At 42.1% G+C, this 144,179-nt stretch overlaps 3 protein-coding genes across 6 annotated transcripts in view; 1 reads left to right on the top strand and 2 right to left on the bottom strand.

Annotated features, from left to right (window-relative positions):
• hivep3a (HIVEP zinc finger 3a) overlaps positions 1 to 47,220 on the bottom strand; it is a 58,880-nt gene extending 11,660 nt beyond the window's left edge. Inside the window, exons 1-4 of one of the 3 annotated variants that reach the window (XM_042012216.1) lie at positions 18,078 to 18,199; positions 15,081 to 15,156; positions 4,381 to 8,519; positions 3,968 to 4,128 (exon numbers count right to left, since the gene is read on the bottom strand). In XM_042012216.1, coding sequence (XP_041868150.1) covers positions 3,968 to 4,128; positions 4,381 to 8,145 — 3,926 coding nt within the window. In that variant the 5' untranslated portion in view covers positions 8,146 to 8,519; positions 15,081 to 15,156; positions 18,078 to 18,199. Of the gene's footprint in view, positions 1 to 3,967; positions 4,129 to 4,380; positions 8,520 to 15,080; positions 15,157 to 18,077; positions 18,200 to 47,184 lie in introns of those variants that run through there. The other 2 variants (XM_042012218.1, XM_042012215.1) reach the window with 2 other exon arrangements.
• Positions 47,221 to 52,161: 4,941 nt separating this feature from the next.
• serinc2 (serine incorporator 2) lies at positions 52,162 to 59,950 on the bottom strand. Its single transcript, XM_042012611.1, has 10 exons — positions 59,795 to 59,950; positions 57,861 to 58,022; positions 57,471 to 57,658; positions 57,263 to 57,342; positions 55,584 to 55,721; positions 54,736 to 54,905; positions 54,482 to 54,572; positions 54,239 to 54,398; positions 53,228 to 53,443; positions 52,162 to 53,153 (listed from the first exon to the last, which is right to left on the bottom strand). Exons 1-10 carry the CDS (start codon positions 59,831 to 59,833, stop codon positions 53,015 to 53,017), a joined length of 1,383 nt encoding a protein of 460 aa, XP_041868545.1. The 5' UTR covers positions 59,834 to 59,950; the 3' UTR covers positions 52,162 to 53,014.
• An 11,346-nt stretch (positions 59,951 to 71,296) lies between these two features.
• Positions 71,297 to 113,534, top strand: pkib (protein kinase (cAMP-dependent, catalytic) inhibitor beta). 2 transcript variants are annotated; one of them, XM_041966899.1, is made up of 4 exons: positions 71,485 to 71,543; positions 102,477 to 102,580; positions 110,266 to 110,417; positions 111,952 to 113,534. In XM_041966899.1, exons 2-4 carry the CDS (start codon positions 102,540 to 102,542, stop codon positions 112,032 to 112,034), a joined length of 276 nt encoding a protein of 91 aa, XP_041822833.1. In that variant the 5' UTR covers positions 71,485 to 71,543; positions 102,477 to 102,539; the 3' UTR covers positions 112,035 to 113,534. The 2 variants fall into 2 exon arrangements, with proteins under 2 accessions (XP_041822834.1, XP_041822833.1); XM_041966900.1 differs by lacking the exon at positions 102,477 to 102,580 and having other exon boundaries at positions 71,297 to 71,543.
• The last annotated feature ends 30,645 nt before the right edge of the window (positions 113,535 to 144,179 follow it).

Here is a 144,179-nt window from a genome sequence, read left to right as displayed (position 1 = left end):
TCGTCTTCATGCAGAAACATGGGGAGGTGTCAGGATCACTGGGATAAGAAATCTTTACGATTTTTTCCAAAACTGCAGTATTGCACAAATACACTAGATGGACGCTTAATTTGTCCAAAAACCCCTTGTCATGCTCATGGGATGTGTGTGGGTTATGGTCATGGGTATTATTATGTCTAGTTTCTGTTAAGATCTTGTTTTAAGATCATGGGGTTTATCATGCTTTTGTTTCAATCATGGCTTGAGGGTTCTTTTTCTGTTATGTCTAGTTGTGTTAGAATCTTGTGTTATGTTTACTTTCCTGTAAGGATTATAGTTTTTGTCATGTTTAGTCTATGTTTAAGTTATAGTTTAGGTTTCTGGTTCTTGTCATAGTTAATTATGTTAAGATCTTGCTTTATGGTCTAGGGTTTTGTTATTTTTAGTTATGTTAGGCTCTTGCTTTATGTCATGTTTAGTTTTTGTTATCATGTCACCTGTTTCTGTTGTATGTATTTATTCTCCATGGTTCTTGTCATTCCTTGTCAGGTCCTCTTGGTTTCAACATGGTTTCATCCTTCTTTCTCATGGTTTGTCAGAGTTTTTAATGGCTCACTTTCACAGTTTCTAATCTTGTTTTGAGTTTTGAATAAATCACTCATCATCTGCACCATTCTGCTGCCTGCAAGTGGGTCCGTACGCTTCCTCCCCTCGGAAACCACTACAGAAGGACCTGACCATACATGGATCCAGCAGACGGTATGCTAGCCTTGTTTGAGTACTTCAGCCGTGAGGCAGCTAAACGCCTCCAGACTGCGTGGACCCAGACCCGATGTTCCCTGGGCCTCTTCCAACGAAGTCCAGAAGGAGGAGGTCGTCCAGGTGCGGCGGCCTTCCCATGAGCATAACCTCGAGCGAACTGGTGGTAAGGATCCTTGGTTTGGACATGGAGCCAGAGCCCTGGCTCCGAGGGGGTCTCTGGTCGAGACACTCCTCACCCGCCTCTGGTCCCTGTCATAATGTGTATGTTGAGCACTCCAGAGAATCCGTCTGTGCAGCCTTCAGAAATCCAGTCTGCTCCGCCTCCTGAAATCTGGGCTGCGCGGCCGCTACTCCCAATTCTGTTGTCTGCTCGGCCCCCGGGCTGACCTCCGGAGTCAAGTCTGTTCGGCCACCAGGTCGACCTTTGGAGTCAAGTCTGTGATTTGATCGGCCACTGGGCCGATCTCCTGAGATAAGTTTGTGGCCGGCTTGATTGGTGCGAGCCTGAATGGTGCAGATGGTCGTCTGCCGGAGCTTAGCCTATTGTTTGCTCGGCCACCTGGCTGGCCTCCTGAATTTGGTTGTCAGGACTGTTTTTGTCTTGGTTCGGTCCCTCCTCAGGGCCCCCTCCACCCTGCTTGGCCCTGGACTTTGTTGTTGGGACTGTTTTTGGTTTGAGTTTTGAAAAAATCACTCATCATCTGCACCATTCTGCCTCCTGTCCTTAACTGCTAGTGAGTGGGTCCGTAGTCTTCCTTATTCCCAGAACCATTACACCCCTCCCTTTGTCCATTAGCCCTCCCTGTCCACAAATCAGCATTTTGTCCACTTTTGGCTGTCATTTTGTGTACAAACACATTAGGGAGTCCACTCTGGTGCAGCCTTGTAGTGCATCACTTGAATATCAATTGACCCAATTTTGGTGTCTCTAACCCATTCCTAGGGTGCGGCAGGCCCAAAAGGGGCAGGTGGCCAGGGTTATCTGTCAAATCGTAAGTCCTTTACATTGAAGCCTTTTTAACGCGTGACGTTTTTGGTGGCATTTTGCACACAAACACAATAGAGACACCATTCCAGTGCACCCTTATGGAGCATAAACTGAACAATTGACCTAATTTTGGCATTTCTAACCCATTTCTAGGGCACGTTAGGCCCAAAAAGGAGTGGTGACATAGGGTTATCTGTCCAATGGCAAGCCCTTCACATTGGCCACGTGTCTTTTTTGCTGGCATTTTGTGCACATAGATGTTTTTGAAACCAGCACAACTCAGCCTTGTTGGGCCCACAGCGTACAACAACAGACCCAATTTTGGGGTCTTTGGGCCCATTCTGGGGCTGCCCAGACCCCCAAAAGTGATACAACTGAAGTGAATGGGAAGTGGACAAAGTGTCCATTTGCCATTTACTCCTATATAAAACATTCTGGCCTCCCACGCAGCCCCCAGGTATCCTAGGGGCCCAAAATTTTGTGTGCATCCGTGCAGCGGCTTCCTCTCTAATCCCTAAACATTTTGGGGCCCACAAGACCCTAGAAATATTTTTTCACTTTTTATCCCCCCAAAAATTTAAGTGGTGCCAGACTTATGGACCTGGAGAGGGCTGTTTCAAATGTTTAGGCTTTTTTGGGCAAAGTTGTTTTACTGAATGATGAGGGCTTAATATATGCATCCCGGGGCCACCCTGGTTGCATCTGAGGTTCCCGCATGGGGCACGCGTGGGAGGCTGTTCAATTTGTATGTGTTTGGCAGCTAAGCCAGAGGAACGAGCTGAGAGTAGAAAAAGAGACATTCAGTCACATTTCTGTGACACAAAGGAAAGGTACCATTAAAAGCAATATACATACAGCATATACATATACATTAACTCAATGGCCACTTACCCTAGTGCAACCATTCAGCTGCTTGATAACACAAATATCTAACCAGCCAATCACATGGCAGCATGTAGTCACATAGACATGGTGAAGACGACTTGCTGAAGTTCAAACTGAGCATTAGAATGAGGAAGAAAGTGGATTTAAGAGACTTTGAATGTGGCATGATTGTTGGTTTGAGTATTTACTGGGATTTCACTCACAACCATCTCTAGGGTTTCCAGATTATGTTCTGAAGAGCAGCAGTTGTCTGGACCAGGAAGCAGCAGAAGACCACACTGGGTGCCTTCTGTCAGCTAATAACAAGAAACTGAGGCTACAATTCACACAGACTCACCAACACTGGGCAATAGAAGATGGAGAAACATTGCTGGTCTGATGAGTCTCCATTTCAGCTCCACATTCAGATGCTAGGCTCAGAATCTGCTGGAAACATCATGAAAACATGGATCCATCCATCTTCTTGGCCCACTTTGGGCCCCTTAGTGCCAACGTGGCCTGGTTTAACCACCACAGCCTACTAACCATGAATATTGTTGCTGACCATGTTCATCCCTTTATGACCACAGTGACATATTTTATACATATTCCAGCTACACAATGTTGTGATGCTCCTTGTAAATGGCAGGGATAGTTGGTGTATCAATGAATCAGTCCACAGACTGGACTGGAGATCCAACACAGATGCTGTGTACAAGAAGGGGATGAGCAGACTCTACTTTTTGAGACGGCTCAGATCCTTCAATGCCTGCAGAGACGTGCTGGAGATCTTTTACCAGCCTGTCATCTCCAGTGAGCTTTTCTTTGCTGCTGTGTGCTGGGAAAGCAGCATCGGAGCAGCAGCAGTGAGCAGAACTCACTCAGAAAGAAGGCTGGAACTGGTGGAGAACCCCGACCATCCACTCCACCACACACTGGTCAGACAGCGTGTGGTGGAGAAGAGCTGCTGAACAAACTGGTTTCCATCATGGAGAACCCTGGAGTAAAAAAAAACTTTTTACCTGCACCGTTTTGCTTCCTGCCTCAACTGCCTGCATTTGGGTCCTCACCTCCGCCGCACGTGATGCTTCTATATCCTATTATTCCTATCTATCTACATACCAGCCTATCTACCTACCTAACAACTGACTACCTACCTACCTACCTAATCCCTGCAGGAACAGGGGAAGCTTGTTATTTTCTGACTTTAGTTCTGCTGGTGCAGAAGTCCAGCCCTGCCCTTTCCAACATGGTGGATAGCAATTTTCACAGCATTCCACACTGTGGGGCAACCTTCCAGTGCTGGAAGCAATGAGCTTCATCACTATTAAACAAACATTCTAAGCTAGTTGGCTGTCCATTGGTCACACTTACCTTCTCTCAGGAGATTGTTTTTTTCTGGAGAAAGATCTAACTTCCTCCTGCTTCTTCTTTTCTTCCTTCTCCTGTATTGTGTCTGGCCCGTTGTCATCTGCAGGCAGCGGTCCTTTCCCCACCCCCTCCTGGTCTCTGCTGTAGGGCAGGCTGTTGTAGACCTAAGCTCGAAAGAGAGATGGGCAAATTCACCAACTCTGCTCCAGCATGCCCAGGGAGACAAAAATTGGGAATTCTCATTGAACATTGTTTCGTAGCATTTGTTAAAGCACACATTTGTTTCCGTCTGTGGGAAATCTGTTTACCAAGAGAGTCGGTTTTAAACCTATCCTGTTTCAGATTTCCAGACTTTCTCAGAAGCTCTTTTATGGTGCATATATATTAATAGCTAAGTGTAAGCAGTGTGTAATTACCTTGCTAGAGCAGGGTCTTTTGCTGTCCTCTTGCTCCACTGACTGGGTTGTCCTGACCGACATGGGGGATGTTGTGTAAATGGAGGGACTGAGCCTCTGCTTGCAGTGCAGCAGGGACAGCACCGTCTTGCTGGAGAGTCCAGGTGGGTTAGGATCGTAGCTGCTGGTCGACCATGATGAATACACTGAGGGCTTCTGTTCGTCCAGAGCAGAGGGATTTGGTTTAATGTAGTTTAAATAGCACCAGCTGTTACAGGTACTTGACAGCAGGCTGGGGAACGAGGTCTCAACGAGTGAGATGGGAGAACCAACCACTGGAAAACATGGCTGATTCTCCTGTTTAAGTGTGTCTACTGTTGATGTGTCAGGACATCCAGCTTCCTTCTCCTCCTCCTCTTCTTCTTTCACTCGTTTCTGCTGCTGCTGTGACTCAGGATGGAGCTCCATGCTGTTGGAAGGGGACAACATGCGCTTGTTGCCCCCTGAACCTGGAGATCTCAGGCCATCATCAAACCATGGTTGGAGATCTGGACTCATGTTCCTACGGTTTCTGTACTCAGCTGTTGACATGCCCATATTAGGTGAGACAGCATCTAGCGCCTCTTGGGGCCTTGGTGACGTGGACTGAGACAATGTGGTATATATGGCGCATGCTGGCGTGAGCGTATCTGTCTGGAGACGCACTGCTACTGTTGGAGATGTGAGGGGTGTAAGTATTTCCAAACTGGAAGTGATGTGAGGGACAGAGTGCTGGATGTGACCTTCTGTATAATTGTCACATCTTGAGGGAATCTCTAATTTTAGTCCTGTGGACATGGGGAGATAGTGGGCTCTGGCTGCCCCTGATGGTCCGTATGTAGGGTTGGGCTGTGGTGAGTGGATGTAAAGGGCCTCCTTTTTTACACCTATGGAAGGATCATGTGTAACTGCATCTATTAACTGGATATTTTGACTAAGCTTCCACTTAGAGAAATTGTCTTTGCATTGTGATCCTGCTGTATTAACCAAGAGTCTCCCAGCTGGTGAAGGGGATGAAGATGGGCTTGATTGAGAAGACCTGCAGGGGCTGACATGCTCAGGACTACGTCCCAGGGAACCACAGTGCTCCTCTTCCTCATCTCGATCTCTAATTGCTGCGTGTCTCATGAGAAGACATTTTCTTCTTTCCCTCCAGCCAACTGCAGAGCGCTCAGGGGACAAACAGCTGTAGTCAAATGATTTACTGCGGGTCTCAGCCATTAGGACACTTGGCTGTGAGTCATGGGGGGCTTGCTCAGATGCAGAGCGTCTCATCTCTCTGTGCTGGTGCTCCCCCGGCACTGTCAGCATGTGAGGAGCTCTCGATCGCCTCAGTGGTGTTGATGTAGCGACCTCCATGTCTGGTCTGTATGGTTCTTCGAAGGATGTGGAACGACTGGATGCATATGATGCACTACTATCCTGACTAGGGCTGTGGGGCAAAGATATAGACTCAAAACTGGATTCACCCGAAGACTGGGCAGTCTCGGCTAGACGCAAGCGCTTCTTCTTCGGTGGGAGTTTTTCAATCGGAAGCTGTGCCAGAGACTGACTTCTCTGTGGCCACTGAAATTCATCAAGTTTCTCTGAATTCTTTGTCGTGGAGGCTGGCTCTATGGAGGCTTCGGGGCTAATGCTGAAATCCTCTGTGACCAGTATTTCTGGAACCTTCACATTGTTTTGGCAAAGCAGTGTTCGCGCTGGAAGTTTTGACAACTGATGTTGGGGCTGTTTGTTAGACACCAGCTGATAGTTTTCATGAGGTGGAGAGCTCTTAGATGCCTCCCTGCTTTGATTCTCATGACATAAAGATTCTTGTTTTTCAAATGAACTAGTGTGTTGAATCACTGAGCAGGTTTGCAGCACAGGCCTTCTGGGACCCTCGTGAGCTACACTGTTTTCATCTTTACACTGTCCTGATGAAATGGCTGAGAAGGGTAATGAAGGGGAAGCTGGGTCATCAAACTCAAAGCTCTCTTCTTTCCTTCTTTTACGGATGGTTGAAGCTCCTGCTCTGACTGCATGGTTACTTAGCTGGGAGCACTCCATTTGACTAAGGACCACCTCATTTTGGGGAAGTGGTGCAAGGCACAGGCTTTGCTTGTGTTTTATATAATCTTCCCAATCCTTACATCCAATGCTGCAGGCCTCACACTCGTATGGCTGTGGTTGAGGTTTTGTAAGGTCAGTGCTCACACTGTCGGGGTAAAACGAGTGAGAAACCTCTTGCTCTTCTTTTGTAAGGTCTGCACCAAGTGGGATTTCTATCGCTGGCTGCCGTCTTAGTGTTCCGTAACGACGGGAAGTCTGCATTTCTGAAGGTTGTCGTTCATCAAAAGATTGACTAAGGCGGAATTTGCATAGACTGCCACCGGAGACATCGAATGAGCTCCCTGCAGACGGCAATGAGTGACTTCTCACCAGAGGCCCAGTTGAAATTTGGCCAACTGGTTGCTCCACATCAACAGGTGGATGGTGGAATTTTTCACACGGAACGCCCATGCTGATGGAGCCAGTGCTTTTGTAGCCCACATCTCCAGCTTTAGGACTATGGATAAGCACTTCTTTTGTGTTTGAACCCTTTTGAGATTCTGAGCTGTTTTTTCTGGAGAGCGAGAATCTCCTAGGTTTGACACTGTCAATCTTACTGGTGTCCACCACCGCCTCGTTGATGGTGATGAGTTTGGTGATATGGTCAATGACCTGTTTCTTGGGTACAGTGAAGGAGATATTTTTCTCCTCCTGACCAGAAGGATGCTGGTTATGATGACGAGACATCTTCTGTAGGTGTCCGAGACGTCCATATTTACCGAGGATGATCTCTGCGTAGCTTTTGGCACTTGTGTTCGGGGGACTGTCTTGTGACTGCTCTGTACTTTCAGAACGGGAAAAATAGCCTGATTCTGTACTACCTCGACTATCTAATATTAGAGACGAGGTCTTTTCATCAGACGAGTCTTGAGGAGCGTGCTTTCCTCTACTCAGACGCAGGGCCAGTCTCTTTTTCACTGCATAGGAGTCGCTGCTTCCTCCAGAGCAATCTTTGGCCCTGCCTGTTTCATGACTCTTCATTGAGGCTACACTGCTCTGTCTATCTGTAAGGGAGGAAGCTGATGACAGCTGTCTGGTTTCATCTTCTGACTCTGTTACTTGCTCCTCTAAAGATTTTGGCTCTCCAAGTGCCAATCCTGCCTTTACCCTGTGGGTATGGGACTTGCGGTGTTTGTATAGGTTACTCTTGGTCTTAAAAGAGAAGCCACATGGGGCACAGGGATAGGGTCTTTCACCTGTGTGGGACCGAATGTGTTTCTGTAGGACACTGGGCTTGGCACACGGTCGGCCACAGTAAGTGCAAACATATTTGCCTGGTCTCTGAGGCTTACGTTCGCGCTTTTGTTTGGGGTTATCCTCCTGGGCTTTGGGTTTAGCTTGGGTAAAGACATCGGTTGAGGATGGTTCTTTTGTTGCGGTTGCTTTTGTTGCTGCAGATGCCTCCTTTTTATGTTCCAGCACTGTTTCGGAGTCGATGCCCTGCCGCTGCTGCCTGAGACGTTTGCGCTCAGGGTTACATTTTCTGGGCTGTTTGGGCTGCAGTGGTGCATCATGAGGCTTTGGGGAGCTGGTTTGCTCCAGCTGATGGGGCTGGGAGGGAGATTTGGGGTTTAGGCCTCTCTGAAGAGACTCTGGTTGATGATGTTCTTGACCTCCGGACTGCTCCCCAGTTGTTAGGTTATGCAAGGCCTCCATAAAACAAAAAGACAGCCTCAGGTAGACACTTGGGTTGCGTCTGCCTGAACCAGGCTAGAGAATTAAAGGCGAATCATTAACTAGGTTTATGTGAGGGGTTATTTTAAACTGTCCGCCTTACTCGACTGGCAGGCTTCATAATGTTTTATCTTTTAGTTAGATTTTATTGCTTGATAACAGACTGACGCTGTCAAATACAGAAGAGTGGCTTCGAGGAATGGAGCTGTAATGAGTCGTGCTGTAGAGGAAGTCATTTGTGATGCTGACCTAAAGTATCCCATCATGAAGCACTCAGACAGTCCCGCTGCCAACCATACTGATGCTCAGCTGGCTCAGATCAGCGAGTGGTTCTTCAGACTTCTCATCATCCAGATCTGTGAAAGCAAACAGCTCATTAACAAGGATGCTGCATACAGCTCAACTCAGAGAAAAACATGACCCCTTGCTTGCCAAATACAGATATTTATGTTTCATCTGTTACATAATGACTCAGTGTGTCATAATGTTCATCTTTTACTTCCCCTAGCTGCTGTCTGCTATAAACTAGAATGGTTTAATTTTCTCTATAGAAATGGGAAGCAGTCATTAAAAGTGATGGCACATTTATATGCTAACAGTAGCTATTTCATACTTTAAAACCATAAGTGAAAACATTGTTCTGTCCATTCACATAAAAGGAAGTCAGACCTACAAGCTGCTTAGCAGAGAAATAAAAAAAAGACACACATGGAAGTTAATATAAGCTCCAATGAAGAGCTGCATAAATGAAAACTAACATGACTAACATTATTTTCTGCTCTAGTGCTCCTCATTCACACTGTCATAAAAATAACTTAAATTATTTGTTCTTCATAAAATTGCATCATTTGTTCATATGATGATGAATCCCACTGGTACCACATTCAGAGCTTAGGCATGTGAACCTGGCAGTGCATCACATGATCTAATTAATGCAGCATTTTCTACACTTCCTTCCAAATGAGAATCAGCATACAGAGTCCATGAGCACAGCTCTACCTGCCTATTATGTATACATTCAATCTGATGAACTGGGAGTTTAGGTACATTATAATGGACACACCAAATGTAGTGGCAGGATGGCTGTTGGCTACAAGTTCCTCAGTGGAGATACTGAAGAAAATTCCCAACGTTGTTTTGTGCCAGCACACTGAAACAGTAAACAAGGCTTCCCACGCACTGACCAGCTGGTTTCTACACCCACATTCTGGTAGAAGACGGCAAAGCTGCTGGATATGATCCAAAATGACTGAAAACAGGTTGATAACCATCTTTAGATTAATGTACAGGAGCTGTATACAAGTCAGTCTTGGTTCCTTCATAGCAAAACAAGCATTATATAACGCTGTAGATGCAGATATGTGCTGTTTATACAACAGGATTCAGTGGTAAATCTATCAGAACTGAAGAGACAGCTTTGAATGCAGGATCATTGATCATTCATGGGTGAAATTATTTTAATATCGAGCATGTGCAGAAATAGTCTGCCACTGGAACAATCCATCACACCTGACATCAACCCAACAAGGAGACAGATCCAGGTCTCACAGCACTTCTCTTTTGGGATGTTTAAAAGCTGTGTTTGAAAACACTTCTATGCCTAATAGCCACACTGACCCGTCATCAGCCACTCATCAAAACTTGCAAGTAGGCACTGTTGCTAACTCCTCAGTAAGAAAAGTAGCTATTGGCTGTCCTAAAAGTCACCAGAAGTCGCTATATGACGTCATAATAATAATAATTAGCCTGGTACATATAGCTGTAATGGAGGCTGCCGTGGATAGGGATGTCGTGGGAAAGGCAAAAATTGAAAAAAAGACAACCTAAAAATGTTTAGAACACCAAAAAATAATTAAATAAAATTAAAAGAAATTCTTTGGTTATATTTTTTTGTGTGTGTTTTAGTTTAATTTTTATTAAGTGTAGATTGTTTTTGAATTAGGAGTCTGCAACATGTCACAATACTTTTAACTTTTTAAATATTTTTGTTCACACTTTTCATTAATAAACATTACTGTCTGACAGTTGGCCAGCACGGGATCATCCAGCAGCAGCTTTACACGTTTTATTTTCAGCCTGGTGATGAAACAGATGTGATAATCTGAATACAGCTGGAAGCTGCTGCTGGTGATGATGATGATGATGCGTGTTGGGCAGTTGGAAACAACTTTATAGCAACACATTACCGCTGCTAAACAGTGTCTGAAGCTAACATCAGCTTGCGGGACTAAACTGCCCCCTAGTGGAGGAACTGACTTAACAGCCATGGCAACAAAAGATGCATGGAAGTATACAGGCATGTCAAACTGGTCCAGCAAAGGGCCGTGTGGCTGCAGGTTTTTGTTCCAGCCAGCCAAGAGCACACAGTTTGACCAATCAGCTGTCTGAAGACTGAGATCAGTTGATTGAATCAGTCAAATCTGGTGTGCTGCTGCTTGGTTGGAACAAAAACCTGCAGCCACACGGCCCTTTGCTGGACCAGTTTGACATATGTGAAGTATGAGAACGACTGCATATGATAACGTTTGAAATGGACGTTGCTATTTACGTATGTAAGGGAGAAGAAAAGGACCTTAAAGTGCTGTGCGTCTCTCCAGCTCTTCAAGGGGCCAAACTGTTCTTTAACAGTGCTGCAAACACCAACATGTCTCTGCACAATGACACATAAGTCCTGCAATCTATTTTATTTTTCATCATGTTTTTTTTATATGATCTCGCAGGCCAGATATCATTGGTGGCACGCCAGTTTTGGCCCATGGGCCGCTAGTTGCCAACCACTGGCGTAAAGGATGCAGAAGTTGGAGAGAAGCCTGGGTCTGTATACATACATAACGTAGAGCAATGGTTCCAAACCCTTCATACAAATACTAAAAGCCATGGACCCTCTGCAATACCCTGTGTTGAAACCATGCTGGTTTTATGCTTTAAAAGTGAGATTCTCACCATAAATAATGTATTCTGGCTGAGTCCTGTCCTTCCATGAAGGCATGTTTATTAATTAATTATTGTAGGAAAAATCAAGGTGACAGGATAGAGATGAAGTGGTCCACCACTGTAGCTCTACCAGCTCACTGACCTAACTAAACCCCAGGATTGGATGAAAAGTTGTAGCCTTATAAGTGACTTTAATTTTATTTAATTCACTTTGCTGACGAAGGATACATGTGCTAAAATATTGTATAATAAATTTTGATCTATTAACACTAGAAGTCCCAGGAATTTTGATATCTCCCTAAAGTCCCAGAGAAGGGTCGAAAGACCTTTAGTCCAAACTGACGACTCTGCTGGCAAAAATTAGCATCTCTTCATTTGTAAATGCAGCCATTACCTGAGGAATGCACCCATTGCATCCAGCCCCTCCTTGTTACCTTGAAACGTCTGGTAAATTCTGTGGCAGTGGGGGATGGTGGGCTGAGGGGGATAAATAGTAGCTAGCTTCACCTCCAACAAATAGAAGGAAGCAAAATGCAGAGGCGGCTTACAACTCAGCAGGCATTGGACCTGATCCTCAACGATACAAACCCTTGTGACTCAGATGGAGAAGAGATACAAATTCAGCTGGATTCGGACTCTGACTCTGAGCAGTCTTCAGGTAAGATTTGAAACTATTATTGAACTTTTTGGTATGACAAATTTCTTTCTTTCTGCTTTGTCCTGTACTGTGAGTTGCAACACTGGAATTTCTCCATTTTTGTACAAATAAAGGATTTTTTTAATCTTATTTCCAAAACATCCTATTTTCGTCCTCTGAAATTGTGAAATTGTTTACCTTGCAGATGATGAGACTGCTCCACTGCCAGAAAAGAGGGCTCGGTTGGGAAGTGAGAGGACAGAGATGGCTAAAGATGGCACAGTGTGGCATGAAGAACAGCTGGGGACATGTCTCAATTTCACCCCAATAGAACCATACGGCACAGATGGAGAGCCAACTGCTAAGGCCAGAAGAAGTATCCGGACTCGTCTTCAAAGCTTCTTCTGTTTTATAACACTTGAAATGCTTCGTAGCATTCAAGAATGGACCATTCAGCATGCACGGCAAAAGGAGCAGGCAGAATGGTTCATGAACCTCCCAGAACTAATGGCATTTATTGCAATTATTATCTTGCGGGGGGTGAAGAAAGTTCCATCACTACGTGACAATTGGTCAGCAGAGCTGGGAAACCCACGAATCATTGCTACTATGGCCCGAAACCGCTTCCAAAACATCATGCAACACCTACGCTTTGATAACATGTTCACACGCAGTGAGCGAGTGGAGACAAATAAGTTTGCTGCAATTTCTAATCTGTGGGAATCTTTTGTCAATAACTGCATCAGATCTTATAACCCTGGTCGACACATCACTATTGATGATCAGCTTTTCCCGACAAAGACTCGCTGCAGTTTTCTGCAGTACATTGCAACAAAACCGGACAAATTTGGCATAAAACCGGACAAATTTGGCATTAAGTTTTGGCTGGCTTGTGACTTGAAATCAAAGTACATTTGCAATATCCTGCCATATCTTGGCAAGGACCCCAGTCGTCCCAGTGGAGAGAGACTCTCTGAGAGTGTAGTGATGAGGCTGATGGAGCCGTTCATGGATAAGGGCAGAACTGTAACAACAGACAATTTTTTTACATCGCTGTCCCTTGCGCAACGACTGCTTAGCCGGAAAACCACCATCCTTGGCACAGTCAACAAGATTCGCCGGGAAATTCCTCAGTCAACTAGACAGAAGGACCACACTAAATTCACCACTCGAGTGTTTTCCACCACTGGTGCAACACTCACAGTATATGCGCCGAAACGGAAAAAGACTGTCTATCTTCTCAGCAGCATGCACAATGTGGTTGAGACTGAGAATACCACCAAAAGGAAGCCAAACACTGTCACACAATACAACACCACAAAGTGTGGTGTGGATGTGATGGACCAGATGGTGCGGGAGTACAGCGTGCGTGCAGGAACACGGAGATGGCCAGTCGCCGTGTTCTACAACATGATCGACATGGCGGCACTGAACGCTCATGTTCTTCATAAGGAATGCACCGGAGTGCAGGAGAGAAGAGTGGACTTCCTGGTTGAGCTCGCGAAAGAGTTGGCCAACTCTCATGTGAGTCAGAAGAAGGCACATAAGGAGCAACTGCTTCAGCAGCAACCTCCCACACCTAGCCCTGGGAAAAGGGCAAAATGTCAGGTCAACCATCGATGCAAGAACAATTGCGCAACTGTAAGATGTGTTGACTGCTACAAATACACATGTGGCAAATGCAGGATGGAGATACCATGGAAGTGCCAAGCATGTTTGGACTTAGCACAGACGGACTGCTGAAAGAGCAGAAAAGCCATTCACACAACGGCATGCCACTGTAGCCTTGTGTAAATATTTGTGAAATTGTTTCATTACTTGCATTATTTTAACTGTTTTGTTGTTTTTTTTATGACAAAAATAAAAAGCATTGGAAAAAATTCACAGTTGTTCTTTTATATCTTTGTCATGTTGACATTTATGCCCTCTTGACTTAGACACTAATGCTTCTGGACATTTTACTCACAGACCCTGCCTGTACCACCACAATCAAAAAATGTTCATTTTAAATATTCAAAATTGTTCATTGCTTGGGCTTTTTGGACATAAGGTACATGAACATTGGGTTAGAAAGTTTGAAAAATTGGTCAAAAATTCTGAAAAATTTGTATTTTTTCATTTGTATGAAAAGAGGAGAGCTGGACCTTTTAAAGTGATTTTTAAAAAAAATATGAATTCATCATTTTGTCATATCATTCTAAATTGTTTGCTTTTTTATTGAAGGCCCACAATGATTATCTTTTTTTTTTCTTCTAAAAGCACACAAATGTGTCGAGGAGGTATATATCATATATCATATCAAATATATTTTTAATTATTTGAAATATACTAGAATGCAGGAAAACCTTTCTGAATCTGTTTGAGGTCTACTCCAATCTCATACTCAGGGGACCAAGCAGTGTCTCAAGCCAAGCTTTGGGCAAAAGTTGACAGTCCGGTTTCAAGAGTCTACAGTGTCTCCCCTAAGTATGCGCCCTCCTGGGGTGTGCCAGTAATTGACTCGTCTACAAACAAAAGAAGCTGTTCGCAGCTTAAGACAGGATTTTAGCTAAAATCCTACTGGTCAATCGACCCATCTCTGGGTTGTAAAGGTAGAAAGGTCCATTGACCCCTCTCTGGGACTTCTAGTGTTAAATTTGGGATCCGTTTTAAAAAGTTGAGTTTTCAGGCTGCCAACACCCCAGTTTTGTCCAGATTATTAAAAAAAACAAAAAACAAACAAACAAAAAAAAAAACAAAGAAAAAAAAACTATAGGTCTGTGTTCACAAGGTCTATTTTTTTTTTTTTTTATCACAATGGCTCTAAATGGTCAAAGCTTCGTGGACCCACTTGGGGGTACCAGAGCCCAGGTTGGGAACTTCTGTAACCTCGTAGCACATACATATGCAGAAGGTGGATGAAGGACCTCGGTCAGCATTCATATCCGCCTTAGCCGGTAGCTTGACCCTAACTACTAGAAGCTAGTTATTTGCTACTAGCATAAACACTTCCAAATGTGACCTAATCCCAAACATGGTAGGTAATGTAATAATTTTACATTTTATTGTTTTTATATTTTACACTGTTTCATTTATGACTCAAGCAATCAGCCAGGAGGAGCAGAAATTACAGATTCATTTACCAACCACTTGTTTCATGTTACCGCACATTAGCATAAACATGATGATCTGTGTGGGTCAAATACTTCAGCTCTGCTGTTTATCTAGCCTGCTTTGATAAATCAACGTCTCTCTGAGGGTCCCAAGACTTCGCTATTTGGATGTACATTAAAAGCTGTTATTACTGTTTTGTGGTTCTAGATTGAACAGCAGCAAGACTCATTAACTTAAAATTTCTCTGGCTCACCTGAGGGCTGCCAGCTGCTTTCGGCATGGCTTTGCTGTTTTACAAAAGTGCTCTAGGTTTTCACCTCGTTGAGTTTCTGAAGTCAAAATAGGGATGACAACTAATTAACACAGATGAAGTTTAGACATCACTGTGACACTGAAGAGTCGGGATATATCTGTGGACTGTGTGAAGCTAAGATCAGCTAAACATATACGCACAACAATGTCTTTAACAATAATAATACATTCATTTATAGAGGGGTTTTCATTACATTCAAAGGCGCTTTACAGCAAGAATACAACAATATGAATGCAAAACATTTAAACAATTAGCAAAATCAAAACATTAAAACTGGGTTAAAAAGGATACATAAATCAACTGAAATGATTAAAATCATTAAAGGCAGCCATTGCAAGATGTGTTTTGGTCAGTTTTTAAACAATGTTAGGCCAGAGCATGCACAGATGTCTTTGGGGAGTGAGTTCCAGAGGGTAGGGGCAGCAACTGAGAAAGCTCGGTCCCCCAGGTTCTGTGCTTGGTCATGAAGGGAGTAGAAAGAAGGTGCCAGAAGAGCAGAGATCACAGGATGGTATATGGTGATGAAGGAGGTCAGCTAGATACTATCATACCATACTGTACCATACTGTCATACCATATTGTACCATACTGTCATACCATATTGTACCTAACTATCATAACATATTGTACCTTACCATACTATCATACCATACTGTACCATACTGTCATACTGTACTGTACCATACTGTCATACCATATTGTACCTAACTATCATAACATATTGTACCTTACCATACTATCATACCATACTGTACCATACTGCCATACTGTACTGTACCATATTGTCATACCATATTGTACGGTACCATACTCATACCATACTGTACCATAGTGTTCTGTACCATACTATCATACCATATTGTACGGTACCATACTCATACCATACTGTCATACTGTACTGTACCATACTATCATACCATACCGTACTATACTCATACCATACTGTACCATACTGTCATACTGTTCTGTACCATACTATCATACCATATTGTACCTTACCATCATAACATATTGTACCTTACCATACTCATACCATACTATCATACCATACCCTACCGTGCTATCATACTGTACTGTACCATACTGTCATACCATATTGTACCTTACTATCATAACACATTGTACCTTACCATACTATCATACCATACTGTACCATACTGTCATACCATATTGTACCTTACTATCATAACACATTGTACCTTACCATACTAACATACCATACTGTACCGTAAATACTATCATACCATACTGTACCTTACTATCATACCATATTGTACCGTACTATATTATTAGACTGTACAGTACCTTACTATCATACCATACTGTACCGTAAATACTATCATACCATACTGTATAGAATAGAATAGAATAGAATAGAATAGTTCAAATGTTCAAATGTGTGAACTGAACTTTCATGTTTTCATGTTCATGTCCATGTAGAAATTGAACTGTCCCAACACTGAGCTGCATTGTTTAACGCAGAACAACTTCGATTTCTAGAACAGCTAACATGTAGCTGCATCAGATCCTAGCGTCTGATCAGATTTCTATCAGAAGTTCCACATCTGACCGCCAGACATTTCTACCATCCAGAGCCACCTATCGTCCCAAGTGTTTATGGTTTGGTTGTGTTTATCCACAATGCTGTGTGCTGAACCCACAGTGCACTTTGTTTTGTAGTTCACTTCCTGTATTTGGTCCACTTAAAATGGATCAAGACCTGCGTTTGTAAGCCGACCGAGTCCACTTTTTTGATTCAAATCAGTCTGTTTGTGCATCACAATACCTCAAACAAAGCGACTTTCCCAGCAAACAGACGAGGATTTGAATAAAAATAGACTGGTGTGAATGCTTCCTTAGATGCCACACTACACGAGTTTGAATCACAGCTCCTATTTTTTTGTAATGATTTGCAAAAGGGGACATTAATGCAGGGACTTCTCACTTTCTTATGTTTGTCGAGAGGCTGCAGCTTAAAATCCGCAAGGAAAAACAAAAACATGAGAACAAATCTAAAATGTGAACAGAGAAAGACAACTGCATAAATGGCTTTTTAAAAATCTTGTCAATTTCCTCTCCTCACATTAATGGGCACCCAGCAGCAGTTCCTATGGTAACGGCCCTAAACCATGTGGTAGCAGATGGAAGGAGAGCTGGAGGGCTAAATTTATCTTCCAGCATCCTCACCGACAACAGAGAGCGAGGTAGGCGGAGGTGCCGTCCTCCAAAAGCTGCTGATTTTTAGAGAGAACGCATCTCCAAAAATAAATAAATAAATTACAATCAATAATTTAGGAGTCTTGAATGTGTATTAAAACTGAGAACTGGTACATTTAGCTATTTTTTCCTGATTTAAAAAGACAACCATAAATTGCTTTAAAAATTTGGTCCTATCTAAACTAAAAAAAATTATTTACTGGATGTGACTCCATTATCTTACCAACTCATCTGACCTGAGCAGCCCTGCAAATACAGTCGCGTGCTGCTGCGTTTCCACGGCGATGTCAGCTGTGCATTTACAACACTGTTAGAAAAGCACAGCTTCACCAGCAGCTGTCTAGAGACGCTTCATGCTCCCACAGGTCTACAGGAGGAGGCTGTAAGCTCAACACATGGAGCTCATTCACTCTCGCTCTAAGCCTTCATACATGCATCTTCCTTTTCCTCATTCACACACAGCATGCATCCTCCTCTTCCTCATTCAGACACAGACACACACTCCTGCTGCAGAAGATGTGTCGCGTGCACGTTTAGAAATCCAAATGTGCAAGCACAACAGTGTTTTTCCACTGCTCGCTGGCTCCCTCGTGCAGCAACAAAGACATGAATGAAGAAAACCCCGCCGTCTCTGCATCACGTCACACACTTCACACACCAAATCACTGCAGATCACAAAAGGACGTCAGTAGATTTTCTCGTTTTTTTTTTTTCCTTTACCTGGTTGCAGGTGGTGCGGTCCTCCGTTTGTGAATGACGGGAAGGAGAGGGAGAGACAGGAAAAGGATGAATGAGAGTGACGATGAGGAGAGGTAATCGAGTCTCTGCTCTACGTGCACTGCACTGACAAACAGGTAGTGGAGTATATGATGCGTATGAATGAGGAGGAGGCGACACGCTCTCCCTGTCCATCTCCACCTCCCCATCCACCTCTCAGTGTCTCTCTTTTGGGTCAAAGTAAAGCAGCAACTCCATATTTGGAAGTCGACGTAAGCTTGTGTTTCTTTTGGCAGCAGCGTCCGGCTGCACAGCTGGCAGAGCAGTGAGAGGTAGAGGAGGCAGGGTGAGGGTCCAGGTTGGAATTTGACTGGGACAGGAGGTGGAAGGGGGTTACTTCTTATTTTTAAAACACAGTTTTCCCATTGAGGTCTAATTTTCCACCACGCATGTAAAGATATAGCTGCTGCTTTCTCAGAAAGGGGGGAGGGGGTCATAGGGATCTGGCTGAAAGAGCAGCACTGGAACATGTCCACAGAGCAAATGGTGCAATGCAACTCTGACATCACTCTGATTTTATGCCATGTTTAACTGGTGACGCTTGTCAGCAGGCTGGACGTGTTGAGGGAATACCATCCAGGGGGTGAAAACAGGCGGTGAGAGACCCGCCTGGTCAGCCAAGGAAAAGGTATTTATGCTGCACCAGGACCATGGAGGTTAAATGAATTAGTGTGCTGTGAAGTGTGCAGATGAATGAAGTTAGCTCTGTTCTTAAGAAAGAAAAAAATGTAAATGTGTTGTTCAGATTCATTAAGCCATGGTCCTCTTTCACAAAAAGGTGTAATTTTTTTTTTTTTTTTTTTTACATTTGACAGAACGTAAACCACTGAAAGGGAAAAATAATGTAGATCATCAACTCTCGTTTAGGTTTACCTGCATCTTTCGGCAGCTTGACTAAATTATATTACAAGACCAACAATCTAACTCTAAATTTTCAGGAATCATACTTCTCTGCCTGCTTGGGAAAGTTTACTGCAGGGGTGTCGAAACCAGGCTTCCTAACCCTACTGATGGAAAGTCTGGCTCTTGGCCCCCAAATTTTTCTTCTTTTAGATTCGTGATCAAGCTTTAAACGCCTAATGTAAGATGTGCTAACAAGGAGTAAGAATGTCTCTGATCAGGACATAGAAGTGCTGATTATTAGTTGCTGCTTCTGAATGTGAAGGGCTGGTATAAAGTATAGGAGCTAGACCCACCACGTCAGACATCTCCATCCACTTCATCCATTGGCTCTGACCAGACAGGTCAGCATGTTTCACAGCTATGGCATCGCTTCTTCATCCCTTTGTTCTGGGTCACACATCCTTCCTCCACCTCCTCAGCCTCCTCCTTCGTTCAAACAATCATTCAGGCGGCATTTAGTCAACACATCTTGAGCATTTTACTGACACTTACTTATCATTTGCTACAGTAATAAGTAAGGCTGTCCAAAATAACTTCTTAGCGGTGGTAACTAATTTATGTAATTATGTTAAAATTTTTAACGCATGTGCAGCATCTGCCATTAATGACGGTGAGACATGGAGGTGTCTAGGGGCAATATGGAAAAAGGTGATCCGGCTGGCTTTATGCATGGATTTGAGGGTGTGAGAGATGAGGATGTTTTAACACTCACACGTTCATGGTGAGAGGGTTCATCACCTGCATTTTTTTTAATAGAAAACTTCTCACATAGTTTTACCCCAACGTAACGGTTCTGGTCGTCTCTGTGTCTGCCCAGCGCAGCCTCTTCCTCCCCTTCTCTCTGAGGCTATCGGTGATCAGCCGATCAGCTTTTCTCTCTTGTGTGTGTTTATGGTTCAGCTGATCAGGAGGAAAATAGTGGTTCATGGTTCACACCGTCACATATAAATCCAAAGTGTTGTTATTGTACATGTTTGCTAAAGCAGGTGCATCTATCAGCTGTAAAATCTACCAGCCATCAGACAGCTATGCACACATCTATGCAGATAGACCAGGTTCAGATATCTTGTGAGAGTGAAACAGCAAAAGGAAACAAGGAGACGTCTTCTCTAGATCATTGTTGCTGTGCAGATGTTGGAGACTCATGTCTGATCCTTCATAGCCTGAATGTGGTGACAGAAGTTATGACCAAGTTCTGAGATAAAACCAGACCAGGACCTTCTATGAGCTAAGTATAAAGTCATAAAGATGTTGCAGCTGTAATTGAATGCTTGCAAATAATTTCAGTCTGTGTTTGCAAATCAAGTTTGTCATCTTGCAAAATAAATCTGCCTGAAAAATCAAGTTTGCGAATGTGCAGAAAAGGATCTGCAGAATTTGTCCCTGTCTTTTTACGTCTGATTGGATGGTGACTAATCAAACTGTCCAATCAGAGAGCAGACAGCTTCCTGTCCTTCCACAGTGCTACAGGCTCTTAAAGGGACATTGTGTATGAATGATTTCCAACTAACATTTGAATCGTGTACGGCAGGAGTGTCCAGCTCCGGTCCTCAAGGGCCACAATCCTGCAGGTTTTCTATGTGTCCCTGCTCCAAAACCACCTGACTCAAATCAATGAGTCATTGTGCAAAGCTTAATAGGCTGCTGGATCTATTTAATTGGAGTCAGGTGTATTGAAACAGGAAACACTGAAAACCTGCAGGAAAGTGGCCTTTGAGGACCGACTTTGGACACCCCTGGTGTACGGCATTCTAACATACATCGCATTCTAGCATCTCACTTTCTCACATATTGCAACAACGGTAGCCCCCATGCGTCAAAAAACCTCCTGGTATTGCTTTACTTTTTCCTGGTATTAGTTTTCTCGATCTTAAATCTACTTTACTCATTCCTAGGATTACTTTATTTGTTCCTTTGACTACCAAAATGGCCCGATAGGACTCCTTCTTTAGCTTGACGGCATCCCTCACTGCTTGTGTCCAACAATGAGTTCGGGGATTACCGCCATGACAGGGACCGATGACCTTACGGCCACAGCTCCAGTTGGCTGCCTCAACAATAGAGGCACAGAATAGAGGCTCTGCCAGAGATGGAAGTTGACAGGGAACTCCGTCAGACATTCCCAGCAGACCCTCAAAACACATTTGGGTCTGCCAGGCCTGACAGGCATCCTCCCCCACCATCTGAGCCAAACCACCACCAGGTGGTGATCAGTTGATAGCTCTGCTCCTCTCTTCACCCGAGTGTCCAAGATATGTGGCCGCAAGTCCGATGATACAACTACAAAGTAGATCATCGAACAGCGGCCTAGAGTGTCCTGGTGCCAAGTGCGCATGCAGACACTCTTATGCCTGAACATGGTGTTCATTATGGACAATCCATGACAAGCACAGAAGTCCAATAACAAACACCACTCAGTTTCTGCAGAAGCACAAACAACAGTCAGGACTCGTACCCCTACCTGAAGGCGGAAGGAGGCTACCCTCTCGTCCACCGGGGTAAACCCCAACGTACAGATGCCAAGTTGGGAGGCAATGAGTATGCAAACACCTGCTCGGCGACTCTCACCAGGAACAACTCCAGAGTGGAAGAAGGTCCAGCCCCTCTTGAGGACAGTAGTTCCAGAGACCAAGCTGTGCATTGAGGTGAGTCCAAATATATCTAGCCGGAACCACTCAACCTCACGCACCAGTTCTGCTCAAGGCCCGCCAGAGAGGTGATGTTCTATGTCCCAAGAGCTAGCTTCTGCAGCCAAGGATCAGACCGCCAGGGTCAGCGCCTTCAGCCTCTGCCCAGCTCACACTGCACCCGACAGCTACGGCCTGCAGGTGGTGAGTCTACAGGAGGGGTGGTGACCCATGTCACCCTTTCAGGCTGAGCCTAACTGGGCTGCATGGGCAAAGGCCTGGCCACCAGGCGCTCACCTCCATACCTCACTCCCAGGCCTGTCTCCAGAAGGAGGCCTCAGTGAACCATGTCTGGGCAAAGGAAACCTGGATTAATTGATTTGACTCATCATAGGGTTCTGTTGAGCCGTGCATAGTCTGGTCTCTCCCCTAGAGACCCTACCAGGGGCCCCATGGCAACATAGCTCCTAGGACTGTCAGGACACGCAAACTACCCTACCACGGTAAGGTGGCGGCTCATGAGGAGATGATTCCTTTAATGCATTTTTTTTTCTAGTTCTAGTATTATTTGATGATGACATGAAGACCAGGGTTGGCTCCCAGATGTGGAGGTGTAAACAGTATGGACTTTTTCCACAGCTGACTGCTGTCGGTGCAGCTGGGGTTTATCTGACTGACCTCGTCACACAGTGAACATCATGCTACCAAACATTTCCACAACAGGGTTTTCTCTTTTTCTTGGAATGTAGGACGAGAGACATGATGGAAATAGATAAGCTTCCACAACACTTTTATTTCTTTTCCTCTCTCTCAACAGGGTGGATTCATTTTGTACCTCAAGCTAAACAATACATTAACATTTAGCTGTGGCTGCACAGTATAAATAATGGTCTACTTTTGAAGATGCAAAAGCTGTAGGTGTTTATGCTCGATTTCAGTTTCACCATTTTATTTGCAGAAGTCGACATAAAGACATAAAGTAAATTAATATTTAGGTTAATTGAGTATTACTAAATTGATTAATTGGATTTAAACTAAGTTATAAATGACAATTTAAAGAGTCTGTACTATTCATGGAAGTTATTTTGCTTATAATAATTAGTAGGATTTTATTATTTGAATTTCAAATATAGCCACAATTAGTTTATATGGCCAGCCTAATTGGCCATCCAGCTACAACTCAGTAAATCCTTTTATGTTCTTTTTCTGTTGTCATCAGCGAATCAGGAATACCGACAGAAACAACAGTAGAGACCACATCTTAACCAGCAGTTAGATTTTATCTAGTGCAACATCACGTGATAACACCATCTACAGTTGAACTATCATGTAAGATAACCAAAATGGCTACAACAATTAAGTTGACATCATTAGTAGCCGTGGAAATCACACCCAAAGAGGTTGGGATGAGAATCAGCACCTCCAAATCCGAGACCATGGTCCTCAACTGGAAAAGGGTGGACTGTTTTCTCCGGGTCGGGAATGACGTCCTGCCCTGAGTGGAGGAGTTCCAGTATGTATCTTGTTCAGGAGTGAGGGAAAGACGGAGCAGGAGATCGACAGGAAGATCATGCAGCATCTGCAGTTATCTCCCTGCATCAATCTGCCATGGCGAAGAAGAAGCTGAGCTGAAAGAATAAACTCTTGATTTACCAGTCAATCTACGTTCCTACCCTCACCTATGGTCACCAGCCGTGGGTAGTGACCGAAAGAACAAGATCATGAATACAAGCGGCTGAAATGAGTTTCTTCCTCAGGGTGTCTGAACTCTCCCTTAGAGATAGGGTGAGAAACTCAGTCATCCAGGAGGAGATCAGAGCCAACCCACTTCTTCTGCTTAGGCCACTGCCCCCACAACGCTGGCTGGATGGATGGCTGGATATCGCTTGATTTATATGCTACTGCAATATAGCCTATAGTCTATAAGCTAGACTTTCACATTGAGTGGTTTTTATAAAACCATCCTGGACATAGCTCCTCTAGCTTTCTACTGAAACAATTTCAAGCTAATAAAACTCCTTGAGAGAATTTAAGTCAATTATAAGCACTTTAGTGGGAAACTTCATACTTGGGTTTAAAAGGTGATGTCGGTTTGTTTTGTGCTACATGGGTTTGTTCTGGCTTTTTGGCCAGGTCATGCTTGGTGAAGAGATTTTAAATCTCCATGAGGCTAAATCTTCTTAAATGGTGAAATTAAATCAAATTCATGCACTATTTGTCCAAAACAAACATGTTGCGTCAAGAAAAAAAAAAAAAGTCACTAAGTTGGCCAGTCCAAGCTTCAACTAACGCATAATCTTTACTAGATTTATGGTCCATTTATCCTCCCTTTACATGTTCAAATGTCAAACACCACTGCCAAAATACTCCCGCGTCCTTTAACTGCCCATTGCTGTTCACCTGTACATCCACCAGAGGGCAGTGCAGAGTTCACTGCTGAGTTCCTACATCTGTTTCAGACAATAAACACGTTGATAATGAAAGAGTTTGTGATGTTCAGAGCAAAAAAAAAAAAAAAAAAAAAAAAGAAGTAGTAGACAGCAATGGTCTGAGAGGTGATTAAATACATCGCCACTTCTTTGTTCCTGTTGCTGGTTGCACATGATCTACACTACCTTTCAAAACTTTGGGGTCACTTGCCATTGGCTTCAATAGGGAAGTGACCCTAAACTTTTGAACGGTAGTGTATGTTGTGCTGGTCGGCCTTTATGCTGCTATATTTATTGATACATTCATTTTAGCCTCATAATCAGACAATCTGACGAGTTCCTACAGACTGGTTTATACTGGGATTAAAAGCTTCAGCTGCTACAGACCGGTTTATACAGGGATTAAAAGCTTCAACTTCTACAGAGTGGTTTATACTGGGATTAAAAGCTTAAACTTCTACAGACTAGTTTAGATAAATAAAAACCAGGTGGATCAAAAACAGGGAAAAAACAGTCTTGGTGTTAAACAGAAATAAATAATTAAGGTAAAACTGCTGTAAATCTTCGTGTGAAAGTAAGAAAAAAAAACTGGGACAGAAAGAAGGATTCAAGTCAAAGCTGGAGTCAAACCGTGGTTTCTTTCAGGGTTTCCAGATTTACTTTCAGTGTGGCCATCCCTAATGTGTGTGCACAGATTACTCAAGTATCGTGGGTCAGAACCCACTAAATTCATCATGTCTACCACAAGTAGAGGTTTCCATTAGTTCTGGACTGTAGAGATGTAAACTTTAACATGCTTGCTGGTTGTTGCCTGATAATGCAGACTACTGTATTAGAGGTCTCTTATTATACACAGAGGTCTGCTGTTACAGGCGGATGTCTGTTACACTGTATACATACATACATACATACATACATACATACATACATACATACATACATACATACATACATACATACATACATACATACATACATACATACATACATACATACATACATACATACATACATACATACATACATACATACATACATACATACATACATACATACATACATACATACATACATACATACATACATACATACATACATACATACATACATACATACATACATACATACATACATACATACATACATACATACATACATACATACATACATACATACATACATACATACATACATACATACATACATACATACATACATACATACATACATACATACATACATACATACATACATACATACATACATACATACATACATACATACATACATACATACATACATACATACATACATACATACATACATACATACATACATACATACATACATACATACATACATACATACATACATACATACATACATACATACATACATACATACATACATACATACATACATACATACATACATACATACATACATACATACATACATACATACATACATACATACATACATACATACATACATACATACATACATACATACATACATACATACATACATACATACATACATACATACATACATACATACATACATACATACATACATACATACATACATACATACATACATACATACATACATACATACATACATACATACATACATACATACATACATACATACATACATACATACATACATACATACATACATACATACATACATACATACATACATACATACATACATACATACATACATACATACATACATACATACATACATACATACATACATACATACATACATACATACATACATACATACATACATACATACATACATACATACATACATACATACATACATACATACATACATACATACATACATACATACATACATACATACATACATACATACATACATATATATATATATATATATATATATATATATATATACACACTGGAGGTCTACTGGATCTTTTAGGATTGATGATGGATTTTCCATGAAGAGGTGATAAACCCTGACCTTAAACATGGCCTGTCCAAGTTAAGCATGCAGCACCTGAGACTTCCAGCCAGTGACACATGAGAGTATACAGCTCAGTTTGGAGTGAACCATCATTAAAACCCTTAGATCACAGGGTTTGTCCTCTCCAGCCCTGCTTGTTCGAGCATTAGTTCTGTAAAGTATACGCTTATCTTTTCTGCTGGAGATTAAACCAACCACAAGAAGCTGAACAAGGCCTAAATCCATTTGAAAATCTGAGTGAAAATGTAAGAAGAGTCCACATCATTAACATACGAGTAGCGGGTTGTATTAAATAAATATGCTGCAGGTGCGTTAAATTTATCATGTCAAATGTAGGACGGCATGTTTTATGTAAGAAACATGTAAAACTGTAAATGAAGAGGGTCTTGTTCAGGTAAACTCTCCCTGGTAATAAATTAAATGCTGTGTCTGGATCTACAAAGCTGCTGTGTGCAAACTCAACCAATAAATCCCAGCATTTAACCACAACCACAAGTTCCCCCTGCCTCCCGCCAGACCCCAGCCACAGACCAGAGACTCACCCCTCCACTACACAGCCACCAGTCCCAACAGAACAGATGCCCCTCTCAACCTTTACCTGCCCTGATGGCCTCAGATAGCCGTCACATGACCAGCAGACGGCGACTACGCCGTCCTCTGGATGTCACAACATTGGACTACGTTGACAGATGTTGAGCAGAGGTGGGTGCTTTATTACCAAAAGTTCCAATAACATGCTAGTTCACATGTGTACCAGTGGACCTTTATGGACCAGAAAGACCCATCTGTACATTAAAGATTTGCTCAAAAAGATTTAAACAATTTCTCTATTTTCAGCGTTCTTTATTAATAACTTAGAAATAAACTATGTAAATGTGATTTCCTGGGTAGAAGACTTCCGTCCTGCTCGAGGTTGCTGTGGAGACGTCTAAGCTTGGGACATCCCATGATGCATCGGGCTCCTTCCTGTACTACTCTGCATGTATAAATATCAGACATTATTGTTGTCAATAATGTGTTTCTGTTTCCCTTCACCAGCAGGAGTCTTTCCTGTCCTCTCCACCCTGAACAGGCTGAGCTTTTCATTCCAGTTAAAAGGGAGTTTTTGTTTTTACTGTTACCTGCTTTTTAATCTGTCAGTTCCATTTGTGACACATATTTTTTCTTCTAGCTTGGTCTCCTCTTTTGTCTATGTGATGTAGATGTTTATTTATTTGGGAATCATGTGGAGGGGGCTCTCCCACATTGCCTGCACTTTGCGGTGTATGAAGAAACTATTATTCTCAGTCTTGTAGCAGTTTGTTTGTGTTTTTTTTTATTTGTATTATTTTTCTAATTATGTCTTTTTTTACTGGGTGTTTGTATTTAAATTTTATTATGTCTTTTAGTTCATATCTGAAACAGTTTTCTATATAAAAATATGCCTGCTGTGCATGCTTAGCACAAGGTTAATTTAAAGATTCAATGCAATCCATTGATTTCCTGCATTCATTAATTAACTTTAATGCACCACTAAACCTACAGCTGGAAAATGTTTTAGGGGACCGTTTTCTCTGTAGCACCATCCAACCTGCAGCAGAGCAGCTGGTGTTGAAGGTGAAAATAGATGGAGAAAGTTCAGAAAGTGAAGCTGAAGCAGCTGTTAAACATGACAGATCTGTTGTGAGGAGATAGTTTGGTTTAGAAGGCCGGATGTGGACTGAACTACTAGTTACTGAAGAGCATGTTCAGATCAAGTTGTTGATGGAGGTGGCAGCATGAGCAATTTCCTGCAAAACCTTAGTCCCAATCCCAAACCAAGAATGTCTGAAACTAAGATCATCAGCCTCCTCATCCTCAGGTAAAACTGAAGGAGGACACTGGGGTCAGAGGTCACATGTAGATGTGTTTGGTGGCGGGGGTGGAGATAAAAGTCATTTTATAGAAGCATTGCGATGCAGACGTGGATGCTTCTACAAATTATACAAATGTTAAAAGTTAGATTTTTTTAAACATTTAATTACATAATGTTGAGGAAAGCAGAAGGTGGAACCTAAAACTGGAAGTCCAGCAGCTGGGCAGTTTGTGGCCCTGTCATTATATCTAGTAGATCTAACTTCATTTTAATCTTGATTATAATGTACTTAATTTTTATTTTTACTTCTTGGGTTGACACAAACGGTTTAAATTTATTTCAGGAAGATGTAAAATAAAGTTAAAAAAACTGTAATGTCCATTTTCCATCATTTAGGCTAAAACGTCTCAGATTTTCTCTTGTTTGCTTTTACTTTATCTTCTTGTTTTGTATTAATTTGGAATAATGAAATGTTAAAAAAAAGAAAAAGAAATCATCTTATGATTCCTTGATGATCTCCAGCTCCAGACCTCTTGCTGGGAGGAAACCAGTTCCTGGTCTCCATATTGACCTCATATTAGGGCTGCCACAATTAGTCGACTAGTCACAATTATGTCGACTATTTTAATTGTCGACAACTAATTTAATAGTCGAAGCTTCGTTATTTTAAAAAGAAACCTGCAGCGGCATTTTCCACTGCCGCCTCTGCGTTTCTGTCCATGGCACACATGCGCAGTAGAGGTAATCGGGGTCAGACGTGATGTCACCGGAAGTAAAACCAGACGGGCTTTTGTATCATCATGGCTACCCGGCAACGGACTTCTAAAGTGTGGGAACATTTTAAGAAAACAGAAGAAAAAGCTGTCGAATGCGTTATCTGCAAGGCAAAACTTGCCTTCCACAACAGTACAAGTGCGATGCACGAGCACCTGAAAAGGAAGCACATTGTGGCTGATTGCGACAACGAGGAAGGTGGACCGTCGTCTAGGTAAGCTAACTGGCTAAGCTAACAACATTAGCGTAAAACTTACTTTCTCATACCGATAGCTGCAAATGTTAACATAAGTGATGACGATTTGATTAACCTTAGTTAGCACACACGTCACATGTCAGGAGTGCTCTGGAAATCCTCCTTCAGTCTGACACCGACAGTCAGAGTGAAAATGAAGATGGAGAATCTGAGGAGGACCGAAAGAACCAAGTTGTGATAAGTGAAGTTCGGCTGTACTTTGGAGAGGCCTCGCTCTCCAAAAAGGATGATCCCCTCAAATGGTGGAGGGAAAATGAAGGGCGTTTCCCCACATTATCAAAGCTAGCCAAATCTTTTCTCTGCATCCCTGCAACATCCACCCCATCAGAGCGGATTTTCTCTGCAGCAGGGAACATCTGCTCTCAAAAGAGAGCAAGCCTTTTAACAAAACATGTAGAAATGCTAACTTTCCTGGCTACAAACAAGAGCCTTCTGTAGTCTGGGACTGTAGAGAGAGCGTGTGGTCAAGTTGACTACAGTTGTGAGTACTGAGTAAAATGCACTTTTTTTTATGTAGTTTTGTTACAGTTCAGTCTGTGAGACCAAAAGTTAATTACTGGTAATATTCCTTATTTTCAAGTGCCTACCTCATTTGATGTGAATGTAGCTCTGTTTGAAGCCAGAGACGAATGATGGAAAAAAAGTATTTTGTGTTGTTTTGGCCAGTGCCTTATCCTTATTCCATCAACTGTTTGCACTTTATGATACGTGTTTGTTGCTACAGGCTGCATATTTCATTAAAGGTTTAATGAACTACCATCTTAATCGTCTTTATTTTAGTTAGCATATACCTCATAATATAATCATATGTAAATTAGATGTAAAATCTAGGTTTTGTATCCAATTTATATATGATCCGATTAGTCGACTAATCGAAAAAATAATCGATGACTAATCGATTATCAAAATAGTCGTTTGTGGCAGCCCTACCTCATATCAACAGTAATCCTTCCAGCAGCATTTCAGTGTCTAGACGACATGTTCTACACATAAAATACAGTTTAGTTGGTAGAATGATGATGATGATGAAGAATTTGTAATCAATGCTGGTGTCATATCACTGCTCTCCACTTCCTAGTTATTATTCACGCAGCTGCCACCGCATGACGGAGAGGTCGGAACTACAGCAAAATCAAACTGATCAAGTTCGTATAAGTTCAACAAACTAAAACCATTTTGGTTCGTTCTACTCAATCAAATGAAGTAAAAGCTTTTGAGGCGACGAGTTTGCATTTATTTTAGAGCAGTTAGCTCATACACCGTAAAAAACACGATGGCTGACGCAAAATCCGACTGGTACTCTAGTCTGACGGGCATGTGGAGGTAATGCGACTTCTGTGGGTACATTCATCCGCAGTCCTGATTCGAATCCTAGTTCATGTCCACGGAAAGTCTGGTGTGTTTGGGGAAGTGTGAATACAATTGAACCAAATACAGAAAGTGGACTACAACATAGGGCATTGTGGGTAAACACAACCAAAACATACGGGTTTGCAGGATGATAGTCGGGAGAAATGTCTCGTGATCAGGCGTGGAAGAACTCGATTAAAGTTCAGCCCCTAGTACCTAGTACCTGATGCAGCTCCATGTTTTACTCTGACGCTGTCCTGCATTAGCCAACAGATGAATCGGTTTTCGTCTTCGTTGGTTGTCTTGTTGTCCTGCGATAAGCCAACAGATGAACCGGTTTTCATCTTCGTTGGTTGTCTTGTTGTCCTGCGATAAGCCAACAGATGAACCGGTTTTCATCTTTGTTGGTTGTCTCGTTGTCTTACGATAAGCCAACAGATGAACCGGTTTTCGTCTTCGTTGGTTGTCTCGTTGTCCTGCGATAAGCCAACAGATGAACCGGTTTTGGTCTTCGTTGGTTGTCTCGTTGTCCTACGATAAGCCAACAGATGAACAGGTTTTCGTCTTCGTTGGTTGTCTCGTTGTCCTGCGATAAGCCAACAGATGAACCGGTTTTCGTCTTCGTTGGTTGTCTCGTTGTCCTGCGATAAGCCAACAGATGAACCGGTTTTCGTCTTCGTTGGTTGTCTCGTTGTCCTGCGATAAGCCAACAGATGAACCGGTTTTCGTCTTCGTTGGTTGTCTCGTTGTCCTGCGATAAGCCAACAGATGAACCGGTTTTCGTCTTTGTTGGTTGTCTCGTTGTCCTGCGATAAGCCAACAGATGAACCGGTTTTCGTCTTCGTTGGTTGTGTCGTTGTCCTGCGATAAGCCAACAGATGAACCGGTTTTCGTCTTCGTTGGTTGTGTCGTTGTCCTGCGATAAGCCAACAGATGAACCGGTTTTCGTCTTCGTTGGTTGTCTCGTTGTCCTGCGATAAGCCAACAGATGAACCAGTTTTCGTCTTCATTGGTTGTCCCATTGTCCTGCGGTAAGCCAACGGATGAACAGGTTTTCGTCTTCGTTGTAAGCAACAGAATCACGATGCAGCACAAGACCTGCTTCTAATTAGTTCTGTGAGAAGGATTAGTTCAGGGATAGGATGGAGATACATGGATTTCTTTTAGCCAATCTACAGCAGTGATTTTCCAGTTAGCGAGAGGAAAATGTGATTCACAGCCATTCATACTTAAACGATTCCAACCCAGTACCAAGAAGCCAGTAGAGCTGGTTTATAAACCATGATTTATAAATTTGGTCAGCTCTAATGTGGGCTTTATTTTGGCTGAAATTAGTTGTTTCCCCTGGAAGAACATGACAACCACTGCGCTTCCCTATTCCAGATAAGACATGAAGATAAAGACTGGTTGCGCAGTGGTAGAGTCCAAACACGTGATGTTAGGTTAACCGGTGTCTCTAAATTCCCCGTGGGTGTGAGTTTGAGTGGTTGTTTGTATCTGTGTTGGTCCTGCGATGGAGTGGTAACCTGTCCAGGTTTACCTGCCTCTCACCTGTTAATTGCTGGGTGACTGCCGCTTCCCTGCGACCCTGAATTGGATTAAACGGTACAGATTACGAACGAATGAATAAAAATGATAAAAGACTTTCCTGATTCAAATCAGAGCAAATGTCAGACTGAACTGACAGAACTTGTGGGTTGGCCCGTTAGCCCAGAGATGTAGGCATGCTTCAGACATCTGTGTGTCCAACTATCACTTTTACCAAACCTGTGAATTTAGATTCAGATCTTGGGTTGTGATTCTGCTCCTGGAAGGTATTCCTGTGACCTTTCCAGCAGCTGTAAATGCTGTTGTGTTGTATAAATGTCCTTCCCCAGTAGTACAGCAGGTCACTGAATCTGGTTTCTTTTAACAGGGTGCAACTCACATGCTGGTCAACATGGTTTTTTTTAAACTTATCATTTCACTAACAAAAGCTTTCTTATCTTTGTTAAAATGTTCCAGAAGCTGATGTGCAGCATGGACCACCAATGTGTAAACCATGCCTCTTAATAGTTTCAGTAATGCACCGCACGCTAATCTGCGGGGGGGTCCACCACCAAAGCCTCACTGTGAGTCAGGAAAAGCTGCTAACTGGACTCTGTCAGACACTGATGCTGCTGCAGGGTCCTGGTCAGCAACACCGGGTGATAAAAGTCAATACGCTGTGTCCCAGATCACAGAAACAAACAGGATTCCAATAAGCAGTCGTACACTGTGACTTCCAGCCAGTGCCAAACTTTTATGGCTATATCAGACTCTGAGACAATGCCTTCATTTAGAAAAAAGTGGGCAAACGATATATTTAGAGCAGCCGCAAACCAAATCAGGAAGAAGGAATGGAGGCGTGAAGAATGAAAGCCATTTCATAAACCCAGAAAAAAACAAGCTGAAAACAAGCTTCCTCCTATCTTTGTCTCCACGTCTAAGTTCGGCTGTTTCTGCCAGTGTTGGAGCTTTCTGGTCACTGGTAGGATGGAGGCAGGCAGGTGAGAAGCCAACAGCTCTTCAGGCTCTCTGAATCAGTGAAAGACAGAAAGAAAAGGAGTGAAGAAAGGGAATGGATGTTTGAGGTGTTTGCTCAGTAGCCATGATATCAGCAGGAAATCCCCCCGACTCAGCGGCTGCAGACATGATATCACCAGCAGAAGTCTGCAGAATGCCAGCTCTCGTAACAGCAAACATTAAGAGACTTAATCCACCTTAAAATACATCCTTTAGTTCTGATCCAAGCTCTTTCACTAGCATTAATATTGGTACCATAATTATTGTTGTATTTATATTACACCACATGTGCTTTACCAGTCGTGCGTAACATGAAGTCAACCCAGCTCAACCCAGCCGACCGCCGCATGTCAACTAATGACCTCACGTTCAGCTGTTCCAGTTCCAGTCGTTCAAATACTCGAACTGGTGGAAGTTACTTTCAGCGAGCCAAAAGACATCAAGCCGAGTGCTTCTGAACCTTAAGTTTGGATCAAATCATGTCACCAGAGAACATTTTGCCTTGTTTTACTCACTAAGCAAGAAGCTGGAAGAAAGGAAACAAAAAAGCGATTTTAGCTCATGTTTCAGCTCATCCACTAGGATGTTGCAATATTCTTTCTGATGAGGACAACAGACTCCGATGAAGAAACTAGGCCATGATAGAGTGAGAAAGATGATCACGGTTTGGTAACAGATCAGGCAGCAGTTTTTGGTGATATGCCTGATTTTGCAGCTCCTTCGGGGAGCGTTAGAGCTTGTTTCTGCTCAGTTTACAGCAGATCTGGAGCAGAGCCTGGCTGATTAATCGGCCAACTATACCCCTTTAAAAACAATCATCGTCGGCTGAAGTTTTGCCGAATAAATGCTGATATATTCTTAATTTCTCATAAAACAGTCAGGGTTGTCGAGTGTCACTCGCGCAGAATGATGTTGTTGCACCGTTTGCCCACTAGATGGAGCTCTGACGCTGTTCAATCCTCCATCCTCACCGCTGTCAGCAGCTACAGCCAGGCAGGGCGGAGCTTGACGACAGGTACGTTTGAAATTAAGCATGACTCAGCATGTCTCCAGTTTAACTCTGTTTTCCAGGTGTCATGATTTCAACCCGAGCTTCGTCCGCCATTCTTCTCATTCACATTGCTTTGCTAAAGTATATCTTTAAGATAATTATATTTTCCTACTGAAACGTTGAGATTTAAAACATCCACGAGTCACATCATGCCTGGAAACACAAGCTTACAGAGTAAAACGGAAAGTTCAGGGGGAAACATGGAATATGGGAAAAATAAATTGATTTCATGGGACCCTAGTCCAGATCTGTCAGGTTTGTGCTGGATTTGTTCTTTAGTACTGGCTTCTTTTGTCCCCCACATGTGCAGTGTCCTCAGATGCTTCAAGGCCATTGTGCTGAATTAAAGCGGGTTTTCATTGGGAATCACCATTTTCTGTTATCTTTGGGCTTTTTCAGTTTCCAGAAATGGGAACACATAATGATATTATTAGCAGACTATCAGAAAGAGGCTAAAGCTGGTTCATTGCTTCGTTTGCTTCATGCAGACAACACGGATTCATGTCGAGTTCGGCCATGTCCACAAGGGGACGAGCTAAATTCACTCGAGTTTTTATTGTGTAGATTTTTCCTCCACAAGCACTGTTTTGGGAGTCTGGAAACTGGCTGACAGTTTCATGCCCATGAACACTGGAGATGCCGTATGAACTCATCTGTAACGTCTTTGTTTTATTGTTGGAGCAACATGAATGCTGGACTAGGAGTAACTCGACACTGTTTGGGTGCAGGTATCACTTTTTATGTTAGTTTCACACTGACATGCATGTGATGGGTAGAGGAATCATCTATAGTGATAGTTTTCATTTAGAAACATGAAATAGTAAAAGGGGGACAGGCCTCAAAACTTGTCACTTCTGCCTACGTTTTGGGACCACAAGGAATTAAAGGAAAGACAGCGTGTCCCTTACCATTATACCCCCTCCCCCCAAGGAGGGGGTATAATGGTAACTACAAGGTCAGGTTAATTTAATTTATTAAAGAGAAAGTTTGACAAGAATTTTGCACATTACTGTATCTCCATTTACTCCAAGCAGAACTGGAAAGCAGAAGTGTTGTGGACGTACCAGCAGAACCACCAGGATGAACCACTGCATTCATATAGTGTTTCTCCCATAAATAAGCTTTAAAAAGAAAAGTTGCTTCTTCTTTATGTAGAACTGAACAGAAGCGACAGTGCAGTCATACACATAGACATAAATCTTAGGCAGAACGGTTCCTGGGGCATTAAAAGAGCCGGGCAGAGAGGCTAAACCAGGAAGCTGATAAAAAACACATGTAAAGCCTGACTGTGTGCAGCAGGCTGTAGCTCTGTAACTCTCCTGGATCAATACTAACACAGCCTGATGCATCTGGCTGGGCTGGGGTAAGCAGGTTCCAGACTAAAAAAAAAAAACTATCTCCCAACCAGCATTTCTGTTTAATAAAAAAGGGAAAAGTTGCTGATTTGTGCATCCAGCTCAGTAAAATCAAATTCACCCTTTTTCCTTCTCCTCGAGCTAGGCTGGAAATCTGCTGGATGTCCAGGTGATGTCCGGCAGCCATATGTTGTCTTATTTCAGCAAACACGGAAGCAACCAACGGGGATGAGGCGGGCTGGGACCATCCACACCGAGACCTTACAGGACCGTCCACACCTAGACCTTACGGGACCGTCCACACTGAGACCTTACAGGACTGTCCACACTGAGACATTACGGGACATGGAGGAAACACCAGGTGCAAAGCAACCATCAGGACATGGCTGCCTGAGATACTTGGCAGCATCTCTAGCAGCACGGCAGGAAGATCACGGACCAAAGACCCGATCCAGACTAAAATGCCACGTCCCATACCCCATATCACATCCATGGCCCTTCCCCTACAGAGACGTCCCATTCACATCACATCCATGGCCCATCCACCACAGAGATGTCCCGTCCACCACGGGGACGACCTGTCCACCACAGAGATGCCCCATCCCCCACTGGGACGTCCTGTCCACCACAGAGAAGCCCCATCCCCCACGGAGAGGTCCCGTCCACCACAGAGACATCACGTCCACCACTGAGACACAGCTGAACAACCTGAATCTACGTCATTGTAGTCATTTCTGATGGTATTTCAGTGTAAAACGGGTCCAGTATTCTGTGTAAGTAGGGCTGGACAATAATTCAATATCAACATATATCGCAATAATCTTTAATTCAATAACAATGATATGAGTTTTGAACATATACATGTACATACAGTATGTGATTACAGCGTTTCACTGACAGGTGTTCAAGCCAGTCAGTAATTCAAATCGAACAGAAAGAGCTGCAACACATTGGCTACGTAAGTGGTGACGTACACCACAGACATGGAGCCCAACCAAGACCAGCAGCAGTTGGCTGTGCTCAGCATGAGGTAGAAGCCTAGGCTAGGCTAGGCTCCAACACGGCAGGGTTTAGCTACAAAACGAGTGCTCATGACCGTAATGCAAACGTGACTGAAGAAGCTTCAACTGGCAAATGATCAAGGTACTCGAGCAACAGTTTTAAAATGCTTAAAAAACATGTCAGATGACCCTCTGAGTGTTAATTTAATTTTCTCCAGTTTCAAGTCATGTAGCCAGACTTTGATTAAAGGTGGTTGAGGAGATTTCCACAGCAAAAGGATTCTCTTACGGGCAATGAGGGATGATTATTGTAACAATTCTGAGCACTTTTATTTTTTAGCCTGGTTGAAACACCTTTGTTTAAATCTATAAGAATAACATAATAAGCCTATGTTGTAGTTTAAAGTTAAAGCTATCAATACTGAGAAAGTTAAGTTTTATTTTACCTTTGATGAAATTTCAAATTTCAAACTGCTATCTTCTGAAAATCAGAAGATGTACTGCTGGGCTGCCATCAGCAACCCTGGAGGCGAGCGTATGGACTCAGCTTGAGTTGCTCTCAGAGGTGGAAGGACCTGAAAGCAATGTGGTTTACTTTAGGAGGAGATAACCAATTATATTTTCTACTGTGTTTCAGGTGAATTTACTTTGACAGAGCAACACATCTTAATTCTGACTCTCCTGTAATAATCTCACACCTCAGCTTTCTGTAGAGACCAGGATTATATGTACAGCCCTGGTAGTTGTGAAGATACACTAATACTTTATTTTGCTGATGTGATTTTGAATGTCAGTTTTGACAGAGCGTCCTCTTCCGACCAGGAACCTGAACTGAGAGCTGTGGGATTTTGACCAAATCTAGCCACAGACATTTTGTTAAGACTTCAGGAATTTATTGTGTTGACACATGAAGAAAGAAAAAGATGTCTGATTGAATAAGTCATGACAATCTAATTCCTAATTTAGGTTTACATAGAAAACATGTTTAATCTTCTTTATTTAATTCCGCTTCAGATCTGGGGGATGGGAAGGGTTCTGATTGGACAGGGTGGCCGTGACGTATTTACGTCTACCAGAAGAAAACAAACTCCAGTTCCTGCTTCTTTTCTTGTCGTCTACAACATGGAAGATAATAATAACAACCATGTTCGCTCTGATGGTGATTCTAGTCTTGAAGAAGCAGCTGGACACCAGCATCCAGGTTCACTTGGGTTAGCTGAGGAGGAGAAGGGAGGCAGAGTACCGTATCTTCATGGCAACAGGACAAGTGAACAAGCATGCTCGGAATGACTCAAATTCATTTAAAGCGGAATGAACGTTTACATGATCGAGGAATTATTCAGTTTGGATTTTAAATCAGAATAAATCAGCAACTTACTTTGGATTTAAGTTTACTTTGGAATTGCGAGTTTCATTTGGAATTAGGTGATTACAAGGTTATTTTAAACAGGATTTAAGTTTTATTCTGAATTGAAGGGGAATTAAAACTTTTGTACACGTGGCCATTGAAACCTGTGAGATTAGTAATAGTGGAAAGCTGCTGCTTGGTGCTGGGCATGAATGTGGGGACATGTGGTTCTCTACTAGGTGATTTGTGAATGAGAAGTGCAGCTGACAGGCCTTCTGCCCGACAGGCTGCTCTCTCTGTGGGGGTCACAGGAACCAGAGGTCCTTCCACCTCGCAGAGCAACCCAAGCTGAGTCCATACGCTTGCCTCCAGGGTCGCTGATGGCATCCAGCCCCTTCCAGCAGCTCCCATTCCCATGCATCCTGACATAAACACACACATGCACGCCACATGTAAACATTGTGCTTATCCTGAGCATACGGCGTCCACAAGGCACACGTGCAAGCTTGTCTCCATCACGTGTCCCTGTGAACACGCGGGCAGGAAGATGCGTAGGCTGGTTGTAAACACACACATATAGAATTGAGCACATCCTTCCATTAACAAGGATGAGAGTCGGTTTCCGCTCCCGTCGGTTCAGCCGGCTGCCAGCCAGAGCTTAGGGCAGCTCAAGTCAGGGAAGTCCTGGTAGAGGAAGAGGTCCCGATCCATGACCAGCTGGAGAGTAGTCACTTTTATTGACATGTGTGGGTGTACACACACACACACACACACACAAACACACAAACAAACGAGTGCTGGTTACATCTCTTAACCATCAACATGAGAAATCTGATTCATTACCACAGGAGTTAAAGTACAGGATTTCCCCAATTCTTTTAAGCTTTTTATCCCAATATAAACCAGTCTGTAGCAGCTGAAGCTTTAATCCCAGTATAAACCAGTCTGTAGAAGCTGAAGCTTTAAACCCAGTATAAACCAGTCTGTAGAAGCTGAAGCTTTAATCCCAGTATAAACCAGTCTGTAGAAGCTGAAGCTTTAATCCCAGTATAAACCAGTCTGTAGAAGCTGAAGCTTTAATCCCAGTATAAACCAGTCTGTAGCAGCTGAAGCTTTAATCCCAGTATAAACCAGTCTGTAGAAGCTGAAGCTTTAATCCCAGTATAAACCAGTCTGTAGAAGCTGAAGCTTTAATCCCAGTATAAACCAGTCTGTAGAAGCTGAAGCTTTAATCCCAGTATAAACCAGTCTGTAGCAGCTGAAGCTTTAATCCCAGTATAAACCAGTCTGTAGAAGCTGAATCTTTAATCCCAGTATAAACCAGTCTGTAGAAGCTGAAGCTTTAATCCCAGTATAAACCAGTCTGTAGCAGCTGAAGCTTTAATCCCAGTATAAACCAGTCTGTAGAAGCTGAAGCTTTAATCCCAGTATAAACCAGTCTGTAGAAGCTGAAGCTTTAATCCCAGTATAAACCAGTCTGTAGGAGCTGAAGCTTTAATCCCAGTATAAATCAGTCTGTAGCAGCTGGAGCTTTAATCCCAGTATAAACCAGTCTGTAGCAGCTGAAGCTTTAATCCCAGTATAAACCAGTCTGTAGAAGCTGAATCTTTAATCCCAGTATAAACCAGTCTGTAGAAGCTGAAGCTTTAATCCCAGTATAAACCAGTCTGTAGCAGCTGAAGCTTTAATCCCAGTATAAACCAGTCTGTAGCAGCTGAAGCTTTAATCCCAGTATAAACCAGTCTGTAGAAGCTGAAGCTTTAATCCCAGTATAAACCAGTCTGTAGAAGCTGAAGCTTTAATCCCAGTATAAACCAGTCTGTAGAAGCTGAAGCTTTAATCCCAGTATAAACCAGTCTGTAGAAGCTGAAGCTTTAATCCCAGTATAAACCAGTCTGTAGGAGCTGAAGCTTTAATCCCAGTATAAATCAGTCTGTAGCAGCTGGAGCTTTTAATCCCAGTATAAATCAGTCTGTAGCAGCTGGAGCTTTAATCCCAGTATAAACCAGTCTGTAGAAGCTGAAGCTTTAATCCCAGTATAAACCAGTCTGTAGAAGCTGAAGCTTTAATCCCAGTATAAACCAGTCTGTACAAGCTGAAGCTTTAATCCCAGTATAAACCAGTCTGTAGAAGCTGAAGCTTTAATCCCAGTATAAACCAGTCTGTAGAAGCTGAAGCTTTAATCCCAGTATAAACTAGTCTGTAGAAGCTGAAGCTTTAATCCCAGTATAAACCAGTCTGTAGGAGCTGAAGCTTTAATCCCAGTATAAATCAGTCTGTAGCAGCTGTAGCTTTTGATCCCAGTATAAATCAGTCTGTAGCAGCTGTAGCTTTTAATCCCAGTATAAACCAGTCTGTAGGAGCTGAAGCTTTAATCCCAGTATAAATCAGTCTGTAGCAGCTGGAGCTTTTAATCCCAGTATAAACCAGTCTGTAGAAGCTGAAGCTTTTAATCCCAGTATAAACTAGTCTGTAGAAGCTGGAAATTTTAATCCCAGTCAGCATCAGACATCATGTTTCCAGGACAACCTCAGCTGTCAGATTCTGAGGCTAAAATGATGTAAAATGAATGTATGAACAGATTTAGCAGCATAAAGGCCGACCAGAAGAAGAAAGCAGAATTTATTACTAACAGGACTTTGTATAAAATAACACACAGATCAACAGTGACCAAACCTTTTCTCATCTGCACATCATTCCCTCAAGTCTTTCAGGAGAAAAAATATTTGCATTTAAACAAACACACTACAGAAACTATTTCCATATTTCCATTTTTCCTCATTTCCAGTTATTCCTGCTACTATTTACCTGCTATCCTCACTAAACCAACTCCAGCTCAGCTGCTTTGTGGCACCACCGTGCATCAGAAACGTCTTCTTGACTTTATTCCAGCCATAGAGGAGCATTATTTTTCTTCTTTTCACACACACATAGAACTTTCTGCTCACTGGTTGATCTTTGGCTGCTCCTGATAGGACATTACCGTCAATCTAAGCTCTCTGATTGGTGGAAAGTTTGACAGGAAGTGGCTTCAACATCATCACCAGGTCTAGAGATCTTTTAGCAACATAGTAGTGATAGTGATCTTTTTATGATGGAAATGTGATAAATAATGCTGTTATCATGGATCATTGTAGATTTACCAGATAGAGTCTCTGAATAAAACTGCATTTAGTCGCTGGATTGTAAACCTCCTTCTGGACGGGATAGAAATGCCTGGAAAACTTCTGTAGATCACCTAAAGGGTAGCTATCCATCACAGTTTACCCCACAGAGCTATACACCACTGCTCCTGGTGGTAGAAGAGATAGACCTCAGGGAGATCTGATGGAGGTTTATGGGTTAATATGACAGGCTGAAGATCAGAGCGTCAGCAGGGCAGCTTCTGACTGAGCGACTGAAGTATGTGGAGAGCAGAGCAGGGCCCCAGAGACAAGTGCCCTCACATTTCACCTGCTACCAAGGACACTGCCATGACTGACAGGTGAGGGACGAGGCGCCCACCGGTGACTCCGTCAGGAGGAGCTGCGTGAATATTAACGTTGTCCTCGACCCGAACAGAGGCCCCTTTGACAGAGCCATAGCATGAACTGATTTCATAATGCAGCAGCCCGCCGTGGGGCTTCAGAACACACTCAGAGACTCTGCACACCACATAAATGTTTACCAAACCACTGCTGGGTGGGGCCGATGCTTATACTAGGTGCCCCAGTAAAAACCACTGGGACTTCAAGCTCATCAGGACCACAGTAGGACCATTATGCTCCGTAATAAGACCTGCGGACTACAGGGATAAATAACTGACAGCATGCTGTTTGTCAACAACATGAAAACAGTTGATTTCCTCTCATTCGCCTACCTTCTTCCAGGAGAAGCTCTTTTAGAGGATGCATTGCATAGTAGCCGAACTTTTAAAGCCAACATCTCAAGCTTTACCTGCCAGAGGGGGAGCAGGGCCTCATTTTATCGTCTAGACTCAGTTTCTTCCACTTAAGCCCCCCCCCCTTTACCATCAAGTCTTGCAGCACCACACATGTTGCTTTTATCCTGCAGTTTGATAGGTTGGCGCCACCTTGTGGTGGTAGTACTGCATTACTGCTAGCTGCTAGGTAAAACAAGATTGTTTGATTTGATTTCTTATTTCTTTAAAAAAAATAGTGATATTTTCTGGTTTCACAAAGCAAATGCTTTAACAATTATCTTAATAATGTGCAGTTTATAAAACATGTCCACCATGATTTCCATTAATCCTTTTTTAAACTATAACTATACTCGTGTGATGTCACATCCACCATAAGGCTCATTTACACTTTCTTTACATACATAATTAGGTACGTTTGTTTCACACGTCATTGTCCTCATACCTTCATGACTCCCATACGTTGTCATGGTCGTTAGCAGTACATCCACCAGAGGGCAGTGCAGAGTTCAGAGTTCTGACGTCATGACGAACGTGGTGATGGGGGAGATAGTCTGTGAATGTGTGCGACGAAAGTGAGAATATCCTTCAGGTCTGTAATTGGCATGCCTTTTCACCTTTTCATGTTGCCCTTTAAAATATAGAGGTGCTGCATTTCTTTCTATGTACTCCTCATTTTACTAAAAGGGGGTAAAAGTAGTGCTGTGGGTAATTTTTGTAATAAATAGTACTTTTTAAAATTCAGATCAGATGATATGTGTTTCTTGGGGCCCAATGTATTAATAAAATATGTTAAAGCGAACAAAAAATAATGATCAGATCATAGAGATGAAGTTGCTCTATAAAAGGGAAACCAGACATGGGTCTGACAAGCATTGTTTTGTTTATTTATTTGGCAAAAAGTTTTTAAACAACCAAAACAGTTTCAGACCTTTCAGTGTTATGCAGACTTTGCTGAATCAACGTTAGCTACCATGAGATACTCAGACCACTACATATTTTCTGATACCTGTCTTCTGCCCCCAGACTTTTCTGTCCAATATTCATATGTCAGACATTAAGGAGTTAATCCTGTTTCACACTTCCACACATGAAGTTATAGACTTCCAAACTTTTCCATGTTTTCATCTGCTTGGTCGCGTAGAAGCGGGTCTGAAGCAGCAGCTGGAAAGGACCTCAGGGTTTAACTTAAAGCTTTAATCTTTCTGGGACTAATTACAAAGATCTATGACATTACTGTATCTAGTGTGAACTCTTGCATCTAAACTTGGAAAATATGTCTTCCTTTCACAACGTGAGCCATATTGCTTTGTTTGGTCATTGATCAAATGGGTCATCACACATTCACATCGCAGATGCTTATGTCAGGGATGTTGGTTTATTTCTCTTATTAGAGCGACTAATCACCAGCAAACTGATGTTGACCTTCACAATCTTTTTGTTCATTTAACATGATGACTTGGGTCATCAAAATGACATGCAGATTAATTCAGACATATGAAAGTGAAAGGTGTGAACACACCTGCCTGTTCATTCAGGAAGACTTTCAGCTTCTGAGCAATCACGCTCTGACAGGTGATTGACAGGTGATTGACAGGATGAGCTGCTGAGGAAGTGATTGCTGCCTAAAACCTGCACTGCACATGCTGCTTTTCTGTTTTTACCCAGGGTAGATCTACGATTCAGCTTTGATTCATGTTGACAAGTGTGTCCATGTCAGCTGTGATAAAAGCTAACCTCGGTAGATCTAACCATACACTACTGACCACTAACTCTTACTTTTACACATGCAAATGCTTAGAAAACTAAAGATGAATGAAGATCCACATGAGAAAAAAATCGTATTGCACATCTTGTTACGACTAGGAATGAAAAATTGGGTTATTGAGCTAAAAAGTTGAAGCATGTTATGGTTATTTGCCGTATTTAATATTTCATTTCTCTTATGACACCTGTAAAGAGGTGTTAACTTTATTTAACTCATTCTCTTTATAACTCATCATGCTTAATTAAGTCTGTCATGGGGTGAACGGCTGTACTACTAACAGCATTCGCAGTAAGATCCATCCTTTGCATGTCACATCTGCATCCATTATCCCAGGCTGGCAAAGGTCAAAGGACAAACTTCAGGCTTCAAAAAGACCAGTGGGTGACAGTCACTACATATTTAATACACAGCCTACCATCCCAGCCAGTAAGTTTGACTTAGTACTTACATACATAGCTGGCATCTTCAATGTTTGTTTACATCATACCATGTTCCTCTCAGCTCTTAATTACACAGGACATAAACTTTACAACATGCTGTAGCTCCAGTTCCATAACAAGCTCCTGACACACCTCTCCCAAACAATACCAATGTGCCACATAGCTTCACAGCTACTGCAGTCTTGTTCTAACATCTGGTAAGGGCCTGCAGTAGCTGACTGTGCTGAACAGCCGGCAGTCAAATGAAGCTGCCTCACTTCGGTGTGGAGCCTCCACAGATTCACCTGGGAGATAAGCTAGCAAGCAAGCCTGTAGACTGAAACAGTTGCTTTGTACAAAGGTTTCCAGAATGAGAATCTGATACTACTAACTAAAATGTGAATGCTATCAAATCCATTTTGCTGATAATCTTAGACATATCCAAGACTAATCACCACCAGAGCCCCATATTTATTAGGTGGAAAATTATTCAAGTCCTTTTGGCTCCAAGTAAAAAATCCAGAAGTGTTTAAATCCATCACCGCCTACAATAAATGATTAGCGTGGGATAATATATAAAATGAAAAGCTGACCTGTTACTTAAGAATCAAAAATGTTGGATTTTACCAAATTTGGGACAAATGGATCAGATTTATAACTGCTATTCGAGTAGGTTTTATATAACCCCTTCATATCATTTTCTAAGTCCCAAGTCCTAAGTTGATTTCTTCTCTTCTACTTTTTTCATTTATTTATTTTTCCTATGTTTTAAACAGCATAAGTAATCCTCCTTGGTTGGAGCGTATTGGATATTTGCAAGAACAGGAGGCAGATGATGAAGTTGTATCCAGGTACATGTGGGTGAAAGAGGGAGAAAGCAGGCCAACATGAACATGGGTTCATCCTGTAGAAGTGGAGCAAAACGGACATGAACGATCATAACTAAGGCCTGGTACACAAAGTTTTTTAAATCTGATAGATCTTTTATCTGGTCGAGACCTGACACATGAGAAAAACTCAGGCGTGTAACAGTGCTGATGGTACTGTGTGGTGGCTCCGATACTCTCAGCACAGAACAACACACACATAACGATGCCGATCCAACATCTCATCCTCCAAGCAGGAAACCTCACGTGACAAAACATGATCGAATAAAACAAAGAAGAAGAACCATAGCAACAACCAGAAAACACAACACCCAGCATTTGCTTGTCCCTTTTTGTGTTCACCTTCCAGCACATTTGGCGGAAGAAAAAAAAAAAAAAAAGAAAAGATGGCAAAGGTGAAAATGTTTTCTCCAAACAAAATAAAAACAAAGGAATTCAGTTTGTATGCTTTTTATAATAAATAATATAATCATTTCGAAATTCAAGCTTTTATTGAAAGTATTAAAATCCTTAAACTGCTGGTCGTTGTGAGCAGGCATATAAATATATGGATATATTGATCTCTGATTATTTTAAGGCCTTTTTGTGGGTGAATATTTTTGAACATCGTGACAGTCACCAGAGGGCACAAATCTGAGGAGGGTACAATGATTAATAGTGACAATTTATTTTCAAAATCAAGACAACTGTGCAGCTGAATATGGAATTATTGTTTTTGGCAGAAGGAGGAGGGGGGCACCACAAAGCAGTTGTGCCGAGGGCCCCCAGCTGGCTAGCAGCGGCCCTGGGTGTCTCTATTCAAACAAGAACATTATGTCCTAGAGAAAACATCTTGTTTCACTGTGCATTGTTGTATTGAAAATAAACAGCCACCACAAAGAAAACCCTGGGATGAATTACCCAGTTAATAACCAGCTTCGTAGTTCTGCTTAGCAGGATCCTGAATGTGTGGATGAGTCCTCCCAGGTAATGGGGTGATATTCGGGTATGTTAGTCCTGCTTTCTGGTTCAGGCCTCTGGAGTTAAACTACATGGTGGCAACATACAGCTCTGAGCTCTGACAACTGCTCCCATTACATAAAACAACCTAAACAAGACATTTCTGTCCTATCATACAGTCAGTAACTTCACCAGTAATGAAAAAATGATTTCCAGACCAGTTCATGACCAGGACACAGCTAACCTCTCAATCCAGCAGACATCATCTCAGAGGGCAACAGCAGGGTCACCTCCTCGCTCTGTGTTGGCACCCTCTTCCAACTGATGTCATCCCACCCAGGATCAATAAGTAAATAAAAACCCTGATGCTGACAGAAGTCCAGAAACAGGCAACACGGAGACATTAAAGCTCACTGCTGCTCAAACATCCACATCAGCCTACCAATTTAAGCTCAGTTGTGATTATGTAATATTATCGACCATTTGATCCTGCAGCTCTAGAGGCAAATAAATAAATAAAAGCAGTCCGCCCCGCGCGGGACTGTTCCTCATGCATGATGTCATGCTGGATTCCTTGCAAGCAGCCATTGCCGAGCAGCAGGACGCATTATGTCTGCATATATGTTTTCTGTTGGCTGTAGACCTGACACGTTCATTCAGAAAACTGAAACATCTCGTCCTGATTATAATGACCTTCCAGTCAAATAACGACACGCATGGGGCAGAAACAAAAGAAAATGCGGCAAAGCTAAGAGTCTAGATGGATGAAGACATTCTTCTATCATCTTCTACTGGAGCATCTTAAGACGTAATAATAAATATTAACGTGCTTTTTTTTTTTTAAGGAGGCTCGTTTGCTACAACCGATGCGCATCGTGCTGCTGTAGACCGGAGCAACGCCGCGCGCCGCCGCCCGCATTGGCCACAAACAGGAGCGGTGGTACACTTGTGCCAGGCAACCTCATCTTAGTGTGTTAGAACTGGCCTTCTGAATGAATGTCAACATTAGACACGAATTACCAACATTATTCTGCTCCAAGCCGTCAGCATCAGCGGAGCAGGAGGGCGTCTGGAACAGGTTTCCACACAGCTGGAAGACCGTCAAGCTAACGGCGATGACAAGCGTCCAAAAGCTCTTCACAATATTACTAAATAGCGCGCTGTATCATAAATTTTCAAATATATCTGTTAAAGTCAGTGGAGACGTTTAATACGTCAAATGCATATGCAAAGTGACCACAAGACGAAGCATGAGACGCCCGTTTTCAACCATAAATCAATGCACTTCCTGCGTCTTGGTTCAATTTTGGCTAACTTGTCGCAGCTCCTTCCTCCTCCTCCTCCTCCTTCACACAGACAATGAATGAAGCTGAATTTGGGGGAACCTGACAAGCGCGAGAGCAGCTCAGGTAGACCCGCTACACCTCCAACATGTTGGGGAGGAAAATATCATCCGTCCCCTTCAGAGGAGGCACCACCGGTTAGCGCGTTGCATCCTCACTAACGTGAAGACAAAAACCCGCTGAAGACTGAAACCCTCCAGCAACACTGGCTGGAAACGTGTGACTAGTTAACCAGGTTACACGTGATAACGTCTAATCAGCGCCTCGCGGACCCGTGTGTGAGCTTACATTACCTGCAGGATGCTCAACTTCACTTCTCTGCGGTGCGGCCACCGATTCTCAAAGCTGCATCAAGTCACGCGAGACTTACGGTGACAAACCGGAAGTGAGCCAACGTACCATTCAAAATGAAAGCTGAAATGAGTAGGAACAGAAAACTGTAGAAGCTTAGAAACTAAGGTATTATTACCCTTTAGTAAACATTAAGACTTTTAGGATCTAACGTTTGTTTTAGATACAAACGACGTCAATTCAACGCCAAACTACAGTGTACGCCACATTTAATGTAACATCAGGTTTCTAACCGGAAACGCTGTATTTAATTTTAGATAGCTTTGATGCTGGCAGGTTGAATCCCACCAAAGAAAGCAGCCAAACAGTAACCAGGCTTTTTTTTATCATTACACATCTGTCTGCTAACATGGCAACACAGACTTATTTCAGTTTCACACCAGATGAGTAAAACACAGAAAGTAAAGGGAGAACAGTCCGTTCTGCTCCACGTGTTAAAGTGATCCAGTCTGGAGGGACTTCCTGAAAAACTGATGCTTTAGTGTCAAGTCAAAAAGTCAGCTTTATTGTCAATCCACTGAATGTACAGGACATACTGAGATACTGATAGAGAGAGGGGGGGGGTTTGAGAGTTCAGCATCCTTACAACCTGGTGAGTGAAGCCTGCTAGTCCTCCCCCAATGACTCCTCATCCTCCTCCTGGACAGCAGGAGAGTGACGGGGAAGGGGTGTGTGGAGTCGTCAGCGATACGCACTGCTTTGAGGGCCATACGTATGCTGTAGATGTCCTGGAGTACCACACAGCCATGCAGCTAGTGAAGACGCTCTCGATGGTGCCCCAGTAGAAGTGCATGATGGAGGCTGAGGCTTTGGCTCTTCTCAGTCTGCAGAGGAAGTGGAGCCACTGATGCAGTGTTGGTGTTCTAGGAGAGGTCCTCTGTAATGTGCACACCCAGGAATTTGCTGCTGCTAACTCTATCTACGGCCACACCGTTGATGGACATGGGAGGGTGCTGGTGTGCACTCTCTGGAAGTTGACATCAATCTCCTTTGTTTTCTCTACGTTGAGGTTGAGTGTGAGATTGTTGTTGCTGCACCATTTGGACAGGCCCTGTAACTTGGACTCATCAGTCCATATATATATATATATATATATATATATATATATATATATATATATATATATACCTGATCCTAGGACTGCAATCTTCTGAATGGAGATGTCTGATGTTTCTCCAGGTATCTGTTGGAGCCACTTCTCCAGGGTGGGGGACATGACCCACAGTCTAATGAGAAATAGCAGCAGAGTTTTAGCTCCAGTTTTAGCTTCTCTTCATCTGCTTCCTTCTCCTACACATGAAGCACATATCAAAGATAGTCCCATATATTCCCAGCAGAGCCCTTCGCTCTCAGACTGCAGGTCTACTTGGGGTTCCCATAGTCTCTAAAGCTGGATTTATACTTGCACAACATCTGTGTGAGGTGCATGAGTACACTCACCAGCATCAGCTACACTGTAACAGACCGCATGCAGATGCCGCGTGAGTATGAATCCAGCTTCAGTGTCCAACAAGAGGCAGAGCCTTCAGCTATCAGGCCCCTCTCTGTGGAACTAGCTCCCAGTTTGGGTTCAGGAGGCAATCACCCTCTCTACCTTTAAGATCAGGCTTAAAACCTTCCTTTCTGATAGATCTGATAGCTAGAGGGGGGTCTAGCCATCCTGCCATATGCTTAGACTGCTGAGGGATGTCCCATGATGCACTGGGCTCTTCCTCTTCATCCCTCTGCCCCTCATCTTCCATATAGAAACACATGACAGCATCAGCATTACCTGAGGTTTTTCCTTCCTGGTAAAAGGGAGTTTTTCCTTTCCGCAGTCGCCTCTTGCAGCTCAGGGTGGTGAATTAGATCGAAGTCAAGATTCAATGTAATCTGTTGGTTTTCCTTAACGACGCTGTTATTGATTATGAATTGGCTGGAACTGATTTGTCTGTAAAGCCCTGAGATGACGTTGTGAAGAGGCGCTATACAAATAAAGCTGGACTGAGCTGATATCTCACATGGCAACAACTCAGTCATATAGACATGCTGAAGGCAACAACACTCCTATCAGCTAAGAACAGGAAACTGAGGCTACTAATCACACAGACTCACCAACACTGGACAATAAAAGATGGAGAAACGTTGCTGGTCTGATGAGTCTCCATTTCAGCTCCACATTCAGATGCTAGGCTCAGAATCTGCTGGAAACATGAAAACATGGATCCATCCTGCCTTGGATTAGCTTCAGGCTGCTGCTAGTGTAATGGTGGGGGGATATTTTCTTGGCCCACTTTGGGCCCCTTAGTACCAACATGGCCTGATTTAACCACCACAGCCTACCTGAGTATTGTCATACATTTTGAGTGTACGAACACTCTCCTTTAAATTCAGGGAATGTATGCAAAAGATGGACGCTTCCCCTTCTTATTACAGTAATGTGTGATGTACCCTGACATATTTTTAATCTTCCCTTTAAATGCTGTGACAACAAATCTGAAGTGAAGATCACACAGCTTTTAATCAGGACTATTGGGGCCACCTATTAAAAGCCTGGAACTGCCACAGGGCTCCACGCAGAGTGTTTTTCTACCTGGGTTGCCTGGAGCCTCAAACCCTCATGGAGGAAGGTGTGGTTGCTGTTACCCGTGGCCATGAGGACGGTCCTCTGGGGAAGTCTCAACAGGCAGAGGAGAGAAGAAGCGTGATCCTATAACTGGCTTATGCAACCGATCAGAGACTCATTCTGAGTTATGTAACGCCACCATGTTGGCCTGCTGCTTGCAGCTGGGCTGGGGGCTTCCACTCTCACTTGCACCCACAGCAATCTGGGTCAGAAATCACCAGCATTTATGGACAGTAACAATAATAATAAACCAGTGTCACATTTCATGCTTTATTATGGGCTGTTAGGTCAATAAAATCAGGTTTTTAATAAGCTGTAGGATAAAACAGATGCAGAAAAGACAGAAAAAATACCATGTTCTCTTTTCTAACAGAGCTAATGAAACTATAAATTAATAATAGTTTTGTGTTTTTTTCATTCAGTTCTCAACTGGCTTACAGGATGAACGAAACTGGCAGCAGTCCAGAGGAGCTGCAAGTAAATGCTGTAAACTGGTCTTCTAGCCACATCCTCCATATTTTACCACTCGTTTTATTTCCTTCCAGCTAGAAAACGATTAATGGATGCATTGACCACTATGATCCCCACACGGATACGTAGACCAAAGGCCTGTATCCGGGATTAACATACCCGGATCTCTCTGCTACCTGGATGGACCTACCCAGGCATTCAGGATCTGGATCAATGGTTCTACGAAGCTGGTTATCAACCCAGGGTTTTTTCATCTGGATCAGAGCACGCTCACATAAAAGGGGTGGAGTTTGCAGCATCTGACCAATCAGAGACATGGAGAAACCCTGCAGAGCAGCTTCTCCACCGTGGAGGAGCAGTTATTCCTTATAATATGAAGAATTAAACACATCATCCAGGCCAGAAGCAACTGTTGCCGTAGCAACACCCAGGAAGGAACCCTGACTCTGTTAAAGTGTAAATTAGTGAAATTATACAACATTAACTGAACAATATAAATGGACATCACTCTGATCAGTCACTTTTACTTTATTACACCGCAGATGTTTGGGGCGGAGCTTCCTCACTTTCTTTTTCATCTAGAACCTACACCAAGGCCACATCTGTCGGTCTGTCAGCAACATAAGTTCTGGACGGATTGTGGTTAGAGTTTCAGGAAATGTCAGATATGGAGTAAAGCAGGGGTCCCCAAACCTGCTCCTCAAGGCCCACTATCCTGCAGGTCTTAGATGTTTCCTTAACGAGGCTGTTTGCTGCAACACACCTGAATCAAGTTAATGGTTCATTCACAGACTTGTGCACAGCTTGTCAGAGAGCCATTTAATGTGAATGCCCTCTAGGACCTGCAGGATAGTGGGCCTTAAGGACCAGGGTTGGGGACCTCTGAAAGGAACAAGTGATTACATTTTGAGGGTGATCCATATCATCGTCAGTATCCCACATATTTTTGAAAGGATACTTTATTGAGGAGACAGGGATCATTTTGCTTTTAAAGCTTCTAACTTTAAAATAATGCCACAATCATTGGCCTCTCCTTTTATGCCTGAACATTTTGCAGGTTTTTAGTAGCTTAAACACAAACACATTCCTCTGATAAAAGTCAGGTACGATGTCCAAAGAAAAACTTCCTCCTTTAATGAAGCCTGGAATGTCATGGCTTCTCTTTTAGTTTGGGAATTGTAGACTTCCAGACATCAGCAAAACAGAGATTGTAGCCATTTTTTCTTAATGGCAACATTTAATGATAATGATAGAATTAAAGTGGGATTGCTCAGATTATCTGTTTTAAGGAGCCGTCTGGTCAAACCCAGGCATGTCATCTACCGGCTGGAGCGACCATGAAAGGTGCAGCTGCGCCATGTTGGCTTGAATAAAGATGGTTTCTGCTTTAGTTAAAGGGCCAGTGGAAGAATTACTGCTGACATCTAGATGGAAAGACAGCATCTGTCAGTACTGTCTTCTTCTGTGGTGCTTTTAAGGCATTACTTATCCCATGCTCTAGCTCCTATCAAACAAAGCTGCTACTGCAGTTGGAAAGGCATAGGCTTGTTTGTCCATTCAGAGACACCATAGTGCAAATGGTGGCAGCTGCATGTATGTGGATATAAACTTTAAATAAGCTTTTAATGATCCTTCTGTTATTGGCCTGATTTTGTTGCAGGCTGCAGCTTTAAATGCAGAATTACGAACTTTTGAAGGGTTGTTTCTAAAAAAGCAAAACTCTGGAACTTTTTGGAAAATGAGGTTTATATAAGGCATGAGACCAATGGTAAAAACGGTGTGAACGGAGGCAGCAGTTTGGAAGAAACATTAAATACCACAGCTCTGCAGACGACTCCACACAGCAGCACGAGAACCAGATGCAGCTCTACTGCAGCTCTATGGTGCTCTACTGTAGCTCTACTGCAGCTCTACTGATGTAAACATGACAGGCCGGTCCCTGCCGTTCTTCCCTGAAATGAATAATGTATAGAATAATGAAGAGTTGTGTTCTCCGCTCTGCTCATGATTGGGTAAAAAAAAACATCCCTCTGCATTAAAAGCCAGATTTATATGTGTGTGTGTGTGTGTGTGTTGCACCTGGGGAATCCTGCATAGAGGGAAGGCCATAAATCATATTTTTGTGGGATCATGTGATGAACGGAGGGAGGGTAGTAAAACAGGAGGAAGTCCCTGCTCACAGGAGTCATGACTTTGTGTTTGCAGCTTCTAAAAGCAAAAGAAATAAGCTGGTGTGTAAACCATCAACAAAACACCACTGTTTAGAAATCTGGTGAGTTTTATTAGAGACGGCAGCACCACCTACAGGACAGAAGACGGTCAGCATGTAACAGGATTACATGCCTGATTATTTATGGTGAAAACATAAAAGAAAGGAGAATTGCTCCCTCTGAAGCAGCTTGTGTGCAAAACTAAAAACATAAGGCACTTTTATAGAATACAGGAACAATAAGAGAACAGCTAAAGTAGGAAGCTGCTCTCTGAGCTAAACACAGAAAAACAAGCCCAGGGATCATTAAGGATTCCTTTAGTTTCTATCCATTAAAGCCTGTAGTGCTCAAAATAGTAAAAATCATAACAGTGAAGGAAAGAAACTGGAATGCGATTAAAGCTCAAAGAGCTAAATACAGTAAATGATCATTTACTGAGGAGCAATATTTAAGATATTTAAAGCTAAATGTTTTTTCTCCCCATTTTTAGCTGAAGTCTCGGTCAGGAAGCACCAGCGGGGCCACCAGGGTCCACAGGTAGAGGGCCAGGCCTAGCCAGCTGGAGCTGATCTTCACCCAGACGGCCGGCATGGCGGTCTGCATGGCCTGGTAGTCCGTGTTGGGTCTGACAAGTCAGAGGAGGCGGGGTTAGAGAAGAGTCGGGGAGCTAGCAGGGAGCAGCAGATAGCGGATACTTACTTGTACCAGTTGGTGAGGGTCATCATGATGTAGAGGGAGGCCAGGCACAGGCTGAAGTGGAAGAAGGAGTAGCTGTAGGTCACGCCATCCTCCTCGTTGTCCACGGCACGGTGAGTGCCGTCCTCCACTGGGGACGGCTCGAAGTTGGCGGTAAGACCCTGGCCTTCTTCAGTCTGCATCAGCTTGTTGACCTGGGTGTTGTTAGAGGAGCGGATGCTGGAGGGAGAACAAAAACATGACTGCATGGAGTTTCCAAGTTATTCAGGATCTTCAACCAGTTCCAAGTGTTGAGCTGCTGATTGTTTAGAGATTAAATGTTGGTCCAGAACCGTCTGAGCTCCACATGAAGCCGGAACCTTGACATCCACTATAATTTCCCCTCAGTTCAGTTCAGAGTCGAAACGAAACCTGAATACCTCAGAGTCGGAATGAAACCCGGATCCCCCAGAATCGGAACGAAACCCGGATCCCCCAGAGTCAGAACGAAACCTAGATCCCCCAGAGTCTGAATAAAACCTAGATCCCCCAGAGTCTGAATAAAACCCGGATCCCCCATAGTCGAAACAAAACCCGGATCCCCCAGAGTCAGAACGAAACCTAGATCCCCCAGAGTCTGAATAAAACCTAGATCCCCCAGAGTCTGAATAAAACCCGGATCCCCCATAGTCGAAACAAAACCCGGATCCCCCAGAGTCAGAACGAAACCTAGATCCCCCAGAGTCTGAATAAAACCCGGATCCCCCAGAGTCGAAACAAAACCCGAATCACCCAGAGCTGGAAAAAAACTCGGATCCCCCAGAGTCGAAACGAAACCAGGATACCCCAGAGTCAGAATAAATCTGCTGCAAAACAAACAGATACCTGTGCACCTTTTGGAAAACAAAGGTGCAGCGCGGTCAGAAGACGAGTAGGCCGAGGTCAGAAGACGGTTTAAAGACGAAATATAAAGGTAAAGAAAGTAGTCAGCACTGGACCCCAGAGGGTTCCCAGCAGTTACTGGTCTACTTATACCTGGCGTAAAGTGTACAGAAGAGGAAAATGATCAGTCCCACGATGCCCTGGGCGTCCCACCACTGCACATTTCCTGGAGCTGGAGTAGGAGCTGGTCCCGGTGGTGGAGTGGTGCTGCTGGGCTGGACCAAACTCAACAGACTGGGGTTACACTGACGGTCTGAAGTTGGAAAACCTCTTATCAGCATGAAGGTTAAAGACCATTTAAACATGTTTGTAGATGTGATGGGAGGCTGGACTTACTGGGGTTGTTGGCCATGGCCGACCAGGTGACATACATGGTATAGAGGGAGATGAGAGAAGCCTGGAGCAGACCGGAGCTGGGCTGAGCCTCCTGTGGAGAAAAACGATGGAGAATTAAACAAGGACAGGCCAGATGTTTAGTTGACTGGGAACCAGATCCACGTTAGGACCAGTTGAAGACCACTGCTCTCAGTTTCCCTGCAGGTCTGTAGGAAACAATGTCTCCACTACTCTTCTCTCCCTCCAGCCTCTACCTGAACTTTGGGCAGGATGGCCACGATGGACACGATGATGCAGAAGATGAGGTTGAGGCTGATGAAGACTTTGTGCTCGGTGCAGTCATCAGGTTGGGTGTAGAAGACGTAGAAGAGGACTACGGCGGCAAAAGCCACAGCGTAGTGGATGAAGGTGAAGGACAGCAGAGCTGTGAGGAGAACATGAACAGCATCACATCAACTGTCATTTCCTGAACAGAGAAATCACCATGGAAATGTCACCTGTTCGTTATTATTGATCTATTTCCATCAGCTGGACGTCTGCTGTTTCTACACAGTAATCAATATGACATCTTATTGACATCCTGAGATTGAGCTTCAGGTAAAACTGCAGACTTGATGCTTTCAGCCTGAATCCCCAGATCCCAGTGGAAGAGGTGGATGATCTGGTGTTACATTTCTCAGGATTTTTGTCGTTTTTCATTATTTCATCAAGGAAAATCAGCTGATCCAACTCCATTCAAGAGTCAAAGACTTTTAAAGTTACTTCGCTAAATGCAGTGGAGATCACGGAGAAGTGAAACTCTAAAAGAGTAAAGGGATGGAATAAACCAGACAATTCAGGACAACAATGACTTCCACCCTGATCCTCAGAAATTAAGACGTGCTAGCTTAGCCATTAGCTGTTAGCCCGCCCCGAGTCCGAGTGAATCACCAGGTAAGGTTTTTGTCTCCTGGTGATGTAGTAAAACTTTTTATAAAGATAAAAGTTACTACATCCACTCTTACTAAACATGCAACTAAACATAACCTTTTATTGATTTCTGTTCTGATTAAAGGTGATGAGGAAAACATGAGCAGCTGATCAGACATCACAGCTTCCTTACCTGCAAACCAGCACTTGGAGTTTCCATCCTCCGCCTTCTCCAGCCAGGACTGGTTCCAGGAATGAGCAAAGTCCACCAGCAGAATGAGCTGGATGATGATGAAGATGAAGGAGCCCACCACACCAAAGTAATACCAGACTGAGAACAACAGGATGATCAATGAAATCAAGGTACTCTGCTCTGATTAAATACAAGGTAATGGCTGCATCAGTAGCTTCACAGCTGAAGGACATCAAACTTACAAAAAAAAAAAAAAAAAAGTAGGGCTGTCAAATTACTAAAATTTTAATCCGATTAATCACCATCCGTGACTATGTCTGAAATCTGCCCGTTTTTACTGTATTGTATCACCAGAACAAGCTGATGCTACAAATATTTACTGTTAACTGACCTTCTCTTGGGTAAACATCAGATGTCCAAGGGTCAGTAAATGCAGCATGTAATTTTCTTCTATGTGTTGTTCTGAATCATCTCTACCATGTTCTAGATCATAATTCAGAATTTATATATCATCATCTCACCAACCGTCTCCATGGTGATAATTTCTGTCCTAAAACCAGCAGATGTGACGACTGAAGTTAAACAGCCGACATTGAAGAAGAAACTCTGATAAAACTGACGATCTAGATAAAAACAGCTTTTCTTTTATCATTGAAGTGTGTTTGTGCAGCAGTGATAAAAGTCCTACAGCAGCATCACCCAAAGTAAACACCTGCTGATAAAACACATCATTGGCTGCTTGTTTTACTAGTTTTTCTTCACCATTTTACACTCCTTTTCTGGTCAGTGCTCCTACCTGGCACCCATCAGAACTTTTTCTAGACCCGCCCCTGCATATAAACCCTGTCTACCACAACCAGCTAATGTTAGAGAAGGTCCTGCCAGCAACAATACTTTGGGGTAAATATGTAATGTGTGAACCACGAACTGCTGGTTTCCTCCTTCTCAGCTGAACCATAAACACACGCAGCAAGAGAGAAAAGCCGATCACCGACAGCCGTCATGATTCTAGGAACAACAAGAAGGAGAAGGAGGAAGCAGCTGCTGCACAAACAGAGACGACCAGAGATCCTCTAGAGCAGCCATGTTGGCGCAGAAGGCAGGATGAGTTAAAAAAGAATGCGGGAAAAGTGCGGATGTGGTTCATCTATTCCATCTGGCCTCTCCACATCACACAGTCATAACAGAGAAATAATGGAAGTGTTGGGCTTTTCATGCTGCGCATGCGATTAAAAATATCAACGCAGTTACAAAATTAGTTGCTGCTGTTAACGTGTTATTTTTGACAGCCCTAAAAAAAAAAAAAATGAAAGTGCTGAAATGTTAGTCCTCATGTAAATTCATCCGTTAGCTGCAGCGCTTTCTCCAAAACACAGGATGATTCAGGACGAGCGGTTCACCGTGGACCAGAAGCTTCAGTTTACAGAAACTTAGCATCTCAGGTACAGTCGCAGGAGTCAAAGCTCAGATATTCTCAGCTCTAGTCATCAGATAAGTAAAATTCAGCTCATTTTAAACAGTAAACAGAAGAATTTACATCCACATTCCTGTTAAATCACATGGAATGAAACAAAAAGAAAACTCTGAAACCTGAAGCAGTTACTGAACAAGAGCATCTTAGAAAGCTTCTATCAGAGTGAAACCGACCAAACCCTGGCTGCCACATCCGTGTTTCATACCTGTAGTAAAGGTGCCATCTGGAATGAAGAACGCTCCCACAGTTAAACCCACCAACACCAGAAACTTGAAGAACCAGAACCTGAGAATCAGGGAAAAGTGAACTTATTCTCTGTTCTTTAGTGTAAACTCAATCTGCACAGGTGCAGTGTCCGTGCTTGGCCACTAGAGTGCAGTATGCCATGGAAGTCCTGAAGCCGCAGAACAAACCCGTTTTGGACGGCAGCTCGGGGGTCCTTGCTGCTGCGCACTCGGATCATGATGATGGAGAAGAGGAGGAAGAAGCAGGCCATGGCGAAGCACATGCGGTACACAGACTTGTAGCCCACGATGACATCACAGTTCACCTTGTTTTCCACACCAGGTATGCTCGAGCCGCCCACACAGAAACCTGGAATCTGACACAGAGGAGATGAAGACTCAGTCAACAATGCTGTTTAAAGAAAACAAAACATCATCCTCTGGGAGCCTTGAGAAAAAATAAACACATATTTCAAGCATCCTCTTGTTGCTGGGTTACACCACCACGAAACCAGTCTGAACACCTCCTTAACAGTTTCTCAAACTTGCTGAATGAGATGATTTAATGATAGTTTGTACCTTTTTAAGATGTTCCTCCATGCCTGGAAGAATCATGATGATGGACACCAGCGTCCCCAGCAGCAGCAGCAAGGAGAAGGCCAGCCGGCTGATGGTGGAGTTGTTTGTTGAAGGGCAGCATGACGAGAGGAGGCAGGAGGCGGAGCCACACAAGCAGGATGCCTGCAGGAGGCAAAAAGGACAGTCAAACATTTTTTTTTAAAACTTGGACAAGGTTATCCGGGTGTAGGATAATCAGGGGGATGCATGCTCAGCTTGACCACAGTGTGGTTAGAAGGATAAATATCTGTACAACAACACACTGACCCAAGCCTCCTGCAGGATCACCTGCAGGCTGCTGACACTGCAGCTGAACTCAGCCATGCTTCACTACATGTGAGCTCTGCAGAAGACAAGGCCAGGGTGGAACCGCTGCCACGGCAACCAGAGGCTCCAGTGGTTCAGACGGGCCGTTGCTGTCTGCTTGAAAAATTCTCTGGTATGAGATTATTAATGTAATCTATTGATGATGTCTCATCTGCAGCAGCTTTAGAAATGTCTATAGAAGCCGATTTCTGACTGGACAGTTTCTGTCCTGTACAGCTCCCTGAGTCAACCAGAATAACAGCTTCATCTGAACCAGGGGAGTCAAGCTCAAAGACACAGATCCTGGAACAAGTCTGAGCCAGACCGGTTCAATGTTTAATAAAAACGTATTCAAATCACGGTATTGCACAGAATAATATTATATATACATGTATGTGTGTGTACATGTCCTTTATCTTGTTTTTACATGACTATATATGCATGTAAAACTGCTGCAGTAACCCTCTGAGCCACAGCAGGGTTAGATGAACAAAACATGCTTCAATAACAAAAATCCTCCAGACATCTATGCATTTAATTCAGCTCTGCCTGCTCAAGGCTACTTTCCTGCCCTCCCTTTTTATGCTTGCCATGAAATACTGAAGGAGTTTGCTTTTATTCCATTCATAACATTTTATTTGACACGGACATAAACACCAGTTTTCTCTGCTGAAATGTACTCCATTACAGTAGCTACGAAACACAGCAAGAGCTTTAACCAGATATGATGTATATGGGTCAAAAATTTAGACGGAGGTGCTCATGTTCTTATTATTTATTTAAATATGAATAAATAAAATAACTTAAAAATATTAAATAAAAAATAAACAATAAAATTAATAAAAAAAAAACAAAATACATTTTATTAAAAAATAAAATTAAAGGTAAAATAAAAAAAATCAAATTAGATAATACATAAAAATACAAATGAAACAAAAGTAATTAAGTAATATCTAAAATTAAATTAAAAATAAAACAAGATTAAAGGAAAATATTTACTTACACATAATATGATTAAAATAAAATACATTATTTTCACATCAAAATTAAATAATAAAAATTAAATACATCTAATTTAATTTTACATAAAAATAAAAAAGAATAGGAATAAAATACTTCGATTTAATATTATATGACTAAATAAAATTAAATAAACCCAGATAAAATATTTGCGCATGATTTTAAATTTTCCTCCGTGGGCGGGTCTTCCTGGCTGTCCCGGTAGCAGCGCGACAGCGTCACGTGAGCCCCGTTAACAGGAAACGTTAAAACAAACACGAACATCCAGTAAAACCAGAGTCCACCTCTGATCAGTCATCGGACCTCACACACACACACACACACACACACACACACACACACACACACACACACACACACAGAGTGGTCTTCCGGCGGACCTCACGCGCACACACACACGTAGTTTTGTGGCTTACTTTTTAAGAATACGTTTTAACGTAAACTTGTACCAATGTTGGGCTTAGGAGAAAAACAACTAAAAACAAACTTTGCTAACTAAAGAAATTAGATTTAAAGAAACGTCTTCGTCTCCTGAGTATCCAAACTTTAATAGCACAAAATGTACTCACACAACTGGCGAGGGAGCCCAACGCCAAACACGCACCCATGTTTCTTTGATTCACTATTTCAGTAAAAAACGCAGAGACTTAAAACTTCAGGAAGAAACGGACAGTAAAGTTATGTCAGTTAAACAAAGAGGAGGCGGATATCCGGTCAATACATTCAGAGTAAAAGCTTTGCCTCCCTCACGGCACTTAAACGACATCAAACTGTTTTAATGTTCGTTTTATTTTGACAGGCAACATACTTCATCTCCGGTAAATTCGGTCAGGAAACAGCTCACGAGATCTTTTTAGGGCGTTGCTGTTAAACTGGTTTTATGCTTTCGTTATTTATACACCCTGATTGGTTTAATTATCTCTCTCTCTCTCTCTCTCTCTCTCTCTCTCTCTCTCTCTCTCTCTCTCTCTCTCTCTCTCTCTCTCTCTCTCTCTCTGTCCCTGACTCTGGGTGGATCCAGCTCCTAGTCCGGGAGTTTACTAGAGATGGGATTTATGGCTCTTTGAAGGGAGCCGGATCTTGAGGAGCCATTCCTTTCAAAGAGCCATTCAAATGACTGCCTCGTTCTCACAATATCTTTTAAAATTTCACAATACATAAGAATGACAAACAATCAAAATATGTACCCATATAAAATCCACTATACAAGATTTAAAAATTAAAGAAAAAATATAGATAAAAAGGATAAATCTGAGCAGTCAGTGTAAATTCTAGTAAATGTTTTAGATAGAATTTACAGTATTTGTTTCCGAACAATACTCTCTGCCCATAGATGCTTCACATGAATGGAGCATGTTGGACATCAGACGTCTATGATGTCACAAATGTTATTTATATTATTTTCATTGGACTCAACTGTGTTACAGTTGGCGTGTGTGTGTATACATGTGTGCATGTGACTGTGTGTTCTTATTCTACTTTGATATATGTAAAGGCTTGTTTTATTGAACAATGAGATATGAACTGAGATTTGCATAAATGTTTTTAATCATGTAAAGAATTTTGTGTTGCCTATGGCATGAAAAGCGCTTTATAAATAAAGTTTGATTTGATTTGATGATAGCAGTGTCAAAAAAAAACAAATGAACGGCTCACAGCTGTGAATTGGTTAACATCGTTCATTTAAAAGAGTCGTTCAAAAGAATCGATTCGTTCATGAACGTCACATCTCTAGAGTTTACACCGTATGTGTTAGTGCACAGTCCTTTTCAAGTTCAGGTTTATTTATATAGCACATTTTCTGTAACAGCAGTTGCCCAAAGTGCTGAACAAAAGAACAACAAACATTTATTTATTTAAAGGAACTTGTGTGCCTAACCATAGTATTGGAAGTTAGTGTTCCTGGAGATAGTCCTTTCTCCGGGTGGCCATCTAGACCCAACAGATACTTCTTAACACCACACTAGCAGCTGTTAAGCTGTTGCTAGCTTTTATACTCCATTAAGCTACCTGAACCCTTGTGGGTAACACTAATTTACTATCCTTACGGGTTGTCAGAGGACAAAAAACGTCCCTTTCCAAAAACTGCTATTAAAAAAATGATAAAATATTATTTTTTACCACTTTTTTTTGCTCAGATGTTTTAATCATCTTCAGCCCTCATCAAAAATATAAAATATTAATCAATTTAAATACCTTTTAATCCTTTATATGCCTATTTTCCAACACAAAGTCATTGTTTTCATGAAACTAAAAACAAAAAAATTTAGTTTTTTTTCCATATAATAGATTTTGGGATGTTGTGGACTTAATGTAAAGATAGTTTTAAATATACTAAAAATGAATAACAAAATTGACTTAGCAGATTTTTAGTGTTTTTTGGCAGTCAGATTTATGATGTACTATCTCAGCGGACAGCAAATTCCCATTGACTTCCATTAATACCACACTTTTAAAATATCTCAACCATAACACAATATAATCGTGCATTCTCTAATGTCATGGTTTTATTTAAAAGAAAACTAGTAAAATTAGTCATTTTAACTATTCATCATGACGTGGTGCCATTTCCCCATCATAGGCCAATGCTTGAAAAACATGTCATTTCTCATTGGTAAAACCATTATAAAAACACTAATAATAAATTCATTTCTTAGTATTTCTTAGACAGTATTATTGAGTGCAGTGTGGGACTTGTGTCTCGTGTGTCTTTGAACTGCAGAGAGTGACTTTGGTTTTACCTACAAGTAGAACTTGTTATATCTCATAATGTTTCTTTAGCAGACTTTCCCACAGACATGAGTGCACTAAAATAAATAAAAACATGGCTCCCTGCTCTTGCTGCACTTCAAAGAGGTCACAGTAAAAAAAAAATGCTTAGTGGGCCGAAGCACCTGCACTGCTGTCCTGTCAGAGCCAAAGTTATAAATGTCTGAAACTTGGTTGGCTGGCATTTCATGTCTATGACATCAACAACCAGGATGAAGAGGTGCTTCTGCAAACAGAGAGGTAGCAGTGAGAGAAGATGCGAAAAGGAAACCTGTGATCATCGGAGAATACAACTGCTGCAAAAGTGGCGTTGAACCTGGACAGGGTATGTGCTTTTACAGATTTATTACTTCATGCATCAATGCCATGCTTAGATGATTTATTTTCACAGTTTTTGTGCTTTTCAGGCATCTATCTAGTGATTTTAGTTTTCTTATTTTCTCATAACCTTTCTGTAGGTTGTGTCAACCCATACCTGCAGGAGGAGAACTCTTCGCTGGCTTAGATCCTCTTCTATAACAGGATCAACTTTAACTTATTTGTCCTCTCTACCGCTCTGGATCCCTCCTGGTACCAAGGTAAGCCATACAGGAGAAAAATTTTCTTGGAGGAGTTGGGGAACTCCTTGGTGTTCACACAAACCATGAGGAGAAAACCCCTTCCCAACAAACCGACTACTTTCTCTATGGTGCTGGATTACAGGCCTCAACAGCCACCACTACAAATTGATGCCACAGCCAGTAACTCCACATAAAAGATGGGAAAGTGCTGCATGTGTACAGGGAAATGAAGAAAAGTTGCCAAGTGCTGCATCAAATTCACTTGCAAAGAGCAACAAATTGTGTACTGCAAGCCTTGTTGGAAGGAATGAACTATCATTGTATTTTTGGTGTTTCCAACGTTCTTTTGATTTTGTGTATTGATTGTGGTTTTAAAAAATGTTGCGTAGTGCAAAAACTCAACTTTTCTGTTTTTTATTTCATAAAAATAGTAAGCTAAGTCAATTTTGTTATTCATTTTTAGTATATTTAAGACTATCTTCACATTAAGTCCACAACATCCCAAAATCTATTATATGGAAAAAACTCAACTTTTCTGTTTTTTATTTCATAACAATAGTGACTTTGTGTTGGTAAATTGGCATTTAAAGGGTTAAATAAATTTAAATGATTTAATATTTGGTATTTTTGACTTGGGCTCACGATGATTAAAACATCTGGGCAAAAAAAAAGTGGTAAAAAACATTATATCATTAATTTTTAATAGCAGTCTTTGGAAGGGGACTTTTTTGTCCTCCTCTGACCTGAAAGGGTAGGAAATCATGATTCTGACCCTGCCAAAAAAAAACAAAACTGCAAAATCAATTTCATTATTCATTTTTAGTATAGCTAAGACTGATCTTTACATTAGTTCCCCAACCACTAAAATCTATTATATGGGGAAAAAAAAAAAAATTCTTTTAGTTTCATGAAAAACAGTGACTTTATGTTGGAAAATTGGCATTTAAAGGGTTAAAAATAATTAGAATGATCTAATATTTGGTATTTTTGATTAGGTCTGAAGACGAATAAAACATCTGAGCAAAAATAAGTGGTAAAAAATATTTTTCCATAATTTCTTAAGAGAAGTTTTTTAAGAGGGGACTTTTTTGTCCTCCGATGATCCGAAAGGATTGTGAATTTGTCCTCAGTAACCTGTTGACCTCTAAATAAAATTGAAATTGGAATATCAAAGTTTTTCAAAAGAAACACTTTCTTACAAAAAAAAAAAAAAAAAATCCTACCATTTGGGGCAACACAAAGAAAATGGTGGCCAAAAGTTGAGCAAAAATGACCAAAAGGGACAAAAAAGTCCCTGATTACCCATAAGGGTTAAAGTAGCTCTTTTTCTTAAACTCTTATAAGAAATTGAAATAAAAACCCTTACATTTTAAAAATATTTAGCTTTTCTTCGGAGTTCTTATTAAATGTGTTCAGTTTACTTGATATTAGTAAAGCAAAAAGCATGAATATAATAACCATGTGTTATGCTAGCAACCGTTGCTATGCTCTGCTTTGCTGCCGTGCGGACGCTTCCTGCTTTGCTCTCCTTTCTGCTTGCATTTTTCTTCTTTTTTTCTTCTTTTTTCTTATCTTTACCAGCAAAAAATTTAGGAACAAGGACTCCTGGTCATTTATAAATCACTGGAACGAATATATTTTTTGATAAATTTAGTTGATTGCCATCAGAGAACTAGTGGAATGATATCTCCTTACCCTGCAGTATCACTGAGCTTCACTGAGTGTGAGCAACTTTCTTTGAGGATAACACAGCTGGATAAGAGGATTGAAACACTGCAAGACATTCGTGTGAATGAAGAATTTATTGACTCTGTTGTAGCTTCTGTACAAGCTACTGAGTTGTCAAATGGATTGAGTCAAATCTTCATACGCGAAGGCATGTCGAATGTGGAGTAATGCAAGGATCAATAAAAACTCAAGAAATAGCCCTAAAACTCAGCCCAGGGCTAACCAGACCAGGAGGAGAGGCCAAAATTCCACAAACAGGAGGACTAGAGAAGCTATCGGTGCCTCCACACAAAAACAAATAGACACAATTCTGATTGGGGACTCTATACCAGCATGTGAGGATGGCAAAGATGGAAAATCTAACACTTTTTGATCCATCAGTCAGGGAACTGACAGAGATGTTGCCGACCATTCTGTCTTCACATCCAGATGGTATGAAGATTATTGTCCACACAGGGTCTTTTGATATTCTGAGGAGGAAAACTGGCTCAGAGATCCTAAAGAAAGACTTTTCTCTGCTGTTGGAGAGACTGTGTCAGTTTGGAGCACCATGTTTACATTTCAGGACCCATTCCTACAGCGGGTAAAGGAATTGAACTTTTCAGTAGACTTCTTGGCCTGAACACATGGTTATTAAACGCATGTATCACCCATGGGATAAAGTTCATTGATAACTTCAATATATTTTGGAACTGTAAGGAGTGATTCAGACCTGATGGTGTGGATCCAAATCTAACTGGATGCAGATTACTTGGTGCACACTTGCGTCATGCTGTTGGGACGGCAAACCCGAACAAGAGTGTACAGATAAGAACGAAGGACACAGCAGAGAGGCGATCAACTCCCAGCTCTCCCCCCTCACCAGACCCTCTTCTCCACATCACCCAAGGTCTTCAAAGGATGTCTCTATCCAGGTCTGAACCCCAACGACCACCATCTACCAAGAAACACAGGGCACCCCCTCCTCATCCTCCTATTCGATCATCTGTTCTGGCAGAGCAGGGCACGGGAGGAGGTGCTGGAGGGTCCCAGAGCAGCAGAATTCACAACAAAGATGACATGCCATGATGCGTTCAGGGTCCTTGCTGTAGTTTTGCTACTACTGACAGCTGTTCTGAGATCAAGCCTGGACCCAGTAGGATTCCTGTGTTAGTAAAATAAGGAATCGAACATGGTCAGTTTGTGGGGTGAATCGATCTAATCTGTTAACTGTACCTTGTATAACTCAGAATACAACAGAGACCAGTGTAAACTTCATAAAGCTGCTGTACTTAATGTTAGATCTCTGTCCAACAAGTCACTGTTAGTTAATGACTTCATCATTTCTCACAGTTTAGATTTTCTTTTTCTGACAGAAACGTGGTTAACAGAAGACACAAGTGCTACAGTTCTTAATGAAACAGTACCCCCTCATTTTAGTTTTATGAATAAATGTGGAAACGGGAGGAAAGGGGGAGGAGAAGCTGCCTTATTTAAAGATTCATTCCAGTGTAAAGAAATTTCATTTGCTGATTTTACTTCTTTTGAATATCTTAGTTTTATTTTAAAGGGCATTCCTAAAATCCTATTTCTAATCATCTACAGACGTCCAGGACATTGTGTAAATTTTATTGATGAATTTTCTGAATTATTGTCGGTTATCTTTACTGATTTTAACCATTTCATCTTAACTGGGGATTTTAACATTCACATAGATAACATGACGGATGGTAATGTCAAGGAATTTTGTTCCATATTGGACATGTTTGGTTTGTGGCAACATGTTAAACAACCGACCCACATTCGAGGTCACATTCTGGACCTGGTTATTTCAAAGGGTGTTGATATTTTTTCTGTTGCGGTCACTGACTTGGCCTTGTCTGACCATTTTGTATTTTGTTTGATTTACTGATCACTCAGAATGTCCAACCAACCTGCTCCTCGGTTAGGAAGAGGGACATTAATGAAAGAACAAGTGCTAAGTTTGTGGAGGCCATAGCTATGTTACCAACAACCAGTGCAGAGTCAGTTGATGGACTCCTGGATCATTTCAATCTGAAAGTCTTGAATGTAATGGATGCTGTTGCACCGATAAGAATCAAGAGCAACTTGAGCAAACAGAAAACACCATGGAGAAACACCACTGTGGTTACCAGCCTAAAAAGAGAAAGCAGAAAAACTGAGAGAAAATGGCAGAAAAATAAACTTCAAATTCGCTATAAGCTGTACAAACAAAGCCTGCATAACTATAACAATGAGCTGTGCAAGGCCAGAGAGCTGCATTTATCTGAAATGATTACCAGGAATGTCAACAATTCTCGCACTCTGTTTGCTATGATTGAAAAACAGACAAATCCTCCTAAACAGATAAGCCCAGAGTTCCTTTCCACTGAGAAATGCAACCAATTTGCAAACTTTTTTAGCCAAAAAATTAAAACAATTAGGCAAAATATTAATTCCACACAGTCAAACAAGAAAACTAGTCTGTGTCTAATACCTGGAAATAATTCTGCTGTCATGTCGCAATTTAAAGCGGTTGATTTAAAAATCCTACAAGAAACAGTTTGGCATTTGAAATCAACAACATGCACTCTGGACATGAAACCATCTGACTTTTTAAAAACAGTTTTTACCTCAGTAGAAAGTGATCTCCTACTGATAGTTAACAGCTCACTGGCATCAGGCATTTTTCCCAAGTCACTAAAGATAGCTGCTATTAAGCCACTCCTAAAGAAAAGGACTCTAGACGCATCTATAATGAACAACTATAGACCTGCCTTTAACTTCTCTTTTATTTCCAATATTATTGAAAAAGTTGTATTTCACCAGCTTAATGACTTTTTAAATGAAAGTGGAAATCTTGATAAATTTCAGTCCAGCTTCCGACCTCATCACAGCACTGAAACAGCTCTGGTCAAAGTATTAAATGACATTAGGTTGAATACCGATTCTGGTCAAGTATCAGTCCTGGTTCTGTTGGATCTCAGTGCTGCGTTTGATACTGTAGATCACAGAATCCTGTTACACAGGCTGGAAAACTGGGCTGGACTTTCTGGAGCGGTTCTTAACTGGTTCAGGTCCTATTTAGAAGGCCGGAGTTATTTTGTTACGATCGGCAGCTATGAATCCGAGCGAGTGGCCATGACTTGTGGAGTCCCCCAGGGGTCAGTCCTTGGACCTCTTCTGTTCAACTTGTATGCTCCCTCTGGGTCAAATATTACAGAACTATAGCATTAATTATCAAAGTTATGCAGATGATACACAACTTTATGTGTCTCTGTCACCAGATGACTGCAGTCCAATAGACTTATTGTGTCAGTGTCTGGAGCAAATAAACACCTGGATGAAGGAGAATTTTCTACAATTAAATGAAGACAAAACTGAGATTATTCTGTTTGATAGCAAAGAGCAGAGGGTCAGCATTGGCAAACACCTGGAGACTCGGGCTCTTAAAATCACCAACCAAGTTCGTAACCTGGGCGTGTTGATAGACTCAGAACTGACTTTCAGCAGCCACATCAAAGCTTCACTAAGAAGCTTTTTACCAGCTCAGAAACATCAACAGAATTAAAAGTTTAGTCTCCCAGAAAGACCAGGAGAAACTCCTCCAGGCTGGATTACTGTAATGGTCTTTTAACAGGACTTCCTAAAAAGAGCACTAAACATCTGCAGCTCATCCAGAATGCTGCTGCTAGAGTTTTATCCAGGACTAAAAGATCTGAACACATCACACCAGTTTTGAAATCTTTACACTGGCTTCCAGTCAGTCACAGAATAGATTTTAAAACCCTTCTGATTGTTTATAAACCCGAGGACACTTTAGGCCCAGAATACATCTGTGATATGTTCAGAGAATATAAACCTAGCAGAGCTCTTAGATCCAAAGACTCTGGTCAACTAGTCCAGACCAGAGTCCAGACTAAACATGGAGAAGCAGCATTTAGCTGTTATGCTGCAAACAAATGGAACAAACTGCCAGTGGAGATTAAACTTTCACCAAATGTAGACATCTTTAAATCCAGGTTAAAAACATTTCTTTTCTCATGCGCCTATGCATGAAATCTGCCTGTTAACTTTTTTTTTTTAAACATATCTTGCTTTTAATCATTTTAATGTAATTTATTATTTTATTGTGATTATGTTTTGATGCCTTTTACTATTCTAAATATCTGTAATGCCTTTGTTTTATGTAAAGCACTTTGAATTGTCCTGTACATGAAATGTGCTGTACAAATAAACTGCCTTGCCTTAAGTTAACTTAATGTAGCTATTTTTCTTAAAATGTTAACCGAAATTGAAATGAAATGAAATTTAAAAATATTTGGCTTTTTTTAGAAGTTATTTTTAAATGAGTTCAATTAACTTCATATAAGTAAAGCAAAAACAATGAATATAATAAGCATGTGTTATGCTATCAGCCGTTCAGCAGTTGCTAATTGTTCGTGTTCCGACATCATTTCTCTGAATTCTAAAGCCCACATTTGACAGAAAGCACTTAAGTTCAAGAAGGATTTTCTCCCATGTAATGCCATTTAATGTGCGTTTATGGATTAAAGTTGTTTGGCTTTTCTTACTTATTACTTACTTTCCTCCCATTAATGCTACATAAACAAGTGTGGGAAGATAATGGTCCCTGGTCCTAGTCCTGGTCAGGGTCCAGGTCTAGGTCCAGGTCCAGGTCCAGGTCCAGGTTCAGGTCCTGCATGTGAAGCAGCTGTTTTTCAGCACTTTTCTATCTGTAGAATTTTCCAGAAATCTTGCTTGTGCTGATTCTGGTGCTGGTCCCTGGTGCTTGTCCCTGGTCCCCGTTCCTGGTGCTGGTCCTGGTTCTTGTGGTGGTCCTGGTGCTGGTCCCTGGTCCTAGTGCTGGTCCCTGGTCCATTGTGCTGCTCCTGGTGGTGGTCCTGGTGTTGGCCCCTGGTGCTGGTCCTGGTCCTGGTGGTGGTCCTGTGAGGGTCCTGGTCCCTGGTGCTGGTCCTGGTGCTGGTCTTGGTCCAAGTCCACATCCTGCATGTGAAGCAGCTGTTTGTCAGCATGTTTCTACCTGAAGAATTTTTCAGAAATGCTGCTTAACTTGGAAAAATAAAACATGTTTGTTTTTTTTCCAAATTCATGAGATGAAAAGCAAAATTATTTATTTAGTTCTTCAAAAAGGAGTTATTTTATTTATTTATTTATTTATTGATTCATTTATTTATTTTAAATATATCTATTTATCTATCTATCTATCTATCTATCTATCTATCTATCTATCTATCTATCTATCTATCTATCTATCTATCTATCTATACTCACTGCAGTGACACCATGTTTAACTAAAACATGGACTTTTATCCGACCACGTAGAGTAGGCCAGAGTAAAATCACTGTAAAGCCCATTTAACGTAGCATGTGGGAGTCGAGATGCATGATGGTAGTTTAGTTTCTGAATGAGGATTTTAGTGGTGAAACAGGTGTGATTGTGAAGGTCAGACAGCGAGTTGAAAGCAATGGGAGGAGGAGGGAGATGGATCCTTAGACAGTTCACCTGAGTCCAATCAGCCTCCACCTCCTGTTACCTTTCCAAACAGTTCCCACATTAATCTGTAGATAGCCGCCATTCTCTCTGTTCCTTTCATTTCTTTAACACTATCACTAGACTCCACTTTAGACTGCTCAGTGGTGAGTCAGCCTGTATGAGCGTGCAGTAGATCTGAGCTTTCTCCGCTTGTTTGTAGTGGTTAAAGGTAAACTGTGCTCTTTGTGTTTCACGTGTTGCAGTTAAATAGGAGAAAGAAAGTCAAGCAAATGTGCAGCATCAGATTAGCTGCAGTAAGGCTGAGATGTGCAGGAGGAAAGGTTAGACTGATTATCTGCATCACGTATGACTCAGTTACAGGATTCAGTGGAACGACAGGTGAAGGGATTTAGTCTGCTCACAGTCTGAGTGTAAACAAGGTGCACCCCCTTGCTAATAGAAGAATGGTACAAACCTTTAGGAAGTATCACAGGAAACAGTAAATCTGTGGCTTCAAAATAAAAAGAAAAGCCCAGGTATTACTGTCTGTCATCATTTCCAAGCAGAATATAATAAGTGCCATCAAAGCTACATAATTATGGAATGATTAGTGGCACAATAAAAAAACCTAGACAAGAAAAAAACAAAAGGGAATATATAGAGAAATGAAGTGTAGCCTGTCTCTGGAAATGGACTAACAGGTAGAACATGGATGGATGGATAAATAATATATATATATATATATATATATATATATATATATATATATATATATATATATATATATATATATATATATATATATATATATATATATAAATAAAGCTGGAAATATAAAGACAAAGAAAAAGACAAATATGTAAGAAAAACAATAAATCACATATGAACTAGTCTAAGCACTGATGTTCTTTACAAACTCCGCCCAGAGACGGATGATTGACAGCTTGGGATGTCAGTAAATAAGAAGAAAAAAAAGAGAAACGTGACCCACCAGGGAGAAAACAAAACCCAGGAGGGAATCTCAGGCCAAACAGAAAGCAAAAATCTATAGCGAAATAACAACTAAATAATCCTTTTTAAAAACGATGGGCCAAAGATGCAATAAAAAGATTATTAAAAATTATTTTTATCGGGAAATAGCAAAGAATAAGGTAAATAAATTAATAAAAATAAATACATTAAATAATAAACAATAAAAATATGGAAAAATATCCAAAAAAAAAGAAGAAAAGATTTATTTATAAACATGGAAATAAATATCTTTATTAAACTAAACAAACAAATAAATAAATAAATAAATAAATGCACAATTAATCAAAAGTTAATTCCAGCTTAGCTTTGTATTTTTCTTTCTTTGTTTTACCCATTCATTCATTCTTTCTTTCTTTCTTTCTTTCTTTCTTTCTTTCTTTCTTTCTTTCTTTCTTTCTTTCTGTCTGTCTGTCTGTCTGTCTGTCTGTCTGTCTCGTGGCCCTCATGTTGTTCCATACAGCCGCTCAGCTTTTACACTGAAACGTCAACCCCATGCAGCGGACTGAGCGCGTGCATCTTGACGCTCCTCCCTGTTGCTGCTGAGCGCGCGCGGCGAAGCGCTCGAGCCGTCCGTGTATTTGCCAGCGCTCCTCACCAGTCCCCCCACGCCGCGGGTCCGGTCGGACTCTGCTGTGACACCACACCTTCTACGTCTCCCCCCGTGGAAGATGGAGGCCGCCGGCTAGATTCAACTTCAGGCTCGGTTCGGCTTTCTTCTTCTTTCCCTCCTCATCTGCGCAGCGCGCTGATTCGGTGAGTGTTCGCACCTGTTCTGCTCCACAGGTAGGACGCGCCGCTTTCGGCTGCCGCGCGCAACCAGAGAGGCTTCCCTGCTTACAGCCAATGACAGACGCAGGGAGGAATCGATAAAGCACGCTGGAGCCATTCTGGGGTTACTGGAAGTGACAGGGCCTATAAATAAAACCCCATGATGTCAGATTATAATCCTGCTCCAGTCATGGAGTCGCTGGAGTGGCTCAGATCTCCAACAGCTACCTGTCACCTCCATGAGCTGAAAGCTTCGTGTGCATCAGCTGTTTCGTGTAAATGCCACTGGCGCCCAGTGGGGAGCTCCGTGGCAGCTGGATTATTTGTCTTGGTTTATTAAAAGCTGTGAAATCTGTGACCTTCATGTGATGAAGTGAAACCACCTTCATCAGGCCTCATTCCAGACGTTATGGAGCTAGTTTCTGATGTGTGGAGGTTTCTGGATGATCACTCTGAGCTTTCAGGTTGGACATGAGGGTCTGAGTCTTAGGTGACTGAGGCTTTAATGGTGAACCCCTCTCATCTTTTCTCTTAATGTCATCATCCTGGCATCTGTTCCATGTGTGTTTAAAGGTCCTTGAACAAGCCAGAGTCTTTATGCTTTAATGAATGTGGAGCTAAAAATATTCAGCCCCAAAACAAGTTTGTTTTACAGCCAGTGGACCCCTCCTGTCTTATGCCTCGTCTTCAGCTCCATGGTGAGGCAGGAAAATCCTCCTCTCAGGTTTTAATGTTTCCCCTGTTAGGTCATGATTGAAAATCGTCTCAGTATCAGTCTCTGATGTGTTTTACATGTTGCAGGAAAACAGGGAGTTGCTGCAGCAGTTTATTCAGTCATGGTGGCAGAAATGATGGAACCACTTTATTATTCAGCACAGCCTGAACCTTCCTCTAGAAATAGTTGTCCAGGATCCTTGTAGGAATTTCCAAAGCTTCTGTTCTCTGTCCAGATGATCCCACACTGCTTTAATAATGTTGAGGTCTGAGTTCTGGGGAGGATCCGTTTCTCCATCAGATCCGTTCTCACTTCCTAGGTTGATTCTCACTTCATAGTCTTAGATGATTGGGTACTCTATTCAGTTTTTCTGGTACCAGTTTGCGTTCACACCAGAGCTTTTGACCTGAATCCTAGTTCAATAGGTTGGGAAGTCTGGTACGACTGGGGAGGTGTGAATGCATAACTGAACTATAAAAACCGTAGGTCTTGGTCCATTCCAAGCGAACCACATACAGGAAGTGGACTACAATGTCCAACACCCTGCCGGTACTACACATGGTATTGTGGGTAAACACAACCAAAACATTTCATACCCTCTGTACCCCCATTTTCTCTGTACCCTCCGTATCCTCTGTACCCTCCGTACCCTCCGTATCCTCCGTATCCTCCCACCACAGAGCCTCTCTGTGATTTGTTGACATAAACACCACTTCCTGTCTGAAATTACAAGGATTTTTATGTTTGTATTTTACTGATTTTATTTGTTTGTTTAGTTATGGTGATGCTCATTAACATTGTACACACAGCAGAGACGGTTTCTGGGTCATGTGATTGGAATCAGATGTGATGTTCTTGGTTTTTATTAATTTTTAGTAAGTCAGTTACTGGAACAAAAGAGGAAAACCATTTGGTGAAATAGAACATTCTTCACATGGACATATGACTGGGTCTGGTCTTGGCTGAACTAATCTGGTTGATATTTTATAGGAAGTGACATGATCTGCTGAACTTCCTGTTCTCTCTGCATCCAGCTCTTTCCTGGATCCGGGCATCACGGTGCGTTAACAGAGGAGAGCAGGCGGACGGTGGCATCCTCCCATCTGTTCTGACCCGGAGGGGGCAGACGTAGCTGGTTGCTCAGCCTAGGGCTGAATAAATTATCGTGCTTAATGATCGCGATAAATTTTTATTCAGCGTCGTTTGTGTGGCGGATTGAAGATCTCCAAAGAGACGTAGAGCAAATTTAGTCAATATGCAAAGAATGTCAGTGACTGGTTCCCTCAAAAACCAGCAACACAATATCTGTTCAATTGTTTAAGGGAAACCACCCATGAGATCACACGGAAAGCATGAAAATGCACCGAGCGGCAGAGTGCAGGCATTGGGCAGGGGCAGTGTTGGACAGGTGCAGGCATCAGAAAGGTGCAGGCATTGTACAGGTGCAAGCATTGGGCAGGTGCAGGTGGTGGATAGGTACAGGTGCAGTTGTTTGACAGGTGCAGTTGTTGGATAGGTGCAGGTGTTCTACAGGTGCAGGTGTTCTATAGGTGCAGGTGTTATGCAGGTGCAGGTGTTGTGCAGGTGGTGGACAGGTGCAGGTAGTGAACAGGTGTAGGTGGTGTGCAGGTGCAGTTGTTGGATAGGTGCAGGTGTTCTACAGGTGCAGGTGTTCTATAGGTGCAGGTGTTATGCAGGTGCAGGTGTTGTGCAGGTGGTGGACAGGTGCAGGTAGTGAACAGGTGTAGGTGGTGTGCAGGTGCAGTTGTTGGATAGGTGCAATTGTTGGATAGGTGCAGGTGTTCTACAGGTGCAGGTGTTATGCAGGTGCAGGTGTTGTGCAGGTGATGGACAGGTGTCCCTTCGGGGCCCTTCACTCTGGTAGCCATGGATGGTCGGGTCCTAGCTGGGTCGGTGGCAACCAATTTTGGCACTCCGGGGCCTGTGCCCTTTGGCCAAGGGGGGCTTTTGCTGGGGCCTTCCTCTGCCGCCCTTGGGGTGTGTCCGGGGAAGCTAATCCATATATTCTGTATCTATCATTGTTAACAGCTGACACGAGCTGAATGTGTGAGTTTCTTTGTAAGTGTTGCCTTCAGTTGGCTGCAGAATCAAAGCTATTCAGATCTTACAAATACTGGGCTGATCTGCTTTAACAAGGACTAAAGCTGATATTTTCTAACTGATGATATTAAACAAATTTAAAGATTTTCTTTGCGGCCATCTGAACATACAGAGACATGAGCCCCAGTATAAACCAGTCTGTAGAAGATGGAGTTTTTAATCCCAGTATTAAAGTATAAACCAGTCTGTACAAGCTGGAGTTTTTAATCCCAGTATAAAAGTATAAACCAGTCTGTACAAGCTGGAGTTTTTAATCCCAGTATAAAAGTATAAACCAGTCTGTACAAGCTGGAGTTTTTAATCCCAGTATAAAAGTATAAACCAGTCTGTACAAGCTGGAGTTTTTAATCCCAGTATAAAAGTATAAACCAGTCTGTACAAGCTGGAGTTTTTAATCCCAGTATAAAAGTATAAACCAGTCTGTACAAGCTGGAGTTTTTAATCCCAGTATAAACCAGTCTGTACAAGCTGGAGTTTTAATCCCAGTATAAACCAGTCTGTAGAAGCTGGAGTTTTTAATCCCAGTATAAACCAGTCTGTAGAAGCTGGATTTTTTAATCCCAGTATAAACCAGTCTGTAGAAGCTGGATTTTTTAATCCCAGTATAAACCAGTCTGTAGAAGCTGGATTTTTTAATCCCAGTATAAACCAGTCTGTAGAAGCTGGAGTTTTTAATCCCAGTATAAACCAGTCTGTAGAAGCTGGAGTTTTTAATCCCAGTATAAACCAGTCTGTAGAAGCTGGAGTTTTTAATCCCAGTATAAACCAGTCTGTAGAAGCTGGAGATTTTAATCCCAGTATAAACCAGTCTGTAGAAGCTGAAGCTTTTAATCCCAGTATAAACCAGTCTGTAGAAGCTGAAGCTTTTAATCCCAGTATAAACCAGTCTGTGGAAGCTGGAGTTTTTAATCCCAGTATAAACCAGTCTGTAGAAGCTTGAATTTTTAATCCCAGTCAGCATCAGACATGTTTCTCAGCTGTCGGATTGGGAGGTAAAATGATGTAAAATGAATGTATGAATAGATGTAGCAGCATAAAGGCCGATCAGAGGAAGAAAGCAGAATTTATTACCAACAGAACTTTGTAGAAATAACACACAGATCAACAGTGAACAAGCCTTTTCTCATCTCATCGTTCTCTCAAGTCTTGGCTTTCAGGAGAAAAAATATTGGCATTGAGACAAACACACAACAGAAACTATTTCCATGTTTCCACTTTTTCCTCATTTCCAGTTATTCCTGCTACTATTTACCTGCTATCCTCACTAAACCAACTCCAGCTCAGCTGCTTTGTGGCGCCACCGTGCATCAGAAACGTCTTCTTGGCTTTATTCCAGCCATAGAGGAGCATTATTTTTCTTCTTTTCACACACACATAGAACTTTCTGCTCACCGGTTGATCTTTGGCTGCTCCTGATTGGACGTTACCGTCAATCTAAGCTCTCTGATTGGTGGAAAGTTTAATGGGAAGTGGCTTCATCATCATGTTGAGGTCTAAATAGAGGTCTCTTAGCAACATAGTAGTGATAGTGATCTTTTTATGATGAAATGTGATAAATAATGCTGTTATCATGGATCATTGTGGATTTACCAGATAGTCTCTGAATAAAACTACATTTAGTGACTGGATTGTAAGCCTCCTCCTGGACGGGATAGAAATGCCTGGAAAACTTCCTTGGCTGCAGTTCTTACAGCCTCTCAGAATGAGGCCTGTACATGGATGACATTTGACAGATTGGTTTGGATGCCTGTTTCTAGGACAGAGGGAATTCCTTGTGGTAATTACAGGGGAAAGTGAAGCAGCTGGCTCTATTGTATGTCTGGATACAATCAGACACTGAACCGGGGATTGGGTGGATGCCCTGGGAATTACAATAAAGCCTTTGTCTCCACAGAGGAACCATCCTATGTCACTTATGTGCAGAGAGAGGTGAAGGTCAGAACAGTCTAATATTGCTCCACTGTTCCCATCACGCCTACTGCCTCTTACGTCCTCCACAGCCAGGTGGGAAAGGACTGACAGAGATATTTTAATAGCAGAAAGATGAAAGTAGCGTCAGCCAGCACATAGGTTGCAGTAAAGGCCAATGGGCTTTACAGAAGCAGCATCTTGGCCTACATTCTCATAGGTCAACGGTCGATACAGAGGAATAATGAAGGAGGAGAATTTAGGCTGGCAAGTTTCTGTCTGCATCCTCATGGTGGCATTAAAACTCACGGTCCATAGGAATTTAATTCAGGGCCTGGTGGTGAAATCGTCGGTGACAGGTTGCAGAGAGGCACATTTCAGACCAGGAAAGATGGGGGACTTTTGCCTCTTATAGATATCTGATAGTAGCCAGCAGGTTAGAAGGAAGGAGGATGAAAACATCATGGCTTCATCCAGACACCAGCATGGTCATTAAAAACCTTTATCTGCTGAAGTTTCAGCTTGATAATATCACTCTATCACACCTTTTTTCTTTTTCCCCTTTCTGATGGGTTCAAGAGCCTTCATTCTCTGTTTAAAGGTGCACTATGAAAGATTTATATATTTATATATATATATATATAAATATATATATATATATATATATATATATATAATGAACTGAATGAAGAAATGATTTTCAGAAGACTCACCAGGACCACTTGGACTTGATGTCTGATAGCAGATGGCTTCGTCCATCATTTATACAACTTATGTTCCTCCCCTGCAGCGTTCATATTAATAGTATGTGTTCCCTGTTCTGACCTCATCACCATCTTCTTACCTCACTATAAGAGTAGATGTCCGAGTACTTCAACTTATTGGTTATCATTTTTAGACTTTGTTTACTGTATCTGTCACTTTTATCTTTATTGTGGTGTGTATAGATGTAATATTTCATCTTGCTGTCCTGTGTTGTAGTTTTTCTTAGTCCAGGGATGAAAAATAGCTAAATTTGGCAAACTCTGGTACGTTTACAGTAATGTCCACTGTAGCTGGGATTTTTGGTGGTTCACCACTGTGACAAGGCGCCTGCATGCCCCAAATCAGCTAAATTTTGGGGCATGCAAGAAATATCTGGAGACCGTCTGAAATGATCTCGTGACCACTTGGGGGTCCCCACCGGCCCCTTTAGTGTGTTACCTCTCCTCTGTTGAGCCTGTTGTTGGTGCATGTGTCCTGCTGTGAATTAAATGGGCAGTGTTTCCCAGACCTGAACACCATGCCTGGGCTTAACTGAAGAAGTGATTTACAGTGTGCATCTTAGACCTGCCTGGTCATAAGTTACAATGGATAGATGGATGGATGGAGGTAAAATTTTCTCTTGTTGGTGCGCCTGTCTGATGGTTGTTGCTGATGTGTGGCCTAATTAGACGTTTAGTATTTGAGGCCCAATTAGCTGGTTAGTGTTGGCCATGGTGCAGGAGCAGCCGGTGCTGTAACAGCATCACTGTTGACACCACGGTCTCCTCCGGATCGAGTCCGAGCTCCAGGACGGCCTTGGTTTCTCTGGTCCAAACAAATAGCTATAGACTGAAATGTTGATGCGATGGCTGCGAAGGCCGTCCTACCGCCATCATTTATGCTTTACATGGGGCAGATTTCCTTGCCTTACTTCAGCTACCAGGGTTAGGCTGAGGCTGACAGCGGCTGAATGCGTTTGGAAAAAGGATGGTGGTTTTGAAGCCATTTCCCATTTAGGGGATGAATAAAATGAATCTGCTGACCTGCATGGCACCTCATTTAAACCTTTACTTACCTTTGATCATTTCAGGATTTACTTTCCATTAACCTTCAGCCTGTATATGTATGTCAGAATGTTTACTGGATTTATTTTATAAGGTTATAGACTTTCATTTTAATTGTCAGATAAATATTTTATCAGCATTTGTGTAAATAAAGTCAAAAGTCTTAAGCAATTGGATAAAAGTGTGAAATGTGTTGTAGATTCTCATGCTGTATGAGTCTAGTGGCATGAGACTGAGCCTCAGTGCCGGACCAATAAGTTCAGCCCACCGGGCAGTAAGTTCAGCCCACCGGGCAGTAAGTTCAGCCCACCGGGCAGTAAGTTCAGCCCACCGGGCAGTAAGTTCAGCTCACCGGGCAGTAAGTTCAGCCCACCGGGCAGTAAGTTCAGCCCACCGGGCAGTAAGTTTGGCCTCTTGCTTGACAAACAGGACGCTCTGCAGGATTAGGACAGTGTGTGCTTGACTTTATTCTGTGGTCTATGTTGAAGATTAGTTGATCATCTGAGGTAAAGCTGGACATGACGTGCATGCATCTCTCTGAACGGTCTACTCTGGTTGTCATGCTCTGTATTTTGCCCCGGGACCTCCGCCAGCCCTGCTTTCCAGCCATTCTCTGCAGCTTTCAGTCAGCTGTGCTAATTGCTGTAAATTGCTGGTGCTGTTTTGTTCTGATTGACCCTCATGAAAAGCTGCTCACTCTGTTTCTTAATTGCTAATGTTTGGCCATTTGTCAGCCTCTTCTCATGTAAGGGCTTCTTGTTATTGCACATTAAGTTCATTACACCATATCATTAAATCACACACCAACAATATCCACCATAATATTAAAAGCTAAAGTTTTAAATTGTACATAATTCCATTGTTTTACTAAAACAACTCTGTCCATAATCCACTCTTAAGAAGGTTTGCAGGTAGGTCTGTCTAGTTGAATCTGTTGCATTGACACAGAGAATCTTTACAAACATCACTGCGAACGCTAACTTGATTAGATGGTAATGTGGAGTAAAAGGAATCAGTGGGCGTGTCCTTTCTGTAGTCAGCTACCCATCTAGCCAATGGTAAGCCAACACTACCACCTGTACTGGCCTGTGGGAAATAAGCTCATAGCTCAGCTGTTCATTTTTAGGAATGACCAGTTTGACCACGGAGGAGTGAAAATCAGCTTCTCAGACCTCCAAAGACCTGCAGAACCAGTGTGTTGCTAGCAGGGGATGCCAGTTGCTGAGCAAGTCATACTATTGATCAACCAATTGAGGTTTGCTGCATATAACATATGAATCAAGAATCAAGGAATCTTTATTATCCCGTGAGGGTGATTTGTTGTACAGCAAACAGTAAAACAATCAGTCAGTGCGCAATCATACAAACAGCAATAAACTTCTAAAAGGGCTATGATATATAGTTAAAAAAATAAAAACAGAAAAATAGAGTTACTTACTCAGCTTATTCAACAGGGTGATAGCTGCAGGGACAAAAGAATATTTATGTCTATTAGTCTTGCTTCTTGGATGTACCTGCACCCTGATGGAAGTAGCAGGAGCTCAGGAGCCAAGAGGGGCTTTGATCTGCAAGGGCTGAATGGGCCTTGTTTAGCACTCTGGTTTGATACAGGACTAAGAGGTCGTTCAGGGAGATCCCTGTAATTTCCCCACACAGTCTTACAATCCCCTGCAATCTGTTCTTGTTTTGTAGGAATAGGAAGCCATACCAACAGATAAAAGAAAAAAGTTTAAAGGGATTTAATAAAACAAGAATAAACCATTTGTATAAAAGTCCTGTCAACATTAAAACTCTGAAGCTTTCGATAAAAATACATGCGCTGGTGAGCTTCCTGCACACAGCGTCGACATGAAGGTGGGTGTCCAGGTATTTATAAGTGTTAACCACCTCTTCTGCTTGGTTTTCAATGCTCACTGGAGAAATGTTTGGCAGATTTTTCCAAAAGGAAATGCACATTTCTTTTGTTTTACTGGTGTTAATATTTAAAAAAGATGACCTACACCGGTCGGTAAATTCCTTCACTACAGGTCTGTGATCAGGGTCATCACTGCTCAGCAAGGATACGATAACTGAGTCATCCGCAAATTTAACAATATTCTGACCTACATGTTGGCTGCGGCAACTTTTGTATATAAAATGAATAAAAAAGGTGAGAGGACGCAGCCCTGGGGGGATCCAGTGGAAGAGGTGAGGGTGTCTGACAGAACACCATTAACTCCGACACGTTGTGGCCAATCTGTTAAAAAGTTGACCAGCCAGGCTACAAGACCAGAATCAATGTTATGGGAGTCTGTTAATCTTTCTGCTAAAACATGTGGCTGAATGCCGCTAAAGGCAGATGAAAAGTCAACGAATAAAAGACGAGTGAAGGACCTGCCTCCCTTAAGGTGGGTTAAAACTAAATTCAGCAGGGAGCCTACTGCATCCTCAACACCTCTGCCTGACCTGTAAGCGAACTGCAGCGGGTCTAGATTTTCCTGGACCCAGGTCAGAAGTGAATCCTTGACAATTTTTTCAAATGACTTCATGACCAGGGAAATTAGTGCAACAGATCGGAAGTCGTTAGGAGTTTTGGGAGATGCAGATTTGGGTACCGGAACAATGATAGAATCTTTCTAGAGTGAAGGGACCTAATGAAGCTGGAGGGATGTTGAAAAAATAAAAATAAATATATCTGCCAGCTGGACAGCACAGTTTTCAAGGACCTGCCCTCCAATGCCATCAGGACCAGGACTTTTCCTCTCCTTAACTCCACAAAAGAGTTTAACAATGCTCCTCCTTTTGACAACACTGCTCTGAGAAGAGATAATATTTCTGAAAACACACAATTCTTCACTAAAATCACAGATGTTAAAATGGTTCAAAAAACCTGTTCAGTTCATTAGAGAATGCCAGACCAGACCTTCCATTTAGGGAGACATGACATTTCTTTGGTGGCATCCCCATCATGGATTTCGCCCCCCTTCCATGCTGCCTGCACTGAACATTCTCTCAACCTGGTCCTTGTACCTGCACTTTGCAAGTTTGAGCTCCTTTTTTAGCTGGTTTTGAAGCTTTCTCTGTAGTGTAATATCACTCTGTAAGAAAAAAATGTATTTTTGGTTAATTATATTTTTGACACTTTTTGTCACCCAATGATTTTAACCAATGATTCTGGGCATTATCTGATGAGTTAGAAGCTGTAATGGCTAAATGAACTCTATCTCTCCATAGTAGAAGAATCTTTAAAAAAATCCTGGATCCAGGCGGTGATCTGGTTCATCTAATCACTTATTCTTTTATTTAATTTCCTGAACATTTTATCAAAGTCCAGACATAACCTTTTGAGTTATGTTGCTGACAGACAGAAACGCCACCACATACACGACGTCCTCCGTGGTCAAATCAAATCTTTATTGAATCGTATCATATCAGCAAATATCATGACATTTTTTAAATACCATGATGAAAACTAAATAATATAATAGTTTCATACTTTTATCTTCCGTACAGGCTTAATAAACCGGATGTAAATATCAACAACCTGCAGAATTATACAGGTTTTTATGAACAGCTCACCCTCCCATTACAGCATTACAGTGACAATTTAAACATCATATGACTACACGCTGCGAAGTCATGTCACAATTCCAAACTTCATAACAGAACCATTTTCCATTAATGACTGAAATGTGGTGATAAAATAGAAAAACATCAATTTAAACAAATGAAACTTCTTAAATGTTCTGATGAAACTGTTCCATTCAGTTCAACTGCTCTAAATGTTCTCAGAGTTCAGACCTCAGATAACGTGTTGATGTTAATAAAACCTACAAAAAATATTGGATCCATTTAAGCTGTAATAAGATTAGAAATCACTACAATGATGGTTCAGCCGTTCACGTTCCTGCGATATGCACTTTCCCGCGATGTGCACGATGTTCTCGGCTCCACAGCAGGAGAAAAACTTGGGAAGCTGGACCGAAGGTGTCCGTCTCCTCCTGGTAGAGTTTAAAAAACGCTGATATCTGGGTCTGATTTTCAGCTGGGTGACGTGTTTTCCGACGTGCTCTGAATGTGGCACAGCAGAGGTGTACTCACCTGTGTGTACGAGTGTGTGTGTGGTCATATCAGAGCGAAGCTCTGAGAGCAGCTCTGGCCTGCTGCCATGGAAATCAGATAAATAACATCAGACTGTTTAGTTAAAGAACAAAGTAGAAACCGGTTCTACCTGAACTGGCGCTGTTTAGAAAACCTGATCAAGATGAATGAGCTTGACCTTCTAGGCGTGAAGGTGGGTCTGGTAGGGAGGGCGGGGCGCCCCGCCTTCGTAACGGTAGGGGAAACGCTATCGTTAATGTGTGGTATCGCTGGCAGCAATGCGCATGGAGTCGGCCTTGGTGATGGGGATCGCCTGTGTGACCTTAATCTGGGAGATTTGGATGGTAAAGATAGGACTGTTACCAGGTGAACCACTCTGTGTTGCATTGTTTGTATGACGAGTGCTTTAGAAATAAAGATTGATGCTTTTACATACTTGCTGACATCCACTCCTCCTGATGATTGTCTGCTTTGTTTTCCTGCAGAGGCTGTTGGGTGATTTTTCTTTCTTTACACATGTTGTTTGTTTTTGTTTTACTGTCTTTTTTGTTTCTGTTTCGTTCTTTCACTTTATTCCTTCCTTTGTTTGTCCAGCCAGGTCCAGCATTAATATAAGAAGGAAGAATTGTTTGTCATCATGCAATACACTTAAAATTTTCATTTTTACTCTTAGCATCAGAAAGAAATTTAAAAAATATACAAACCAATGAACAACCTGTACTGTATATACAGTGAAAATACAACACAGCAGCCAGACCATCATTCTGCTGGGATGATGCTGGACAGGATACGGTGTAAAAAAAAAAAAAAAAAAATTGAAAATCCCCCAGTATATGGTTTATAGATTCTAAACTGGAAACACATGCAGCAGTCGTGTGGTTTCCTGGTTTAAAGACACATAAAAAGAAGACACTTAAATATTCTTGACCACACTTGTAGCAGAAGACCTTGACTGTTCCCCCCCCGAAGCCAATGATCTACAGAGCAAAAACCTGATTCTTTTTCTGGCTTCTGAAACATGAAAGCAGGCAGTTGTGGTAAGAGGATGAGGAGGAGGAAGAGGAAGGGCTTGGTGAAGGTCTGCTGGGATGCTTGTGAGATCTGAGGGGAGGCTGCTATTGCGCTGTCTCATTGGATCAGTGTCACAGTGCTGTTTCTCTGTGGCGTTTTACTGCCGCTGCTCAGGAAGAAAAACTGAAAAACCAAGCAGACTTGAGCTGCCGTGCATATGCATGACCTTCTGTGCACCTAGTGAACAGTGTGATGAGCGCAACCTGCTTCTATCTTTCACCTTGAAAAAAAATGCTATTTTATGCAAATAAATTTGCACCGCATGTATTTTATAGCATCTCACATATAACAGCCTTTTTTTTTTCCTGAATCAGGTTTTACTAATCAGGTAAATTTCTAGACAATATTTCCAGCTATTCCAGTTGAGGTATATTTATGTTGTCATCATTACGTAGCACTGATCCCAGCTTCCCCACATCTAATGTGATAACATATCTCCATGAGCAGACAAAACAATGATAATAGCAACAATGCAGCTCCTATGAAAGCTGGTCTTCCTCCTTGCTGGCTCCCCTCCTCCACTATATAGCTGTCTTTGTAACAATGCAGCGGTTTCCATGGCAGCTAGTGCACGTTAAGCTTTAGGATAACAGTGGAAGGGAAAAGTGGGAGAAGGAATAATCACAGAGTAAGAGGGACTAAAAATAGTGAGGGACTTAATCCCAGGCATTATTTATTCATCTAGAACTTGTCGTGTCTGCCCTGGCTGTGTCAACATCCTTTCTTCTGCAGTATCTGACCTCAGCCCCCACAGTCTTACGGACTGACTAATACCCCGGCTACAGGGAGGGAGGGGGATGCGGTCGCTTCACAAAGACCAGACACCCTGGATGAATGTGCTGCACAAGGGTCGTATTTGCTGTGGTGAAGCCTCACTGTTCATCCTCATCAAGCATTGCAGGAAGCTGGAGCTTTAAAAACATCCACAGTGAGACGAGGGGGGAAGTGAAGAGCAACGACCCCACCGATGAGCAGAGTACTCTGCCACTGGCTGGACTTAGTGACAGCTGAGGTAAAGGCTGACGTGAAGGTGATGAAGACGCTGCATTATTTTGCTGTAACTGGCCTTGGGCAGCAGGCAGGACCAGACGGCTTGGCTCTCGTCATCATCATCATCATTATCGTCCCCACGTTCAGAGTAAAGATGCTCGAACTGGTCTCACTTTCTAAAGGACCAGTGATGATGTGTTTTCAGAGGTTATATCAATCCCAAAGTAATGGTTCTTTCCCACTAGTACCCACTTAGCCCAGCCCAGAACCCCTCCTGATTTGTAGATGTTCCTATCAGGATTTTCCTGGGGTGAGTAGATACATGTTTACCACCTGCTCTGTCGGGGTTTGAAGGTGCGGAGCTGGGCAGAAAACCATGACATGTGGAGATAGCAGGCCACTATTGATGAGAATTTGACATCATGGGATGAGTCATGAGAGCGATTCCTGACCCCGCCATCTTAAAAACCCTAAGGTGGATAACAACGCTGGCATTAAACTAAGAAGCATGTAAATCATGAGCTCAACGTCCTCCATTGTTGTTCCATGTGTGTCCTTAATTTGTATACATGCGTACAGAGTATTCCAGTCCCACAGCCAGCTTACAGTTCCCTCCGGGTCCTGCGTATATGCCGCTCAACCATCTTCAGGCTGTGGACAAAGTAAATATTAGTGCGCCATCAAAATGAGTCACAGAATTTTAGGTTAAAAACTTAGTGATGCTTTAAGAAAAAAGACATGAGAGACACTGCTTGAGGTGTAAAGGCCCATTTATGCTCTTTATGTACGTAAAGAGCTAGGTCCGTTTCGAAGGTCATCATACGTCATCATACGTTGTCATCCTCATGCTTCCATGCATCTGTAGCGTTGCCATGAATGTTAAGTCAGTTCCTCCACTAGTGGGCAGTGCTGAGTTCAGAGTTCAGTCCCGCAAGCCAGCGTCTGTTTCAGACACCGTTAAGCAGTGGTAATGCGTCGCTATAAAGTTGTTTCCAAATGCCCAGCATGCCCTAAACACTTGCATATAGTCTTTATTCAAAAACTCACGAAATGTTCTATTCACAACAGCTGTTGTGCTCATCTTCATTGTTCTTCTGCTTTTTTGTTATGCATGTAACTGATGCAGAAGACGGATGAAAATGTCTGTTCGTCTGTGTCCGTCTTCTGCGTCCAGCATAAATGGGCCTTAAAACTGTATCATAGACATGCTAACTTGGGTTTTAGGTCAGTCTACAATCAGTGTGTGTGTGGTTAACAGCAACATCAGCAGCAGGTTCAGGAGACATACAGTGTCCATGAACACCAGTTTAAATACCATGACAGTTTAATCCCATTAGCAGAAAAGACGTGGGGGGCATCTTACATCAGCTGAACTCCTCATCTTGCTGTTTGGACATTCTGCCCACAGAGTTGTTTAAAAAGGTTTCAGAGACTCTGGAGCCAGATCTGGTACAGATTGTGAACTTGTTAATTTCTGGCATCTTCCTAGAGCTTCTAAAAACAGCTGTAATCAAGCCTCTGCTAAAAAGGGACAATCTAGACACAAATGAACAACTACAGGCCGATCTCAGATCTTCTGTTTTTAAGTAAGATCATAGAAAAAGCCGTTTTTATTAGCTAAATGACTTTTTAACACAAAACAACTGCTATGATGTTTTCCAGTCAGGTTTTAGACAGCACCACAGCACTGACACTACTCTGACCAAAGTCATTAATGACATATGTTTGAATACAGTCTTAGTCTTAATGGACCTCAGGGCTGCATTTGATACAGTCGATGACAATATATTACTTCATTTAGATCCAGGTAAAAGACTCACCTGTTCTCTGCTGCATTTCACCAGGTTTTAGTCCAGATTTGCATCTGGTTCTTTTAAGCTGGAATTTTTAAACTTGATCATGTTTTAATACTGTTTTTGTCCAATGTTCTTTTTTCCTTTTTCTTCTGTTTTTCTTGTATTCTGTGAAGCTCTTTGAATCACCCTGTGGTTGAAGTGTGTCACAGACAAGTCTGTCTTGCCTATTAGAGTCATTTGCCTTCAGACCGGTGGATCTATTTTTAAGCCTCTTTGTTTTCAGTTCAATTAAATTCAGTTTATTAAATTCACATCTACAAGCGGTTCAAAGAGACAGTCAACCAGGTCAGACCAATTTAATGCAATTATATTGTTATTAGATCCAGTTTGCTTTAATCAAATTATTGTCCAAATAATTCTAATCCAGTTATGATGTTTGATGCACATAGACAATCAAGAATAAGTCAGTGAAGGAAAAGAGAAGATTTAAGTCTGGACTGTAGGTACCACAGGTAACTTCTACCTGTCAGGACATCATCATGTGACCACATAACTCTTATTAAGGAGATTTACTTTCCATTTCAGAATTTATTTAAACATAGAGGCAAATAAAAACAAAGTCTGGTCGCAGGGGCAGCTGCCTAAGCAGGGAAGCCCAGGCCTCTCTTACCCCGGCTACATTCGCCAGCTCGTCTGGGGAAATCCTGAGGTGATCCCAGGCCAGCCAAGAGATGTTGTCCATCCAGCGTGTCCTTGGTCTTCCCCGGGGTCTCCTTTCAGAGGGACATGCCCGAAACATCTCACCAGGGAGGCATCCAGGAGGATCTCTTAGGGAGAGGCCGGCCACCCTGTGGCCACCCTGCAGAGAAAACCAATTTCGGCAGCTTTTATTCGCAATCTCTTTTGTTCTGTCACTACCCACAGCTTGTGACCATAGGTGAGGGTGGGAACGTAGATCGACTGGTAAATCCAGAGCTTTGCCTTTTGGCTCAGCTCCTTCTTCACCAGGACAGATCGATGCAGAGTCCCCATCACTGCAGATGCTGCACCGATCCACCTGTTGATCTCCCGCTCCGTCCTTCCCTCACTCCTGAAGAGCCCAAGATACTTAAACTCCTCCATTTGGGGCAGGACCTAATTCCCGACCCGGAGATGAGGCTGGGCTGAGCACTCTCATCCCAGTTGCCTCACACTCGGCTGCGAATTGTGAAGATCACAGCCTGATGATGCCAACAGAACGACATCCCTGCCACAGACCCATTCCTTAGTCCACCAAACTGAATCCCCTCAAAACCTTGGCTGCACCTAGAAATTCTGTCCATGAAAATAATGAAAAGAATCTGTAACAAAGGACAGCCTTGGCGAAGTCCAACCCTCACTGGAAACAAATCGGATTGACTGCCGGAAGTGCGGACCAAGCTCTGGCACCGGTCATACATGGATCGGCACACCCAAGAGGAGCCCCTGGTGGTCATGGTCGAATGCCTTCTCACACAACACATGTAGACTGGTTGAGCAAACTCCCATGCCTCCTCCAAGACCACGAAGAGGGTGTAGAGCTGGTCCACTGTTCCATGATCGGGTCAAAAACCACACTGCTCCTCCTCAATCTGAGGGTCGACTACCCGAAGCTTGACGGCATCCCTCAGTGCTGGTGTCCACCAACGAATTAAGGGATTTCTGCCACAACAAGCATCAATGACCACAGCTCCAGCTGGCTGCCTCAACAATAGAGGGACGGAACACAGTCCACTCAGACTCAATGTCCGCCACCTCACCTGGGACATTGGTTGAAGCTCTGCCGGATATGGAAGTTGAAACTCTTTTTGACAAGTGACTCCACAAGACGTTCCCAGCAGATCCTCACAACACGCTTAGGTCTGCCAGGCCTGACTGGCATCCTCCCCCACCATCTGAGCCAACTCACCACCAGGTGATGATCAGTTGACACATTCTGGAGTTCCTCTCACCTGGAGTCCATGTGATCCTTTCGAACTGAGCCTGACCGACCACCAGGCGCTAACCTCTGTGCCCCACCTCCAGGCCTGGCTCCAGAGGGGGGCCCTGGATCAAGTGATTAGGCTCTTCTTAGGGGACTCTCGAGCCGGATTTTATCTGTTTGCCATGGCTGACCCTACCAGGGGCATAAAGCCCTGACAACATAGCTCCTAGGATCTTCAGGACAGGCAAACTTTTCCACCGTGGTAAGCTGGCGGCTCAGGGAAGAGAGAGAAATCAAATGTTTAGGTTTAGGTTTAATGACAGACCCTAAGCTAAGTTGGAAAACACACATCAGACATAAAACAACTAAAGTCTTCAAAAGCCTTGTGATAATCAATAAAGTTGAATATATCCTTGATCACAATGCTCTACAAACCTTGTACTGTTCTTTAATTCTTTCATACTTAACCTTCGATGGGGCAATAACTTCACAATTACAATAAAATCATTACTTTTACTACAGAAAAGGTCCATACGAATACTACATGAGGCTGAGTATCTGGAACATTCAAATCCTCTCTTTCTTAAATAAAAAATATTAGAAATGCATGATCTTAAAAAAACTACACATTTTAGAGTGCATGTTTAAAGCTTTTCATCACCTGTTACCTGTTATATGAACAACCTTTTTTCTGCTAGAGACCAGCCTGAGAGGATTTGGGAACTTTGTAGTTTCAGTACTAAGAACCACCAGGATAAGTTCTTCTATGTTTTGATGTGGTGATAAACTGTGGACCAGTCTGGGCTCAAACTAAAGCAATGTCAAAGCATTTACCATCTCAGATCCCTTTATAAACAGAAAGTCTGGTTACATTACAGAGGCAGTGAAATTCAATGGTATTTATGTTGTAAAGGTAGTGGGATCAGGTGTTACTCTGGTGGTTCCTGTTTACTATCGCTGGTATTTGATCTTCACAGTTACACACTCTCGTGGTTTTTCCATTACCATAGCTGGTATTAGAAACTATTGTCAGTTGTGGTAATATCAGGTTATAAATACGAGTAAGTACGTATGTGTGGTTTCACTTGGTGCAGATATAACGCTGTTTGCTGATGAGGTTTCTGAAATGAATGTATAAGGAAGTAGCTATTTGTTTTTTGTAAATGTATTATTGTCTTTTACAAATTGGGGGAGGGTGGCAGTGGGGGGTTCTATAAGTTCTACTCCTCCCCACTCCTTTTCGAGCAGTCAGTTGTGGTCTTAACTGTACCGCTGCTGTTTTTCATTGTCTTTGGTTCGTTTTGTTCTCAGAGCACTATCTGATGACATAAAGAGGAAAAAAGAGGTAGTAATGATGTAGTACTGAGATATATTGCTCCATTGGGGACAAATAAAAGGGGCTGATGAATGGATGGACGGACTGATGGATGGATGGAACATCAGGAGAATTTTCTCTACTTGTAAGAACCTTTCTGTGTCACAGCAGAAAACAGCTATGGCTTCCTCATATGTCTCATGGCACATGTCTGCAGGACTCTGCGTTAGAAATGTAGACTTGACATGTTGGTGTTATGCCAGCATATTTAGAGTGGTTTTCTGAGAACTGATCCTCGCTTCTAACCACTTTAGGAGATGAGATTGTAGAAAACGTCATTAGTTTTGACATCATGACTATAAAATGGAGATGACCTTCACAAAGGTCTTCCTCCATGCCTCTGATGTTCAGCTGGTAGAATCAGCTCTAAAATGTTCAAATGGAACAAAATACAAAGTTAAATATTTAGTGTTGTGCTTCATGCCATTTCCATTAACGAAACTGTTAAACTTTCACATGCATTTAACACAGAATCGGCTTTATGATTTAACACCTGGCTGTTGCAGGCACTAAGCTCAGGAGGCGGGTTGATGACCTTGCTATTAGCTTTCTGGGAAACTTACCTAGCTTGATCCACAGAAAAATACGCAGTTTCGCAGTAATACCTGGGCAATGAACTAGTATCTACATTTCCAGCTTCTATCCAGTTTCCATGACTACTGATAACGTCTCCACATGTCAGGAGGCAAAGTGGGGGTGGTGGATGGCCTCACGTTTCCAACATTTAAGTCAGAATTTACTGATTCACGATCCTTTTCTGTCTGTTTTGCCATTAATAGCTTTTTTACTTTACTACCACCTGCTAATAGTTATACAGTTCCTGGCCTCTTCATCAGGTCCGCCTTCTAGTACCGGGTCGTCCTCTTCATCAGGTCCGCCTTCTAGTACCGGGTCGACCTCTTCATCAGGTCTGCCTTCTAGTACCGGGTCGTCCTCTTCATCAGGTCTGCCTTCTAGTACCGGGTCGACCTCCTCATCAGGTCTGCCTTCTAGTACCGGGTCGTCCTCTTCATCAGGTCCGCCTTCTAGTACCGAGTCGACCTCTTCATCAGGTCCGCCTTCTAGTACGGGGTCGACCTCTTCATCAGGTCTGCCTTCTAGTACCGGGTCGTCTTCTTCATCAGGTCTGCCTTCTAGTACCGGGTCGACCTCCTCATCAGGTCTGCCTTCTAGTACGGGGTCGACCTCCTCATCAGGTCTGCCTTCTAGTACCGGGTCGTCCTCTTCATCAGGTCTGCCTTCTAGTACCGGGTCGACCTCTTCATCAGGTCTGCCTTCTAGTACCGGGTCGTCCTCTTCATCAGGTCTGCCTTCTAGTACCGGGTCGTCCTCTTCATCAGGTCTGCCTTCTAGTACCGGGTCGACCTCTTCATCAGGTCTGCCTTCTAGTACCGGGTCGTCCTCTTCATCAGGTCTGCCTTCTAGTACCGGGTCGTCCTCTTCATCAGGTCCTCCTTCTAGTACCGGGTCGTCCTCTTCATCAGGTCCGCCTTCTAGTACCGGGTCGTCCTCTTCATCAGGTCCGCCTTCTAGTACCGGGTCGTCCTCTTCATCAGGTCCGCCTTCTAGTACCGGGTCGACCTCCTCATCAGGTCTGCCTTCTAGTACCGGGTCGTCCTCTTCATCAGGTCTGCCTTCTAGTACCGGGTCGTCCTCTTCATCAGGTCCGCCTTCTTTTTGATATTTGCTGTGATGGACTGAAAAAGAAACATTCTTCTGAGATTTTGCTCCATATTTGCACCAACAACATGCCACGTCAGGGCTCCAGACTGCAACCAAATGGTCGCATTTTGCGACTAAAATGTGAGACAGTGCGAGTAAATTTTTTATCTACTCGCTCAATGGCGACCAATACATTTGCCAATATATCAATACGAGAAAAAGAGACAAACACCAATGAAGAGGACGACAGCCAATGTTTGTGTGAGCGAGGACGAACGGCCACTGTGACTGATTGGCTTATGTGTGAAACGAGGTGGGTCAGTGTTGTTAACTTAGCAACTTTGACGCTATATTTTTAGCGAGTTTTCAGACCCCTCTGGTGGCTTTTTTTTTTTTTTTTAAGTGACTAACGACAAATCTAGCGACTTTTTCTGGTATTATTGGAGACTTTTGGAGACTGACGTGAATAAACGTGGTTTACTTTTCCCAATGAGAAGCGGGTGGTGTGCAGACCCCTCCCTGTACAAAAGCACTCATACGAGGCTTGGTCCTCACATGGCTGCCAGCTGTGTTCAGAACAGACGCCGTTCACCTCTGTTTCATGACCAGGCTGAAAATGAAACGTACAAAGCTGCTGCTGGATGGTCCTGCGCTGGCTTACCGTCAGAATAATGTCTGTTAATGAAGAGTGTGGACAAAAAATATTTAAAAAGTTAAGTGTTGTAACTTGGTCCAGGCTCCTAATTAAAAAAAATACACTTAAAATAAACTGAACTAAAAAATAAAGAAAACATTGACAGAATTATTATTATATTTTATTTATTTATTTATTGCTGTTCTAAACATTTTAGGTTTTGTTTTTTTTATTTTTTTTTTAATTTTTTTTATTTTTTTTTTGTTTTTTTTTTGGCAATTTTTGCCTTTCCTACTACATCCCTCTTTATGGCAGCATCTATTACAACTATACCTACCAGCATCATTATGCTAATTAGCGACTTCTAGTGACTTTTAGCAGCCAATAGTTACTGTTCTTACTGAGGAGTTGGGAACAGTGGCTGGAGAGGAGTATTAGTCCCTGAAGCTGTTTATTGCCAGGAACTACATGGACAAGTCATACCATGCCCTGTGGGGGATGATGGTAACAAAGTCGCCGTTCTGCATTGACTAAAAAGTTAAAATTAAATCAAATCATCAAATCTGATTTGATTTGACAAGTTCTATGTCTGCTTGTTTTGTATTAGTGTTTTGTTTAGTTTTTTTTTTTGTTGTGTCAACTGCAAAAAAAGTGAATTGTAAACATTGTAATTTCTGAATTTATTGTTCATGTATTTATCACTAATACAGTCAAAATGAGAGGAAATGTGAATATTTGCTCCTTGTACTCCTTGTACAAACGTTAGTCTGGAGCCCTGCATGTTCAAAGCCACTAAAACCCCCTCTCTTCCTCGTTCTGATGCTCAGCTTGAACTTCAGCAAGTCATCTTCACCACGTCTAGTTGCTGTCATGGGATTTGCTGGTTAATAAGAAGTAGAACAGGTGGAGCTGATGAAGGTGGCTGGTTGGTGTTGTCTTGGTCTGATGTCTTAGAGGACTGTGCGTGTGTAATATAGGAGATAGTTGTGTTTAGTTTTTGCTCCCCAATCATAATTTTGAGTTTTGAAATGACATTTATAAATGAGCATTTTAGCTAAACATGGAGGTAAAAGAGCTACAACATGAAAGCTGCTCTGTTTTTCTATTTCTTTCTTTCAGGTGCCCTGTTTTCGTAGACTGCATGCAAACCATCCAAAAGCAGACATTAGCAGGACATAGCATTTAGAAGAGCACAGTAGTTTTCTCTTGTGCTTGTGAAAACAGCAGCAGCTAAAATCTTAATCAACAGAGTAGATGGATTCATCATTGCAAGGTGGCTCCATTATTCTAACATCTAAGCTAGTGCTGCCTCTAAAAGATTGTTAAATTAACCAAGAACTGATTCCCTATACATCAGAGGTGGTAGTTAGACTGAATAATGAGCAGCAAAGTTTGCTAAAGGTTTGGATTTGAACCTTTTTCATGTTTCTGAGCATCAGGGTCAGGGTCTTCTTTTACCTCTTTAACTCCTCGGATTTTAACAAATTTAGACTCTGGGCAAAACTTCATGTCAGAATTTAAACTTGTTTGGTAAAGCATAAATACTTAGGTTTGCTTTTTACTCCTAAAACAGTCTTCAACGCAATCAGAGAACAGCAATTTCCTGGCTGGAATTTTTAAAAAAAATTTTTTTTAAGATCTTCAGGCAACAAAAGACACAAGATGTCAGCATTTATTTCCTGGACACGTAAGCTGTTAGCGTCTTTCTGTTTGCAGCTGGGTTTTTTTCTCTCCTGCCCGGTCTGTGATGCTGAAAGCCTTCATCTGCTGAGATCAGCTTTCTCACTCAGGATCCTTAAACTTGCCTCTTACATACAGAGAATGAAATGCTTCCTGGAGAAGACAGCAAGGTCTCCTCATTGTCCGGACTGACTGGAGCTGGTACAGTTTGTTGTTAAATGAGCCGCCGATGCTGAAGGTGTTGAGCTTTAAGTGCAACAGACTTGCTGTTAACTCACTGGTTTGTTAGCTATGGCTGCTTTATTGTTGCCCTAATAAACCTTCTGTTATATCATCACAGACGTCACTATTTCAGATATTTACCAGCCAGCAATTGGAGAATTATGACCTTTTATTGTGGTTTCAATTACCTTGTTTGACTTGTATCTCTGTAAGTCACCTTTGAACTGAAAATTTCATAAACTTTCCCATCAAAGTCCCTTAACATCACCGTGTTGCATAACTTACTTGTAGAGTGTTCCTGTTCCTGACTGAGCTAGCAAGGCAGTTAAAGTATGTAGGTCAATTTACTTGACAAGATAATTCCATCTAACCTGTTGTTGGATTATAAGCTATTAAAGCTGTTCACATGATAGGTCACTGCCTGTTCAATGTTTAATCCAGCAGCTTAGCAGATGTTCTAATTAGGACCAGACTATCGGTGGTTTTCCAGAGCTGACTGAGACACATTGCTGTTAAAATCTGATATGTTTTATCTTCTTGTGCATTTGTTTTAGACATTGGTGTTTAAAACCCTCTAAGCTGAATGATGCAGAAAAGCTGTCACATGCAGGATTGATGCTGCTACCTGGGATGGAATAAAAGGTCAATATAGGCTTGGTATCACAGCAAGTCAGCACATCAGCCAAAGACATATTTTGCTTATCCAGATTAAACAAAGCAAATCAGTTGCTCAGTTTGCTGAGCATGTAAGCTAGACTACAGCAGGAAGGAGGGGTCAGCTGGCCGTGCACCATCTCCTGTTGTCAGCTGAATCACGGCTTCTGATACGGGACAAAGAGCAGCTTTGACATGTGGGAGTTGAGAGGAAAATGTGGAATAATATTCTGGATTCCTTGGATGCCTTCATCACACCCCGACTGAAGGACCAGCCATGGTTTTGTAGCTAATGTTCTGTTCAGACCTGTAAGCGGCATGGTCATCATACAAAACACCAAAGGCAGGTCTTCTGTGTTGTTTGTGAAGTTTATGGTGCTGGGTAGCATGAAGAAAGCTGCCATGCTTTATCTGAGTTAATAGATGTAATTAGTTCAGTTTTTTGGAAAACAGAGAAATCCAAGAGTTGTTGCTTCTGCTGGTAAGTCAGTGTTAGAAGTTGGACTCACTGAGACAAATGACTGAGATGGGAGATGAACAGGGAATATTCCACATGCCTGACAGCTGTACCAAACATGGACAGACAAAGATCTGATCCTCCTCGCAACCTTTCTGACATACAAATGTACAGCTCTTTACTTGGACATCTCCACGATAAAAGTTGTTCCAGAGCTAACTTCTGGAGACATTTTCCATCAAGTCGTAGTGCTGCGCAGGAAGTTTTCCCAGTATTTACCTCGTCCTCCACTGATAATAAAAGAATTATTTTAGTAGATTGATTGAGAATAGCCTGTTCTGTCACCAGAGAATAGTACTCCTTCTTTGGCTGTATGGATTGTGATGGCATTGGGTATCTCGAACATCTCTTGTTTTTTTTGTTTTTTTTTGTCATCAGCACTTCTAGCAGACGTGTGTGCCTCCAGTGTCCTTCATATTTTTCAGTTTTACCTGAGGCGGTGGAGGATGCAGAGTTTTGGTTCTCCAAACCATGTTTAAGCAAAGGCAGTGCAACAAATTGCTCGTGTTGCTGAGACAACTTTAGCTCAACAGTATTTTTAGTACCTGGTTGTCCTGGCTGTACCTGGTCCACATCTGACCTTTTAAAACCAACAAATCAGTAGACAACACGTGTTTCTTTTCAGCTTTACTTTCCAAACTTTCTCCATCTATTTTCACTGCTTAACATCTTCAGTAACACAGTTGCTCTGCTGCAGGTTTAGTGGTGCAGCAGTGAAAAAGGTCCCCCCCAAACAGTTTCCTGCCCAACGTTGTTTGGATCTGTGTTTGGAGGATAAGACCAAATCATGGTTTAAAAAAATAAAAGCAAGTTTTCAGTATGAACTGGTATGAAGTCATGCATCATGTGGACACCAGTTTACAAATGACCACTCATTAATACAGAGTTTGAGGGTTTAGTTTTCCTCCCAAACCTGGAGATAATACTAGCAACATTTTATAGTCTCCCATTTAATCTTTTGTTGGGTCTAGCTCTTGTTACATTTCTGTTTCTCAGTTTATCTGGTTCTGAGTTTAGCCGGTCTCTGGTTACAGGTTGGTGTTTTTATGATTTCTTTGACTCTGGGTTCCGTGGTGTAGCTTATTTTGGACTAATACATAAGAGATTTGTCCCCACAGTTTACTTGTTGTGTTTACTTGCAGCTTCCCATCTGTTTTTGTTTTGTTTGTTTATTTGGATAGGACAGTGCATATTCATGAATATACAACATTTTACTGTAAATGGGATTTAACAAGAAGCTAAGTTCCATCTGCATTCCCTGAAGAAGCAGCACATCAAAATAAAATTGACACAATAGCATCAATAACAGAACAACACAGAGAGACAGTATTAGTTAGGCTGGACCTGCCTCAAAGGGATGGTATTTAAAGTGCTCACTGCCTGTCATAACATGATATCAGAAAAAAAAAAAATATTTTTAAAATGTTGAGTTTTCATTAGGAAAAGGATCAATGATCAGCGTACTGGATGGTTTCTGATTAACACACCTGCTTCTCTTTCAGTCATTGGCTTCATGTTTGCTCCCAGCCAGATCCTTGTTGTCATCATCGTCATTCTTGTCAAGGCTTGTTGCTAGGTTCTGGTTTTAGATCATCCTGCCTTCAGGCAAGTAAAGAGTCCTATGTTTGGATCCCATCTTCTCACCAAAACCTCTTAGATTAGGACTTTTTGAGTCATTCCTTTGTGGATTTTCTGGTGTGCTGCGGATTATTGTCCTTTTGAAACTCTTGGACAGATGGCCCCACATGAGTTTCAGCAGTCTTTTATAAAAAAAAAGAAAAAAAAAAGCAGAGTTCATGGTTCAACAAATGCCAGCTGTCTAGTCACTGTCAGGCAGCGAAGCAACTCTGAATGATAACATTTTCACCACCACCCAACACCATCCTAGCTGAGACTTCCATGGAGAATATCCTTTTTGTACAGGCTTTTCTGGTACTTCTTCTATCTAGTACAATACTTTTTAATCTGTTGTCACACTTGTGGTGTCACTATGTTTTAAGGAACCTTTTGTGATGATGGAAATATTTGACCTTCTAAATCCCCAAATGCCCCATAAGCATTTGGGGTTGGGGAGCTGCACAGTGATGTGTTACCTCACTGTTACCTCATAGAGATCAGGTTTGAAGCTCAGCTGGACTTTGCATGCATGCAGAATAATCTTATATGTCCCTGTTTATAACAGTCCATTATCCTTTGTTTGACAGGCAGCTTACAAAATAGAAAAGAAAAAAGAAAAAATAGGGCAGAAATAAGAAGTAAACCCTCTTATCCGAGCATCATTACATCACCGGTTGAGGTGATGTGACTGGAGTAAAGTTGGCAATAATCAGAATTGCTTGGTCTTCTTTGGTTGTCGGATAGCTCAGAGTTTTACTGTCATTATTCTGCTGTAGGGAAATTAAATGAATTCACTTAATAAAAAAATAAAAAGGTTTATTTAATCATTTACAGAACATACCCAAAGCTTTATACAGTACGTAGATCAACTTTACAGCTCTGTGTGGCCGCTGATGATGGCCTATACTCTGTCCTGGTTCTGTTGGATCTCAGTGTTGGTTCTGACACAGTTGATTTCAGCATCTTTTTTCCCACTGGCTTGGATTTGAGATAGTGCGTTATAATGGTTCACATTATATTTGTCAAACAACAAATTTGAGTTGTGGGTAATAGCTACAGTCTAGCTTCTCTCCAGTGTTCCTCTGGGCTAAGTTTTAGGACTACTTGTTTGTTTTTAAAACCTTCCCCTTGGACATATTGTCCAGATACGTGGTATTGCTTTTTACTTTTTTATGCCGATGGCACACAGTTGTTTTCCTGTATTAGAGCCTCTGATCCTCGTACGTCAAAGATGCTACAAGATGGTCTCCAAACTGTTAACTGAACTAGAGATGGAGTGATTGATGGAGAGATTGACCAATCTGAATGGGTGGTCGGAGACAGATGTTTGCGATGCGACTGCGACTTCAGTGTGCATCGGATACAGCCGCCAGCTAAATGTTCAATGTGTCTTTCTTAGCATGTCTGCATCAGTAAAACCCACTTTACATCCATTATTACGTAGTTTATCTCCTCTGTACACATGTTAACAAGGCACCTTGAATTCATCATCACTAACTATGTTTTGTTGTTTTGTTATTAAAACATACAGAGGCGGGATGTGTTGCTGCAGTTAGTAAACAGCAAACATGGAAGGAAGCGAGACAACAGCTGAAGAGGAGATATTTTTGTTTAACTTTTATGTTGTTGTATAAATCTGATTTATGATCTCACTTCTCAGTCTGCCCAGTACAATAATGTCAGCACATCAGTCTGGTAGGCAGTAGCATGGGAACGGCACTATGATGACGTTATTTGCACAATAAACATTGTTGATGTTGGAAACATTATTGGTAAGTTTAGTAAAACATTGTAAACTTCTAGACAGGGAACATTATTAGTAAAAAGACCTGAGAAAAGGACTGTTGGTGAATAGTCCCTGGGTTTTTTCTTTTAATTAAGAGGCCAAAACTAGCTTACCTATATAAATGTATAAGTAATGAGATTGAAAACAAATGTAATGAAAAAACATTGTTAATGATTGAGTGGTTATTAGGAATAAAACTGTCTGGATCAGATGGAATTGAGGATTGAATAATTATGATGTTACTTAGAAACCAGATGGGGCTTTTAAATTCTTTGAATTGTGTTGAATCGTTTTGAATTGCATCATGAATTGTATCGCACCGTATTGCATCGTATTGGCAGGAAGCTTCACTGTATCATTAATGTATCGTATCATTGGCAGGGTATCGAGATGCGTATTGAATCGGTTTCAGTAGTTAGGATTCATATCTCTAGGGTGAACATTCACAATCTGGTGTGGACTTAAGAAGTGAACTCTGGGCTTTCGGTTCACTTGTAAGTGAACCTGGTTCAGTTCGCTAGCAGTGTGATGGCAAATGTACCATCCAGTGAACCAAAGAGAGGAAGTGATGTAGGACATGTTGTAGATCAACATGGATGATCTGGCTGCTTCTCCTGCTGCTCAGACTGGACAGATTCTGGTGAAAACTGCAGAGAACTGTGTCCGACTACAACTCAGCCTCCTGGTCTCAACCATGAGTTTTCATGGGTTTAAATGAATAATAAAATACTCCATATTCCAGATATCAGAGCTGTTCCATCCAAAGTGGGATAAATGGCATCTCTCCTAATAGGACCGGTTTTCCCCAGAAAGTTCTCCAGTTATCTATAAAGCCCACGTTGTGCTCTAGACCCCACCTACACAACCAGCGGTTGAAGGATGACATGCGGCTAACTTCATTGCTGGTCAGATCTGGCAGGGGTCCAGAGAAAACTACAGAGTCCCACAAGGTTTTAGCAGAGTCCCGCACCAAAGCAACATTAACGTTACCTCTGATTAGTGTAACCAGGTGTCATTACCCTGCCATTTATGTTTATACTTCGTCAGCAGTTTCAGATAAGATTCTACCCTGGAATGCATTTGACTGTGGACCCTGGTGTCTCTAATGCCATGTTTCTGACTATGGAGCTACCAGTTAGCAGGGTTTTTTTCTCAGCGGATGTGTTGTTGAGTGGGGATCATCTGTTAGAAACATGAACAGGCTGGTGATGAGCCACGGGCTTGAGGATATGCCTCCTCACAGTCGTCACCCAACTGTCCTGGAATCCCGTCTGTGCGGGTGCTGCTAAGGGACGGCAGAGTGGGTTAGCCGCACTAAGTGGCTCCACACTGGCTACAGGGGCTTGGCTGCTGGGTTCTTTCCTGGGTTAGCCACTTCGCAGAGCCGAGCCTCCAAAGCTACAAACAGGCTACATTTGTTACATGTACCATTGTCATTAAAGGAGGCAGAGGATAGCTAAACATCTGACTCACTGAGCAAGAGAAGTCAGCAGACGGGGGAAGAGCGCTAGCTGCCATGCTAATATGGAAAGCGTAACGAAAGTGGTTTAAACTTAGTGGATAATAAGGACCTGAAATATCCCAGTAACGGTGACGCAGGAAAGCTTGTTAACTGTTATATGGTGTGGAAAGGACAAACAGTGGAGAAAATATCAATTTCGATGTGGAGCTAACAGAGCTAGTGGTGCAGAGCAAATAAGCAAGGTACACAGGAAGTGACACAGTACGTCTTCCCACAAACGTCAGCACACATAATGTTTTTATGAGTATATTATTCAGCCATGAAGCTGACAAAGGCCCTGTTCACTCCATAAGCCACATTTCCTACCATCACAGTGTCTCTTAGTAAACCATGAACAACCACTGCAGGTTGATTTAATAACTGAGTCAAACAAAGCGAGTCTGTCCATCTGGACACTGCTTCAATAAACAGATACAACTCAAGGAAATTGGACCATCTGTAAAAAGGACTTTATAATTTCATTGGTGCTAATCTGCTGCTTGCTGACCTAAAAACAGTTCATCATTTTACATATATGGAGCTTTTGTACTTGTTTAATTCTTTCATTTGAAGACCATTGCAATACTTTCTGTTATTAATAACATTAATTACATACACTATTACAGCATTTCTAATAGAAAAATCATTCATTATTGTCTTACTGTTTATCATGAGCAGTAAAGCCAAGGATGTGACAGCAGAGTTTTGGTTACGATGGTATATTTTAGTCTATTTTTATTTTTTTATTGTTCATGGTAATTGGCATGTATAAAGAAAATGTACAGGCACATAGTGTAAAAGCCTTCAGTCATCCATCATTTCTTTATAAGTTGTCAGGAAAAAGGTGCAGCTAAATGAACATACGTGATATCAGACACAATCTGAGTTTGTGTGTTTAGAAGGAGCTTGGAAGTTAAAAATTATTATGATCATCTTTATTCCTCAGCACAGCCTGAAACCTTTTAGGCCAGCTTTGTTTTCTGTCAGTAGCCTTTGGGAACAGTTCTCCAGGATCCTTCAAGGACTTTTCAAAGTTCTTCTTTGGATGTTTCTGCCTGTTGTTCCATTCTCTGTCTAGATGATTCCACACCGCTTCAGTAATGTTGAGGCCCGGGCTCTGGGGAGAAACACCATCACACCCATGGAGGTCTGGGTTCTTGGGAGGGTCTGTCCCTCCATTAGAACTGTCGAGGTCTGGGTTCTTGGGAGGATCCATCCCTCCAACAGACCCGTGGAGGTCTGGGTTCTTGGGAGGGTCCATCCCTCCATAAGATTTGTGGAGGTCAGGGTTCTTGGAAGGGTCCGTCCCTCCATCAGACTTGTGGAGGTTCAGGTTCTGGGGAGGTTCTACTCCTCCATCAGACCTGTTTCTACTGGTCTTCAGTCCAGTTCTTGTGTCATGTGACCTACCTCAGTCTTTTCTCCTTGTTTTACTAATGACTTCTTGACAGCCACGTTCCATGGAGACCATTTCTGATGAGGCTTCGGCCAGTAGTAGATGGATCAGCTGAAGGTCCAGATGCCGCTCTCAGGTCCAGGTTAAGGTCTTTGCTTGATTTTCTTTCTTAAAGACTTCACTTTCAGATACATGTTCTGTCCCTTGCTGTTTTCTTTCTTTGTTTTGGCCTGAGATTTCATCTTTTGTCCTCCACTTGTTTAATATCCTCAATAATTTTAAGAACTCCACACCAGTTCAGATATGCCGCGAGATAATACCTCATTACCTTGTCGGTACCTGTCAAACTACATTGACCTTTTTTTGTGGATTAAATCAACAAAGCAAGAAAAATAATGGTGTCTTTTTTTGTATGTAGATGCAGCACTGGTTCATCCTTTGACCTGGATGGCTTTTATATATGAATGATTCATAGCTGCATCTTCAGTCACTTAACAGCAAGAACACACATTCTCATGAAAATGGTTGAGTACAGAAAAGCATCCGAAGCACAGAGAAAACTGTGAACACCTTTAGAGAGTCGGGAGAACTGTTGCTAAGGGCCACTTTAAGAGATTACAGGAAAGTCTGGCTGCTTGACAGCAACATCTAAAGGAATGAGAAGAAGATGAAGATGGCTCTGTGTCTTTATTCTATGAAGCTGCATTCTTCATCTCTAAACACGAGGCCACATATAAGTGTCAGTTTAATCCGTAAACTCAACTCGTCATCACAGTCTCGATTACCAACATGTGACTGCATGAAAGGCCTGAAGGAAATATCTCTATAAAGGAACTCTGAGCTCAGAGTTTGGGTACAGCCTTGCTTGGAGCTAACAGATGGTCAACCTGTGGCCTTTTTCCTGAAGATCAAGACTGTGTGTGAGCTTGTTCCTGTAAGGACGGTTTAACTCGCGTCATGTTCCTTTGTTCAGCAACAGTGATGGGAAATGGGATTTTCCTCCACAGAATGATGAGGTTATTTAAAGCCTGGCAAGGCAACAAAAGACTGGAAAGAGAAAGCGTGGTAGTGGGAGAATGGAGTGGTATGGTTGCCTGCTGCCATGGCCTGCTGTATGTGTGTGTGCCTGAATGTGAGACAAGGGATGTAATTCTACCTGTCAGCAGAGCAGCCGAGAGCTGACTCCCGGGATGCTGGTTGCCATGAGACCAGACAGACACATCCTCTTCATCAGTGATATGCCTTTTTTCCCCTGGATGCTGGAGTCATTAAACACATGAGGTCCATTTTGTTTTCTGAGGAATGTCAAGAGAAATTATGGCCCCGAATAAAAAAAAAAAATCGTACACTAATCCCATAAAGGTATTGCAATTAAATGTGTTATAACAGATATTGGCTAACTATTCATCCATCCGTTTTCTGTGCCCACTTCATCCTGTTTAGGGTGGTGCGGGGCAGCAGGAGGTGGAGCACACCCTAGCAGGTTTCCAGTCCACTACAGGGCTAATGCTGGTGAACAGCTATGCACACCCACAATCACTCCTACGGTCAGTTAGAATCACTTTTGACCCTAACATGCATGTTTTTGGATTTTGGGAGGAAGCCAGAGAACACATGGATCAGTGGGGAGAACATGCTAACTCCACACAGAGAGGCTTCAGCACAGAAACCTATGTGTAACCTGGCGTGAGTGGAATTGTTCTTATACTGGCTGGAGTTGGACCTGACCAGGGGTCACATCAGAGACCTTAGACCACATGGAGCTGCTGAATTTGCAGGTTGTAAACAAAATGATAAACATGGCATCAATAGGAGTAATTTTTAAAAAAGTTTATTTGAACATAATGACAAAATAGAAAAGCAAAAATAGAAAAAAATAAACAAATCCAAAAAAAACATAAAACACAGAAGTTCACAAGGAGTGTGTGGAAGCATGAGCTTATCTAATAGAATAGAATAGAACTTTGTTGTCAACAACGAAATTAGAAAGTCCTTCAGTCAGTGCAAAACAGAATAATAAAATAGAATAACTGCAACAAAATAAATAAGATAAAATAAAGTAAAAAAAAAAATAGTATTTTATATATAAATATATAGTATAATATATAATATAGTTATTGAAACATGTTATTGTAATTAAGGCACAGGTGTTAAATGCAAAATAAAGACAATTGAGGTAGCTTACTAAGGTACTTGAGGTGGAATTATCAAGTACTCAACCATGTGTTCGGGGTTCTTACTGCTGTCGGGTAAAAGCTGTCCCTAAACCAGTTTGTAACTTGCAGTGATTGATCTGAACCGCCTGCCTAACGGTAAAATATCAAACATGTGGTGACCGGGATGAGAGGAGTCCTGGATAATTTAGCCAGGTATCCGGAGGCAGCGGGAACGCTGCAGTTCTTCCAGTGTGAGGAGAGTTTATGACCCTTTGCAGTGATGTCCTCTGAGCCACCGTACAACCGGTGTACCACACACACGCACAGCCGGTGTACCGCACACACATGCAGTACAGCAAGATGCTCTCTGTAGTGCACCTGTAGAAGGACACCAGCAGCATCTGAGTGATTTTATTCTTCTTGAGCATCCTCAGGAAGTGCAGTCTCTGCTGGGCCTCCTTCAGTAGCTCAGAGGTGTTCACAGTTCAGGTCATCACCTCCTCAATATGGACTCCCAAAAAGCGAAAGTCCTCCACCCTCTCCACACAGTCCCCGTCCACAGTTTGACCCACAAACACACAAACTTTTCCTGGTGCCTTTTAAATATATTGTCTCCCCGTGAATGACCCCCCCCACCTCCCTGGCTGAACAGGTTCTGTGTGTGGTATGGTAATACCTTCCTGCTAGCTGTAAACATAATCTGTGCTGTGTGATGATTAACCAGGTCCTGGAGTTTCAGTAACTAAGATTGTAAAAACAGAGTTAGTATGATCCAGATAACAACTTTGTAAAACATGCACTGCTGTCTTTTGTAATATTAATAGTGAGTGAAGTGTCTTTTTTATAATTGTTGTCCTAGACCCCTATACAGTACTTATTGTAAGGTCATATTAATAAATAATAAAGAAGTGGTTTGTAATCCAAGACCAGCTTCATTTTATTTATGATTGAAATCATTTTTGCAATTTTGTAAATGTCTGATGTGGAAAAACTAATTTTATTTTCTAGCCCTCTATGGCATGGTGGTGCCCTCAGGAAACAAACCACATATCTGGTCATCACCCCTTTAAGTTTTTTGAGGAGGTACAAAATGTGAAATATCACTAGACATGAAAAGTTGGGCAGAAGGTCATTAGTGACCTATTAGCTGGGAGGGAAGCAGGGAAGGTTGATGAGGATTGTTCGCAATCAATGTTCCTCTCACGGCATCTCTTCCTTCATCTGGACTCGTTGCTACCAGCTCTGGTCCAACATTAATAATCTGGTCCCACTTCGTTCATATCATAGTGAACCCCTCAGTTATCAATAAATACTCTGCACGCTTTCTTGGTCCCACTTCCCCCTAGTTTAATATTTCCCAGATGGTTTGACATCATTCTTAGTCTCATTCAACATTTCCTATAATATAATTTTTACTAGTTCTTATTATCAGTTAACTTATTTTCATGTTTTATATCTTTTCAGATGATTCAGTTCTTAATTTTATAGTTCCTATAAAAAATACTTTATTCTTTTTACAAAGCATTTTGTAGTCCCATGGTTAGCTGTGGGAAATTTTTATATTTACAACTTTTATTAAAGACTATAAATGGACATTTTTTTATCATATAGTGATTTAAACATATGGATAAGTTTGTTATGCCGTGTCCACATCTTTTTCCCTATAGACAACATCCCAGTCTTTCAGCATCGAGTCATCTTTTAGTGCGTAATGACGATGCTTGTTTTATCTGCTTCTGACTCAACAACATTAATCACATAGATGAAAGTGAAAAAAACTCCATGTATTTCTTTTTTTCCCCTCTCTCTCTCTTCTTTTTTTCTTGTCTATACAAACTTTAAGTGGCAGGATGAGCTGAGTGGCTGGAAGCTCTTTTTCAGATAACTGTTTGAATGTGTAAATGTTTGCTTTGTTTCTGTCTGACACCAGAATTTATTGTAAAATCAAAGTGCAGCCAGATGTATTAATGGTTGATTAGAATGAGTACTACTAAACTTATGACACTTAATATTCAAGATATTAATAATGAAGTCAAAAGACACAAAATCTTATCAGAGTTAGAGAAAGATAAGATTGGGATCGCCATGCTACCAGAAACTCATCTCACTGACACTGAACATGTGACGCTCAGAGGGACGGGGTGGGACAGCTCCTCTGTTCTATAATTCTATAAGTAGAGGAATAGCAAGATTAATTCATGAAAAACTCAACTTCACCACTGATAAAACTCTTTCAGGCCACCTTTTCGAGGATTGCATGCTGAATGTATTTGACAGCACATTCAGCTCTGGACTTTAGCAGATTTTCAGCCATACCTGCTAACCTTATAATGTTGGGAGGTGACTTTAATTGTGGCTTGGACATGATAATGAATTATAGTCCTCCCAAACCACCGACACCACTAAAGATGTCAAAGGCAACAAAGGAACTATGTTCTGAACTTGGATTACATGGAGAGCAATATACCCCCAAAGATATTATACAATCTTTTCACATCCACATAAAAGTCGTTCAAGAATTGATTATTTGTTAGTGTCAAGACCTATTTTAGACCATATCCACACATGTAGGATTAATCCCTGTGTTCTCTCTGATCAGTCTTCAGTTAGCTTGGCATTAGATCCTCTATATTATGACCCCCCTATCTCTACTGGTGTCTAAATCCTGTCTTGCTCATTGGCTCCTCTTTTATATCATATCTGAATGAACAGTGGGTTATTTTTTTTTCGGCTGACCATACTCCAGACGAATCTGCAGAAACTTTTTGGGAAATGGCTAAAGCCTATATGAGGGGAACCATTATTTCATAAACATCTGCCAAGAGGAGAAACATAGATATAGATTTGTGGAGTATGGGAACAAACCGGGAAAGCTAGTAGCACACTTTGTAAAAGGCCAAAGGAAGTTAATGTCACATCTTCACTTTTAGATAAAATTGTAATAAGACTATGAAACAAAATGTTTATATTTGCTTTGCTAGTATGGAAACTTGGCTTCTGACAGGCTAATTCACCTAAAATTACAGAAAGTCAGCTTAAATACAGCTGACTCCATGAGGAGCGGTGAGGTTCCTGGATGGTGAGGCTAGAAGGAACTTTTATAGCAGCAAGAGACGATGAAAAGAGCAAATTTGCTCCTTCATGTGTTCTAAAGATTTCTTACTCGTTCTAAAAAAAAAAGTAAAGTTTAGAGATGTGAACACAGATTCAGTCTGATCCTTAGTTAGATTCTTCTGATGATTTAATCCATTTTAAAACTGATTGCTCATCATTAGGATAGCAAGAATAAGTAAAAATTCACTTAAAGTCACTATTTTTTTTTCAAATAGTTTTTTGTCTTTATGGATTTATTTTTATTCTCATCTATTTTTTAAAAAGAAAACATCCATTTGTGGTCCTACCTTTATTTATATATATATATATATATGAAGTCCAGTTGCCAATAAAGTTTACAGAAAGATTTATTATGACTTTCTACAGTCTGTGTAATGTCTTTAATAAAAAGCTGTGACATAATTTTTTTGTGGATTGGTCAATAAACTGCGTAGAACAGTAATAAAGTGAAGCAGAAAGTACTCTGCTGCACCATAAGGGGGCGCTGGTGAGCTGACGGGTGCTTGTTGTTGCTAAGTTGCAGCAGGTCTGGTTTGTTTATTTTATACTCTGCTTCATCTGACTCCCAAGCCTAGAAAGTTGTGGTTTTAAAGAATTTAAAGAATCTTGGAACCGTGGAACTGTATACTTTTTTTATACTGGGTTTGAGCAGAGCTCCTTTCAGCTCAATGAACCAAGCAACTGCAGCCTTTAATCTTTGCCAGTCTGAGGAAATGGTTATTACATGAGACGTAGCATTTGTGTTGATGACAGTAGCTTTGACCATGGGATGTTGTTTTACCTCTGGATCATCAGCAATCACATTGAAGTCTATAGATGACTTCGGCCACCTTTCTTCAGGTTTCCATAGAAATTTGGGGCCTTCCATCGATCTTTGTTTCCAAAGACTATCTTTAATCCACAAGAAGCAACATCAGCAGAGTTTAGAGATGAAGAAATGTATCTCCAATGTGCAAATTCTGAGCAATCCCTGATTGTAGCTATTCTGTTTGCAACAAAGGTTTGAAACCTCCGGTCTTCATTTCATATGTAATTTAGAACTGATGTGTGTCAGTACAAAAAAAAGGCTCTCTTCAATGGCAGCTAGAGCTCCTTTTGAAGTATTTTATCCACTCTGACAGCAACAACAGCAGCGATGAGCTCCAAACGGAGAATGTTAACAGGCTTAAGTGGAGCCACTCTTGCTTTGCCAAACAGGAAAGAAACATGAACCTCGTTATTCGTGTTTAGCATTCTAAGATATGTAGCTGTCCCGTAGCCATTCTGGGTAGCATCTGAGAAATAATGCAACTGGGTGCTAACTGTTTTTCCAAATCCTTTGGGCCTGATGCACCTATTGACCTGGAAATCTGTTAACTTTTCCAGATCTGTCAGCTGCTTGTTCCACTTGGAAATCTGATAGTATTGGATCGTCCCAGTCACATTTCAACCTGCACAGTTCCTGTAACAGCAGTTTGGCCGGGAGTATGAGAGGTGCTAGGAATCCTATTTAATCATAGATGGAGCTTATTATGGGCAACTTGTGCCTTTTTGGTGGAAGGCCTCTCCTTGACTTTCAATTTAAACTTCAAGCTGTCTGGCTATGTCCACTTCACACTGGGTTTAGGATCTTAGCTCCCCTGGGATACTTTGAAGCACATCTGGGCTATTGCTGCTCCATTGGGTGAAAGTACACCCTCCTGTGCTGCAAAGGACTATGAGGTCATTAGCCATATTGACTGCCTTGTCCTCAGAAGGCAGGCTCTTTAGAAGGTCATCCAGGTAGAAATTCTTGTTGACTGTCTCAGTCACATCTGGCGAAAGTTGGTCTGGTTATCCTCAGCAGTCTTTCTAAGAGCAAAGCAAGCACAGCTTGGAGAGGAAACTCTTCAATAAATGTACAGTCGTAGAATTTTTAAAGGTCTTGTTCCAGATTACCTATAAGCGACCATGAAAAATGCAAAAGTCCACATGCTCCCCAGTTAGTTTTACGTAATGGAACATGGTCTTTATGCCATTAATGTCACATGTTCCTGCCAAGACTTCATCAGAACCCCTATCAATGAGCTGGTTAGATTTGGGCCTTGCAAAAGTTAATTGATGAGTGGGTCCCCTTTACATTCTACTCCACAATAAAACATGACCCTTAGCTTATATTTCCGCCTAGGTAGGGATTTCCCTGTGGTGCATTAACTGAACCGTTAGCATTGGAACAAGAAGAAGAGGCTTTGAAATGTCACCTGTACCACCTGGGCTGTAGTGTGCATTTGGATCAGTTGCAACATCTTCGTCCAACCTCGGCTCAGCATGTCCTGAGAAAGAGTAGGCTTGACCTCAGGCTTGGCTCCTTTTTTGAAATAGGACTCCATTCCATCACACTGCTTAGATGCAATGCTTCCAGCTATCTTGGTGTCCAACTGAAGCTATTTCCTTTTTCCTCTTTAACAGATGTTCCTGTTCCTCTAGAGGATGCTTATCCTTTAATCCAGCAGCACAAGTCAAGAGCACAGCCTTTTCTGCCTCTGCTCTGATACATTCAGAAGCTGAGGATGATCTGCTGCTAGAGGAAGAGCTTGTAGTTGAGGAGCTCTTTTGATGCAACAGTCTCCTGGAAGATCTTGATGCAACATTTGAGATCCTGTCATGAGATTCAGTTTGGGGCTTTTCCTTCATGGCACCACCAGCAGCTTTAACCAGAATTTCCTGCCATTTCCATTTGGGAATGAGCTTTAATGTTCTTTTCCTCAACAGGAACACCAGCAGCTTCAATGTTCTTTAATCATTGTCAACAACCGATTCAGCTTGATGGAAGACGGAAACTTTGTATTAACACAAGGATTATTCTTTGCAGTTACGAGTCTGCTACCAATGTGTTGGATTTACGCTATGTGTGCAGATCATTGCAATGGCCATTTATAAACCCCAGTCCTGAACCACAGAGCTCAATGTTGGCCGGTATATGATGTTCTGATGTCCAGATGTCCGCAGCTGGGAATCCCGGTGGCGCCAATATCTTGGTCTGCTGCAGCCTCAATCCCGACGCTTTCCCAATGTCTTCAGTGCAGCTCCGATCCCAACGCGTGCCACTGCTGTATTCCCAAAAACTCCAAAAGCTTACTGTATAGCCACGCTCCTGACACTGCTGCTTGTAATCCAGCTGGCTCCAATAGTCCGTTTCTTTCCATTTCCATTAAGCAACATTCTTAAGCAAAAACTTAAACCCCTCTTACTGAGCTCAGGAGAAAAACTGTTTTGCTTCTTCTATTAAACAACACTTGAGTGACAGGATGGTTGACCTTAAATAACCCCAGGCCAGTAGTCAAACACCACCCCGTATAGGTAGGGAAGAATCATGGCTCCTACACCGTCGCCTCATGTACAGAGGCTACAGCTCTTTGACAAGGTGCTTGTCCACCACCTGAGGCCCTTTGCTGCATGTCTAACCCTCTCTCTGAACCCCTTTCTGTCCACTAAATGTAAAATAAAGACCAGTAGAGTAGAATGAACAAAATGGTAATTATTATTTGTTATGATATAGTAGTGAAGACTGTTTAATGAGTGCAATGCCTAAACATGGTTATATTATTAATTCTAACAGTTCCAGAAAGTTCATACCATTATTAAATTAAGTAAAATATATCTAAGTTTTTTTAGCTTTTATGTTTTTATGTAAAACAGGACGTGATACTGTGTTGTGTTGTAAAAGCTAAACAATTCACTCTTCCTGCTCTCTGAAACAAAGATTTAATCATGCATTAATTTGTTTGACAAAAGCTGTTTAGGCATTTTAAATAGATCTGTAGTTTAAAATGTGGTATAGACACTTCTAATGAAGCTGTGTCCTTCACTCTTTTACCAGCTTCATACTGCAACAAACCAAAGAGGACTTCTAATTAAAGAGTGAACTTTCTTTCTTGTATATTTCTATTCTATATTATATTATATTCTATAAGCCTGAATCTGTTCCTCTCTTTGTATTAAAGTTGCCCAGAAATGACGGAGGTGGAGCCAGTGCTGGACTTCGCGTCTTCTGGGCGCTCGGGGAGGAGAAATGCCCTGCCTGACATCCTGGGGTCTCCAGCAGGTGTGAACCCCACTGACTTGCCTCTAAAGCTGGCTGAGCTGAACCTGGAAGGTACTCCTATTATTCATTGATTGATTGATTTGGTAAAATGACCTGTTGAGCATGTCACAACTTGTATAACCAACTTACCTGATAAATTTAGTGACGAGTAAACCTGCATGGCCCTGTGACGGACAAGTGACTATCCAGGTGTACCTGCGACAGACAGCTGACTGTACAGGTGTACGTGCGACGGACAGCTGACTGTCCAGGTGTACCTGCGATGGGCAGGTGACTGTCCAGGTGTCCAGGGTTAGCACAATAGGGTGACATGGGCCCCCCCTCCCGTGGGCTCACCACCTGCAGGAGGGGCCATAGGGGTTGGGTGCAGTATGAGCTGGGCAGCTGCTGAAAGCAGGGACCCTGCCGGTCTGATCCTCAGCTGCAGAAGCTGGCTCTAGGGACAGAGGATCACACTCCTCAGCGTCCCTGGTAAGGTCTATTCAGGGATCCTGGAGAGGAGGATCCGTCAGGTAGTTGAACCTCAGATTGAGGAGGTGCAGTGTGGTTTTCATCCCAGTCGTGAAACAGTGGTCCAGCTCTACACCCTTTTCAGGGTCTTGGAGGGGGTATGGGAGTTTGCTCAGCTAGTATTAATGTGCTTTGTGGACTTGGAGAGGGCATTCAACCGTGTCCACCAGGGGCTCCTGTCGGGGGTGCTGCGGGAGTATGGAGTGCCAGACCTCACTGTATGACCGGTGTCAGTGCTTGGTCTACATTGCCAGCAGTAAATCCGATTAGTTTCCAGTGAGGTTGGACTCTGCCAAGGCTGCCCTTTGTCTCCGATTCTGTTCATAACTTTTATGGACAGAATTTCTAGGTGCAACCGAGGCATTGAGTGGATCCGGTTTGATGACCTAAGGATTGGGTCTCTGCTCTTTGTGGATGATGTGATTCTGTTGGCTCCATCTGGCCGTGATCTTCAGCTCTCGCTGGAGTGATTGGCAGCCAAGTGTGAAGTGGCTGGGATGAGAATCAGGTCCTCTAAATCCGAGACCATGGTCTTCAGCCGGAAAAGGGTGGAGTGCCTTCTCCGGGTCGGCAATGAAGTCCTGTCCCAAGTGGAGGAGTTCACGTATCTCGGGGTCTTGTTCACGAGTGAGGGAAGGATGGAGCGGGAGATCGACAGGCGGATCGGTCTGCAGTAATGCGAACTCTGCATCGGTCTGTCGTGGTGAAGAAGGACCTGAGCTAAAAGACAAAGCTCTCGATTTACCGATTGATCTACGTTCCTACCCTCACCTATGGTCACGAGCTGTGGGTAGTGACCAAAAGAACAAGATCACGAATACAAACGACCGAAATGAGTTTTCTCTGCAGGGTAGCCGGGCTCTCCCTTAGAGATAGGGTGAGAAGTTTGGTGATCCGTGAGGGGCTCAGAGTAGAGTCGCTGCTCCTCCACATCGAGAGGAGCCAGATGAGGTCCACATCATTTATCCTTTTGGCTCCACAAAGTCTCAAATACTTTAATCCCTTGCTTACAAATCTTTCAGCAAATTCTGTCTCTCACAGTTTTAATTAGATTTCTTTATTTTTCTGGTGGCAGATGGTCCAGGAGGCGCTCAGTCCCCCTCGGCTGAGGAGCCTCCAGCCCCACCGGAGAGTTCGGAGGGGAAGGAGGGATCGTAGAGGCTTGCTTATTTCCGTCCCCAGCGATAACCTGAGACACGAGATGAGGAACGAGTGGAGATCTGCAGAGAGTCAGTCTGGTGCAAAGCAGCTGAGCCACTGAGGGGAGCAACTCCACCAGAATGCCAGCCGGGACATTTAGCGCTACCTGAAAAGAGCCGGACGTCGCTCAGTTCGGAACTACGAGTGTGTTTCTGTGTACAGGCAGAGAATTAAAGGGACAATGACAGATTCTCCTCTGTACTCTACTATTTTTCTATGGTTTATTTAAAACTAAAGAACCTGCGAACGTTGTAACTGACCTTTTCCTTTCATTCCCTGCTGTTTTTTTAAATGATGTGTGTCACTGAACATAGTGAGAGGCTGACGTCAGCCTGTAGTGGCTTGAAGCTCGTTAATCCAACCTCAAAGCCGTACGTAACTTCAGGAAATTGGGAATTGTGTTGTCCTGCTCACTGATGCTTTTATCTACCGTCTGTAATTGAATCAGAAGCTTATCTACTCTGCAGTTGTACAGTTTGTACCCTTCATGATCAGACTGTTTTGACGTCCAGGGAGCCAGTACATTTTTTAGGTGTGCTTATGGTGCAATGTGATGAAAATGGAGTCCTTCCATATGTGGAGTCCTTATCTTGAGACATTCCTGTAGAGAATAGTGTCCCACTCTCTGCTTTAATAAGATTCTGAGAAAAACTTAGATTTGCTTTTGATTTTTCTAAAATGAAAGCTGCTTTGAAAAGCCTGGTCATCTAAACGTGCCTGGTGGCGGTTTAAACTGAAAATGTGAGTCGTGTTAGCTGTCAGGTCTTCTAACTTTGGGCTACAGATTTAATAGGGGGTCATTTCTGCCGCTCGGACTGTAGATTGAAGAAACCCCTCATTCTGCACCCAGTCTGGGAAAACTCTCTGTTTTGTGTCAACTTCCAGCTTTGTAATACAAATTGTTATGACATATGGCTGATGCCCGGACACACAAGCCAGCATCGAACATCTCCACCATCGTGTAAAAAACGGCAGCACGCTCGCCTTCTGCTTCTCCACCCGGAGAAAAGTCTGTTCACACCCATTAGCACATGGCGGAGCTGCGAATGGGCGACCGGATGGAGATGAAGGAACAATGGCGACAATGCACGCTTTGCCAGCCACCTCCCCACACAGACTGTAGTACAACCCGGTCGTGTTGCTGTGACCAGACTGTTTGCATACTGTACCCTGACAGAAATGATGTTCTGTGATTGTCTCTGTTTGAAGATGTGTTGCCGTGTCTTTCTATGGATGTGTTTCCCAAATGCAGCAAGGGAGGCCTGGAGGCGCTGCAGCCTCATCCTCATGCTGTAATTCTGGTGAAGTTCTCATGCTCCACACTTTCAATCAGAGGTGTATTTTGTAGTGTCCTGATCTCTTTAGTGGTTCATATATTTTACTTCTCTGGGCTGAATCCTTTATCCTGATTCTGTCTGGTAGTGAAATTTGTCAGAATAAATCCAAAAGCTTTACATATTCCAGGCTGTGTTGAATGGTTTCATTTCCATGTACTCGGTCCCAGTAGTCATCCCCCGGAAGATTTAGCATCACCTCTTATTATCTTGATGAACCTGTCTTAATAATTGCATTACATAAATTTGCATTTTATCTTGTACATTTTCTAAAAATGTACAATGTAAAATCTTTTCTCATTGTGACAGCTCCATAAACAAACCCTTTTGCTCCAAAGATTTATCCTCACTATTATATATTTTCACTATTTATGCTTAAAATGAATATTGGTGGTGGTGAATGTCACTCTACCGTAGCCACTCTCTATGTACTGTTTTCATTGTTTTAGCCACAATTAACTTTTCAAGCTCATCACCAAGTTAATTTACAAACACAGCTTTAGACGTCATCAGCTCCGTCGTTGCTAGGCACATTCATTGTGATTAGGGGTGGGCAATATCATATCGTTTGCGGTAATACTGGTATAGTTTTTGATACAGGTAGAAAATGTAATATCGTGATGTCACATGATCACACGTTTCCAGCCCGATGACGTCGTTTAACGCAGCACAGTGTCGCTCTGTGAAGCTCAGCTGACCAAGTGAACAAGGAAACATTTGGAGAGCAAAGCAGGGTGTGGTTGTACAATATATAGAATGTTGATTTTGGCTTAGAAAAAAACAAACAAACAAACTGTAATTCACATGTTCCTAATGACAGCACACATCTGCCACTTCCCATGGTGAATCCAGGCAAATACCGGAAGTAGACTGCCTCCATTGCACCCCAATGCAGCTAACTTAGCAACTGTCGCTGTAACAGTCTCTGTAATATGAAGCTAATGTTAGCATCTACATTAGCAACAAGCTTAGAGCCACAGCTGCATATACGTTAGCTTGTTACTGTTTTGTACTAAAATAATGTTAACTCATCAGATTGGCTCTAGTCCACTGTTCAGAAGAAGAATGAGACATTTACTGAACAGTTTACATAAACGGCTGACTTTGCCATGATGACGTTAAACTAGGATCAAACCCACTGTAAACAACGTGGTTTTACTGCATCTGTTTATTAGAAAAATCTAGCTGTTGCTGATTTGGGAAGTATTATTTATTGGACCTGCAAGTATTGGATCTAATTAAAATATAGAGGATTTTTTCAGTTTAAAAACAGTTTAGAATTAATACGTTCTGTACTCATGTCAGTTATCTCAAACCCCTTAAAAAAGTTTTATTACTTTTCTGACGCACTAGTGCAGGGATTACCAACTGTGGACCTGTTGAGTCAATGTCCTGCAGATTTGATATGTTTACCTGTTGCAAGACAGTTGATCAAAATTATTAATGGGTCATTAGAGGCTTGTGCAGAATTTAAAAACATATGGACCAGGTGTGATGTGGATCAGGTGTGTTGCTGTAGGAAAATGTCTTAAACTGGCAGGACAGTTGGTGCAGCAACGTATTTACTAATCTAAATAAATTTCCATGTTCATCTCCAGGTTTTCCAAATTTAGTAAATTAAAGAAATCATTCAGAGGAGAGGGAATATTTTAGTTTAGGCAACAGATCAATGCTGTTACTAAATGCTGGCAGATAAAAGGTGATTTTAAAGATTTTAAATTCCATGAATATTATAATGCATCTTCTAAGCAGACCTAGTGGCAGGGGTTGCTTGGCAGTTTACTCATTACAACTAAAAGTGACTTGAGACTTGGACTTGCAAAAAAGTCTATACAAGGCTTTATTTTGCTGTGCGCCTTATACCAAGTCGAGCAAAAGATAGAAGGATTTTACTGAGGCTGTTACTTCCTGTTTGGTCAAAGACATCAATATCGTCTATGATATTATCGAGATATTTTAGAAAAATATTGCGATCTTTTTTTTCTGATATTGCCCACCCCTGATTGTGATTTCTGGAAACTTCACTCCTCTGCAGCATCACCATCATTCCAGCAGTTTGTCATCCTGCCTTTAGGAAGATCCGACCATAATCTGGTTCTTCTCTCTTACACTTACAAGCCCATCATTCAGTAGCAACCAGTCATCACCAGACTATTAAAACCTAATGAAGCTAAAGATGCTCTCAGAGGTGCTTTGAGGCCACAGACTGGAACATCCTCTGTGAACCAAATGGAGAGGGCATCAATGCCACGAGTGTGAGATCCCAGGGGTGCCCAAGTCCGGTCCTCGAGATCTACCATCCTGCAACTTTTAGATGCAACCCTTCTCCCAAACAAACCAAACTTTCCAACTAAATGAACTAGGGTTGGTTGGAAGGGCTGGTGTGAATGCACCCTTAGTACCATTGGGCCTGGTTTAACCAGCACAGCCTACATGAGTATTGTTGCTGACCATGTCCATCCCTTTATGACCACAGTGGAGCATCTGATGCTACTTCCAGCAGGATAATGCACCATGTCACAAAGCTCAGATCATCTCCACCTGCTTTCTAGAACATGACGATGAGTTCACTGGACTCCGACGGCCTCCACAGCCACCAGATCTCAGTCCAGTAGATCAGCTTTGGGATGTGGTGGAACGGGAGATTCTCATCATGGATGCAGCCGACAAACCTGCAGCAACTGTGTGATGCTGTCATGTCAATATGGAGCAAAACCTCTGAGGAAGTTTTCCACCACCTGCTTCCATCTATCACAACAAGGACTAAAGAGGGGGCTCGACCCGCCCAGAGAGGGTCTGTGTTGTAGATGCTGAACAAGATAAATCTTAAAGAACAGAATTTTTTTTTCCTTTAAAACACTTCAGATGGAGTTGGTGTTGTCCAGCAGAGTCACCACTCTGGTGTAGCTCATACTGAGCTGGTGGTTGTTACAGATGCTGGGTAAGCGTTCAGTTTACACATTAAACAAATTATTTGATCTTTTCTGCTTTTACCACATCTTCTGAAGTGCAGAAGCAGACAAGAAGCACTTGAAGGCTGGACAAGTCAATCACTCGATCACAGGGTTGCTATTACATAATACCGCAGCTCCTCTGAATTTCCAGCAGATGGAGATGTTCCCCAAATTATTTTTCACCCCATAACGCCGCCACGCCACAGAGAATTCCTTTGTTATGTCTGGTTGGAAGAAAATGGCTGAAATACAGTTTTCACTGTGTTTTCTTTTAAAGAACGGAGTTGATTCAGTAAATATGGAGATAAAAACTGTGATTTGAAGGTTTGTGCTTTGACATTACTACACATTTCTCTTTCATTAGTGAGGTGGGGGAAATGGACACACCCTGTTGATGCTCATAGTGATTTTGATATTTTAATGTGGTTTAGTTTAATCAGCTGAACGCTCCATGCTGGGGCAGGTGATGTTTGTCTGCTTGCAGTGACGTGATGATGAAGGCTGGTTGTCTGGCTGCTTCCCAGCGTCCCTGCTGACAGGAGATGAGACCGTACATGCATGCATGCACACCCGAGGGCTTTCTGCCTCTCTGCAAACAGGATAATGATACATGTCAGACAGCATGTTATGTCACTGATGCTGCGGTCTGGAGCACATACGCAACAATATGGTCAGGTTTGGTCATTCAATCAAGCCACCAGGATGGACTTGAAAAATGTGGAATCCAATTAATGTTTCTTTGTGTCCTGAGCCATCATCTGCTCTTCCTCACCGAGACTGCCACCATGTAGCTTGTTGCTACGGTAACATAGTCTTGAGAGAAGCTTGGACCTCATTTTATTGTTTGCAATCATGGTTCTTGAGAAGATGAGGAGAGGAAAGGAAGGGAGGGGTAGGCATCCATCGGAAGCTTTCGGCTGTTCGGTGAGAAAAGGAGGCATGTAATATTTTGTTCGTGTTAGAAGTAATTAGTACACCCTGTAGCTTTTAATCATTATAATCACAGAATACCACACTGACAGAGTGTCAGTCAGGAGCAGGAAAAGCTAAATCTAAAAGCAGCCTTGACTCTGGTGTCAGCTGTCAGACCTGATGAGCTGCAGGGATTGTGTTTAACCTTGCAGACTGTGCAGGATTTTAACAAATCTAAAACACCTAGATGGTGTGTTCTGATGCAGCAGAGAGAAAAGCTCTCTGTATTCTTACATAATTGAACAGTGCATTACAAGCCGTTACTACTGGCTTTCTTCAAGGAAGCTGTCATGTAATTGCTTTACAGAAAATGCACCGTGGTTTCTCTCACAGACTTAAGTCTAAGTGCTGCGTTGTGAGGCAAAGCTAGGTGAATAAACAGCAGAAGCAGCCTTGAAGGTGCCATCGTCCTATCTCCCATCTCCTGCGACCGAACCAAAGACAGGGTGGCTGAGGAGGAGCTAGAGAGAGGCAGACAGAGGATGATCAGACTGGCACTGAGGCCATGCAGACCAGGGTCACAGGCAGGCAGCCCAGCCACGAGAAGCCTTCACGTGGAAGTCAACGTGCCTTTCTCAGCGAGCAGGAGCCTCGGGAGGAAACATGGAGGCTCAAGGAAAAGATGGAGGAGTAAAAACAAAGGGAGACAAGCTGAGTTTGTTGTAGCAGAATCATTTCAGTAAACTATAACAGGAGTAATGTTGCATTTGTTATCATTCATGGAAATCTAAAAAACCTTCAGGAGACAAAACACGAGTATTTTATTCTGATCATTAAGACAGAAATCCATCATGTCATCCTTTACACACATTTCAAACCTTTAGTTGGTTTGTTTTTAATCATAAAAAAGGAGTTTACGGGTGTTTATGGGCTATTTTGGCCTTTCTGACAAACTCACATTACTTCTGCTGTTTGACGGTGAAGTCCACTGAGTCCACTTTTTGTTTTCTGCGTGTTCTGCATCAGCGGAACCATCCATCTAAAACTGGCTGCTTGGGAATCTCATTGTTCTGTGGTGAATATGAAGCTGCTGACAGGAGAGAGATGAACAAGGATCTGGAATCTTCTAAACAGAGTATTAGCTTCTGCAGATTACTGCCATATTTCTATGAAACGGACCATAACAAGCTTCTCTGCACTGACTCCACTGCAGGTCTTTGTGACTCGTTACTGTCTGCTTGTTCATCCCTTTGAGCCCTGAAACTGTTTTTTTTTAGGAATTTCTGTACCTGTTTTCAGACCTTTGCTTGAAAGTTGCATCTTCATAATGACATGAGCACATCTCTGCAAACACAAGGTCCACACCGGGCCGGCCCAGTTCCTCCACGGTCCCCCTGGCTGGGATGTGGACGTTGCTGAGCGGTCTGAGCCTGATGGAAACATCTTCATGGTGCTGAGTGCATCTGAGTGTTTATGGTGTTCAGTTTAAAATCTGATCCAAACGTCTCTCATGTTGCTGTTTAGGATTTTTATTAACTGATCTCGAGCTCTGACAGTCTGTCATTTAACTCTAAAGTCTGGTGGAAATGACTAGACTGACTTTGTTACTAATAAATGTTCTATTTTCTGTTAAATCTGTCCAGGTACATCTGATACCTGCTGGATTCTGTTTTAAGCGTCGGCTAAAGTTTTTTTTTTTTTTTTTTACCAATAGAAAAGGAGAATAAAAACTTCTCTTTTTAAAATTATGTTCTGTACCTAATCTGCTCTGACATGTGTCAAATATGGAATTGTTAAACTGGAATTTGTCGTTTTATAAAGTTGAAATTCATCTGTTAAATGTGACCCTGGTCCTCTGTCCTGGTTCTCTGCATCTGTTCTGTGTTCTCCAGCTGGGGGACTTCAGGTTTCAGAGGGTTCTACCAACATCTAAAAATCTGGACAGTGTGAAACTTTGTCTTTATCAGGAAAAAAAAGTCTCTTTTATTTGACACAGAGACTGTGGCCAAACATTTGATTGGATGAACACATGAACACAGTACAGGCTCCTGCACAAAAAACCTGACTGAAACACGATGACTGGACAAACAGTGAGGCCCTTGATGCATCAGAGGTCACCTGCAGGTTTAAAGGCCTACGGGCCCTGAACTCACCAGAGCTCCGGTCTAACCCTGGTTCGAATGAGGAAAACCAGCTCACCAGATTCTCTCTGATACTTCTGAAGGCTTCTGGTAGTTTAATGCTTCAGCATATAAGGTTCTGCTCAGCAACGTGTGCAGGGATTCCTTCATTTTTTTTAAAGTCATTTGATTTTATAAAACCAAAGATGGCGCAGCTTAGTTTTAACCGTCACCTGGTAGTAATGCATCACGACCACCACTAGGTGAGGAAATTTTTCCCACGCTGTTACCAACCATCAGGAAAAAACACAACAGAATAAAGCAGGCGCTGGTCTGAGGGATCTATGCCGATCCAGAACCAAAGACAAGAAACTCTAGAAGTTTCTATGTGGAACCACATGGAGAAAATAAAACAATCTTTCCTTTGTCCTTCCTCCATCCTTTCTCCCATCCTTCTTTTATCCTTCCTCCCATCCTTCATTTATTCCTCCTCTATCCTTCCTTAATCTTTCCTGCCATCCTTCCTCCATCCTTCCTTTATCCTTCCTGCCATCCTTCCTCCATCCTTCCTTTATCCTTCCTCCATCCTACCTCCCATACAGCTTCTGATCTCAGTAATGACTTTGTTCTTTGTCCAAGGAGAGATCACAAGGCTGCAAACACACACACACACATGCTCACACAACCAAACATATGACATCACCCAAGCAGTGATGGGGTGGAGACTGGCAGAGTAAGCCTTGTTTAGCAGACACACACACAAACACACACACACTACAACCGGCGACCTCCATAAGCTCTCAGTCAGACAGCTCAGCTTGGCATCACTCTCCCAATAAGAGGAAAGGAGGGTTAACCTGACCTCGTTGTCACGGAGACCATATCGCTCTGCAGCATTGTTACACGTTGCCATCTAAGCCATCCGCCATGTTTGGCCTCTTCTAAACCCCCCCTAAAATATGTTCACCTGCCACTTTTTTAAATCCACTTCCTTAGCGTCCTATTAACATCCAACCAGCCACACAAATGTAATTGTGTTTTACTTGCAGGAACTAATTTATGCACCTAAATGCGTTAACAGTTTTAATGCATTAACACATGTGCAACATCCGACATAAATGATGGCGAGACATGGAGGTGTCTAAAGGTGGCTCTATGGATGGCTGTGAGGGCATCACATGTGTGGGGGGGATGAGGACATTTTAACACCTACACACCTTTCCTGGTGAGAAAGTTCAACACCTGCACTTTCCTGCATTTTTTAAAATGTGGTTTTACCCAAACATTACGGTTCTGGTTGTCTCTGTGTCTGTCCAGAGCAGCCTCTTCCTCCCCCTCCCTCTGAGGCTGTCAGTGATCAGCTGATCGGCGTTTCTCTCTTGTTGTGTGTGTTTATGGTTCAGCTGAGAAGGAGGAAAATAGTGGTTCATGGTTCACACCATCACATATTTACCCCAAAGTGTTGTTATTGTACGTGCTAGCTAAAGCAGCTACATCTATCAGTCTCATGTCCATCACATCCATGTCGCTGTCACTGAAGCTGAAGAATGAAACATGCTGATAACAGCAGCCTGTTTCAGTTAGATGTTTGCTTTTATTTCCTATAACTTTTCACTATTAATGAGGTTTGTTAGTGACACAGCTGTAAAATGTACCAGCCATCAGACAGCCATGCACACATCTATGCAGATACACCAGGTTCAGATATCTAGTGAGAGTGAAACAGCAAAAGGAAGCAAGGAGACGTCTTCTCTAGATCATTGTTACTGTGCAGATGTTCGAGACTCAGGTCTGATCCTTCAGGGCCTGAATGTGGTGAGAGAAGTTATGACCAGGTTCTGAGATCAAACCAGACCTGGACCCAACACAGTAGCTAGCGGGTGGTAGACAGGGTTTATACTTCAGATATGCAGGCCTAGAAAATTATTGATGGGGGGCCAGACAGTGGCACTGACCAGGAAAAGGGGGCTCAAATGAGACATATTTTATGTAATATTGAGCTGATTATTACAACTAAACTGATCATCTAATAAAAAACTCTAAAGAAAAACTCAAGGGAAGGTCAGTAAATATTTATACTAGGGCTGGGTATCGTCACTAATTTCTTGAGTCGATTTGGTTCGACTTAAAATAGCCTATTTCAATTAGATTTCGATTAAATTTGATTCAATATTGATTAATTTACAGCTAATTGTGTAACACCACCTATTTTTGTTAAATATTAAAGACATTATCAAATAAATATTGATCTAAAACACTAAGTGTATTTACTTGACAACTAAAATCAGTTATCAGGGAGTAATCAAATTACTGTAATAATCTGTTCTGACACGACATATTTCTGAAGTACCAGAATGATCCGGTGTTTCCCAGATTCACAGCCAGAAATGCTGTGATGGACAAAGAAAAAAAAAAAACACACTCGGGAGAGAAAAAATGTTTGTTGATTCATTTATTTTTTTCCTTTTTATGTGAGCAGATAGTGCTCCAAGAACAAAACAGCAGCGATACAGTTAAGAGCACAACTGACTTCAATCAGAAAATACAACAGAAATGTATACACTGATGCTCGAAAAGGAGTGGGGAGAAGTAAAACTTACTGAACCCCCCACTGCCACCCTCCCGCCAATTTGTAAAAGAAAATAATAAATTCACAATAAACAAAGATCTGCTTCCATTTTCAGTAATCTTAGAAACCTCATCAACAAACAGCGTTATATCTGCACCGAGTAAAACCACACGTACGTACTTACTCATATTTATACCCCGATATTACCAAAGCTGACAATGGTTTCTAATACGAGCGATGGTAAACAGGAACAACCAGGGTAAGTAACACCTGAGGGGTATTGCACGAAACCAGAATAAAGAAATCCAGGATGATTAAGCAAGCCCAGCTTGACCTAGCTTGCACGGCCTATCCTGGCTTAATTGGTTGCACTTTTGCTGAGCCAGGATGAGAAGGTGCGGCTAGGTTAAGCCAGGTGAAGATAGTTGGGATAAGTGCGTGTGCACGGCATACTGAAGCAGACCTCGCGATCGCTCACAGAATCACTGATGGGGAAATGGATAAAAGTCGCGCGTCCTACGTCACGGCCGCTGAACAACAGCTCCTGACGGAGTTCTCTGACGAAGTTAAGGATATTATAAGGAAAAAAGGCAATACCAATGCCATAAGTAAAGAACGCGAGATAGCCTGGCAGACAATAGCCGACCGGCTCAATGCGTAAGTAGTCAAAAACTGTACAATTAATAAACAGTGCTCCACTGGAACTGTCATAATTAGGCTACAATTAAAGGATTACTTTTCAAATCCACTAACTGTTGTATACTTTAAGAGTGACAAGCAGGTGCATGTTACTCAGGAAATGTAGAGTATGATTAGGTGCAAACAATTATCCACAATGTGTCATTTAATCTATTTTCCTCATGTAACGTTTTTATCTATTTTATCTTTCTGTCCTTCATAAAGGACAAACCTGTCTGGCCATAAAAGGACCTGGCAGCAAGAAAAAATTAAATGTAAGAACATTTTGCAGGCTGGTAAGTGACTCCAAAGTAGATAACCGTGAACAAATGAGGTGAATAGATGAGGTGTCTGCTGACATGTTCAATGTCTGTATGATTGTAGCAGTTAAAAAAAGGCCTATAGAACTGGCACAGGGGGCGGCCCACCAAGCCAGGATGTGACTCCAGCAGAGGAACTGGCACTCCATTTAAATAAAGGGAGGCCAGTGATGGAGGGGATCCAGGGAGGGACAATAACTGACTCTGTCCCAGCCACAGAAACTGTCCGCTTCATACAAGGTACATCACGTACTGCAATTCTACTGCACATGGAACACAATCAAATATAATAGTGTCTGACTTTGGATAACCTTGCAGTGTCTGGGAACACAATTACACTTTTGGAGCCACCAGAAGATGATCCGGTTAGTACAGTGTCTCCAAATCACAGGCTTGGTATGTTCTGTGAAATCTTAATCCAAGTCCTCTCGCTGCATGTATACGGCAGGGGGAAGGCACATCTGCAGCTGCAGAATGCACGTCTGCAGATGAGGAGACTGTGTCAGTGGAGTCCAGAAGGCTTGAGGCATGTCAGTTTTATGGGATTGGCCTGCTTATTTATTCCATGAAGGATATGAAGTCAGTGATGTGGTGCTAAGAGAAAATGTGTAGCAGGACCCGGATGCTGCACAGTCTCCTAAGCGGCCTGGTAACATTGTGAGTATTGGCTAAAGTACATCTACGTTATGCACAAATCCTGCTGTGCTAACTGACATTTCCTTTACAGACTTCACAAACTGTCAGAACGCTTCATTCAGGGCACCTGGAGAGAGAGAGAGAGCTGGCAGATGTTAAAAGCTGACTCAAAAAGAGAAAGCTCCAAGGAATGGAGCTGGATCTTGAGATTAAACGCCGGACACTCAGAAAACTGGACCTGGAAATCCAGTAACCGAAAATCTGTATCTCTCAATGACATAGTCATCTCCAAAGGCCAGGGGATGTGAGCTGTCCCTGAAGACTCGTTCACGTCTGAATGCTCTTCTGAGGATGCGGGCTTCCTCGTCCAGCACATCCTGCGAAAAAGGGCAAGCCATTATGAAGAGGGACCAGGTGAAGGGGAGTTGGACCTATATATTCTACATTGCCCTCGTCACGGATTTCTTTGAATACACCTTTGTAACCTCATCCGCTGTGTTTTGTAATCTCAATTAATGCAATAAAACACATATTTATAAAACCTCTGACAGCAATTTGACGAGCAGTCTTCATTAGCATAGCAATATAACACTTGGCCTGATGAAATCATGCACTTATGACCAAGTTGATATTGTGTGATGAAATCGTGATCCTGTATTTAAATAAAATGAATAAAAAAAAAAAAAAAAAAAAAAAAATTTATATGCACTGCACTAGCACTACACGACAGCACCTGGGTCCAACTGGACTCAAAAGCGGTCTGACTAACACTTAATTATGACGTCCCATCTTGTTTGAATTCATGCTTGTGTTGTTCTTACTCTCAAATGTAAGTCGCTTTGGATAAAAGCGTCTGCTAAATGACTGTAGAATAGAATAGAATAATAATACTACAACTCGAATCCATATAAAAAGGCTGTTGCGATTACGAACAGATTTCGATTAAATGTACAGTGACTGTATATGTAATATTTTAATACTGGATGATTAAAATGACGCGCCATACTTAGGAAGACCATGGACATGCTGTAAAACACATTAATTCCTCATAGAATTGACGTTGGACATGCAGGTGACTCGCTAGGATTAATCTTAGCCTGAGCAGTTAGCCTGGTCTGGAGCAGGCTAGCTGCAGCGGATAAATCACCACAGTAACTTGGCCGGGTTTAGTTTGAGCTGCTTTCATGCAACCGACTTAGGGCTAAATTCAGCCAGGATAACCAACATATCCCGGCTTAATCGCTTATCTTGGTTTCGTGCAATACCCCTCTGATCCCACTACCTTTACAACATAAATACCATTGAATTTCTCTGTCTCTGTAATGTGACTGTCAGGGATCTGAGAAAATAAATGCTTTGACATTGTTTTAGTTGTATATATTTATAGATAAACATAAATATATATTTATAGAGCGAGAGAGAGAGAGAGAAAGTTGTAATTTAAATAAAATTTGTATTCTATTTTATAAAAACTCCACTATATCTAAGAAATACATATTTAGTGTACGAACTACCAAAATTTTAATTTCATTCAGAATAAATATTTTAGTTTTGCCTTTGTATATTTTGTTTAATCTACCCCTGTACAGACTATTTTTGTAAAATGAATTTAATTCATTTTCACCATTAAAAGTTGCAATTGTGGGGTAAGATCACCAAAGTGACAGGTGCAGCCCAAGCTTCACACGTGTATGTCATGTATGGGGGTGGAGGTGAGGACCCAAATGCAGGCAGTCAAGGCAGGAGGCAGAACCAGTGCAGGTAAAGGGTTTATTTACCAAAACGCAGGACAAGGAACCACACAGACAGGGATAAACCAAAATAAGGATCTGATAAGGAGTAACTGAAAACCCAGGACTTAAATACAGACTGATAAATTAAACACAGGTGACGTGCATGAGTAATCAGACAAGGTGCACTAACAAACAGAAACCAAAGGAACACAAAACTAAGCCCATAACACCAAAAAACCAAGATAAAAAACTAGAAACATGACCAAAACTAAACACAGTCAGAACCCGAAACCATGACAGTGTATGTGTAACACAAGGAATGGGACTTTAACCTTATTAAATATCATACATGATTATAACATGACAACAGGATTTACTTCTACTCAGATTAGAGGCTTTTAAATATTTTGTGGTAGAATGGGAATCAGACCTTCAGCTATGGAAAGTTCCCCAAACAAAGCACTTCCTCTTCATGTCAAAGCTGAGTAGAAACCTGCAGATGCAGATAACGTTACCTTGATGTAAAGATTAATGTGGAAAATCAGACGGATTTTCAGCACCAACAAGTGCACTTTTTAAAAAAAAATATCCTGCCGGACCACATCAGAGCTGAACAGGGATGGAAAGTGTTCAGTCCACTAGCGCCATCCCTGATGAGGAACAGTTAGTAGTCACTATAGCGGAGCGGGTCCCAGCTAGCTTTTTGCCACCCAACATGGTGGTGTAAACATAGAGTGTGACGTCACTGAGGACGATATTGTTATGTGACTGGGTAGAACTTACCGGAGCCACTTACCTGTAGCAGTGAGAGAGATTGAGCACAGGTGTGTGGAAATAATAGCAGATGAAATCATCAGGAGCTGATAAAGCTAAGAGAAGCAGGCACTGTCTAAACATCCATCTAAACAGTGTGGTACTTCTTGGGAGGGAGGACAGGTGGTTAGCTGTTCCTGTGTGGGGGTCAGCTGCCTGCTGTAGCTAGTTAGGGCCGGGGTTTAGTCGAGTGTGGCCACAGTTCTGCTCACCTTGTTGGTTCTACCTGGGCGTAATACTAAGTACCATAGAAATCCATCACCGTCTATCAAAGTCTACGCCCAGGTGGTTGGACGGCGCCTCAAGCTCAGACCCTGAGGGGAGGACCTCGCCGGTTAGGCAAGTTAACTAAACTCTTCTTCCCTTGCTTGGTGATTGTATATTTTAATAGGTTTGCAGGATTTTGACTTGCCTGGAGAGGGAAGTGTGTTTGGGTTAGACGGGAAGGGCAGTTTTTGAATTCCCTTACATGCATGTAGGAGCACTTTCTGTTGGCAGTGCAATCATCCCAAGTGCATGTCTCTTTTTGTAACTCCTCCTGTAGAGGGTGGTGTGTTTATTGGTGGACCCTGGGTTGTGGAAGATTCTCAGGTTGGATCCCCCCTAAGTTTTAATGAACTTTTTGTATACTTAATAAAGCTGCCTGTCAAGCAACTATTGTCTTGTGTGATTGTTTAAGGACTCCAACATTTAAGGCAAGAATTTCTGCCTGTGGGGAACCTGCTAAAGATTCATTACGGTGTGTATACACACACACCTAGTTTCCAGTGTTGCCTCTGTCCAATCAGCTTCTTTTGCCAAGATGAAATTAAATTCAGATGTTTTCATTTACTAGTGCGGATTACATAACTAGTTTGCAGCATATTACCTCTGACTTTAGCAGCTACCGCTAAGACTGCGGGCTCTCACATTGGCAGCTAACACTAATACTGCGGGCTCTCACATTGGCAGCTAATGCTAAGACTGCGGGCTCTCACATTGGCAGCTAATGCTAAGACTGCGGGCTCTCACATTGGCAGCTAACGCTAAGACTGCGGGCGCTCACATTAAACTCTAAAGCTGGATTTATGCTCGCGCAATGTGTGAGTGTGGCCATTTGCCGTGTAGCTGATGCTGGTGAGTTTGATTTCGCACTCGAGTGTAGGGAGTACACGTAGTTTTAGTGCTGTGTTGCAGTTTCTCCTCCTAACCTGAAGGTGGCAGCAGGGGTGGTATCGGCCGGTAAACTCACCAGGTCAGAGTTCTTTTGATGGTTCCCTACAGTTCAGTAGGTATTTTCTGTTTTAAAACAACAATGGTGTCCAATATGGTTCAGTGTCTTTATTAGCTTGTGGAAGATAACGATGAAATAATTCGATCAGCCTCTCATCAACTTGATTTACTGGTTACTTTTAAAAATGGTGGTTACCACACAAATTCAGTGAGAAGATCCAGAGATCCAGCAACACGTGATCCTAAACTGACCAATCACAAGGGAGAACCTCTGCGTAACCTCTGCGGAGCTACAGTGGTTACTCAGACGCAAACACTGAGCACCCATAAATTAAGACTGTGGGCTGACACATTAGCAGCTAATGCTAAGACCAAAATAGCTGGTGTTACATAATTAGTTGTACATTAGTCAATATTAAATTGAATTGAATCAAATCGACTCAGGAACTTAGTGAAGACACCCAGCCTAGTAGAATATGTATATAGATAGCTACTATTAGGGCGGCACACATTGTTTAGCTCTTAAAAACATTGCATGTCTGTTCAAAAGACAACCAGGATGTCCTCTGTCTTCCTGGTGCAAACCAGACACCTACCAGGAATCTAGATCACAGTCAAACAGGTGATCATGGTTTGTTAACATCAAACACATGCAGTGACGATGCTATAAAGATCATATTTCCAGGCGCAGAAACAATGCAGGCTTTTTTATAAAGGGTTTAATCCCAGCTGTTTTCATCCATCGTTACACCAAGACGTTCCGGTCTTCCACGATTATCCATGATTTCTACTGCTTGGCATGTAGAAACTGGTTTGATAGATCCAGGTATCAGGAACTGAACTGATGGCTATTTCTCCAATTAAAGCATTATTTTTTTGGATACCGTGTAAGGCTCTATATCCTCACATAAATCAAGTTGTTCAAGGTATCTAGTGCTGAATTCCCATTTGAAATAAGTCTGAGAATGTCTTGTGTCGTTTTGGTTTGTTTGACCACCACTTTGTTGCCCAGAGCAACGTGAGCCAGCAGAAGTCACGTGACGAAATACAGCCAGTTAAGGAGAAAAACTGGAAACCACTCACATCATCTCAGACTGATTCCATCCACTGGTGGGTTTATTAAGGCAATAATTGATCATTTGCTCATATTTATTTTAAACAAACATTAGGGAAAAGAATAGGATGTATGGAGATGAGAATAATATCTGAATTAAGGCATTTATACCGTACATTCTTCATGTTTGCAATCATTTCTCACACATACATGTGCTGAGCATGCATGGGAACGGGGGAAGGGATGCTGAAACCACTTCCAGACAGCCTGCAGCCTCCCAGAAAACAGAGCGGCGGAGTCAGTGATTATGTAACACATGATTACATAAAAGTTACCACTTCACTTTGACATAATTGCCCTATAGATTTGGTGTCATGGTAACAGAGGACATACGGTATCGTTTTGCATGCAATATTTACAAAAACAGGATTCAGTGCTCCTCTCCACCCCAGCACCTCAGTGGATGATGGGAGGAGGTGGAGGGGTGAGCTGTGTTATGTTTGTATGGACTAAAAATGGGTCAGGTTCCAGCACCAGTCACAGCACCCAGCAGCATGGCTGAGTGCCTCTGAAAGGAGGTCCTTCTCCTGTTTTCTTTTTTTAAGGGACACTTTCTGTGGATTAGCTGCTGTGACTGAGCTGCAGCCCAGTAGGAGATGCATCGATTAATGATAACTCCCCATGTCCCCACATCATACTTGTCTTCTCTTTTATCACAAAGCTCTTTTTATCTCCTGTATTCTCACAGGGCAGAAAACTCATTTCTGAGGGTAAAGTGTAAATAACCCAGAGTTGAACGTCTTTATTTGAAAAGCAGTGTTGCCCAGCAGGTTGTATGCCGAGTCATTTCAGCCGAGCTGTTTTCTTTCCGAGCTGGATGGAATCCAGGAAAATGTTGTTGATGAAAACTCAGTAAAAAATGAAAATGTGTGAACAGGTTTACTCATTTAAAGCCATTGACTTTCTTCAAACCACGGCACAATGTAGGAAATGTTATCAGCAATGCTAACACACATCTGAAACCTGGTCTCCGTAAATGAGACCAAATCCTCTCCTGCACCCTCTCTTATGCACATCTGCTGGTTTTGGCTGGACCGTCCTGAGAGACAGCCCTCCTCTGCCTTCCCTCCTTATCTCTCTGACTCTCATCTTTATCCTGGAAGAAGCACTTAAAGGGGAAGACTGATGCTGGCTAACCGTGAACACCATCTGCCCCTCTTCAAAGATGGAATCAGTTGGCCAAACTCAGCTTACTGGTCTGGTATGTTGTAGGGAGTGGTAGAGACATGGAAGACTTTAGATTCTTTACCCCAGACAGACAACTGGAATAAATCACGGTGAAGGCCCTAAAGCTTCCTGGGCCCATGGCTGCCTGCTGCAAAAGCTGATGTTAGTTTCAGAGTGTTTCCTCTATTTCTTTCATTTAAACCACATATGTCAAAGTCGAGGCCCACAGGCCAAATCCGGCCCACAAATGAATTATCTAAGGCCCTCGGGATGATATTTAATTACTATTGAAACCGGCCCGCATGCCACAGCCACCCGCTGGTGTTTTGCATGCACCAACACTACATTACCCACAATGCAACGGTAGCCCGCGAACTCACTGCAGCGCAGCAAGCAGGCTTCGGCTTTATTATTCATTAGCGGTCAGACAGAGCAGGTGTCAACTTTAAGCTGCTACCCCCTCCCCAAAAATGGCTAAACGGAAGGTGGATGCAGAGAACAGGGAGTTTCAAGCCAGGTGGGAAGCAGAGTACATGTGCGTGGATGTAAAAGGCAAACCTGTGTGTCTTCTGTGCAGAGAAAGTTTGGCTGTAATCAAAGAATATAATCTAAGAAGGCATCATGACACGTCTCATAAACACAAAGACAAAGAAAAGAATTTGAACACGGTAGAAAGGCTACGGAAGGTGGAAGAATTAAAACGATGTCTTAAGTCCCGGTAGGCTCTGCTCACAAAAGCCGAAACACAAAGCGAGGCTGCTGTCATGGCCAGTTTTATTGTGGCAGAAGGGGTTGTAAAATCAGCCCGGCCATTTACAGAGGGAGAGTTTATCAAAAACTGTATGCTTAAAGTTTGTGACGTAGTGTGCCCAGACAAAAGGCAACTACTGTTGCTAAACGTGTAGACCAGCTTTCCACCAATCTAAAAGAACAGCTTGTGAGAAAGGGAAAAGATTTTATTGCATATTCCTTTGCTGTGGATGAGAGCATCAACAAATCCACTCCACGGAGGAAAATTGACAATTTTCCTCCGTGGAGTGGACTCCAGCCTGAGCATAACAGCTTTTGGCATTACGTCCTATGCATGGCGCAACTACAGGACAAGATCTGTATGAAGAGTTATCCAGATGTGTAAATGATATGGGGCTGCCTTGGGAAAAACTCGTGGGATCGACAACAGACGGAGCACCCGCGATGTGTGGGCACAGGAGTGGATTAGTGGCAAGGATGTCACAGGTGAGCTGACAGCTTATCACTGCATCATGCACCAGGAGTCGCTGTGTGGCAAAGCCATGAAAATGGAAGGTGTAATGAGCACCATAATAACTACTAACTAACATAATAATTAACATAAGTTAACTCGTGTTATGGTGCTCAGTACGGTGACTTGCCTTATCACACAGCGGTGTGATGGCTAAGCCAGGGAAAGGTGCTGCAAAGATGCTTCGAACTATGGGAAGAGTTCTGTCTGTTCATGGAAAGTAAAGGGAAAGACACAACAGAGCTCCGAGAAGAAACATTCCAGTGTGAAATGGCGTTTTTGTGCGACATCTGAATGCGATCAACCTGCAGCTGCAGGGACGAGGGCGTGTCATATCTGATATGTACTGTACAGCAGAAGTCCCCAAACCCCGGGCCCTGGACCATCCGCACGGGAAGAATACATTACTTACATTATTTCCATTTTATTTATTATCTGATTTTGATCAATGTTTTTTTTTAGAAAAATTACTGGATTCTCTCAGCCAGATACGTCAATGACTCACTCTTGATGCAAGTCAAGTTGCTTACCCACATCTGGCCGGTAACACCCACATTACCGCTAAATTTAAACACCCAAGATAACAAAATGAACAGAAAACAAACGTCTTTGGAAAGTTTCTTTGCGCAGGGCAAAACAGCCAGTGAGGAGGCAGGAGAAGAGCCTACGACTTCAACGAAAAAGAAAGGTGCATTTAACAGACAATACCAGGAGTCCTACTTAAAATATGGATTTATTGCAACAGGTTTTTCCCACGCACCAAGCCCGCTCTGTAATATGTGGCAACCAGCTCTCTAATGAAGCAATGAAGCCTTCAAAACTACTTCGTCACTTGGAGACCAAGAATTCTGTATTAAAAGACAAGCCTTTTGGAGTATTTTGAAAGAAAAAAACATGAACAAGAAAGACAGAAGCAATTATTGAAGGACACCACATCAACAAATTCGAGTGCACTGACAGCATCATTCTAACCGTATTTCTAAGGCTAAGAAGCCATTCATTATTGGTGAAGAACTGATCCTTCCCGCCGGTGCACAGATTCCTCTCAGAAAAAAATTTACCACTAGCTGCACATTTCAGTGACGAGGAATGGGTAAAAAACACTTGCTTACTTGTGTGACATATTCAGCCTGCTCAATGAACTCAGTCTGTCACTTCAGGGGAAAATGACAACTGTCTTCAAGGTGGCAGATAAAGTAGCTGCATTTAAAGCCAAACTGGATTTGTGTGGAAGGCGTGTGAACAGAGATATATTTGACATGTTTCAAACATTAGCAGGGATTTTGGAAGAGACTCAGTTGGAGCTTTCATTCTCCCAGCTGGTGCAGGATCCCTGTCTTTGCTTTCAAAAGAGTTTGAGCGCTACTTTCCAACAACAAAAGACCCACGAACTGCCAGGGAATGGATCCGCGACCCATTTGCGAACAAACCAGGGGAATCGAGCATATCTATGCAAGAAGATCAGCTGCTGGAGATCACAAATGATGGCAGCCTTAAAAGTGTGCTTGAGACAGCAACTCTGCTGGTTTTCTGGATTAAAGTCATGGCAGAATACCCTGAGACTGCCACAACAGCACTGAAAACCCTGTTGCCATTTCCGACATCATATTTGTGTGAAGCGAGGTTTTCTGTGGTTACAACAACCAAAACAAAAGTACGGAGCAGACTGGACATAAGCAACACACTTCGAGTATTATTGTCTCCCATTACCCCTAGGTGGGACCGTCTCGTTGCAGAGAAACAAGCTCAGGGCTCCAGCTAATTTAGCATTGTGGTGAGTTGTATTTTTCATGCACTTTATATTTGTTTTTGTGTGGTATCTTATACTGAAGGAATAGGACAGGACTTTACCATTATGACCAGAAAGTGTGGAGATGAGAGACCTTTACTCATGATGTTGGCGCAATGTTATGAGGACGCTACTAATGAAGCTGCATACACAGTGGAGTCACATTTATTATTTTATTTACAAAATGCCTGTTTTTATGTCGGTCATTTAGTTCTTTTGTTGTATTTATCTAAAGAATGGTCTGTGAATATATTGTTTAACATTAAACTGGTCCATGGCGCAAAAAAGGTTGATGACCACTGCTGTACAGTGAAGGCGTTTAGAACCAAGCTGAGTCTGTGGGAGACGCAGATGCGGGAAGAAAACTTGAACACTTTCCCTGCTGCCACATCATGAAAGAAAAGCTTTCTACCACTGTGTTCCCAAGTGTGCTTGCTGACGACATCTTATGTCGATTTGCTGACTTAAAAGCCCAAAAAAGCAGGTTTGAACTGCTCAGCAATCCTTTTGCAGTTGACGTGAAAAGCGCACCACTAAACCTACAAATGGAGTTGATTGAGCTCCAGTGCAATGACACACTGAGGGAAAAATATGAGAGAGTGGGTGCTGCTGAGTTTGCACGTTTCATCCCCGACACAATGCCCCAGCTGCACATCCAAGCTGCTCAGACGCTCTCCATGTTTGGCAGCACGTACCTGTGTCAAAACATCACACAGGAGCTGTCTTACTGATGAACACCTTCACTCTGTCCTGAGGATTTCCTCAGCACAGAGCCTAATCCCGAACACTGATGAACTTGTACAAAAGACGAGACACCACCAAGTATCAGGCTCAGCCTCAGACAAGTGAGCATCACAGAGCATTGATGTATTTTCAGTTTTGTAATTCAGTTACATTTTTACATTTGTTTTTACTTTTCAGTTAATAATGCATGCAATTTCATTTTTGCATTTATCTTGATATTAAAGAACATATTTTGTTTTTGAAGGTTTTCCCATAATGTCCCATCTCCCATGATGTCTGTGCAGAGAAAATCTGAGCCGCGCACAAAGGAAAAATTCAACTTGTATTGAAAATAAAATAAACGCATAAACTATATAAAATATTGCTTTATTCGTTTAATCATTAAATATTATACACTGTGCTAGTTCTTGGTTCAATAGGCTATGTGTAATTATTTTCATATGTTTTAATGTTGAACCAGTCCGGCCCTCGGCTTGTAGCAAATTTGTTTTTTTTTTGGCCCTCTGTGATATTTGACTTTGACATCCCTGATTTAAACAATATTTTACCCCCTTGTTTCTCCTGTTCACAGCTCTACTTAAACCCTCCAGCCTCTCCCCCTCTGCCAGATCATCAGCAGCTCCAGTATTCTGTTTGTTGATGTCTCAAGCAGTGTAGGGGTAGTTACTCTAAAAAAGTAATTAGTTGTTTGTTACTCATTACTTCTGTAAACTGTAATGAAATTACTTTACCCGTTACTGCATTTGAAAAGTAACTTCACTATTTATCACTTTACCATTTCTTAATTCACCGTATAGACATGGACAAACATTATAGCCGAATCATCACTGCCTGTCTGCATAGTTTTTACTGTATAATATAAACAAAATGACTTTAAAACCACAAGAACAACATCCCTGTCTGTGGGAAGAAATGGACACACTTGTCTTATAATCATAATCATTCAGTAGTCGACAGGGGGAGCATGTCTCCTACAATGAATCTGCAACTAGCTTGTTAATTTCTGTCTTACCGGCTGCTTACCGGCCCCTCCAGGAAAAATAGCTCAGCTTGTTTAGGCGGGTCGGCTGCTTGTTTAGGCGGGTCGGCTGCTGAAGGACTCCTTCCAGTGACCGGTGAGCAGGATCTTTCGCCACAAGTTTGGACTGGACTGAAAATAATGCAAATATTGCCACTGACCAAAAGCCAATATCTCTGACTCTCCAGCTTAATTTTTCTTTCTCTTTAGTTGGTGCACAATCAGCTACGTCATGCAAATCTATCTCTATGACAACGTGCCCAGGCAAGCACACACACAGGCAGCAGCATGCGTGTACCACTTAAAACAGATCAGGGGTCTCATTTATAACCGTTGCGTACGCACAAAATGGGGCCTGAAACTGGCGTACGCCTCTTTTCACGCAAAGGTTGTGATTTATAAAAAACAAACTTGACGTGAAAATGTGCGGTCTTTCACGGCAGCTCTGACCCATGCGTACGCTGGTTTTGGAGGCTGGGGGAATTGGCGACACAGATGGAGAGGTGGGGAATTAACAACACACTGCATCCAGAGTCCTCTTGTGGCAGCGTGGGGTCCTGTCACCATGTCTCCAATTAATTTTGCGCTCTGGCTGTATGACCGCAGATGTGATTTCGGCTCACTGGTCAACGTGCATGACTTCAACCCGGCAAGAGTTCATAACCCGTCTCCGCTGTCTATGCGTCCTGCTACACTCTTCCACATCCAATTTCCCTATATTGCAGGAGAACAGGCCGACATTAAAAGGCAATTTGCAGCTATGTCCGGTTTTCCTAATGTAATCGGCGCAATTGACTGCACTCATATTGCTATAAGGGCCCCATATGTCGATGAATTCATGTATGTCAATAGGAAGCATGTGCATACTATCAGTGTTCAAGTCATATGTCAATCCAACATGATGTTGACAAATGTAGTTGCACGATGGCCTGGCTCTACACATGACTCTTACATCCTAGCGCAAAGCAGTGTAGGGAAGAGACTGCAGGCAGGCGCTGTACGTGATGGCTGGCTTCTTGGTAAGACAATAACTTTATCTTGACAACCAGCTTAGCCAGATGCAGACCACTGATGCACTGTTTCATTGAAATGCAGGGGACAGTGGCTACCCCCTCCGGCGCTGGCTCCTGACCCCCTTCCCAAACCCCCAGAGCGCAGAGGAGACCCTGTTCAATACCGCTCACTCCCGTGCGCGCTCAACTGTAGAGCGCGCCATCGGCCTTTTAAAATGCCGGTGGTGGTGTCTGGATGCGTCAGGGGGTAGATTATTGTACCATCCCCAAAAGGTGTGCAGGATCATGAGGGCGTGTGGCGTGCTGCACAACCTGGCACTGAGGCACGGCATCCAACTACCTCCTGGCCTCCCCCCTCCTCGGAATGCCGACCCTCACCCACAGCCCCCTCCCAGACACAGGGAGTTCCAACACGGGGCACGGCTCCGTGAGGAGGTCATGCAGCGATTAAGCAGACAATAAGGTTCACTTTTTCACAAGCTCTTTTAATGTGTTTGGAATGTCGAACATAATGTCACACAAATTATGCAGTGTTGTTCTGATTTCCTTCAGTTCATTGATGGTTTCTTTTTGATCTCCGCCATGGTCCGCTCTGTCCCGCTCACAGAGTTAACTGAGGTAACTATGTGTTGCCACTCACGACACTTACTCTTATTTGTCACGCCACTACTGTGGCTACCAAACAAAATAATTTTTCGACTCTCCACCTCACTCACTAATGCATCGATTTCTGCCTCTGTGAAGTTGCGTTTTTTGGTTCGCTTCCCTGCGGTTGCCATTGTTCATGGATCACAACATGGATCAGCTGGCTCATTTTAATACACGCTGAGGTACTTTGCATTGACCATTTATGGTGGAAAGTGGGTGTGTAGTGGGCGGAACATGAGCCAAATTCACCTGCGCAAACTTCAAGGACGAGTGTGATTTATAAAGGGGAAATTGCTTGCACCTGTGCGTACGCACGGTTTTATAATTCAGAATATTTTATGGCGTACGCCAACTTCCGGTTTTGGGCGTAAGTACACTTTTAGTAAGAATCCTACGCACAGTTTTATAAATGAGACCCCAGAACTTTACACATAGAAAACACGGCTCGAGTAACGCAGAAAAATGCATTACTGTAGTCCAGTAAAGTCATGTTGTTACTGATAATCTAAGTGTAATGCACTACTTTACTTCATTACCCAAAAACACTGGTCTCAGGTTGCCTACTTGTTCACGTCCCTGGATTACTCTTCTTGTCTTGCCCACGATGGATCTCTCTTGCCCTTTCGGATATCTAGATACAGACCCACGCTTTGCTTTTGGACCCCGAGCCTCGCCTATCGTCTGTGGTAAGTACCTGACCTGCCTCCCAGTTTTCTGACCATTTGCCTGCCCTTTGAAGTCGTCACCAGATTCTGGACTCTCTTTCAGCCCCTCTCTTCCCCCCAGGATCAGGCTGCTACTCCGACATCCTCATATCAAACTGGGGACAATAGATCAAGCATCACAAACTTTTGCTTCCATATTGGATACAAAAGAAAGAAATGGCTTCCAGGTGGCAAAGAGAAGCTCAGCTCATCCTTTGGTAAAACAGCTATTTTTTCCAGCTGTAAATAGAACATCGCATCATTGATCCACGATGTTGGAGGTGAGAAGTCTTTCCATTTACACTGTCATGGATTGCGGGATGTGAGGACCCATTCATTCATGCAGATTCATTGTCATTTGCCCAGTAAGGAAACAAGTTTCCCTGAACAATGAGATTCTTACTTTGCTGTCCACACTGAATGCCATAAAATGATTATAAAAAAAATTATAAAATAAAAACTAGAAAGAAGATATAGATTAAAAACAAAATCTATGTAATGCTTCATAAACTGTTATCACATTCAACAGTGAATGATTAGCTGTGCAAAAAACTGTCATGAGGTAGACGGTACGATGCATGTGCAGTATGCATCTTACAATCTGTGCAATCTGCAGGACGGAGAGGCTGACGGACGAAACACGGCGGGGGAAACAAGATGGATGATCACACTGCAGGTCTGCATGCTGAAATCCGATATTTTAAATAAAATCTGATTATTTCATAGTCATTTACATCATTTCACTGCGACCACATCATGCTGAAGTGAGACAGTACGCAGCCCTAAAGAGACACGCATGTGCAGAGGATAACAGACGTCACATAGTGCGTAGTGTTAACTGATGTACTGGATGCTTCACGTCTGTATCAGTGTGGAAGTTCATAGTTAACAAATGTTAACCTTTTGTGGAGCAGTGGCTCCTACTTCTGTACAGACGCATGAACAGACAATGCAGCTGAGTTTTGTCTGCAGAGTCCTGCACGGGTCCAGTTTTACCAACCAGGACCCGCCGAACCTGTTAGGATGATCCCCAAACCCGAACCATGGAAATCTTCTAGAGAAATCTGGACCTGACCCGACGATGTAGAACGTGACCCGACCCGCATGATAACACAAGCTAACTGTACATCCACCCCGTCCCTCCTTCTCTGCTTTACTTTGCTTCATTGTTTCAGATATTTAAAGGGATGCTGTTCCTCCTCCTCATTTACAATAAAAAGGAAAAGACAACAACACAGTAAATATCATAAAACAGCAGAATCGTGATGTCTGATCTGTGACGTCCAAATCAGATGAAATGCAACATGACGGTTCAGACTGAGGTCGATTCCACACTGATCGGATATCTGATCTGGGACAACAAGTGGCATGGGTCGGATTGAAAAAAATCTGATTTGTGCCATTCAGACCGTTATTACTCCAACATGAGTCACATATGAACAAAAACATCAGAAATGAGCTGCTGCTGCATTTCGTGTTAACGGATCCAGAGAGTAACAGAAACCAAGGGGTAAATATGCTGAGGATAACGAATGAGGAGCAGGTGAAGCGGATGAGCAAATCAGACCAGGTGCACTAACAAACAGGAAGCGGATCAGTAAACAGTACACAAGAGTAATGAACTACGAAACAAAACAGGAAACCAGACAATGAACCCATAGGAATGTTAAACTAAGAACACACAGATCTTGACATACACGAAATAAGCCTTCTGGCCAAAAGAAAACAAAAGGCAATAAGGTCTGAGCAGAGCTCAGATTTACATGCAGAGGTCTTAAATATTGCTATGGCCACAGAGGGTGTGATGACCAAAAGCATTTAAAAAAGTTGCAAAAATTTAAATGCCAAAAGTTTGACAAGCTCGAGCATGACCAGAACATATGACACAGAGTGCCTGAGGACTGCTTACAACAGTCACATATGGGGTTAACATCTTCATCAGCTGCAGCCAGCTGGACCAGTGCAGTCCATGTACAATTTTACAACTTTAAATTGGATTATTGCTTGTTTGAGGAGAATGCAGGATGAATCCTCTGAACAACTTTTTGCCATCTGTCATCTGATGCACTTCATCCGTCATAATCAAATCAGATTTATTTATTTGATAGGAATAAGTATGTTTCATGAGTCATGTCACACACTACAGCATTTAACCAAGGCTAATTCTCAATGCCCGTCCCTAGTTAGGCTTTTACAAAAAACACAGACAACAGTGACTATATACAATACATTATCATGCAAAACAATAAAACATCACAAATACAACATGTGATGTTCACATGTCGGAGCTCTCTTTAAAACACTATCAAAAAAATAAAACAATGTCTTCAATTGTCAGTGCAACATTCCCACCTATGTAACACCCACACAGAAAATTACATTTTTAAAAATGAGTATAGTCCTGGTTTGTCTTTAGCCAGTTCTTAAGCCTGGAAGTAAACCTTTTAAAGTCAGATATGATCTTAATGTCAGCCTATATGTTTGGTTGCAGTAGGAGCGGCCTGTGCCCATGCTGTCATGCAGTACGATATATGAGAAAAAAAATCATAGCATGCATGTACAGCAGGGCAGCCTGGTTTGGTATGTAGTTTCTGATTAGTTTAAAACAGTTTAGATTACTGTGTATTGTTTTTGAGATTTTCTTTATATGTTTATCAAATTTAAGTTGCGGATCTGGGACCAATCCAAGATATTTAAATTCCGTTACAGTATGAATTATGTCATTTTTTAGGTAAATTGTAAATGTTTGTTTTTTTTAATCTAGTTTCTTAATAGAAAAACACATAGACACTGCTTTTGAAAGATTTAGAGCTAGTTGATTTTGGATGAGCCACTGCTGGATGTCAGACATACCGATGGACAGTTTGTCTGTGGCCTGCTCAGGTGACTTAGCAGGTGCATAGAGGACTGCATTGTCTGCATAGAGCTGACAGCTGGCACCTGATCAGTGCAGACTGAGTGTAAGTCATTTATAAAGAGACTAAACAGCAGAGGGCTGAGTATCGAGCCTTGTGGAATGCCCATTTTTATGTTTGAAACTGCAGATATATCCTGATCTGCTTGAACATACTGTGCTTTAGACTGAAGAAAAGATGTAAACCAGATTACTGGCTCAGCTGAAAAATTAAAACCTGACATTTTAGATAAAAGCGAAGTATTGTTGACCAAATCAAAAGCCTTTTTAAGGTCGATAAATACTGCTCCCACCACATTGCCCTGGTCCTGGGACTTTTTTACATTTTCAATTAAACAGCAATTTCCTAATTCAGTTGAATAACCTGGTTTAAAACCAAACTGCTGTGGGTGGAGGAGCTGTCTGACTGCTAAATATTCAATCAACTTTTTTGATAACTTTAGATAAGACTGGTAAAACTGATATAGGGCGATAGTTACACACAGAGTCCTGACTTCCTGTTTTGAAAACTGTGATGATTACTGCTTTTGTCAAGGCATTAAGAAATGTAGAGGTTAACAAGATGTAGCAGTGGTTTAACTAGCACACCTCTGTATTTTTAAGAAAACAACTACTCATAAATATCATTTGATTTAGAATTTGAAAGTTTATTAAATATTTCTGCAACTTTTGCTTCCTGGACCTCTATAATATAAAAACAATCTGATGGGACAATTTTTGCTGTTAAAAAATTTTGATTTCTTAGGTAAATCAAAAGCTCAGTATTAAGTTTTGAACGTAGTGATGTTTTCAGAGCCAAATCTTGCTTCTTCATAAGTTTTTGTATTTTATTATTTATCCAGGGTACAGTGGATTCTGTTTGTCTAGTTTTCATATGTTTTGTAAATTTCTTTATTAGTCCCGATAGCTGCTGTCATAGAATTACAGCACCCCTCTACATCATCTAGAGCCGCAATCTATTCCCAGTTTATGTTATTAAGTTCTCTTTCAAATTGTACAATTTTAGATTTCGGAATAATACATTTTATTTTTTCACTATCAGGTTTATCAAAATACTGCAGGCGCTTTCTAGTCAGTTTCCTAACAGAGTCATGTTGTGGTCCAAGAGTCCTGTTATCAGATTATAAGTCTTTGTTATACGCTCTGGTTTGTTATCAAATGCCGGGTCAATGAGGGTCTTAGTCTGTCTGGTTATCCTTGTCAGCCCTTTAATCATCTGTTGATAATTGAATTTTGTCATAACAGCTTTTAGTTTTTGTTTACAGTTTTTGTCAGACTAATTGATATTAAAGTCACTGTACCATATTGTCTCTCTATAAGACAGTCAAGTTGCTTCGCTACATGATTTAATTCATCATAAAAGGTAACAGTATGTGAAGATGGATTATAGAGGACAATATTAAAGTTTACAGTAGGTGATATAGCACTCTTTTAGAGTGTATCTAAAAGAGAAAATGGAGGGCAAGTAAGGAAAGCAACTTGAACATGATGATATAAAACTTTGCAGCTGCAAATATCTATAAAAGTGTGTTTTAGGGATTTTAAATTTCTCCTTCATTTGTTCAAAAGAGGCAAAGGTGCCATCAACATACAAATTCTTTAATAAAACCAAACCATAAATGCCAAATCTATTATGGGGCAGAGAGGAATCTTTCCATAGCTGTAGATCCTATTGGCATTTGCTCTCTCATGGAAGTTTACTTAATGATCAGATAGAGCTCCAAATTTATTGACAATTTTTAACAGGTTTGGAAAGCTGTGGAAGGGATCAGAGATATATAAAAGCATGTCATCTGCATATAGTGACACTTTATGTTCCGGAGCACCCCTTTGATGTTGCTAGTTGATCACGATGCCAAGTGGCTCTATGGGCACAGCAAAAAGGAGTGAGGATAATGGGTAACCCTGTCTTGTACCGCGTCATATTTTGTAAAAATGTGATTTTATTGTTTGTGCGAACTGCAGCCTGAAGAGATTACTATAATGTCTGGATCCAAGAAATGCATTTTGTCCCAAATCTAAATTTTTAAGAGTGTAAAAAACTAAAACCCTATTTTACCCCTTCAAAGGCCTTTTTGGCATCTAATGAAATAACCTTCTAGTGCTGGGCTTTTACCAAAAAATTTTCACAGTCGCAGACTAAAAACTGAAGTCTTTCGTAAATCCAGGAGTCTTTCTGGAGTCCCAGCACTCCCTTTATCTCCATTCTTAGGTTTATGCTGATAATCTGCCCTGTTTCATGTCAGTCCTTCCCTATTCTTGGGTCTGTGACAGTATCAAACATGTTTGATATTATTGCAAGTCGCAGTGATGTAACACAATCAACAACCAAAAATATGAGCTCCTACAAAAGCAGAAACAGGAATCCTGACAGTCAGAACAACAAAAACAGATGACAAAAAAGAAAAAAGACTAACAAGAAGCAGTGATGAAACATTGTAGGTGGACCGTCCAGAAAGAGAAGTGGATGTTATTAAGAAGTAAATGTCTGCTGTCAGTGTAACACCTTGTGGAGATGCAAAGCCACATTTAATGAAATAATAATGATGTGTAATTCCTTATTGATCCTGGAGGGAAACCCTCCCCTTGTTTGCTATGCTGTGGGTAGATCAGCCCTGCTTCATATCAGCTGTCCAACGTAGCACAAAAATGCTAAAAGAATAGTGATTCACAGTCTTTGTAAAATCTCAGTCTGAGACTCAGCACTCGTTGTTAGATGTGAGCAGGTGTGAGCTAATAGTTTTCTAGTCTTTTCCAAATGTTTTCAAAGTCTTCTGATGTAAGCCTAGCATAAGGGGTCAGTCAATGGACTATAGGAAATATTCAGAAGACGTCTTTTGTTAAAAGAAAAAAGACTGTCATTTTTTGATAAATCTGGTTTAATTGGGGGAGAAAATAGACGGAAGCATTTTTTCCATCCATTTTTGCCAAAATTTTGACATCAATGTTCAGAAGAGAAATTGGGTCGATTTTGAGCCACATCCAAGAGGATCTTTATCTTCATTAATGATGAGTGAGATAACTGCTTAAGACAGAGTTGAAGGCAGGTAGCAGGTTGTGAAGGACGCCTGGAGATATACCACTCTTCATGCTACTAAGCACCAAGTCAGTTTCCAGATAGGCAATATCTGCCTCCAAATCAGTAATCATTTTGTTAACAGTTGTTATGCTTTCCAGGTCTTTGAAAAAGAGACCAAGCCTTCTCAGTTGTGGCTCTCACTCTGTGGAACACTTTGCTTTAACTGTGCGGCTGCACAGTCTGTTGGCTTACAGTCAGCTTTAAATCTTTAAGACGCAGCTGTTTGCCTTCGGCTGAGTACAGGCTCCTTGTTGGAGTTTTTATGTTTGTGTGTGTTGTCCCTGTGTTTTCATATTTTATTTGTTTGTGTAAAGCACTGTGGAGGCTCTGGTTTTATAAATGTGCTATCAAAATTAAAAATGACATTGACATTCAGTTTAAGAACCTCTTCCCATTTTTTCCTTGAATGTTCAATCTTTGCGACCTGCATCACAGTCGCTAGGTTTAGGAATTCTCATCTCTGATCTTCTTGAGCAGTAGCAATATGGTGTTTGATCTAAGTCATGGCTTTAGTTGGGTCCATAAACTTCTTGTTAACTCCGTGGTAAGTAACACAAAGTTGAGCAGGAAAAAGTAGACATATTCTCTTTGTTGGCCTGCAGCAGGTTAAATAGCCTACCTTAGCCACGCTGGCTGTGTAATCAGGAAAGATGTGATATGAGAGTGGGCCTTGTGTTCGGGCACGTTGAAGTGCCTCCACACAGTCCTGATAGTAGTGCTGCTACTGGAAGCCCCTGACGCCAAAAAACCTTGGCGTCAGGGGCCTGACGCCAAGGTTTTTTGGCGTCAGGCCCCTGTGTGATTGATCCACCATAACATCTTTTTCCAGGTTCAGTGTACCAAATACATGGAGGGCATGCTTGTAACTTGTCAGCATAAAAAAAATTATATATCGTTCTGTACCTCATCACCTGACGGGACACTTAAACTACTGAGAGATGTTGACATTTTCACATTTATGATACTCCACGGCTACTGTAGTTGTAATACGTTCTTAAACGGCAAGGTTCCAGCAGAGCACTACTCGGTTGCTTGCATTACATTAGTGCACCACTACATGGGAGTAATTCTTACACACTGTGGCTTTAAGGTTGCAGCTGCTAAGCTAATGTTAGCCTGATTAACTAGGATGTCCCAGCAATCATCCTGATGAAGATGAAGAATCTTCTTGGTCATGATAGAGTAAAACAGTCACAGCAGCAAACACGTGGAGACGCTACGTTGTAAAAAAACCAAAATGTGTACTTACATGAGCAGAAGGGGTGCAGGATTATTCAGGAAGAATTTAACTCCTGCTGCCTTCTTCTTTCCACACATGAAAGAGTTGTGGACTTCCAAGATTCTCCATGTCGAGATCTGCTTTGTCCTGTA

This window comes from Melanotaenia boesemani, chromosome 17, assembly GCF_017639745.1.
Source record: "Melanotaenia boesemani isolate fMelBoe1 chromosome 17, fMelBoe1.pri, whole genome shotgun sequence".
NCBI lineage: Eukaryota > Metazoa > Chordata > Actinopteri > Atheriniformes > Melanotaeniidae > Melanotaenia > Melanotaenia boesemani.
This window is presented reverse-complemented; position numbering and strand designations above follow the sequence as displayed.

Coding starts and splice junctions, on each gene's coding strand:
- serinc2 (XM_042012611.1), bottom strand. CDS start 59,833: ATGGGTGCGTGTTTGGCGTTGGGCTCCCTCGCCAGTTGT. Junction 58,023..59,794: donor TGGGCTCCCTCGCCAGTTGT/GTGAGTACATTT, acceptor TGCCTCCTGCAG/GCATCCTGCTTGTGTGGCTC. Junction 53,444..54,238: donor TTCTGTACACTTTACGCCAG/GTATAAGTAGAC, acceptor TTCTCCCTCCAG/CATCCGCTCCTCTAACAACA.
- pkib (XM_041966899.1), top strand. CDS start 102,540: ATGCTGGTGAACAGCTATGCACACCCACAATCACTCCTACG. Junction 102,581..110,265: donor CACCCACAATCACTCCTACG/GTCAGTTAGAAT, acceptor TTTGTATTAAAG/TTGCCCAGAAATGACGGAGG. Junction 110,418..111,951: donor GGCTGAGCTGAACCTGGAAG/GTACTCCTATTA, acceptor TTCTGGTGGCAG/ATGGTCCAGGAGGCGCTCAG.